This window comes from Gouania willdenowi, chromosome 11, assembly GCF_900634775.1.
Source record: "Gouania willdenowi chromosome 11, fGouWil2.1, whole genome shotgun sequence".
NCBI classification, from domain to species: Eukaryota; Metazoa; Chordata; class Actinopteri; order Blenniiformes; family Gobiesocidae; genus Gouania; species Gouania willdenowi.
This window is the reverse complement of record NC_041054.1, coordinates 24,927,641-25,071,819: the sequence shown is the minus strand read 5'-3', so window position 1 is coordinate 25,071,819 and position 144,179 is coordinate 24,927,641. Positions and strand designations below refer to the sequence as shown.

Genomic DNA, 144,179 nt, shown 5'->3' with positions numbered 1-144,179 from the left:
CACTCTGGGTCAACATACCCCGCGATGGGAAACTCTGGGTATCGGATTCCATTACAGCTCATATGAAGCGGGTCAATCAACCAGCAGTATGTAAACCCTGGGTTACTTATGTGCACGCGCGTGATAAAAAGCCATCATCAATGGATCAAAGGTTACACGAACTACCATGGTAACCACCCGGAAGAGAGTGATTTATTCACCTGATGGGTGAAATAAGCCGGCGTTTGAGGAATATGAGCCTGTTCTAAAGGTGCGTTCACACAGAACGCCACTTCTGTGACTACAGTGACTTAAGTTACCTGTGATTAGTCGCACATTTTGATCACTTCATCACTTTATCGCTTCAGTGACGTGACGAGCAAGAAATAATATGAATAAAATGTGTCTGAGGAGTTGTGGCAGCAGCATATGATGGCTGCATAAAGAGCCCTCCTGTGACACTGGATATTTCCAAGAGCAGTGTCATAATTCACTGCGTCACCATAACTTCAAAGCTATGTGATCTATTGATCAAACTGTATTACACTATAAAACAATCGAGCCTTAAAAGTGGATTAATTTCAATTGTCATCTCCCTCTTTACATTCTCCACAGGTTTGTATCCAGGGAACTTTACTACAGACATCAGTAGATGTTTTAATGCAGATCAACCTCTCAGTGACTTTCACTTTGTGCTCTGTATCCACAATGTGATGAAGAAAACTACCATTTTCAAAAAAAAAAAAAAAAAAACGTAAAGCAACACAACATTAGTAATGATGTGAACACATCTGTGGTGTGTGATGTTACTAATGTGTTTCAGAGAAGAGTGTCAAGGTACATTAAAGTGTTCAGAAACGGTGTTTAGGTGGGTGGAGCCAGGTAGAAACCCAGGATTTCTTCGATATAACCTGCCAGTGACTAGGTTTAGTTCACGGACAATGTTACCATGGTAACACACTCAGAGAATAACATACCTCGCGTTTAGGAATGGGATACTCAGAGTTTCCCTCATTTGTGCCCTAACATACTCAGAGTTTGAACATAACTTGTTTTATGGAATACCCCTTTGGTTATATGAGCCAAATCAAAGTTGAGTGGTTTTGACCAAGGAGAGTAGATATAGTATAATGAAATAGAGGTATTTCAAAAAAGTGAAATGTAATGAAAACGTGTTTATATTTTAGATAACTACCCTCTTTTTTTTTTCTTTAGGTTTGGATACACTTTAAAGCAGTGTTTCTCAAATGGTGGTACGTGTACCCTTAGGGGTACACAATGGCACTACAGGGGGCACTTGAGAGGGAGGAAAATTAACATATGAAAGCATTCACTCTGTGATTTTGTAATGTATATTTTTAATGAAAAAATTATATTACTAAATTTTACCAGCAACTCACAAAACAACAAAAACACACAAAGAAAAAAGATACTGAATGATAAAAAGAACAGACACAACAACAAAATACACAAAATGACACCAAAAACACACACACTAAAAAAAATACTTACCAGCAACACACTAAACAACAACAAAGATGCAGTAAATGAGGGAAAAATACACAAAAATAACAGAGAATCATACAAAACAACACAAAAAACAACCAAACGACACCAAAAATACACACAAATAAATTAAATAATACCAACAACACACAAAAAGGACAACAAAAAACACAAAATAAGAGAAAAATATACTACTGAAAAATAAAAAAGGAACAGATAAAGAACCACAAAATGACACCAAAAACACACAACATGATATAAATGATCTAGATTAGAACATGAACTGAAAATATAAGGGTCAGTGTTGGTCCCACATCAGGAGGGAGACGACCATAAATGAAAAAAATAGAAATAAATGTATTCAAAAGGCACTATACTGTTTCATTCCACTTATTTACAAATGAGATTCTTTAAAATGTGTGTTATCACTCACTCATTCAGTCCATCGTTATGCTCTATAATTAATGTTTCACAGAATTCCGAGTAAAATGTTATAGTCAGACAAAGGGGGTACTTGGATTTAAAAGTTAAACAAAGGGGGTATTTGAGCCAAAAACCACTGCTTTAAAGCACAATTATTCAACCCTTTTTTTCTCAGCTTACATCAAACGATTTGATTAACCTTTTACAAGATTGTTGCACCCATATGTTCACACAAATAAAATATGCATGGTACTTAATTTATTTGCTGTAACACATTTTTGGAAGGTAATCTTATATAGTAATAAAAAAACACAATTTGACTGCCCTTTTTCATTGGCTGCCAACCATTTTCAGAACAGCTACCCCCCTGACTGCCAGCTATTTTAGAGCATTTAGACTGGTCTTTGAAGACCCACATAATATTTTGTATTACGTAAAATCTGACTTTCTACTTTCATCAGATTTTTTTTTTTTTTTGTGTCTAGCTTGTTTCGTTCATCCGTAATCAGCAGAATAAATGTCAGTTTCACACAAAACGCCAGTTTCTGAGCAAAAAGCTGAGAAAAACAGCCTTTTAGTGACACCTCAAACATCTGAACATTGGTTTTCTTCTATAAAAAAATAAAAACAACACTGAGGCGGGCTTTTGATTTTTTTGCTATCTGGGTCAGAGTTGTATAATTCCCTTATGCTGCATTCACACCGAATTCATCACTAACTCTTCGTACGACCAGATTACATATAAAGTAAATGGATAGATGCGGTGTGGTCCAATCCGTGCGTCTAGAGCGCTCCCGATTTTTTGTCAACTGTTTCACACGACGAAAGCCAATCAGTCTTTGTTGACAATGACGTCAGACCATCAACATGGGCACCGACCTGTTCACCTATTCAACCATGAAGTAGAAGCTCAGTAGAAGTTGGAGTTGTATGACACTACCTTTATAACCGGGACCGGACTAGGAAGGATTTGATGTGGAGGAGAATCAGCAAGGAGGTGAGTGTAGCTGGTAAAAGTTCTCTCTGTAGTTTTTATCTTTGAAAGTCGACACTGAGCTAGGATAGCATTAGCCACTAATCACACCAGCTTTTTTCACTGGTGGTTTATGTTTATGCAAAGAGAAAAAGGAGCACAGCTCCTCGCTTCAGCAGGTAGTGAAACTCACCGAGTTGGACGTGTCGCTGGTGGGTGGTGCTTCGCTTCAAACGTGCAAATGAAGCGAATGGGGACACTTTTTGATCCTGCAAAACCTGTGGAATATTTTGTGCGGCAGTCGCATCCGGTGCTGCAGAAGACGCATTCGGAGTAAGAAGCATTACAGTATGTTGGCCTTCTTCAAGTCTACCCCCCCACCCCCAAGTGTCCACACACGCAACTTCCCTGACATGCCGAGTAGCATCGTTTGGCCCCCAGGTTGTTGATCGTCTTCTCTCACGATCGTGACATTCTTAGGTCCACACATCTGCTGGACTGTGCGCAGCTGTGAGATTCACCGTCTTCTCTCATAGCACCATTTTGTCCTCCCTCCCACCTCCGCCCATCACGGCTAATCTCTGCACTTCTGCCACCTACATGGCACCAGTTGGTCACTACATCATAGTACACAGTGTCACAGTGTCTCCTAGCAACCTCCATTGAAAAACACAGTTGACGTACATATACGTTAATGGCAGTGAACGGTTGGATTTGAAATTACATATACTGTATGTACATCAATGAGTTAAATAGTTACACATTTCATAGGAACTAGTGCTGAAAATGTGGGCTGTTTGCCGTTGCCGAACAGCTTTTCTTACCTTCCACAATATACATATTTTTGCAGTTTCACTTGTGCTTTGTTTGCCTCCTTCTCTTTTTAACGACCCTGGTTTAATTCCCATCGTGTTTATTTCCCCAATATGTAAATTAACTTAATGTGAACCCCCTTTGACTGGCAAACTGTTGTGAGTTAATGAACCTTTTGTAATTACATTCACTACAGCAACAGCGGTACCTGGGTCTGGATGATAATACGTGCAGTATGATTTGCAGGCTGCAGACAGAGGCAAGCAAATGCAATTAAAACCCATCTTATAATGCAGATAAAGTACTTCTGCAATGCATCGTCAAAAGAAAAGCCACAAAAACAGACAAAAATAAGCTTTAAAGAGATCCTACACATTGACCTATAATCCATTTTCTTGCCTTTTAAAGATGAGCCTTAATAATATTTGAAAAGCCATCTTTTTTATTTAATGGCACGCAAAGCATCATAGGTTGTTGACATCATCCATCCTTTGGTTTTCTAAGAATATTCCACTGGTAGATGCTGGCAGATTTGTTCTTATTTTGCTCAGCAGTCGTTTTTTAGCATTGTGCTAGCTTTACATGGAAGAGTGCTATATGATATGAGCATTTGTCCAATCAAAGCATGCATAGAAAAAGGTATACACTGACATCACTGGTAGGTAGAGATACAAGCAGGAAGACGTAAGGGTATTCATCAAAATGCACATAAAAGAACCAGGCTTATGGTTTAAACCTGGTTTACCCAAGCCATCTCTGACCACGCTGGCTTTTTCCATTTCATCAAACTCTTCCTAGCTTGAGAAGCAGTGGTTCAGCCAATCAGCTGTCACCAATTAGGCTAAGTGCACATCCACAGATTTCTACTGCAGTCGATCACATTGTGGAGGACAAGACGTCAGTTGTTCCTGAGCAGCGAGCGAGAAAAGGAAAAAGAGAAAATAAATGGACATGTTAAAAAAAAGTTTGGTGTTATTTAGTACAGTATGTTTATCATGGACAACAACTGAAGCACGTATAATCAGGCATTGATCTATGTGAGGTTTTTTTTAGCATGCAGTAAGTAAAAATGAAATAATATGTCATTTATGAGAATTGTGATTGTTTTGATGAATAGTTTCTTGGAACTCAGCACTAAACACTAAATTCAACTGAACAAAGGGAGCTCCTCCAGTGTTGGATGTGATGCAGCAGAGCGCACACACTGCAGCTTCCCTGGAAAAGAGATACCTACTATTAGCGACTGATTGAAAACACATTTAGGAGACTGAGAATGTGATGGAAAAGTATGGTACTCTTTAAAGACGTATACAAGTAATGAGACAATAATTCTAGTCATTTGCATGAATTTAAAATGAAACGTTTACCATGATAGTCTGTTTAATATCCTTTTAAAAAGTACATTAAAGCCATAGATGGGGATGACATGGTTTCATATAAGAGCATCTGCAGCCTAAGCCCTTAGACTGAGCCAGACTCTCCGGTTTAGCCTGGGAAAAACAATGAGCTGGGTTTGATGAAATGGTGCACTTGGAACCCAGAGACACAAAGAGACACATATGAGTCATAGGACAGAATGAAAAAGGTAAAACTGAAGGAGAGCAACAACAAACAAATCCTTATGTAACACCCGTCCAAGGTAACCACGGTTTTAATTCTATTTAAGGTGGTTCTGGTTAGTCTTACTTTGTAATAAATAAAAAAAAAAAAATAGTAAACAAGAGATACAACCCCCCCCAAAAAAATTGTCCTAAAGCTGCTAAATATTTTTTAAAGGTGGTGCCTCCACTCAGCAAAAGAAAAAAACAGGTAACTACACAGTTTTAACTTCTAAGAAAAGTCTACATTAATGTCTAAACATGTAACTATTAATGTAACCTCAAATACAAAAAAACAAACCACACACTCACGGGAAATTAAATTGCAAAAACAATTGAAGTTTAGTACAAAAAATACATTGACAACATGAATAAAACAATGGTTCACGTATGTTTTTCAATTTTACAATCACTTTTTGAATACTCCCCTAGTATTTCTGTGTTTAACTTAACAGATACCAGTTCAGTTCGTTTGTTGCAGGCCTGATGTTGCTTGTGATCGTTGTGGCCTTACAAACATGAAAATGACCTCTTCACTTGCCAAACAAGCTTTTGAAAAAAGTCAAATAAAAGCACGTGCACCTTGTGTATCAAAGTGTACTCACAAAACCTTGGATTAGACGTGATGATATGGTCTGAGATAGGCTGCAGCCGCACGAGGCCCAAACCTGGATGATGGCGGTGTTGAGTTCAGCTAACAGGCTTTCACCTGAGCAACAGGGCAGAACCAGCGATGAACAAACTACTTTATATTTCACAGTAGGGTTCAAAGAGGGCGTCTCTGGTCCACTGCATATATATATATATATATATATATATATATATTAAAAAAAAAAAAATTCTACTTAGTCTTTAACAAACTTAACACGTCCGTACTCTTCATACAGGCCGCACCACCAACTAGCATTAGCAGCTTTAGCAATGAAACACCGTGATCAGTGTCCACATTCTGCACACACGTTCTGTCTGAGCATATAAATACAAATCAGTACTCACTTCACAGGCATCAACAAAATCCATCCCAAGCTAATAGACTCTGCATCCACTGGATTAAATAGTGTTTTTTTACCGGACTGGTTCACTCACATCTGCTTTGCTTCAGTGCTTAAAGCTGAGTGACCGGAGGACTAGTTTTTCTTTCCAGGTATGGCTCTGCCCATCTATTCTCCTATTGTTTGTTATAGGTACACGCTCAATAAAATAAAAATAAAACAAAAGCCTTAACCTAAATTAGGTGCATTGAACATAACACAATTATCTTAAAGTATATATTTAAAAAAAATAGCTTTTATCAACAACCACTATAACATTTATTTAACTGTTTAACTATTTAACTGTCCTTATTCAGGTAGATTTTACAAAATTTCAAACACATTGCATATTTTTTAATACATTTTTATATCCAAATTAATTAATTAACATTTTAGTCAGCTTAGTTACTTAGACGGGGCCACACTTACAAACCCTGACACTTTTCTTTCAAATAACACCCTTTGAGCGTTGGTTATTTTATCCCCAAGTATTTATTTTTTTTTACTTCTGCCTCACTAATACAAAAATATATGTTTTATTTGACACATATTGCAGTTCTCCATCAGCCATCTCTCAAGAAAAATGATGGTGGAAGCAAGAAGGACTGACGGACTGTCAAAGAGTTAAACTGGGTGTCAGCTGGGTTACACTCTTCCTGTGACGGTAATTGCAGGTGACAGGGCTAAGTACGAGACCCCACACAATAACAATGATGACTCCAGAGAAGATTCTTCACTTTCTCCCCTTTGACTGCTGTGACAAGGGTGATTATGCAAACTGGAAGCTTGTCTAGACCAAATGATTAGATCCCAGTCAAACTGAGAAGACAGTTTAGCAAAGTAAACTATCATTTTATACATGCTCATTCCAAACATACTGTTCTTCTGAGTTATTTCATAAAAAAACAAACAAACAAACAAACAAAAAAAGAACCTTTTTTTTTACCTAATTGAAAAATGTACAATACAAGATCGGAAAATATTGAGAAATTTGAATGGTTGAGAACAACTACTTTAAGATTTTTTTTTTTTTAAAGAACAGCAGGGCTAGGGTCAAGGAACAGTAATAATGATTCAGTTATAGATTTTTAGCATTTTAAAACATTAAAGATTAAGTAATATGGACAACATTTCATCTACATATACAGACTGTCACTATTGCTTAAGGAAAAAGGTTTCAAGTTATGAAAGTAGACCTAGTTTTCTGTTTGTTTAATGACTAATTTTACAGATTACTTACCTGCATTGATTTAGTAAAAAAAAGTTTAAAATACACGTTTACCAAATTAAATGTACTGACCTGAAGTTGTGTTTATTTGTACTTACCTTGTTTGATGTAAAATTATGAACTTATTTGCGTTGTGTAAGTAAGAATGAGTGAAATCCTGAGTCTGGTCAAGTCCTTCCTTTTTCAAGTGTGGGAAGCCATGACGTTATAAAGACTTTTGACACATACATTATTATTGCAATATACCACTGCACAAAAATAATTATATGTTAATTACTACTTTGTATGCACTCAGTTCAAAATACAGAGGCAAACTTTATACCTAAAAACTATTCTTGAAAAAAAATAAATACAAATTTTATGCAATATGTAGTTGTTCCTGCGGTTGCTCAGGTGGGATTTATAAGACTGTAGGACAACGTTAAAACAGAGAAACAGTGAGAGGGAAAATGGAGCGCTTAAGGGGAGCAAAAAAAGGGAGGGGGAAATGCAAATAAATGAATGCAGTAGACGCAATAAAATTCATCAAACCTGGGACTGTTTGCGGTGACTGTTTCTGCACCAACTATTGTTTTGTTTAAATTATTTTCTTATATTTGAAAGGTTAACTGGAACATTTTTTTCCATCTCTGCTGTGTTTTGTGTCATCATTCAGTGCAGCAATGATCTCTGTGTGTGTGAGTTAACACCTGCCTGTGGGTCATACTATTTTCGGTCACGGCAAACAGTCCCAGGTTTGATGAATTGCATTGCGAAAAGTAACATCTTTATTCATTAATAAAGCAGTTGTCTTGCTAGAGCTCAATGACGTTCACTCAGGTATGTAGCCTGTGGTTCTAAAAGCTCTCATTTAGCATTTTAAGCACTTTAAACTGACCAACAGAGTGATAAATAAACTATTTAATATTCCCTTAAACAATTTGTCGGTTTGTTTGATGTACCTCACACATGACTCAGTCTACTCAGCATTGCCAGTTAGGGCTGGTAACTTGACACGTGAACTGTCAAAAATTCATCAAAATGTAGCCTAGATGCCTTATTCAGAAACTCTAAAGCCAACCTGGCAACACAGTGTCTGTAGAGGGTTATTCTCCTGTCACAGCTACCTCTGTTTTAGATACTTTTGTCACTTACAATCATGTCTTGTTTGCCACAACTCATCGACATCAACCGATCAATATGACGGTTTCTGTCCAAATCTGCCTATTTTTCATGGACTGATAAGAGCAAAGTTACAGGACCTGATGACACAGACACATTCAATTTAACATTTTGATTTGTTTATTTAGTTTTCTACATTATTAAATGTTTGTGCAGCAGACAGAGAAGTCCATCTGCCTCCAATTTATCTTCTTAAAATGTTATTTTAGCAAAATGTTCATTTAAATAGAGCGGTCTCAGCTACATCTACACTAGGGATACAACGGTACAGTTTTCCCACGGTTCGGTATGCATCACGGTTTTTGGGCCACGGTAACAGTACGGTTATGGCAATCGCAATATTGAGGGAAAAAAAATCACAATTAGATTATAATCGTTCAGCTCTAATATATGTATATATATATTTACATATATATACACACAACATATACATTTGTACATGCATATACAGTACGCAGACGCATATAAACAAACATACACACATATACATAAACATACATATATACATGCACACTACTGATGCGGGCTACCCACGTGGTGGGGTGGTGCGGGTGAAGAAATTATCAATTGATCTCGGTTCGGGTCGGGGTGGGTCATTTTTTTAACTGAAACTATAGCTATCTGCTATTTTACGACTGTTCGTGAATGCATTGCAGCTGTGAGACAGCACTGATTGGCTGTGCAGCGTGCTAAAAACGACTTTAGGAAATAAAAATGCCATTTTGGAAAAGGACATTATGAAATAAAAATGTACTTTGTAAAAAACGTTTTTGTATTTTATAAAATCATGGTAAATAAATAAAAAGTCATGATTTTACAAAGTATGACATTGTTAAAATAATCATTATGAAATATTTAATTACGATAACATAATAATAATTTGATATTAAAGAGTAATAGAACATATTTCATAATAATGTTACCTTATTTTACAATTTAATGGCCATGTTACTGTATATATTTCTCTGTTATTTATCAAGTGGTATTTATTTCAAAATGTTGATTTCATTTATTTAATTATGACTGTCGTGGGCTTACATAGTATAAATGGTTCCCATTTTTTTCTTATTTGGCAGGATAATAAGAAAATTGTATTAACCTTATTATAGAAAGATTTGCATTTGGGACAGCCAGCAGGGAAATGACATCTTTGAATTTCTTCTGTTTTCTCATTTGCTTAGACATACAAAACACCTTGATATCATTCAGTCGTATTTTCTTTATGTATTTTTTTAACACCATTTGCAGAACTACGATGCCTGTTTTAATAGCCCTGAGATAAGCACTTTGATCTCATTCAGCATAGTCAGCTTTGGGATGTCCCACAAAACAATTTCAGAGATTTGCAGCCGTCCAATTACCTAATAATTTAAGTCTTTAAAACCACCTTTGACAATGGGACTTTGTACATTCCACTAGTCAAGGAAGGGTACTAACAATAAATGGCATGTTGAAATACAAAGGACTTCCATGACCCTGAAAAAAATTGAGCAAGCGGGTCAGAAAATGGATGGATGTATAGTCTAGAGCAGTAGTTTCCAAACTTTTCCCAGTCCCGTACCCAGGGCTGGTTCTATGGCACCGTGCCCAGGCCTGCCGGGGGGCCCTCCTCCTCAATCGTCCCAAAAAATAAAATTTGCAATATAAATATTAATTGATTTTTTTTGTCACTCAGTGCAAGAGGCCCTTCATGTTGCTCTTACGTTTTCCCCCCATAACAAGTTATTTTCAAAAATGTGCCAATGTGTCGTCACGCCCCTCCCTCCACCTTTAGTTAGTATTGCCCATGTCGCATGTGCAAGAGAGACTTGAGTCAAAGCTCGACATTCAGACTTGCCAACATGTCAATAAATAGAATAAAATTGTGTTGCCAGAAATGGAGAGAGGTAAAACGAAAAGTGGAAGGATAAAAAAGTAGGAAGAATATGCTAAAAAGGTTTACGGTTCGTGGTTTAACGTTCGGGCAGCCGCAACAGAAGAACAAGAAGACACTGTGGATGTCCCTCTGTGTGAAACTCAACACACACGCTTACCAAAGCCCCTCCTCCACTCACTCACCTCAGCAGCTACAGCGAATTAGTATATGTTTGAAGGTTGAATGTACAAAGAGGTGTACATACTATAGGAGGTACTTTCTCCATCTCTTCCATTAGTTCACTCTCACACACATACACACGCATTAACCTCACACATGCACATACTCCGTCACATGTTGTTGAAATGCTTGTGAGACTTGACAGAGAAAAAACCGGACCCGGAAGTATCACAACGCGATCAAAATTGGGAGCTGTAATCTCAAAACAAAATGAAAATAAATGTTTTGCAACGTAGTCAAATGACTTTTAGCAGTACAAAAACGTTTTTAATATTGACCCTTTTTTGTGGACTGGAGGAAGGACTTCTTTTACTGATTATTAGAGGTTGTAATTGAACAGATTGGTGTGCTAGCGCCCCCTCACACTGAGGTCAAAAGCTGAATAGGCTTCATTTCTGGGTAAACATTAATGTGCTGTCCGGGCTAAATGAAATAAAATAAACATTTTGCAAATAAGTCCAAAATAATGCATGAAAAAGTATGAGAATATAATTATTGTATGTTGTATAATGAGCACATCTGTACATGTTTTTCTTTATTTGAATTTTAAAGTTCTAAAGCAAATTAGTTGGTAAAGGACATTGTGGAGACTTTCAGACAAGAAGTGGCTTTTTCTCCCGTCTATGCATTCTTTTCTCCAACCATACTCTGTGACTAAAAAGAGAATTGAGGCAGGAACTGGACTGTGTCCAATCTGTATTGATTCTCGGCCTACCTTAGACAGCATCCTGATACTGGTGTAAATATGCAGCGCGCAAATGTCTAGAAACAAATGGAGTCCTTCATTGGTTGTGACAGCTGTGCGAGATTTGAGAGACAGAGACTAATTTTCTCATCGTACGCAAATAAAAACAAAAGAAGCAGGGCGTACAAGTGGCTTATTAGAGGCAGGTGTTCAGAGTGCTCTATAGATGCAAATGCCATAGGACCTGTTTCTTTCCTGTTAAGAAGAGATGTTCTTGTATATTTTTCTTCACAGGGTAAAAAGCCTCTTTTTCTGTTATAGCTCACAATACAAATGTTTACCATGTTTCTAAAATATTTTATGAAAGTAAGCCCTGGTTATCGATCTAGACCTAATAGCAAATTTTTAAAGGGTACTTGTAATAAGAATGAATATAACAAAAAAAGTTTAATGTATTACCAATAAGCCATGCAAACGGAAGTCTGAATAATCTAAATCTAAAAAGTCCTTATATTGTGTTTTTTTTTAAAGGTGCACATATTTTGTTTACTGGTAATACATTATACACAATTTGTTATACATTTTCACTACGGTACCCTTTAACTAACATTTGACTATGTTTAATCAACCTTTTCATTTCTTCAAATGAAGGCCCTGTTTGCACAACAACATTTTGCTTCTGTTTCCAAAAAGTTCCGCATTCACATGGCAACGTTGATTTCTGTTTTCATGAGACTGCTGCAAGCTATGTAGTATACAGTGTATGCCAGGTCAATAGATGGTGGTATGATTTTGCAATGAACCATAATAAGAGCTTGAGCAGAGACACTTCCGCTGAACACAAATAACAGTGTTCATGTGCATGCTTTGGAATTTAACAGAACTTCTATTGATTTTCTTCACCATCACTTGGATCAGTGAAGACGTATTTCATGCCTACACCAGATTCTGACAACAATCACAGTGCTGCACTCCTACTGAGGGCTATAAACACTTCCACTATGGAGCCTGTTTTTTGAAAGTTCTGTTTTCAAGCACCAAAACGCTGTTGCTGTGTAAATGGACCGCCAAAACGCAATGAAACTTTCGCGTTTTCACTAGAAAACTTTCTCGTGTAAGCGGGGCATAATTGTTGAGATGAAGTCTGACATCCCACGTGACGTCATGTCATTTGGAGCAGCCATTTTGACGGTCTACAGGTAGTCTCTATCATGCCAGAGCTATGTTGTGCTGTTGGGTGCAATCATATTCATGATCCTACTAAAGGAATATCTTTATACCGTATCCCAAAAGAAACAAAACAGAGAAGCAAGTGGCTGGCAGCATTAAACAGGCAAAACGCTGATGGCGGTGTTTGGCTTCCAACTCAACACACGTGGCTTTGCAGTCCTTAGGGACGTCGGACTGGGGGTGCCAAATTGTAACAGTTCCTACTATAGCGCAAATTATTGGTCATAGAAATTTGCGGTTCTACTGCGGATTACGATACTACTGGTGCCAGTTTCCCATACATAGCGGCTGCTTCTACTCTCCTCCCGGCTTCTCACTGCACAGTCTCAGCTCACTGCACGCTACTTACTTGAAAACATGGCAACATGGCAAATTCTGCAACCGAACTACACAGCTGCTGAATGATTGGCAGTTTGACTGTTACTGGTGACGTCCAGAGATATGATTGGCTGTTTCGGCATGCTGGGTCTGCCCGTCTGTAGCTGATTGGCTGTACTTGTGTTTCTGCCAGCAGATTGAACTCCATGAAGACAGCTCCGCTTTGACAGAAATTTGCTTCAAAACAAACAACAAGCTGCAGTTTTGTCTCACCTGGACGCGTGCTCGGCTTACAGTCACAAATACGAGACAACACATGGTAGAAGCACTGGGCCCAAGCGGCGAGTCTGCCGCTGCGTCGGCGTCGTCAGTGGCATCACTAATTTTGCTCAAAAAACCAAACTCCAAAAGTCCCATTTGGAACTATTTTGTCTTTAAACGAGGCAGAGACGGTAAAGCAATAGAAGATCTACTGTGCAGGCGCTGTCACCAGCTATAGGAGTCAAAGGAGGGAACACTTTTTTTGTTTGTTTTCTTCCGCACGGACTCAGAGCAACTTTTTTATTTATTTACAGATATTTACAATGTGCAAACAATGTTTACAAATTTTATACATACAAAGAAGGGATCATATCCAATCTCATAAAACACCAGTGACGTCACCCAGAACATCCATACAAATTTCCTCAGGGAATCAGTTCCTGTTTGTTGTATTTTTTTCCTTTATGGTTTATTATGTTGGAGAAGGAGCATTATTGTCAAATAGTTTGTTTTTTTTAAAGACAGTGGATTTGTTTTTCTAAGTTCATTGCTTATATGCTTTTGATTATGTACTCTTATCATGCACCAAACAACACGATAAGTAATTAATAAGTATTTCTAACTGGTACAAATACATTGCAGTTCATAAAAAAAATAATAATAATAAAAAGGCTTCAGTATCGCGATATTACCCAGAACCATGATACTTTGTCTGGTATAGTATCGTGACAACTCTACTCAGAAGTCTGCTTTATATATATGTACAAAGATGCATTTTAAACATTTTATTTATACTGAAAAGGGCCCTGTGTGAAAATAAGCTGGTTGTTGACCACAGTTTTGCACTAACCACAGTTATTCATGAATTAAAATGGGGTTTATATCTAGTAATTGGTAAAAACAAAAACAAAAAAACACGTAGGTAAAAACGGAATAAAATTCTATTTATAAAATGTTTTGCATCAGGAACATTCCTTTTGCACGTCAAATCTTAATTGGAAAGAAAGTTATTTTAAAAAAAAAGATTTTGAAGACTAATGTTGCTGCCACCAACTCTGAAGTAGGTGTCGAGTGTCCCCATGATTCTATTCATTCTACCTTTTATTAACCTCGGTACACGTTTGCTTTGTCTGTGTGTTAGTTATACCCCTCTCGCCCCTTAAATTGTAGCACGATATTCAATATATAACTAAAATATAGTAGAACAGATTTATAAAATACAAGCAATGGATATGGAGTCATTAGGGTATTGCAGTTTTTTTCAACCTTGGTGTCAGAACCCCATGTGGGGTCAGCCTGGAGTTAAAGTGGGGTTTATATGTCTAGTAATTGGTACAAAAAAAAATAAAAACGTAGGTAAAAACTGAATAAAATTCTATTTATAAAATGTTTTGAATTATTGTTTTTTAAATACATATCACACACAATAAATATCAAATAACTGTATCCTATACTTTAACTTTCTCATATATACCTGTAAATCTAGTTTAAATAAAATGCAGTATAAAAATATCTGAGATGGCGCACTTGTCACTTTGTCACTAATCCTGGCGACTCTGTATTTGTAACACTTTCAGAAATACGATCAAAAATGAATTCTAGAAAAAAATAAATGTATCTGGGGTCGCTGGACATTTGTGATATCAAAATGGGGTCACGACCCAAAAAAGGTTGGGAACTTCTGGGTTAATGTGAAGGGAAAAAAAAGCTTATATAGGAATACTGGTATAGTTTCCGGCTGAAAAAAAATATTAAAACTTTAAAAAGGGGTCCAACAAGATGGTTCGTACCCAGGGCCCAAAATGTGGTGCTACACCCCTGGCAGTCTTCATTTTGGATTAGGTAAGTGTTCCCCTCGAAGGCTAATGAATGATTTCTCTGTGAGTTCGGGATTTAATGTTATAAATTCACTTTTACCATAGAAATGTTTGTGTGCAGTATCAACCATTCAACATTACGTTAGCTTGTCTTTAGCCAGACACATCAGGTTCCCAATTTTCCGATTTTTTTTCTAGTTTTTTTTTTTTTTTTAATTTAAAGATAAAATTAATTGTTAATAAACATGTAGCTGTCACCCTTTAATAAAAAAGATTGTGCATTTTGTCACGGTTCTAACAGTGTATGGTTGACTACTTTTTTTTACATTTTTTTTGTAGCAGTGAAAAAAACCTACCAACATTAGCTAGAAACAGAATAAAGAGTAGAGTAGAGAGCCGTGGAACAGCTCAGTTAGCTACAGAGTCACTACTGGTAAGTCAGTGTATGTTTTGGTCATTGAAAACAAAATACAAGTGTTTATTTGATTTCCGTTTCTCAAATTAAAGGCATATTTCTTCATCAGGGTCAAAAAGGGATAAACAAACCATTAAAAATCGGTTGATTTTAAATTTTTGATTTTAAAACCAAAGGTCCTTTATCTTCCTCTTGTATTTAGCTTTTTTGGATGATAAACAGTGTGACGACATGACGTTCCACTCAGTCGTTGACAAATGGCTCACACTCGGCTAGGGGTCACGTGACTGGGAGGTCCCTATATAACAATCACAATAATACAAAGTAATGTGATTAAAATAATGTAAATTGGTCCCCTTGTTTTTAACTTCCTCTAATCTCTTTTTTATTTAAATATTAATCATATTGCTATAAACTGAAAACTTGACAGCCATTTGAAATCTGCCTTTACACGCTAACAGCTGCTGTCTTGTTTTGCCTATAATTGCTTCCCCCTGAACCTTGCTTTATATTCAGCAGCTATAATTTGTTTTAAATTATTAGTTACATTTGAATTATGGAGCTAAAATTGATCTTAGGAATGCACAAGTAAATATATATATGTATATATATATATATATATATGTATATATATATATATATATATATATATATATGCACACTTTTTACACAACAAATTTTAAGAGACACATTACAATTCAAAACAATGACCAAGTGTTTTAAAAGAAAAGTGGCTTTTTTTTCATTCTTGTTTTTTTTTTATTTTATTTTGCCCCCTGATTGTATAATAACTGCTCCCAATTCATCTGGCAGGAACTCACTTTAAATTAGAATTACAGTATGATTAAACATGGAAAATTGTGTGTCCTACAGCTCTCACTCTGCTTGTTTGCGTCGATCTAAACTGTCCCTGGAACCCTTGTTGCGTGCAATCATTCTGATGTAACAACTGTCACCTTTGAGCATCTTTTTGAGTTCTATTTAATAATACATCATGTTGCATGTCGCCCTATGAATTCTATCTGAGGTAAGTGAAGTTTTAAATATCTACCCACTCTCCAGGACCGTGATATGTCAGCGCTGACCCCACAGAGTCACCTTGAACATAACAAATGATACAGACAGCTCCCGGTGACAGCAGAGTCTGTCACAGGTCACTTCTTGAAGGATTTTTCATTTTTATTTATTTGTTTGCTGTTAGAGGAGTGCAGAGATCCACAGCTGGAGAGCACTGCAGGAAACCAAATGAAGCAAGAAATACATCTGCAACCAGTGCTAAATCAACTATGAGCAGAGAAATGCCTTTCACATTTTACTCGGTGATAAACAACAGAGATACATCTGTCTGTGGTTGATAACTAAACAGCATAATTCTTAAATTAAAAAATAAAATAACAATATATAAACATATATTTTTCAAATTGTTTCTTTTGGGTTTTTTTTTTTTTAGTTCCAGAATCAGGACAACTTGATGGCAAATTGGCTTCTAGATCCTAGATCAAAGCAATAATAAAAGAGGGGGGGCACATTAAACTGATAGAATGCTACTATACCAGAATAGTTATGGGGATATACACAGAGAAAGTGGGACCTAATGATAGCAGCAAAGGGGAGCCAGGACACTATGTCAGCAGGGGATGTTATCATCCCCCTCATCACATTAAAGTAGAACTAAGGGTGTGCTCACACTGGCAACTCGGGCCGTTCCTAACCAGCTCTGTGCATGTGTGAAACCATGGGGGGCCATTGTCTGGCCTGCGTAGGTGTGAACTGCACCGCAGGGGGGGTAATGGCCCGATGGTCCTGCTGGAGGAGGTGGTCCAAACAGAGGTGGTCCAAGCACGGTGGGCCGCACATGCGCACACACAACTCGACCCGCGCGCAAAATGTGATGACGTCGGTACCGCGCGACGCTTTAAACATCAACATATGCATTCCACAATGATAGCGGTGTCAGAAGTGCTTGTTACCCGATGAAAAGGATAGAGTTGCCGTTACCTGAGGATATACATGAACGGCACCACAGAGAACTCATGGAGGCAGAGGATAACGTGACCGTCAGGACTTCTCTTTGCTCAGCCGACAGCGAGACAGTAACGGAGTGTAGCAGCTCATCATCTGGTCCGGGTTTTTCCGAGGATATAAATATACATATAAACACATATTACTGGTATATTAACCCATATAAACCAAAAAACATGAAAATTGGACATTGTACTGCTGCTAATGTATAAATAATATGTCAGCGCCACCGGAGCTGATAGGTTTCCACTTTAGCCTATGTGTTCATTTCTACGGGGTCCGCTGCGCTGCGTGTCTGCTCCTTCCCAGATGCAACAGTCCGGTGCCCTCCACCAGAAATATACAGGGATTCTATTTCTGGCGGACACTGGAGCACAATGCACCAACCAGCACAGAGCAAATGAAGCTATACATGAAGTTAAGCACGTACTCTGCAATAAAATATCCGGTTACTTTTCAAAATAAAACACTTCAGATTATATTTTAAGTACCTACATCACCAAAACTTCATAATGTGTAAAAACAAAATCACATTTACTATATTGTTTCATCTCAAACTGTAATTGCACTGTAAACTGCAGCAATTTTGATTTAGTTCATGTTTTACTGGTGCAGTTTTATCTCTTCTCTGTTGGCTGTTGATAAAAAATGTGGCTATGACAAATCCAGTACAATCTTCTTGTTCTCCTTTGTTAGGAACACTGACCTGTTTATCTGTTTATTGTTGCATTTAAAACACATACTTTACACTGTGGTCTCACGCGATTATATAAATATCATGACAACTCCACTGGCACACACAAAACGCAACCAGTGGGGACAGCGGAGCAAATCCGGATCGGTGCCGTGGCGCAGCGGGGACGTATCCAGTGGAAACCCCCAGTGATATGGGCAGCGGGGAGGCTTTCTACTGGGACAAAATTAAAGAGGTTACCTTCTTGAATAAGCCTACATTCTGAATGAACTCATCCTTTTGAAACTCAGTAAGTTGACCATTTATACCGTAAAAACGGCGATGTTTATGATCAGCGACAGCCAGTTGTCTCGTTGTCTCCCCTGTCACCCTGCTGCGCAGACAGACACACACACACTTGTTCCCTGGTAAGAACGTCACTGGAGCGATGGAGAGACCAAAAAGCACCACTGTGTCCAAGCGACTCATCACGAGCCATTGAAGTGACTGCAGTCGCGTCGCATTTAGTGTGTATTGGGTTGTCGTAAGCAGCACGTCTTGTCGTGAGAACAAGAACAGAGCTGCGAGACTGGTACAGGGAAAGTTGCAATCGTGGTTTTCTGGCCAGAGACAGCAGGGGAGATGAAAAACCCCCTGATGACCCAATAAACCCTTGTATTACCCTCAGAGGGACTACGAGAAGGATTTATTAAGGTGAGAAAGTTTCTTAGTTCTGCTTTAAATCCCTGTTTACATAAAAAAGTTTTTTTTCAGCTTCAATTTTTGTTTTCAAAAGTGTATGCATTCACATGGTAACGTTTTCAAATTGATCTCTGTTTACATGAGACCACGAGAAGTTTGCCATTCGTTAAAGTGAGCTTTTTAAAGTAAGCTTTGCAATCTTTTACTGATAATGCACCAGCGTAGCTTGACAGACCTCCACTAGCCGGCATGCTTTCGTTGCCAGGATTCGTGCGCAGCCGTCTGTGTTTACTAACAGTAACGGGGTCTATTTAAATGGGATTTATTTGTTTTATCAAATAATATAGATTAGCATGTATCATGTGCATGTTCTGCTACGAAACCTTACTATATCACCCAATAAAAACATCATCTTTGGCATTGCGAGTGTACAAAAAAAGATGTATCCTTCTTTAAATGAGCAAGGCAGGTGCTATGGCAAAACTTATAATTATTTTTGAAGGCTTAATTTCAAGTGTTCAGTGTGTATTTAATGTTCTGCATGAAGCATATTTTTTTCTTTTGTGTGAAATTTTGCTCACTCTATGATTTCTCCTTATCAAAGGCCTTCAACCCTCTATGAGTTTTGGAAAAGAATGGGCACATCTGTGAGCGGTGTGTTTCCTACCTCCATGGTTCCGTTTCACTTCCTTCTTATCAATGGTCCACCGGTTACTCCTCTTGCAAGGTCTGGGAATATGGTTATTTAACGCATTAACGCAGTTTCACAGACAGCTCTATCTCTCTTTTGTTCTGAGAATAACACATACTCTTTGTTCAGTCTTTAAATACTGATGTGTAAAACTTTCTGTTTCATATACTCTGCAGACAGCAATGCTTGCAAAGCTCTCCGTACTGACTGTGTCTTGAGCTCAATAAGCTGCTCTTAATCTACAGAAGATCTGTTTGGACGAATCATACCAAGGCAGTAGACGAAACATTCCACAACACAGGATGTGGCAGTCAATTTAGTCATTTTCAACCCCGGCCTTTGAAGATTGACTTCATCTGTCTATCTGAGAAAAGAAACAATAAACAGACATTCCACTTGTACACTTTCAAACAGTAACACACAAGAAAAATTAAAAAAAAAAAAACAAAAAAAAAAAACTATTTAAACATAGGCTTCTGGGTCTTCATGCACTGATGGATCAATGTAAAATACAATGTAAAAAAAAATAAATCTGTAAAACTGTTCTTTTATAATATGATCCCAACTGAATGAATAAAACAGTGTTTATTGTTGCATTATTTTGCACTGAATTCAACACAACATTTTATAGTAGCGCAAAAAAAGGAGAAGTAGACCACAAATGTCTCACCTTAAAACCAGAAATCTCTATGAGAGCTCTTTAACCCCCAGTCAGAGGACATCTAATTGCTAATCTATAATCCATTTAATACACTTTCCCCTTTTTCCGATTGATCCTTTTCCAACCCGAACAACAGCACCAGGGGCTACATTAATCCTGTTATTGAAAGCCTTGAGTGTGGCTCTAAAAATCCAAATAGCTCTTTTAACCTTGTCACCCATACGCTCCTCCTATCAAGGCCCCTGTTATTGTCTGTAATTGATACCCTGTTGTTTTCAGATCAAACAAAGGGAACGTAAAGAAGCACAAGGGTTTGTTTAGCTGCAGAAGAGAAGAATTGTCCTTGCAGTTTCTAATTTCTTCTCTTCGTGTGCATGTAGCCCTGTCTGTTAATACCTTGAAATACTATCTTTATATGTAAATTCTAAAGTCAATTCCTTCAGGATTTTGCAGCCAATTTTTGTGATTCTTGGAGCCAAAAATGTCCGGTTTTTACAATACAGAATAACCTCAATAAAAACCAAAAGATTTTATCAGTATTTGCTTAATAAATCACATTTGCTGATCAGTATGTAAAAGTATTGCATCATGCTACATTTTCTGAGACACACATAACCAGAACCCATAACCCTAAAAATGCAACACTATTTTGCTAACAAGCATCAATAATTAGGTTCCGTCAGTGAACAAAAAATAATTTCTGAATAGTGCCTATTTACATATAGCCGTGTCTTCCTCGGAATCATCCTCCATCTCCTTTTTTCAAAAACTCCATTACTAAGGCCTTGGTTGTGGTACAAGAAGTCCAAGGCTTTAAGGTCGTTGTTTGTTATTGATCTCACCAGATATTGTTGGTTTGCTCAGCATCTGCTAAGTTTACTATAATATCTTTGTACCTTTTGGCCAAGACACTACAGCATAGGCAGTCTCTCCTGCAGCCTATCCCAGAAAACATCAAGGTTGACCATTCCAGACACTGATGCTCTGATGTACGCTTCAAACTCCTCCTTAGAAATAGCACCGAAGCCTGGGATGTGTTTTTAGCTGGAAACGTTGCCATTCAGAAAGGCCATGTAGTGAGGGTCAAACACCCTGACTCCTCATGTGACATGTACTTGCTAAGCTTCTCTTCTGCATTGCTGTATGCCTGCTCCACTGTGTTAAGGATTTGTGTCTTCATAGCAACGAAGAGATTTAGCGGCAGGGGGAGGTTTTGGGGGTGGGGGGTGAGTAGATTGACACATCACCTCTTAATCCAGACAAGCGCACACTGAGCGTGGAGTTTGCTCGTTCACTGTTCCAGTCTGCTGGTTTTCTTGGTGAATCGACAACAGACTAATGCATGTGTTGAAAGGATCTGGAACAATCAGGCCCACAAGAAAATTGGGCACCGACAGTGTCTACGGAGCACCCGCGTGTCCCCCATGTTGTAAACCGGTGGTTCCCAAACTCTCTACAGTCCCGTACCCCTTCAGACATTGAACCTGAGCCCATGTACCTCCTACTGCGGAACACTTAAAAAACATAATAATGTAATGTCATATAAAATGTACCTCTACAGTGACATTTGTCTCTGAATTATACCTATCCTGTAGAGGAATACAATATAATAAAACAGAATAATCTGTAAGCACACAAGAAAATATCTTATTCAGAAGTATCACTTTTTTAAGTATTTAATTAAATAGTCTACTGGCATTAATATGGGGTGCTGATTGTAAAGTTGCACATGCTAAAATAAATGGGAACATTTATCAACAAACCAAATTTTTTTTAATGTTACTTTTGACCAGATTTACAACAATAGGGTTTTATTACCATTTAGATTAAACAATAAGATTTAGATTTAATATTTAACATTTAACACTAGGATTTAGATTTATTATTTAACATTTAGATTTAACATTTTGATTTAGAATTAACAATTATATTTAGATTTGACATTTAGATTAAGATTTAATATTTAGATTTAACATTAATATTTACATTTAATATTTAATATTTAGAATTAGATTTAATTTTTGACATTTAGGATTAACCTTGGCATATTTTTACGAGAAAAAAAAATCACAAATATTGCTCGAAATTTGGTCAAGAGTAACAAAAAAATCACACATTTTTTAAACCTAGTTTGTTGCTAGATGCAAGTTGCTGTTTATTTGAGCACGCACAACTTTACAATTGTTGTTGTCATGCTGTTTTTAATTTTTAGAACAATTTGCATACCCATGGGATTACCCGTACCGCACTTTGGGAACCTCGGTTGTAAACAAAGCTCTGAGCTGCTACGGGAAGCAGGAGGGTCAAATGTCATTGGCTGTTGGTCCTTTAAATGTTTTTTACTTGATTTCATTTTGTGAACCTTTTAATTTTATATCTCTGTTTTTATCATTTCCTAGTCACTGTGTTTTTGGCACTTCAAATGTTTGTATATTATATACATTATATTAATTTTTTTATTTATTTTTAATGAATTTGAGAAAGCTTAAATGAAAACATTTCATCACTGGGGGGGCAATGCGTCCTCTGCCCCACCGCAAACTTCACGTATGGTTAAAATATGGCAAGTTTGGAGTAGATGCAGAAAAAGGGTAAAAATAAGCAAACATTGCTCAAATTGTTCATACAGCGTTCTATATTTGGGATCTTTCACTTTTATAATAGTACCCAGTTTTTAATACAACCGGCTTTATGTGAAACACAGTGTTAACATTATGTAATGAAATATTTTTACTTACACTATGAATAAATACTGTGTGTATGTCATATACCAGTGGTTGCCAAACTGGGGTACGTGTACTCCTAAGGGTACTTGAACAACTTTCAGGATGTACAGAATGAACATTTGTCAGTTATTTTTTTAATCATTACAGATTTATTTTTGTAAATATTGTACAGTACAGGTAATTAGGTTTTATTGATCCCTGATGTTTCTTGTTGGGGAATCATCTAAAAATTAATTATGGTCATTAACAAAGAAGTAAACAACATTTAATGGCAAATGTATTCACATTTAATTTGAGTAAGGTCCAATCACCACTTCAGTTTATATTAACAGAATGTTAACTTTTCTGCTCTCATTTTCACTACTCAATATATTTTCAATAAAAACTACATATTAGGTTCATCAGACTTTTCTGGTTGTTTTATTTCAATGTAAAAACTACACAATATTGATATTAAAAATGAAGTGTAAACAAGATCTGTTCAGGTTAAATGAGCAGTGGTTAAACCTGATACTTTTTTATTTTACCTTAATGGTGAGCTCAAGGCTTTCTGCAGAGCGAATGCTAACAAGCTAACTCTATGTTTCCTTGTATCGATACAACTGATTGATTACTTTTTAGAACAATTTTATTTCAATTAATGTCATACAGAAAGCCAACTTGCCGAGCACAAATTGATGTAGTTGGATCGTAGGAATATAAATCGATTACTTGATCTAATGGATGAATTGTTACATGTTTAGTCATTATAGTGTTGGTACTTAGTGCTAAGCAACAGATTTCTAAAGCGTATCTCATTCATGTTGCTTCACAGGGCCCCAGAGATTAGTCTTGGCCTACCATTCACAGAGGCCATTGACATGTGGGGGCTGGGCTGTATGCTGGCCGACCTGTACCTGAATCAGAGCCTCTTCCCTGTCAACTGTAAATATCTCATGGCAAGTCATCTTTTTTTATACACCATCCCATCATCCATTTAGTGACCCACATGCTCTTTCTCAGGATGTTTTATACACATGTATATAAAGTTTGAATAAATGCCCCTAATGTGTGTAACTGTGTGTTCTTTCTGCAGATGAAAGCCATGGTGGAGTTTCTTGGCATGCCACCAGACTACCAGCTCTGTTGTGGCGTGCATACCAAGAGATTCTTCTGTCAGGAAGAGGATGAGTTTGGCTTAAGATGGAGGCTCCTGGTAAAACATTATTTTTATTGTTGTTGAACCTTGACTGTTTTCTTAAACTTATCTTAAACCCTTATCATTGTCATTTTGTTTTTTCAGACACCGGAAGAATATTCCGCTAATAATGAAACAAAAGCTGAGTTATCATGACTGCCAGTCAACATTGAGCTGTTCTAACTTATCCTGAGTTACCATGACTACCTGTCAACAATGAGCGGTTCTGCAAACCCTTGAACCAAGCAGCAGTCATGCTGAAAGTCTCAGATCAATCTGAGCCTGATTCACAGAGATATTTGAGGAACACACACACAGACAGACACACGACAGACAGACGTTTCTTGCTTTATAGATATATTTTTTTAATACATTGGGATAACTTAAATAAAAACTTTTGCCCCTCCGCAACCTCCGCATATGATTTAGCTACTTGAAGTATGCGGTGCATGCTTCATACTGTAGTTGATTATTTGTTGCATAATACCTCTGCAGATTCTAATGGTTGGCAAAAATCTTGGTGGTAATTGACGGTCTACTCTGAAAGATGTCAATGAGCTGAACAATACCTGGACACTTGTCAGTCATGATGCCAATCTGGACTTTAAAACTTTGAACCATCTTTACATGATTTTGTAGCATTTCGTAGAGTCTTTCCACAAATCTGTGGACAGAAAACAAGATTGTTTTCATTTATTAAACTTAATTAAAATTCAAAAGCAATTATGCAAATTGTTCCCATAGCAACTTAGTCATAAAGCCCGTGTGAGGACATACAAGTATGTGTGAAGCGAAATGAGGTAACATTTCATGTGTATAAATGCATTAAAACACTTTGTGCATTTGGTTATAAACCAGTAAATACGTATCTTCTCTGTATCCCTCAGTGACACTTGATGAGCGCACGCACACAGACAGAAGAGCAACCATAGACACATGCAGGACCAGACATGCACACAAATCACAGTCCGTCTCTAATTATCTACATTCCCACTAATAGTTTAAGTGAATCATTTAATTGCTGTATTAAATGAGGGAGCAAGTATTCACTTGTGAGCAGTGTTCACTTGCTCACATTCACACCCATGTGCTTTTTAAATTTGCCTATGGCATTATATTAGTTTCATCAATCCGTGAGCATTAAAACAATAAACGCACATGAAAACCTCTGCACATGTGCCGCCACTCTCGCAGTAACTTCCTGCTCGCTCGACATCATTCTGTGCGCCTACCTGGTGTCACACGAAACACTGCTCGGCATTGTATCGACCCTTTTTAAATGTAACACCGACCTACATTTCACCCACCTGGTGAAACAGAGTAGGAGAGATGAAGACAAGCTTTGAGGAAAGACTGGCTGACGAGCTACAAAAGTACCGACACCTTTAAAACACGTCCCAGGAGTACAAGGACTACAGATTGTGGGAAATGTAGGATTTTAAAGGAAACTACTACCTGGCCGTGCGGTAGAGTATGTAAGCTCTGAGGACAGCGGACAGTCAAAGCGGAGTCTGCTGTGCGCAGTCTGCCTGAGCATGTTAGAGCCATAATGGTGCCATCCGCAATTCTCAGATGCCTCTCTCCCCCTCCCTCCCGCTGCTCTCTTGCCCTGCCTCCAAATTTTCCAAAGTCCCTCCTTCAGAGGAGATAACAAGCTAACGTTTGTCTGACAGCAACATCACATTAATATAACATGCTCTGTTAAAAGCATATTACTGCTTCTCTCGATGTGCACACACCAGATTCTAGTAGCAGCAACAACACAGTGTCACTTACAGCACCCAAGCGGAGGCTGCTGCGCACACTCAAACAACACATCCACCACATAGTTCTAGTGTAACAATTACAAATCAAACATAATGTAAATCAAGCAGCAGTAATTACCTTTCAAGCAGAAAAGTCACCAATCCCATCTTTAATGCTGTATTTGTTAAAATTGCCTGACTTTAATCTTGTAAAGGTCATGTATCCTGTTGTCAAGCTCTGTAATTTACACCTGCCAGAAAGTGGTCACTCTGTGGCGCACTAGTAAACATTGTTGCCTCTCAGTGGATCATGAGTTCAAGTCCCGCTGGTGACCCCTGACTTATTTCTGTCAAGCCCTGCAACTGGTGTCCTCTCCAGTGGGGTTTACGCTGCGTTATGCCTTCTGTTTGCTGGGTCGGCTCCAGTACCACCTGTGCCCCTGTCCAGGATGTGCAGGTATAGTCGACAAGACAAGACCTGCCAGAAAAAGCACCAACCCCAGGTTAAAGCACAGTTAAAGTATCAAATAATAATTAATAATACTACTTCCCTCTCTCCCATCAAAATTTATATAGAGATTATTATGTGCATGTGAACATTGCACTGTTTAGTTTTATTTTGGTGGCTCTTTCCTTTGTTCCCGCAGGCCCTCATCAACAAGCGTCAGTGTACATCTGGCATCGTACGGGTGGCTGCAGTATTTAAGACCTAGGACTTCAATTCTAAAACATTTAGTAGAATCTATACTAAAAGTGTATGGAATCACAGGATTGTTGTATGCGGGTCCCACTGTACTACAGTGTTGATGTGACAGAAACATAAAACACACATACTGCTCCATCAACTCTGCTTAGAAAACTCTTCACTCTTCATTATACGTTTTTTTATATACTGTCACAGATTACAGTTACATGTTTTTTGTATACTGATGACGTAACACTGTTACTTCAATCAATCAATCAATCAATCAATCTTTATTTGTATAGCGCCAAATCATAACCAATGGTATCTCAAGACACTTTACAGTAGAGCAGTCTTAAGGACGGACTCTTCATTTTATGGATACACACATATGCATATATACGTATATACACATACATATGTATCCCACACCCAACATGAATTCATCATGGCGGCAAGGAAAACCTTCTGTTAAGCAGCAGGAACCTTGTGTGGATCCCATTCCTATGATGAACAGCCATCCACGTTATGCTGTGTTGGGTGTGTGCAGAGGAAAGGGTGGAGACAGAGTTGTTGAGACTCTGTAACTCCACACTGAGGATCCCACGGACCTGCAAGACAAAAGCCAGAAGGAGTACAGGAGCAAACACACAAGGGAAGAAGCAGACATAGAGGGAGTGTTTGAGAGAGGAATGGGACCCTCTCCGGTCCCTCTCTAACCTAAATGACCTCTCTCTTAACGCCCTCTCCAACCCCTCTCCAACCGAGCATGCCAGACCCCCCCCCGGCAGTCTATGCCTATTGCATCTTAATTATGAGCTATGAGCTGGTTCCTAACTAAAAGCTTTACCAAAGAGGAATGTTTTGAGCCTAACCTTAAAGGTAGAGAGGGTGTCTGCCCCCCGAACCGTGGTTGGTAGATGGTTCCAGAGAAGTGGGGCCTGATAACTGAAAGCTCTTCCTCCTATACTACTTTTAGAGATGAATGGAACAACGAGTAGTCCAGCATTTTGAGAGCGTAGTGTTCTGGGGGGATTGTATGGCACTACAAGCTCCTTGAGATAGACTGGTGCCTGTCCATTTAGGGCTTTATAAGTGAGAAGAAGAATCTTGAATTCTATTCTATATTTTATGGGAAGCCAATGCAGAGAGGCTAATACAGGAGTAATGTGATCTCTTCTCCTAGTTTTAGTCAGTACACGTGCTGCAGCATTTTGAACCAGCTGAAGTGTCTTAAGCGACTTGCTCGGGCAGCCTGCTAAAAGAGAATTACAATAATCCAGTCTAGAGGTAACAAAAGCATGGAGTAGTTTTTCGGTGTCGCCCTGAGACAGGATAGATCTGATTTTAGCAATGTTACGGAGATGAAAATAGAACCCCAAGGTTTCTAACAGTTGTGCTTTGTGCCAGAGTAATGCCATCTAGGGCAATTAGGCTAGCATAGGTTTCTCTAAGGTGTCGTGGGCCCAGTACAATGACCTCAGTCTTGTCTGAGTTGAGAAGAAGAAAATTTTGGTCCATCCAGGCCCTAATGTCCTTTAGACAGGCCTCAAGTTTAGATAGCTGATTTGTCTCACCTGGCTTCATTGATACATACAGTTGGGTATCATCAGCATAGCAGTGAAAGTTAACAGAGTATTTTCTCATAAATTACCAAGGGGGATCATATAGATACAGAAGAGGATTGGACCTAGCACAGAGCCCTGAGGAACCCCGTAGCTTACTTTAGTGTACACAGAAGACTTATTATTCACGTGTACAAACTGGTACCTATCAGATAGGTAGGACTTAAACCAGTTTAGGGCAGTCCCTGTGATTCCAAGTAATTTCTCTAATCTCTCTAGTAGAATATAGTGATCTATAGTGTCAAAAGCTGCACTAAGATCTAATAAAACCAGCACTGAGAGTCGTCCTTCATCTGAAGCCCAGAGTAGATCATTAGTTACTTTAACTAAAGCAGTCTCTGTGCTGTGTTGAGCTCTAAAACCTGACTGGAAGTCCTCGAACAGGCTGTTGTTTTGAAGGAAGTCACAGAGCTGAGCTGCCACAACTTTCTCAAGAATCTTTGAAATAAAAGGAAGATTAGATATAGGCCTGTAGTTTGCTAAAGTGCTGGAATCAAGAGTAGGTTTTTTGAGAAGGGGTTTGATTACAGCTACTTTAAAGGACTGTGGCACGTAGCCTATTGATAGGGATATATTTATTGTCTCCAACAAAGATGGGCAGACTAGGGGAATAACTTCTTTAAACAGCTTAGTTGGGATCGGATCTGAAAGGCAGGTCGATGGTTTGGAGGATGAAATAATAGAGTTAAGTTCCTGAAGTCCTATATGTGTGAAACAGTTTAGGTTAGGCCTATTTACATTTAATGGTACAACAGGCCCAGGTGAAGGCAGGGAGTGGCTAATTTTATCTCTAATCTTATGAATTTTATCGTTAAAAAATGTCATAAAGTCCTCACAGCTGAGGGCTAGAGGAATCATGGGCTCAATAGAGCTCTGACTTTGTGTTAGCCTGGCTACAGTGCTGAAAAATTACCTCGGATTATTTTTATTTTCTTCAATTAGTGAGGAATAGTATGTAGATCGACTATGTCGTAAGGGTGTCATGTATTTACTATGGCTTTCTTGCCAGAGTATTCGTGACTCCTCTGTTTTATTGGAGCGCCACATTCTCTCTAATTTACAGGTTGTTTGTTTGAGTGTGTGAGTTTCAGAGCTAAACCACGGAGCTTTCCTCTGACGTTTAATAGTTTTTTCCCTCAATGGGGCAATTGAGTCCAAGGTGGATTTTAGTAGACTAGCAGAGCTATCGACAAGCAGATCCAGTTGAGAGGGGTTATAATTAATATCATAGTTATTTATTGGATGGTGCACTGAGTTTAAGGCAGCAGGAATGGCCTCTTTAAATTTAGCCACAGCACTGTTGGACAGATTTCTACTCGTAACTATTTTATTGCACAGTGCGAGATCCTCTAGGATAATGTTAAAAGATATTAAAAAGTGATCTGATAGCAGAGGATTTTCAGGGTAGACTTTTAGTTCATTAATATCAAGGCCATATGTTAGAACAAGATCAAGAGTATGATTTAAACGATGAGTAGCTTCATTAATAGTTTGAAAAAAGCCAACTGAGTCTATTAGGGACATAAAGGCTGAGCTCAGGCTATCACTATCTTTGTCCACATGGATATTAAAATCTCCTACTATCAGTATTTTATCAGAACTGAGGACTAAGTTTGATATAAACTCAGATAATTCTGATAGAAATTCAGAATAAGGGCCTGGAGGACGGTACATTATTGCAAATAAGACTGGCTGGCAGGTTTTTGATTCGGTATGAGATAAATTTAGAACCAGGCTTTCAAAGGAAGTGTAACTGGCCTTTGGTTTAGGATAGATTAGGAGAGAGGAATGATAAATAGCTGCTACACCACCTCCACGGCCTATGTCTCGTGGCATATGAGTATTTAAATGACTGGGAGGAGTGGCTTCATTTAAACTAACATATTCATCTTGATACAGCCATGTTTCAGTTAAACAGAATAAATCAAAATTATTTTCTGAGATAAGGTCATTTACTAGTAGAGATTTGGATCTCAGTGATCTAATATTTAATAGAGCACATCTAATGGTTTTATGTTTTGGTGTTTCTAGATTTGAGATTTTAATTTTTTTCAGATTTTTACAATTGATAGCTCTTTTATTTGATTTTATGTTAAAATCATTGTGAAATTTGGGTCGGGGGACTGACACTGTCTCCATAAAATAATATTCATCACCATCACAGCAGTTGCCATGGCGATGAACACAGCTATCATAATAGCAATGGGAGGGAAACTGTCCTAAGGCAAGCGCAGAGGGGCGTGGAGGACTCCCCCTCTGTAACATGGTCTCATTCATGAGATGTCATAAATGTGCCATGTTTTCTGATAGTAGAGATGCTCCCTCCAAAGTAGGATGGATTCCATCTCTTCCTATCAGGTTCGGTTTTCCCCAGAAGGATCTCCAATTATCAATGAAGCCCACCTCGTTTTCTGGGCACCACCTCGATAGCCAGCGGTTAAATGATGACACGCGGCTATACATGTCATCACTGGTCAGATTTGGTAAGGGACCAGAGAAAATTACGGAGTCCGACATTGTTTTAGCATAAGCACAAACTGATTCAATGTTCACTTTGGTTGCTTCCGACTGACGACGTCGGGAGTCATTAGTGCCGACATGGAGGATTATCCTATCAAACATACGGTTACTCTTTGCCAGCAACTTTAGATTTGATTCTATGTCGCCCGCTCTGGCCCCTGGGATGCACCTCACAATGCCCGCTGACTTCGCTAGCTTCACGTTTCTCACTATGGAGTCGCCAATTATCAGAGTTTGTTCCCCGGTGAGTGTGTTGTCCTCACGGAGGGGGAGAACCTGTTTGAGACGTGAACATGGTGGTGTCCCGAGCGGCTTTTTGACCTTCGACTATGCTTACCACGGACAGTAACCCACTCATTGCTGGCCGGGGGGGAAGCTGAGCTAGCGCTAGCACGGTCCGCACCGGCTAGGTCCTGCTTGCTAGCTTCTGTTTTGGTATCAGGGGTGCGGAACCGCTTCTCCAGATTGTTGATCCTCGCCTCCATATCTAACAGTACGCTACACTTTATGCAACTACCATTGTCCCTAAAGGAGGACGAGGAGTAACTAAACATCTGACACACCGGGCAGGAGAGCGGAGGGGAGGAGAGAGAAGCCATAGGTGCTAAATTTAAGCTAAGCTAAGCTATGGACAAAAGGAAGTTTAAAGGAGATTACACTGCCTATAAGAGACGAGATTGCTTTTTACTTAACCTTCGAACGTTTAACTCTACGGTAAAACAAGTGTTTTCAAGGCTAAAATATCAATGACAACAAGTTTGATTAGCGTTAGCAGAACACAGTAGTAGAGCGCTGCAAACAGCGGTAGAGTGTAAACAGGAAATGATCGATACGTCACCACGTCACCAGCGTCACCAGCGTCAGCTAGGTGAAAAGTACTTGTAATCCATTGCTCCCCGAGCCTGCTAATACATAGCGACTGCAAGCAGGTATCGTGTGAACAGGTATCAACTAGTCAGCCTGGACAGCTCTTGCTGTGGGCGGGTCATTACTTTGACATTACTTTTATCGACTGCTTGAGTCATGAAGTAAAAGCAATGTCAAAACGCAAATGGAAAAGACAAAGACAAAAGAGAAAAAGCAAAAACAAAATGGAAATGTAGGGCGACCGTGGCTCAGGTGGTAGAGGGTCGTCTTCTGATCGCGAGGTTGGGGGGTTCGATCCCAGTACCTGACTATGTGTCGATGTGTCCTTGGGCAAGACACTGAACCCTAAGTTGCTCCCAGTGGTCGACTAGCGCCTTGCATGGCAGTCCTGTCCCACTGGTGTGTGAATGTGAGAGTGATTGGGTGAATGAGCTGATATGTAAAGCGCTTTGAGACTGCTTCAGTGTGGTGATAAAGCGCTATATAAAATCAAGTCCATTTCTATTTTTTCATTATTGATTCTATTTTTATTTACAAATTTGTATTATTGATTCGCTTTATATTTTCACATGCATTTGATTTTAATTTTGGCACTCCTGTGATTCCATAAATGTGAGCGTATGTCAAAAATGTGCTACGCCATGAAATTTATAAAAACCATGTTGAGCTCATCTGCGAGAACTTTTCCCAGCTAGATTTTTGTGCATGTGAATTCATTTCATATGCCACCCTCGACACACTCTCTTTCTACCAAAAATGGCCAACGCAAAAGAGCTCATTAATGATTTTTGCCTCTAAACAAGCCAAGCAAAAGAAATTGCAGAACAAGAAAGAGATGCGTGTGAGTGATGGAGGTCAAAAAAAGAGTATTCCTTTAGTGGTGACAGTAATGGCATGAAAAAATGAGCAGTCATCACTCAAACAGAGGATGGTGGGCTTTGTTGGTGGCTTTGATGATGTCAGTGTCCTGCCATGTTGGGATAAGGTGTTTTGATTTTGCATAAAAGACTTGAGATATGTCCCTCTGCTGCTCCAGGACGCAACAGTTGCCTTCCTTGATTCTCACCTTGTGGCATATTCCCGCTTCAGCCCATGCTCTAGGTGTTTCAGCTCCTTTTTACGTTTCAAGCTGTAGAAGAAACTACTGACAAGTTTTTAGCAAGTCCCTACTGCACGGTCAATGGATCTCTCATTACATTCTCTATAGAAAAAGATAAGACTCATGTAAAATTAAAACTAATATAATCTTGCATGTATAAGATAATCCAATAACACACACACTCACACACATACAGTTTATATATATATATATATATATATATATATATATATATATATATATGTCATCTATTGACAAATTTTCACTCTATTATAATAGCATAGTTTAAATACAATTAAATTACGTGTAGATTTTGAAATATTGTCTTTCATTCATCCTACTCACCAATTTCTAGATGGAACCTATGGCCAAACCATGGAAGTCTCGTCCATTTATTTATAGAAGTGACCATGGCAGGCTCCAAGAAGCCATTGCCTCCTGCAGTCTCCTGTGTGGTCTTGTGGGAAAAATGTCCTTGAAAGTCCTCAAGCATCAACTTTTTATTTGAAATACCCCATCTATACAGTGAATTGTCAAGGACATATACTGTATGTCTCCATTGTTCTGCTTGATCATAGATCAATTGCAGTTGCAAATATGTCAACAGTTGTGATTTCTCTCTATACCCGACATCATACATTGTCGGTTATGCCACTTTGAAGAAATAATTGCGCGAGGGGATCCTATATATCTTGTCTAGTGTTTTGACAATTTTTATGAAGCCCTTGTTGCTCACTGTATTTATTGGACACGTCTTTGACCAAATAAAACAATTGCTTTTGTTATTTCAGCGTGTCTTTGGGAGGTAGATTGTTTCCTCGTAATGGTTGCCTGGGTTGCTGCTAGATACGGACAGGGATTTTAGGAAGCTGGTTGAGCTTGAGTAAACTCCTCTTCATTATGAGTCAATGAAGTGTCTCTGGGCGCAGCTTAAATGCGCCCAGAGACACTGTGACTGTGTGTCGGATCATTTACACAACTCCACCTCCCGCCATGGGAGGGGCTGACGTCACAGCGGTCCATCATAAAGTGGCTTTGACAGGTGAAGCCGTGAGACGGTAGGAGAAGCAAAAATGAAGAAAGAGAAATTAAATAATTCTGCTTTCCCTGCCTACCTGCCGATCCAGCATGGATAAAGACAGTTAGGACCCATTTAAAGCAATTTTCAGAGAAGGCAAAGAAACATGAACAAACTAGGAACAAGCTAAATTTATTTAAAATCTTGAATATGTCTATATTTTGTAAACGAGGTCCTAAATTATATTTTGTCAGGTCTTAAATTATGTATATTAATTTACCACTTCCTTTGTCACCCCTGTTTGTATTTAATTAATTAATTATAAAATGAGATTCTTTAAAATGTGTGTTATCACTCAGTCATTCCATCATTATGATCGTAGTTGTTTTTTTTTTGTTTTTTTTTATAGTATTCTGAGCAAAATATTGTAGTTGCACATAAGGGGGTATTTGGATTCAGAAATGAGAGAAAGGGAGGTGCTTGAGCCAAAAAACATTGATAACCACTGGTATAAACAACATTTATTCGTGCTTGTTTATGGGTTCTGTGGAAATAAATGTGGTTAGTTTGAAAGCAGTCCTTTTTGTTCAAAGCTACACAAACCCTGTTTTTGGTGTACATTTTTTTTGGAGTTGTAGCACCCACTGGAGAAAAATGCACCAGCCGCCACTGATGAAAACTTTCCTGAGGATCATAGAAAATGACACATGGATTTAGACCCATCCTATGTGGATCCTACTGGACAAGATGTTGCTTTGCGCTCACATCTGGAGTTCCAGCTTCTGGAATTGTCGACTGCATGTGGGACAAACTTGACCTTGGCATGTTCAGGATCGCTGCTTCAAAGGAGTACCCACTACTATGACTAAGGTAGTCTGTCGATGTTGACGAAGACGTCATTATGGCACTATTTTTATTTTTTTTAATTTTTTAATTTTCAGAGCAACTCTGTATTTTTCTGCCTTTTCGCCATTTTCAGAGCAGCCAACCCCATATTGCCAGGCGTTTTAGATGATTTTCACTGATCTTTCAAGACCCACAGAATATTGTGTGCTATGACTATGTAAACATAGAAACCACCAAAAGAAAATTAGACTCTCTCCTTTCACCAGAAAAAAAATAAAAATATTTCCACCTTTTATCATTCAGTTATCAGCAATATATATATATATATATATATATATATATATATATATATATATATATATATTTATATATATATATATATATATATATATATAGATAGATAATATAAGCCAGGAACACCAACGTTTCTTCCCCTTCCAAGGGAAAGGAACAGCGATTTGACGGGGGTCCTCCATAGTTGATGGTGGAAACAAACAGAGCCTGGTTGTCGCATTTTTGGGGGTCTGGTGGGCGGAGCTTCGCTTCAGATGCGAATGGGGAAACATTTTTTGATCCTGCGAATCCTGCGGAAGGTTTCGCACGGCAGATGTGTCCGGTGCGCGTTTGGTGTGCAGGCAGCATAAGCACTGAGACAGACTCACTCACAGTATTTTACTGTAATGTGCAGTTTTTTGGCTGAAAACAATAACAACAGTGTGTGGACAGCAAAAATAAAATTGCTTTGGTGATCACGGATCACCCTGTAAAAGAGACATGCCCACTCATGAATGTGCGTAAGTAGGCGCCAAAACGGCCCGATTTCAGAACTGCTCAGAAAGTGACTTTTCAGAGGGCTAACACTCCGGAAAACAGGAGAGTTTGGGAAAATAAATCTCAAATACTGTGTTTTTGGGGTTCTTAGAACAAAATGGAGATGGTTGAAAATTGCATAAGACACACTTGCGGTTAATTAACTGTGATACTTGCTTTTGACATGTAGTTTGTTGTAAGGTTGAACAATTAATCAAAATAATTAAATTGTGATTACAATTTTGGCCTCCACAATTAAATTAACCTGATCGTCTGCGATTTTTACATTTAAAATGCAGGCTCTGCTGCAGATCTAATCAGTCACTTTCTCAACCACAGTGGTCAGCCAACCACCAGAGGGCGAACACGTGATTGAGGCTTCATTTACTTACCTTAAGAAACGAGGGACACGGCAGCCTCGGGTCAATCATTAGACTAGTCAGACCCAAGACTAGGCTGATGTATGCTGCATACAGCTTCTTCTTACAGCTACAATAGGGATGTAACGATTAATCGTAAGGCAGTTAAAAATCGATTCATAGGTATCACGGTTGATATCGATTTTTTGAAAATTGAATCGCAGTACCTTTTTTAACCAGCAGGGGCGCTATCCACAAGTGTTGGCGGCGGGCGGAGTCTGCTAATACTTTCTTTCTGGCTGCCTTCTACTCTTAAATATGTTAATAAATGATTCAATACCCCTTTAGCACCGAAAGAATATCTGTAATATTACTTGAATATCTGTAAAAGTCACGCTTTTGTATTAGCTCTGTCTGCTAGCATAGCTTCTCTTCTTCACTGCAAGATATCTGCATGCCAACCGACCACTGTGTTACCAGCGCCCTCTGCTGGTCCAAACAAATATGACGTAAAAGTCCAATTGTTAAGGCACAAAATACGTTTTCAGTTGCACTTTTAAAAGAAAAAGACCTATTATGCAGTTTTGCATTGTTTATTATTGAACCAGAATTTAAATTAATAGGCTTCATTTTCATTTGTATTATTCCTTTATTTATTTCATTCAAGATTTATTTTTAGTTAAATTGCATTGTTTTGAATAGTTTATCAAGGAATTCTTTTGACAATGAAAAATAAAAGGAAACAGTACAGTATTTTCTAGTTTTTTTCCCAAAAAAAAAATTTGTCTACAGTCCCATTATGTAAAATAAATCGTGAGAGAATCGTATCGTGAACCCAGTATCGTGAATCGAATCGTATCGGGAGTTGAGTGAATCGTTACATCCCTAAGCTACAATATATTATTTCGACAATTTTAACATCAAGCTGGCAGGTATAATGGTGTTCTTTTTATGAATTAAGTCTGTGATGCCATACTTGCTTATTGAACCTTTACTTCTCTGTGAATGAGTGTAAAAATGCACTTAGCATCAACAACATAGCTGCTAACAAGCTAAACTAGCAGGTGTTTTAATTACAGTAGATGGGTGCACAGAGCTCTCATTACTTAATGTGATAAACTCTACTACACTTAGTAACCACAGAGAGACATTGTGGAGTTTAGTGAGTTTTATAAGAAGAACTGCAACTGTTATATGTGATAAAACAAGGGCAGTTGGTGCTGCTGACCAAACATGAGGTGGGAGGGTTCCATTACCCAAGTAAAGAAGGGTAAATTGGATCATACCATTTGTAAACCGGAAGCAGGGGTATTTTCGGTTAAATGTTTCTGCTTAGTGGAAGCCTTCAAGTAAATTAATAGTTTTAATGCATTAATGCCTGCAGGGGATGTATACATTTACTTGACGTAAATGTAATTTCAAAAGAAGATTAATATTTAAGTTGTTAGTTATCTTGGTTACTGACTAACATTTGGTTTGTCTTGTAGGAAGAGCTTCCAGTATATAAGGAGTGGCTGAAGCTCCTCTGGGCAGTGCAGTTTGGGGAGTAAGCGGTATGCTATAGAGAATCTTTGCTGGGGCCTGTTAAATGCCTCGTATCGCTGTGCAAGTTTACCTAAGTTTGAGTTAATTTTTGATAGTTTGTCCAGTTTTGGCTTATTTTTGTTTTAAAATAAACCGAGTTAAAGGAGAAGACAGGGTCGATCATGTCGAGAGGAGAAATAGCATAGCAAAGAGTTGGTGCCTCGAAAGGGGGCAACAACCAATAGTCCGGGCTTGCTTTAGAATCGGGGCAAGTGACAATAACTCATTCACTGCCAGCCATTTTCAGAGCAGCCAACCCCTCACTGTCAGGTGTTTTAGATGATTTTCACTGTTTTTTCAAGACCCACAGAATATTTTCTTCTATGACAATCTGACATCTGAAAGATTAGACTCTCTACTTTCATTAGAAAAAATAATTTTGTTTCTAGCTTCTTTCGTTTCTTCCGTAATCAGCAGTTGAATAGAAGCAAGTTTCACTCAAATCGCCAGTTTGTGACAAAAAACTGAGAAAAACAGCTTATTCTGAAAAAACCTATTAGTAACTTTTTTTTTTTTTGCATTAGGGACACCTCAACATTGGTCTCCTTCTATAAAACTACAGAAACTACACCGAGACCAGGCTTTTGATGGCAAAATTATTATTAATATTTTGCTATCTGTGTCAGAATTGTATAGATTTTTACTGTATTTTGGCCTTCATCCAAGTCCTCCTCATCCCGGACATGCCGAGTCTCACTGCTTGCCCCGTTTTTTGATTGTTTCATCTCACCATCGCGATACTCTCAATAGTCCACTTAGTTCCACACATGCTCTGGTCGAGTGAGAGCTGCTGGGAGCTGCTGTGAACTTTAGCATCAACTCTCATAGCGCCATTCTCTGTCTCATAAACTCTTTTCCTCTCCCTCTGAGCTCTGCCCATCACGGGTCATCTCTCACCCAAAGGTGGGCTGCTGCCACCTACATGTCACTAGTTGGTCAGTACATCATGGTACAAGTTAGATATTCATGGCAGACCTTTGTCACACTGTCTCCTAGCAACGCCAGCCAAAAAACACAATTAACGTCTATAAGCGTGAATGGCACTCCACGTTACTAAACCAAATAACATCTATATACGTGAATGGCACTCAATGAATTAAATAAGAACATGTGATATAATCAGGGCTTTAAATTAACACTCGCCAAATGTGGGTAAAAATTAACTTTGACGGGTAACATTGTAGTTACTAGCCATTTTGGCTGGTGAAGAATAAAACCACTGTTGCATCTGTTTGAATCGGCAGGCTGCGGAAAGTCGTTGTTGCCAGATTGGGCTCTTTTCCGCCAGGAAATTTGATAGTTTTTGTTTGTGTTTAGACTTTAAAACGTAATGTGTGTCTGGCATCACTGCTTGTTGTACGAATCCTACATTTCCCATGAACACTATGTCATCACATGTCATTCAACAATTGGCTACGTGCTTACATTAGCGTGATTGCGGTTGTCGGAGAAGACAAACAGAACGGCGCAAAACAAACAATTGGAGCTGAAATTAAGCAGTAAAATTAGCTGGGAAAAACAAACAAACAAACGTGGAGATATTTATCGAGTGTTCAAAAACCTGATCTGCAAACAACAAAGGCTACTGCTGACATGGGGAATGAAGATGATAGAGGATCTGAAAAGAAGAATAAATCGGACGTCAGGTCATAGTGGCTGGTATTCGATCGTTTGTTCACTTTTGTGCACTATACAGTTTGTGGGGAGTTACGGTTGAAGTGAAATTGGAGGCAGGTGGACTTCACTGTCTGCTGCACAAACATTTACTAATGTAAAAAACAATATAAACAAATAAAAATGTTGTTTAATAAACTTTAAAACCTAATGATATTTTTCCCCTCATTTAATGTGGCTGTTCCTGTAACTTTGCTCTTGTCTTATCTGTTGATGTCATTGATCTCAGATATTACAGCAACAGAGAAATCAGCAGCACTTGAAGATAATCTACTGACTATCATCCAGCATATCTGAACTCCTGAGTAGTGCTTGTCACACACATGCCCCATCCTTGTCACCCTTTGCTATGATAACTGCCTGTTCCTCAAGTCTAAAGATGACAATGGGAAAGATTATGACATTGTGCGTTCTTAGAATAACTGCTATTTGTTAAGTGTGTTTTGTTTTAGTATCTGTGTTACCAATATTTTACAATACCTTGCTGCATTTTTTAAATGACAATGCTTGTGATTTCCATCCAGAAAAACTGCAAATCGCATTGAACCGTTTCGATACACAACGTTCGGTTCAGGTACAGGGTTGCGCACGGGTAAGTTTTCAGAACGGAACGGAAGTTGCGTGTGTTTACTTCCGCCTGCAGCTACATGTGCAAGCCCGTACGTCATGGCTAATGCTAGCGAGAAACAAGACCTGGAGGACCCTCCCCTGTCGCTAAAGTCTCCTGCTTGGGAACACTTAGGCTTCCGGGTGAAATACTGCAACGGAGAAAGACCAGTGGATAAAACAAGAGCTGTGTGCTGGCATAGTTCAACAGAGATCAAGTATGTTTCCGGGAACACGACAAACATGTTAACTCACTTGAAATGGCACTACCTGAGTGTGAATATCAGCCAAAGCTATCACAACTGCCATCGGAGTCTTTATAGCAGTAGATAAAAGCTGTTAACAAGCTGTGAGGAGCTTATTTTTGTAATATTTTATGTATTTTTTGTTCGAGAATATTATTATGGAATGAGAACAGTATCATAATGAATGAACTCTTGCAGGGTTTTTCACGAATGCACATGCTTTGTTTCAGTTGTATTTCAGATTCACAAATGCACATGATCCGTTTCGTAAATATTTATTTTATGCAAACTTGTAATATAAATTTTGAAATGCACACGCTTTACTTCACAAATATTATTTTGAGGCACACTTGTAATATAAATCCACAGATGATGTAAATTGCTGAATGTGCATTTACAAAATGTGCATTTGTGAGACAAAAATGTGTGTGGTGATTTTTTTAGACTGCCCTGACGTCGCGGATCAACGAACGTCACCATTGGCTGATAAAAGTGATTGCCAGATTCATCAGCCAATCAGGTGTGTTTGCTTTCAGCTAATCATGTGGCTTCTTACATTTTCTCCACACTTTTAAACAAATTGCAGAGCTACTGATATGTGTGTGCATACGCTGTGTTCAAACAAGAGTGTGGAGAAAATGTAAGAAGCCACATGATTGGCTGAACGCAAACACACCAGATTGGCTGATGACGTCAGGGCAGTCTCAAAAATCTCAAAAATCACTGCACACATTTCTCTCACAAATACACAGAACTGCCTTCTTTCATCTCCGTAACATTGCTAAAATCAGATCTATCCTGTCTCAGGGCGACGCCGAAAAACTAGTCCATGCTTTTGTTACCTCTAGACTGGATTATTGTAATTCTCTTTTAGCAGGCTGCCCGAGCAAGTCGCTTAAGACACTTCAGCTGGTTCAAAATGCTGCAGCACGTGTACTGACTAAAACTAGGAGAAGAGATCACATTACTCCTGTATTAGCCTCTCTGCATTGGCTTCCCATAAAATATAGAATAGAATTCAAGATTCTTCTTCTCACTTATAAAGCCCTAAATGGACAGGCACCAGTCTATCTCAAGGAGCTTGTAGTGCCATACAATCCCCCCAGAACACTACGCTCTCAAAATGCTGGACTACTCGTTGTTCCATTCATCTCTAAAAGTAGTATAGGAGGAAGAGCTTTCAGTTATCAGGCCCCACTTCTCTGGAACCATCTACCAACCACGGTTCGGGGGGCAGACACCCTCTCTACCTTTAAGGTTAGGCTCAAAACATTCCTCTTTGATAAAGCTTTTAGTTAGGAACCAGCTCATAGCTCATAATTAAGATGCAATAGGCATAGACTGCCGGGGGGGGGGGGGGGCTGGCATGCTCGGTTGGAGAGAGGTTGGAGAGGGCGTTAAGAGAGAGGTCATTTAGGTTAGAGAGGGACCGGAGAGGGTCCCATTCCTCTTTCAAACACTCCCTCTATGTCTGCTTACTCCCTTGTGTGTTTGCTCCTGTACTCCTTCTGGCTTTTGTCTTGCAGGTCCGTGGGATCCTCAGTGTGGAGTTACAGAGACTCAGCGGCTCTGTCTCCACCCTTTTCTCTGCACACACCCAACACAGCATAACGTGGATGGCTGTTCATCATAGGAATGGGATCCACACAAGGTTCCTGCTGCTTAACAGAAGGTTTTCCTTGCCGCCATGATGAATTCATGTTGGGTGTGGGATACATATGTATGTGTATATACGTATATATGCATATGTGTGTATCCATAAAATGAAGAGTCCGTCCTTAAGACTGCTCTACTGTAAAGTGCCTTGAGATACCATTGGTTATGATTTGGCGCTATACAAATAAAGATTGATTGATTGATTGATTGATGTTTCACAGCACAGAAGCTGTTTGTAAATGCACCTTCAGCAATTTGCATCATCTGTGGATTTATATTACAAGTGTGCCTCAAAATAATATTTGTGAAGTAGAGCGTGTGCATTTCAAAATTTATATTACAAGTTTGCATAAAAGATATATTTGCGAAACGGATCATGTGCATTTGTGAATCTGAAATATAACTGTGAAACAAAGCATGTGCATTTGTGAAAAACCCTGCAAGAGTTCATTCATTATGATACTGTTCTGATTCCATATATTATTACCAGGCAGCACTTTTTTTACTTTACACTGCACGAGATTATCGACCCTGTGAATGCCTGATAATTCCCGCAAACGCCCAGGATTATTGGCAGTTATCAGCAGTTCACTGGGAAGTTTGTCTGTGCCGATAATTGTCAGAGACATATTGGGGGGGGGGGGGCAGGGGTGGGGGGGCGCAGGGCGCGCACCCCCGCTGTGAATGGCTCTCATTAATTAGCATTCAATGTCTGGCCTGCCTGACTGAAACTAACCAATCATTGGATGAAACCACAGACAGTTCAGAAGTAAAATCACCTGTCATTAGACAGAAAGTCCCTCACTTATTGGTCATGTTGGAACGTATAGTCATATGCCCCTCCCATTTTTATTATAATAATAATTAATGATACTAATTATTATTGCTGATATCATTTACTGAGAACAACACATCACAATAGCAGTTTATTGAGAATAAGAGAGACAGGAGGAACATATTGAAAGTAGAGCTTTATTTAAAAAAATAAAAACAAACTTTACACTGTGTTCCCCTTGTCTGGGTCACACACTAAAACTTTTACTCTCATATCTCTTCAGGGTCATGAAAAGATGGAGCAGGTCTTTTGGAGAGTGGCCCATAATGCAGCCTTTTGTGGTGGGTTGCTTGATATTTGGGGTCATTTTCGAGTCTCTTCTGTATTGTTGAACACAGAGCAGAAAGCTCCAGGCTTCTGAAGGATGGAGACCAAACTATTCACCCAGCTTCCCCATCAGATGTGCCATTCTCCTCATCAGACATCATGTCCAGCATGGCTAAAACAGCTGTCCTAGCTCGATGCAGCTGGAAACACAAGCAGTAGAATTAGTGATGTTCTATAGCAGTGGTTCCCAAACTTTTCACAGTCCCGTACCCCGCAGACATTTAACTTGAAGCTATGTACCCCCTACTCCGGCATACTTCAAAAACAGAAAAATATAATGCAGAATTTTTCAAACTTGGGGTCGTGACCCAATGTGGGGTCGCCTGGATTTCAAATTGGTTCCCCTGTAATGTCTAATTCAGATGAATAAAAACACTGATTAAAATGTTATATTTTAATTATTATTTTTCAAGTTATTACTTATTACACCACACATAATATATACATATATATATATATATAAAGAAATTTAAAAAAAACCTTGATACTCACATGACCAAAGCACACTGTTCGCTGATCTAACATTCTTAAAAATATAAGGTGCAACTAATTTCTTTTCTTCAAAAGAGAAGAAAATATATGTGGCATATATAGTAGCGGAGTGAAAAGGCAGATGGCCAGTATTCTCTTCGAAGGACGTCATCAAGTCCAGCAGTCCATGTGGTGCTGCAGGCTTCACAGGTCAAGTCAGACATATTGAGATCATACTGTCCTTGAAAATGAAAACAAAAAGGACACACTCCAATTTAAAATTACTCTTACTTTTTTCTTTAATGTACTTCTACGTTATTCAATAGTAATTAGCATTTTATAAATCACGGAGTTGTTGAGAAGGGATAATAAATACTTAAAAACGTTACCAAATTTATAATTTGAGAAATAGATTACCACCATATATTGTGATGACAGCTACAGCTTTTCCTGCTTTGAGCCTCAATGACTCTGTCGGACAATCACATTTCTTTTCTTTTTTTTCACCAAGCATCTCCATTGGTACAAGTTATGCTAAACAAATGGAAATGTATCACAAGGCGTGATTTTTTAACACATGTGCATTAAGTCCAACAAAGACATAATTTGTACGCACAAACCAGAACTTGCCACAGGGCAGCACAGTAGAAGGGGTATGCTCGACAATCATGGCAAAGAATAACAGCTAGTATGCAACAACACTGTTGGCAGATGTGGTTTTTCACATTTTCTTTTGTCACTGTTGTGTTGACCATATGTGGTCTCTCTGCCTCCAGCTCTCTGAACTATGGCTTATTGTATGCTCCAGTCTGATGAAGCTTGAAGACAATGTGGTGCTTGAATATTATCTTCTGTTCTGTCACTGCTGAAGTTTTTGTAAATATGCATCAATCCATCAATCTATCTTCTGCCGCTTATCCATATCCCTGACTTCCCTCTCCCCGGCCACTTTGTCTAACTTTTCCGGGGGAATCCCGAGGCATTCCCAGGCCAGCCGAGAGACATAGTGTTTTTAGTGTGTCCTGGGTTTTTCCCAGGTTCTGCTTCCGGAGGGATGCGCCTTGAATGCCTCACCAGGGAGGCATCCGGGGGGCATCCTATTTCGGTGTCCAATCCACCTTATATGGCTCTTCTCAATGTGGAGGAACAACGGCTCAACTCCGAGCACCTCCCGGATGACTGAGCTTCTCGCCCTATCTCTAATGCTGCGTTTACACCAAATGCGTTTTCTGTGGGACCGTTCCGCAGGATTTGCAGGATCAAAATTTTTTTCCCTACTTGCTTCATATTCGCGTCTGAAGTGAAGCTCCGCCCACCAGACTCCCAAAAAGGCTACAACCAGGCTCTGTTTGTTTCCACCATCGACTATGGAGGACCCCCATCAATTCACTGCTCCTTACCTTCGGAAGGGGAAGAAACGTCGGCTTTCCTGGCTTCACCAGGTTTACCAGCGCCACATCCAACTGGGTGAGCTTCACTGCCCTGCTTCAGGAGCTACACCTGGATGATGACTGCTTCCAGCGGTACCTGTGGATGACCAGCGCCCGATTCGACGACCTGCTGGGTCGGATTGGCCCATGGATGTCCCGGCAGGATACCAACTACCGGAGCTCCATCTCTGCAGCCGAACGACTGTCTGTCTGTCTCCGGTAAGTTTCATAAGCAACTGAAGATGCAATGATTCATCAGACACATCTCTTAAATACACAATAAAGATAGATAGATACTATATTAATCCCAAGGGAATTTAAAAACAGAATTATTAAAATGATTGTTTTCTGGAGATACCTATTCTGGGAGATAAGGCCTGCTTTATTATTGTCTTTATCATAAATATATTACAATTAAAAGAAAAGTTAATCATTATAATAAATTAATTACTATTGTTATTCTTTGTCCTCTGGAGACCTATTCTGGAAGATATGGCTTGTTTCATTAATAATATTTATTGTTTTTAACTCATATTATTAATAATTCATAAATCATCAGTTATTTACTACTGTTAGTTATTGTCATTTGGCAACACATTCTGGGAGATAAGGCCTGTTCTCTCTAATCTCTCCACCTTTTATGCACACGTACACACACCCACATTATTTATATCTGATTATCAAATGATCTAAGCTTTTCTATGTTGTTCACTGTGCAGGTATCTGACCACAGGTGGCTCCTTCAGGACCACAGCTAACAGCTATGGACGAGAGGTCTTCACATCGTACTTCTCTGCAGGAGATGTTCCATGGCTAGACATATTGCACCAGCACACCCAAAACGACTATTTTAAGAGCCAACCATATACTTCTATAGAGCAAACTTCCTACTGTATTAACATGTGTATAATAAATATGGAAGAATGGGGAGAGAAACGTCTGTCAGCTTCATTTTTAACCAGAAAAAAACAAAAACAAGAAACCTCACCTCTGAAATTAATTTAAGGCATTAAAAGTTCTCACAGAGAATCAATATGAGGAAACTATATATTCTTGTATGAACAAAATATATAACCTTGATGTGGTGTACACATAGCAGTTAAGATGCATTGATAGAAATTAAAAAGAAAGCAAAAGTACACTTCAAAATGTGTTTTTAATCAACAATTCTGAAAGAACAACATGTACATTAACATTATAATACCTCAAATTTAAACAAACTATTTACTTCAATATTATAATACTTACATAATAAACAAACTAGTATAAACAACTATTCACAATGTGGTTCCTGCCATGCAACGAGTGCCGCCCACCCCAGCCCAATCAAAAACCGAATTAAAATTTTCCAAATTTAGTGTTACCGGATGATAATGAAGAAGTTTACAACTTTGAAATTTAATGTTCTCTAAATTCTGGTGGCACTTTTTACAGGGTAGGAAGCAGGCCTCTCAAAAACATCTCATCCTCAGTCAGAGCTGGTGGTGAGGAGGTGGTCTCCTGAAGGTCTGTAGGATAAGCTGCTCCACCTCTCTTGTAGGGCCTTGGCTGGGCCTCTTCTTTGCTCTTTTTCCTTAAAAAATATATATATATATATATATATATATATATATATATATATATATATATATATATATATATATATATATACTATTAATATATATATATATATATATATATATATATATATATATATATATATATATATATATATATATATTAATAGCTTATCAGGTCACTGTTGCTTAAATAAGATCATAGATATATTTTAATTAAACATTAAATTAGGTAATGATTCACAGTGTCATCACTGATATACCAAGCATTTATAGATACATTTTATTTATAACAGAATGCAAAACAACTTCTGTCATGTTCATATCAGATGGTTTGGCTGAACTTGTTTCTGCAGGAGATGCTGCTGCAGCACCATCATCACCATCAGCATCTTCTCCTGCTCCCTGAGCACTATCTGTTGCCCCTCCCTTTTTTTTTTTTTATTTGTCTGCACATGCTGTCAAAGGTCAACACCACAGGAAGTGCAATCATTATGAGACAGCAATGCATATTTTGTTATTGCAATAAAATACATTGATTTATTTTATTGCTTAATTGTGACCATCACCAGCCCTCCCTAAGGAAGGGTAAGAAATCTTTTATTATAGGGAGGATATAAAAAGGGAGAGCAGTGTTACACCTAAGTGGAGGGGGAGGGGGAAGGGGAGGGGAAAGGGAGCAGGGAGGAGAGACTTAAGGCAGGAAATAGAAAAGGTGGGGAAGAATAGACTTTTTTGCAGTGAGGGTGAGATGTGAAGTTGTAGAATAAATTGTGCTTATTATGTTGTGTAATCCAGCCAGTATGGTGACAAGTGTGAAGCTTAGCTATAATGGTGGTGGCTGTGAACAGGGGGAATGAGTGAATGGTAGTACCTAAAGCAGGTATTTGGGATTAACGTGTCTAAGGTTAAGCCCAGTATGAGTTTTATCCCACATCCCAAGGCGTGCCAGTGCATCGTATACCAGTATATGTGCAAAAAAAAAACGCTACTGCAAACCAGGAACTGCCCTGGGCCCGCAGATGCAGCCAGGCCAGCAGAAAGAGCAGGGGCCAGGGAGCCCCAGGCAACCCCCCCGCGGCCGAGCAACCCCCCAGATGCCCCCAAGATCCCAGGCCGAGAGGCAGCCACCGCCCCCCACACACACGTCCGAGGAAGCCCCAAGCAGCCGAGCACCCAGCGCATCCCCCCACCGACCCCAACCCCCAACCCCAAGGCCCCCCCCGCCAGCATCCAGCCCCCCCCACCCACCCACACCCAAGCACCCAACCCCCCGAGGGAAGGGCCCAGAGAGCCCCCCGCCCGAGACCCCAGCAGAGGAGCCAAGGCCCCCGCCCAGCAGACGGCCAGAGTCACGCGGGACGGGCAGCCGGCGGGCGCCCGCCAATGGGCCCAGAGCCAGCAGGGTCCGGACCCCAGGCCAGAAGGACCCGGAACGGAAGCAGCACCGAGAGCAGCGCCCCCAGGGACGACAACCAAGCCCATAGTCGCCGAGGGCACCAAGGGGATGCTGCAAGCTCCATCACTCATTTGATTGTTTACCTCTGAGTGACAGCAAACACAATACATGAAACACATTACTATACATTTTAAATCATTATACTAGATTTAGATCCCCAACAAGATGAAGCCCTGTGATGCATAAAGGCCTGAATATTAACCTGGTATATATTTCTATATGTCTGCACTGATAAACAGACCTCCAGTCTTTGATGGTTGACCATACTCTGTGGTCCTGTCTCCCTCAACCCTCTGCCCCATGTTACTGCTTGTCCCTCGCGGTGAAACAAATGGGTCGAAGGACATGACCTCAAAGTATTTCCACCGTTTGGATGTTCCTGCAGCTGACCCACTACGCTTTTCCTGACTTTTTTTTCCTCTCATAAACCACAACTGAAAAAAGCTGGCATTAGCGGCTAATGCTATCCTTGCTCAATGCTGACTTTCAAAGATCAAAACTTCAGAGAGAACATTTACCTGCTGCTCCACCTCCTCGCTGATTCTCCTCCACGCCAAATCCTTCCTGGTCCTGGTCCCGGTTAACATAACAGGCCGTGTCATACAGCTCCCAGTGGTCACACACCGCTACAATTAGCTTCTCCTTAATGGTTGAACGGGTGAAAATACTGGTTTCCGTGATGCCTGCCTGACGTCATTGCCAACAAGGACTCTGATTGGCTTTCGCGCCTGCGCGTCACGCGAAACAGCCGCTGGAGTTCAATATTGTCAACTCAAGCGAACGGCGAATATCACGAAAATTGGGAGCGCACTTGCAGCAACCATCGCTTTCCACTCGCGAAACAGTCCGCGCCGCCCCACCAGCGAATAATTCGCCTCCCAGCGCGTCTAAACCTTTGACTTTGCATGTAATCTGTTCGCGTGGGCCGCAGAAACCGCGTTTGGTGTAAACGCAGCATTAGGCAGAGCCCAGCCACCCTCCAGAGGAAACTCATTTCCGTCACTTGTACCTGCAGGTAAATTGAGAGCTTCACCTTTGGGCTCAGCTCCCTCTTCACCACGATGTATCAGTGCAGACTCCGCATCACTGCAAATGCCACAGCAATCCACCTGTCGATCTATTGCTCCATCCCCTCACTCTTGATACCCTGGGGTACTTGAGCTCCTCAACTTGGGGCAGGATCCCATTTCCAACCCGGAGAAGGCACCCCACCTTTTTCCAGGCAAGAATTATGGACTCAGATTTGGAGGTGCTGATTCTCATCCCGGCCGCTTCCCACTCACACTTTCATTCACACTTAATGGTGCCACAGACTGATTGCCATAGTGAAAAATATCACTGTGTGTAATGAATTAATATAATATACAAGTTTCACTTTTTGAATGGAAGTACTGAAATAAATCAACTTTTTCATGATATTCTAATTATATGACGAGCACCTGTATTGTTCTTTGGGGATTTTATTGCATAGACTGGACGTGTCTTAACTGCTCCACGAGCCCCACCCATAATCAACAGATTTTAGAATTTGCAGCCTCAACGCACATCAGCCAAAACCTTGGGGTTTAGTTACTATATAACTCTCATCCCTAAAGCACATTATATGACATAATACAGTTATTGTACAAACCTACATATTACTTCTGTTGAAATGTATATTCATTTCATATTTATTTTTAAAGAATATAGTGTTTTTCATTGCTTCATAAGCCATGTTTTTTTGTTTTTTTTTACACTAACTCATCCTTTTCTCTCTGATTCTGTACCATTGCCTATTGCAATCAAAAATGAACCAAAATATAGTTTGGAATCATTCCATGCCATGGTCCATCAACATTTGTGCAGTAGAAGACTAAAATATTTATTTAAAAATATATTTTCACGACTTTCTAAGAAATCATTTACATATGTAAGGAATGTGGTAATATGAGTGAAATTGGCAGAATTGGTGCTAAAATACCTGTACATATTATTTGACAATGATCTGCCATTGTTTAAAACGGGTCCATGCAAAAATATTGAAATGGCAGCTTAGTGAAGCCTTTCCATTCCAAGTAATGGTTTAATGCCTCTTTTTAAATCGTATTTCTGCTGCTGTTGTTGCTGCTGGCAGACCATCACAGGGTGAGCGCCAGCAAAGGGGACATCATTTATCTTTTCGTAGGCTATGCAGATAATGAACCCAGTTTCAACTTAATAGTATTTCAATTCACATAAGAAAAGATTCCAGTTTTGAGCAGATGTGTTTAATCCCCCCTATTACCCACACTTACGCCTGACCCTTGAGGTTATAATGAAGTGTGGTGAAAGTGAGATGCCCTGCCTCAGACTTGATTAACCCCCTCTGTGTAAAGTTTAATTCATGTCTAAGTGGAGGTTTACAGTTGCTGTGCTAGGGAACAGGCGTAGACTATGTGAAGGAAGAGGAGGGAGAAGGAAAAGGTCGTAAAGACACAGCCTATAGCATATTGCTAAGAGGGGTGTGGGCTTCAGCAGGTAATTAATTCTGAAAGATTAGAATGCAGCCTGTTTCATCAGACATATTCTCAGAGCCCTCGGGCTGTGCTCTTTAGACACAATCAGAGTTAGATTGTTTTTCATGGTGTTATTGAACTTTTAATAAGGCTAGCAAATACCTGCTAAGTATCTGCTAAAGTGTTAAAGCCCACGTTAGTCCTTTGGGAAATATGTGTCACTAAGTTTCAGGTTAACCTTTATTTTTATTTCCAGGTCCAATAGAAGTCAAAGTGAGTTTGAAAAAAAGACAGAAAAGTGTGACACACATCTGGCTCATTTTCTTATATATATCTGTATTGTATAGAGATGTTTGATATTCGCTTTTTGCCCCCACTGAATGTATTTTACCAATAAACAAGGGAGGAAAAGTTATTCAACTCCAACAATGGATAAAGTGCCATATATATTGGTACTCTGCCTCAGTAGTAGTCCAGACTAACTATCTAAGCATTTAAACAGTCACAAGAACTCCACCACAAACCAGGACACCTTGATGGTCTTTATTGTGAAACTGTAACAATGCAGAACTAAATACCCTTTCATTATTGTGCAACAAACATTACTCATGTAACATTTTTATATAGTTTGTACATATAAAATTTTCTGAGAAATGTATGTATGATTCTTTTGAAATGCGAAAAAATACCTAACTAGTCTTTTACTATGGTCTACTGCTGGTGGTCATTCATATACATTAATGTATATAAGTCCCTCCTTCGTCCTATAGACCCTTATACAAATGGAAACGATCGCCGACTGCACACAGCCAATAGGCTTTGACTTCCTGTTTTTGAGACTGTCAATCAAAGTGAATGTGGAACTGTGCACGGAAACAAGGCCGCGCGTCACAACAGCAAACAGGTAAATATGCTTTTTGCTCTTACCTGACCCATAAACCTATATCAATGCGACACGACGTGACCTTGTTATGTTCCGTGATGCACTTGCAGAAGAGTAGAGGCGTGGCTTCTGGTAGATTGCAGAGACAGGGGGAGGAATTGGAGCTGTTAAGGGTGGGACATTGCGACACCCTCTCAAAAACTCCGGATAGCAGCTTTAAGATAGCTAGCAAGTGAGTGTTAGCTACCCCGTGAGCTAGTTAAAGCTGATATCTGGAGTTTCTGAGAAATCTATGTTCACGAATGATTCCTTTGAAATCACTTACTATGGTCTACTACCGGTGGTCATAAAAGTCAGTGTATATAAGTCCCGCCTTCATCCTATAGCCCCTATATAAATATAAAATTTGCCCAGCCAATAGGCTTCAACTTCCTGTAGCGGACACTGTCAATCAAAGTGAATGCACGTGCGCAAACTGTTAGAAACCAAGGCAGCACGTCACAACAGCAAACAGGTATCACTCTGAGCAGCACAGAATCATGAAGGACTGCTCCAAAACTCCAAAACTTCTACTAAAAAACGAAAGAAAAGTCTAAATACAAAGCTTGCGGATAAACGTCTTTGTGACCGGAACAGAATTTATCTTGGAGCTGCTTTTCAAAGGTGGAGGGAGTTGCTGCTTTTAAAAGGATTGGCAACATTTCTCATGAACAGGTAATAAACATGTTTTAATCAAAAGTGTTTTATTAGTGAAAAACAATACTACACGTGTGTTGGTGTGTTAAACATTGTTGTTATGTTCCGCGATGCATGTGCCCAAAAGTAGAGGCGTGGCTTCTGGTAGATTGGCAGAGGCAGGGGGAGGAAGTGGAGCTATTTAGGGAGGGACATCGAGATGCTCACTTTTTAATTTTCTCTCTCTTTTCATATGTACACAAAAGGGAAACAATGATCTCCATTATCTCGTAAAATAAAAGAAACACATCATAAACACTGTTTACCAACTAAAAACACTAACAGACATTGCACACAGAATGGAGGTTAACAAGCCATTTTTAGTAGGTCTCAACATTGCCAGAATACATCACATTACTTCTGGTTTTGATAGGAAATGACAAGTTTTGAAAATTATTAGAGATCGACCGATTTGGGATTTTCAAAGGCCGATGCCAATACCAATTTTTAATAACAAATTCATCCGATGGCCGATATCTGAAGCCAATTTTGGAAGCCACGTTGATTATGAAAGACAATTGAAACACTCATATGATATAAATGCATATATTAGAAATTAAATTAAATACACCAATAGAATTCTTAACATTTATTGAACTTTAAATATACCCGTACATAACCAAGTAAAACAAAAAGTACAAGATGGGTAAGTAGCAGTAACAATATACAATATGCATGTAGTCGGTTTAAACTAAATACCTGTTTTAGGTATACCCACTCACTCCTTCCCTTTGTCTTATATCTAAGCGTCACACTTGTCACCATATGCACAACTACAACATCACATCACCCTTTCTATTTCCTACCTTGAGTCTCTCCTCCCTGTTCCCTTCCCCCTCACCTAGGTGTAAGACTGTCCTCTCTTTTTATATCCTCTTCATAATTAAGTGTTTCTTACCCTTCCTTAGGGAGGACCGCTGATGTTCAAAAATAAATAAATTAAAAAAAATTATGTATATATATATATATATATATATATATATATATATATATATATATATATATATATATATATATATATTTTTTTTTTTTTTTGGCCAGTGGCTGATCTTGAAAAAAGTCTATATATCGGCCTCTAAAAATGATTATTTTCCACTGCTAGTTAGCACTGTAACACCATAATAAACAAAGTGCATTCAGTTATACAAAGCTGATATTGATGTCAACCACTATTGCATTAGAGTAGGCACATAACATTGGCAATCGGTTATTTTATATACCTATCTATCTTATCTGTTTACCTCGACAACTCTCTTTGTATGCGTCGTGCTTATTGGTTCATTATTAGTCTGTTTGTCAGACATCAATGGCAGAGCGAAGAGGGAGGGACCACAAACATATTAGACTTCATATACACATTTCACATTATTTTATTTCCTCTCTGCATCTTCTTCATGTGTGCATCACTGATGTGAAATAATCAACAATTTGATTGTCGTGACTAAGGTAGCAAAGAGAGCAATTTCACTTCTTATTGGGTGTTTGCAGTGGCAAGAAAAAAATCACATGAGCGTGTTTAGGCTGCTATATGAAAAGCTTTTGATAGATAAAATATATTGAACATCTACATCCCCCCTGCAATCAATCAAATTTAGCATGAAGTCCAATATTCTCTGATAAGCAACACACTTGTTTAATTTGAGTAATTCGTATTACATTTTTATATATATATATAATATTGAAAATATCATTGTACTTTTACAAATATATTTCACAATTACTGGCTAGGTTTTTGTGTTTGATTTCTTCATGTTGGCTTTGAATGATTGAGTATCCTCAGCTCTCCATCAGAAGAACATTGCAATACAAGAGTACCTCTCTATGGGTTGAAGACCATATAGGCTTTTAGCTCAGCTGACGTTTACCCATGACTTTAAAGCAGGTAGCTGTTGACTGTTAGAATAGGATTTGCAAAAGCCAATTTTTTTTTTCCCAATACAAAGATTGAAGTAGTGATTAATGAAAAATAATACTCTATGGCAATTAAAAGGAACAAAACTGGAGGGCTTTTTCCTGTTAGTGCACATTGCTGCAGGACTAAGGTAGCAAAAAAAAAAAAAAAACTGAGAAGCAAATTGCATTATGAAGTTGAGAAGAACTGTATTAAAATGCAAATGTACAGCTGTTAATAGTTCTTAAAAAACCAATAATCCCCTACAGTCAGTCATGTGTCAAAATGGTTAATGGAAAAATATCCCAGAGGCACACAAGGTCCTTTTTCCATTCCACCTTTGATTAAAGTAGAAATCCTATTCTGGAAAAATGTGTGAGAGTTTGGGTCAGTGAGGGATTGGCAAGGATGGCTTAATGTGGACAGACTCATTGTTCTGGGACCAGATTTCCCAGATAAGTTGTCTCATCAGAGGAATTCTTATCAAAAACAAAAAAGACACCGGCTGCTCCTTCAAATGAGCTTCAGCCGTGTCGCCAAAAAAATACACACACCACAATTACGGTAGAAGCGTTTGGTTAGGATATCATATGGTATCCCCCCCACACACACACACACACACACACACACACACACTACGAAATTTAATATTGTTCTTTTTTTAATTATTATTTTGTAAATATTTTCTTGCATAAAATTACCATTTCCTTCTGCTGATGTTGATTATTATACCTACTTTAATTTACTGAGAAAGTAAATTTATCAAGATTTCGTAATTACTTTTGTTTCATATTTCATATTAGGATGTTGATTATACAGCAGGAATATTGCATATTAGTTCCTCACTCTCTTGTCTCTTCCTCCTATTCATGGAAAAATCTAGACAAAAGCTGTTTTTCCATAATCGTTTTTTGCAAAATAAAAGCGATATTTCTAAAACATATATATATATATATATATATATATATATATATATATATATATATATATATATATATATATATGTGTGTGTGTTCTTGTAGGCCTATCAAAATTACAGTAGTAGGTATACATATATGGGTTAAATTGCGGAATTCCCTCCTGGCTTGTTTAAACAGAGCACTAAGGGGGTGCTTATTAATTGGGACAGCTATAAACGCACCCTGCAGACCTCCAATGAACATTCAAACCTACTATCCACTTTAATTACTGATAAGTTGTGAGCCAGCTAAAAGCAATGGCTTTCTGTCCCCTAAAGGCCTTAATCTGTTTAACGCCGACTGCTGGGTTGGTGGATTGGATGGCAGGTGCCAATGTGAGGTCCCAAATCGAACACTATCAGCCTCACAACCCAATCCACAGATCTCAGAGGAACTGTAATACCAGTGTGACGTTTTGTGTGTGCAACTTTCTGGCACGGAAAACTATTAGGATCAGCTTGATCACACATGGTGCTGGATCAGAGGATGTTCCAAGAAATAATTAAAGTCAGGGATGGAGCTTTAGTGTTCTGGCTCATTTTTACTGAGTAGTCATTGTGGGAGTTTTCACAGACTGTTTACACAGAGACCGTTTGTACATTGTACACACAAGGAAAATGAAAGCTGTGACAGAATGCAAAATGAGCTTGGTATCATACACTGAAAAAAAACAAACAAAAAAAGAAAAAAAACTGATTTATTACATCCTCGATCTCAACAGAACGTTATTCATGCCGTCTTTAGACTTGTACAGTTTTACGTTTTTACAAGTAAAATGTTTTAAATCTACTCCTGCTAGTGCTTTCTACTCATGCACTCGTGCCTCAAATCCTTAAACCAGTGGTTCACAATCTATTTTGTCCCACTTACCCCCTTTGTATTTTTGTCAAATCATGTGTACCCCCTTCATATCTTCAGTACCCTCTCCATAATTTCATATGCTTTTTCATTTGTGGAACAGCGGGCTCTCCTAAACCTCGAACTGTGTCTCAAACATTGTTTCCCTAAGGCTTAATCTATAAATTCAAAACAAAAAGGGACATTTAAAGTGGAATTTATTAAAAAAAAAACAAAGACAAAAAAAAAAAAACAATGCAACCCTTTAGTGATTACTTCAATAGTGAGTTAATATGGTCTCCTATATAAAATGTAGCTAATTATTGTCTCCTATTGTCAGAAGTGTGACAGGATAATCCTGTTTCAATAAATTACAAGAAAATATAGTAATCAGCAATATTACTGATAGTGTGTGTGAATTTGTAAACAAAAAATAGCATAAAAAGGAACATTCCTTGATTATTTTTTTAATTAAATGTTAAATCTTTCTGAGTACCCCCTGTAATGTGCTCCTGTACCCCTAGGGGAAACAATTTTCTTGTTTACTAGTACTATACTATAGTAAACTAAAGAATCCCCCTCTAGTTCTAGTACCGGCAGATTGTTTTTAGTCTACTATTTGTCCTGGTAAGGCCAAAACATTATTAACATAAAGTAGGACTGATTATAACCAAATCCAGCAACCTGATTGGTTGTGATATTTTAAAAAGTCAATGGCAAGCCTGAACTTGCTTCTCCTTATTAGCATACACTGCTCATTAGCATACACTGCAAGTAAAGTGTTCTTGCACGCTAGTAAATAAAAAATGTAATACATTCACTCCATATTGAGTTGTAGTATAGCTTAACTATGGTTGATATCAAATTTATTCTCAAACCATAGCTGTGTTGTTTACTTCCTGTGGCCTCTTCCATGGCTCCTGAGGAGTATTCCATAAAGGAGGATTCACAAACTCTGAGTCTATCCATAAACTCTGGGTCAACATACCCCGCGATGGGAAACTCTGGGTATCGGATTCCATTACAGCTGGTATGAAGTGGGTCAATCAACCCTGAATATGTAAACCTTGGGTTAGTTTCATGCATGCGCACAATAAAAAGCCATTATCAATGGTTCAGAGATTACTCGAGCTGCCATGGCAACCACCCGGAAGAGAGTGATTTAATCACCCTGATAGGTGAAATAAGCTGGCATTTGAGGAATATGAGCCTGTTCTAAATGTGCGTTCACACATAACACCACTTCTGTGACAATACTGGCTTAAATCACCTGTGATTAGTTGCGCTTTTTGGTCACTTCATCACTTTATTGCTTCAGTGACGTGACGAGCGGGGAATAATATGAATGATATGTGTTTGAGGAGACGTGGCAGCAGCATAGGATGGCTGCATAGAGAGCCCTCCCGTTAGGCTGGATATAAAGACAGTGACTGCCGCTTGATATTGCATCATTTATATTGATTTTTAATGTAATCTCAGTCATCTCAGTGTCCAAAAAACATGTCATAAAAAAAAACTGCTCTTGACACTGAACAGACAGATGCAGCAAACCTTCTTGCAACATCGTGCCTTGATGTGACAGCTGAGACAGCTGAGATTAGCTGAGTGGCACCAGTGAGGGCACTGGCAAACTGCAAAAAGTGACCAAAAATTGCTTTATACAAAAATGGGCTTTATACATTAATATTTATTCATTTGAACTGTTCTAGATTTTGTCAATATGTTGTGTCAATATATACTCTATGTAATTGCATATTTTACATAATTCACAAGAGTTTTAAAGAAGAATAGTCACAATTTGCACCTTTCTTTTTTTTGCCAAAGTTTATTAGTAAATGTGGACTTAAGCCATCGGAACATCTGGAACTATCATTGTAAAAACAACCCAACAAAACCTCTAATATTATATTATCTTTAAATAGTTTTCAATTAAAATTAAACACTACAGGTACCCTTTAAAGCATCTAACAACTCATTTTGCCGTATATTGTTTTGGAAAGTGTTTATGATGTTATTATCTGGGTATAAGCCAGGGGTCTGCAACTTTGCCTCATCTCACCTGGATTAAAGTCCTCCTGGAGCCGAAAAAAATACCTTCTCATTGAAGACAATACAGTGTATTAAATTATATACTGTTAAAATTACAGAGAATAATGTTTGATTTAATTTGATTTTTAATGATCATGTAAATTGACTCTGAAAAACAGTTTAAAATGAACACAATGTTATATAAAGAAGATTTTTTTTTTGGTAAATGTATTTGAAAGGCTACAAAAGGTAACTTGAATTTGATAAAGCATGATCATGTGGTCAACACATGTTAATTGCTCATATCTTGCCACACATAAAGCATGCATATTTAACCGGCACATTGGAGGTTAAATTAATCTGTCCCCACACAATTAAAAGCTAATTTAAGGTTAGCCACAGGTGCAGGAAAATGAATGGTTTGTAGATGTTGCAGGAGGTGATGTAGGAAGGTGCTGAGTCATTGCACAATGAGATTTATTTCTAGGTTAACAAATTGTTATATCTTGATTTTATTTGTCATTAATCATTAATAGCCTGTGCAAAAGAGCCACATGAGGCCCCAGAGCAATGAGAATACTAGATTACCATGACAAGATTACAATTTCCTTAAGCAGACACTTTTATCCAACACGAGTAGTTAGGGTTAAGGGACTTGCTCAACTTCTCACAGTGATGGACCAGGTGGGATTCAAAATGGCGACCCTCTGATTATAAGCCTGCTTCCTTAGCCATTGTACAACCAACAATATGTGTGGTTTGGGCTCACACTAGTGATTTATTGATTATATCATATAACTAGATCATACAAAGTAATCATATTGTCAAAATATTTACAATTATCTAGAAATCTGTGTTGCTCTTATACTGTCTCTTTTGATTACACATTTTAATCCCGACTACTTTAAATGGTCCCATGAAAATGGTTTGAAAGTTTATCTAGGCTCAATCCATCTGGAAGCAGATGAAGGAATGGTTAAATGTATTTCTGTAAACTAATGTAGCTGTCAAACTCATTTGATTTAGTTCACATTAGGCTTTAGGTTTACTAACTTTATAGATAGGAAATGTCATTGTCATTCTCTTTTGCAAAGGATTATTCTGTAAAACCTTCTAGAAGTTTTGAACCACCCCAATGGTTTTCTGCCAAAAAAATGCACATGCCAACTGGAATAACACACACAGACAAAAGAACAGTTGATAAAATGTTTCTTTAATTCATCTTTCCAACGTGTAACCTTTCAACCCTCAATAAAATAATTTTTAATGAATACTTTTGATAGATTAGGTCAGTTTTACAGCTTCTGTACAGGATTGCTGTTTCATGAAAGTCACATCTAGGGCAGGAAAACTTTTTTTTTTATTAGAGGAACCAGGAACGAGCATAATGGGAGTGAACAAGAGGGCTTATCTGGAGGGAGGGTTAAACGCACAGCTCATGGGGGGCATGTACAGAAGCAGCGCATTTGGAAGAAACTATGTACAATATAAACCATTCATACAAAGTAAGCTCTAAGAATTAGAGATTATTACAATACGTTTGATATATTAAGTAACAACGAGCACTTCCTGCCTTCCCCTCAAACACCACACTGATCAATCACAGAGAGGAGATGCGACATTCAGCGAGCCCAACATGAGCCAGTTCAATGGCAGCAACGTGGAAAACTCTGACGAAGCCTTTTCCCACCCTGACTGTTCAGGAGTTTAGTTCCAGTCCACATACGGTTACCTCACACTTCACATTTCTAAACGTATTACACTTAGATTCCACAGTTCTCCTTTGCTGACTCCATTAAAAAAAACATCAGTAGGTAACACAATTGGGGCAATCAGTCCAACATGTTGGGGTTCAACAAAAAACTAAATGTAAAAAAGCAAAAAACAAAAAGATCTAGTTCAACAAATATCACAACAATAAAGGATCAGTTTTACAAGAAATTCTACACATCAAAAATGACCATCTGGCCTTTGCAATCTAAAATATTTTACCAAGTACAGAACATAAATTAGAGACAAAACAAACTGATAATAGTTGTCGTAATCATAGATTCAGAGGTCAATTTTAATCACAATACTGTTCTAATTATTATCACTTGTATCAGTTAAACAAAACCGCAGTCAAAGAAATGTTGGAACATTGAGTAGGAAAACAATACAAGATGGCTGACACATGAGAGTAGACCATACAGCTGACATACACATTTCTCTGTGATGGGTAAGATCTCCTTTCGGTAATCCATTCACCCACAATGACATTTTAAAGTGTGTGTGCAAATGTCAGCCTGAGGGGAAGTAGGGAGTGTCACTGTGATAGTTGTAGTCTGGGCACACTTTCTGGACCAGTTTGTAGTCGGTGCTGTAGAAGGAAATGAAGATGCAGATGACTTTGAAAGGTTTGGAGCAGAGCCAGGACACGTGACTCTGAGTCTGTTCCTGGTAGCACGTCTTGGATGGGTCGAAGTTGCAGAGTGTGTTTTTTGCGCCCTTCTCCACCTTCTCATATTCTATACGGCAGTTGAAGGACTTGGAGTCCTTGGCATCAATTACTGACTGCTGTGCTGCCACATCAAACTCAACAACCTTGGTTGGAGGCACCAGGCTGACAGACACGTTACCCTGTCCGGTGGAGTTGTGGCGGAAGTAAACACTGAAGGTGCCATTGCCATGATCCACAATCTTACCAGTGATCAACAGGTTGAGTTTGACTGTTTTGATGTTAGAGTGAAAGTCCCCCCAGCCAAACATCTTTTTGAATTTTCCTGTCTTGACCATTGGTCGTCGTTTGGCCCGAGGCCTGGAATCTTGGAGGTCAGTGGAGTTCCTCAGCCAGTCCCACAGGTCCTGTTCTGAATAGGGCTCTGGGGTGTCATAGCGTAGATCCAAAGCTGTACTGTTGTCTTTGCCATGAAGAGTCTGTGTCAGTAGCCTACTGATCGACAATTCCTTGTTGTTTTCTGTCCATATATGCTTTAACGTGGATTTGGGGCTTCCTGTCTTGATAAAGTCTGACTTTGAAGCACTGGCACTTGTGACCTGAGAAGAAAAGAAAAATAAGGCATTTAATGTAGGCCTGGATGGAGATATCATTATCGTTTTTTGTTTTGGTTGCCCAAGCTTTGGACAACTAAACAGAGGTTTAGTGGTATTTAAATGTGTGCAAACACCACTCAATGCGCTAATAAGGAGTACAAATTCCAACAAATCAGGTGTGCACCACTGCTATGCTTCAAAATGCACCCTCATTCCATTTAGCACGTTGCCCTCTGATGAATATGCATAGTAGGCGGATCTCCCAGGGGGAGCAAAAATATGGGAGGAGGAAACGCAAATAAATTAATGTAGGGGACACAATGCAATTCATGAAATCTGGAACTGTTTGCGGTGATAGTTTTAGTACCAGACAAAAAATACCACGACTGAGAAGGAGGTGCAAACACACACACAGACATCATCGCTGCCATAAATGTGGACAGAAAACACAGCGTAGATGGAAAAAAAGGCTCCAGTTGTGTGTGTGTGTGTGAGAGAGAGAGAGAGAGCGAGAGAGGATCGCTGTGCGCAGAGATGGATATGACCATGGATCGATATTGCTTAGGCCTCACTGCTCCACTGTTGTCCTTTCAGTCCATGTTTTAACAGTCAAAGTCTCGTGACGTATTGATGTCAGGCCAAAATCAGCAGATCAAATGTGCAATTTACACATAATCACTGATGGTGAAATATGAGTGTGTGTGACAGCGCTGCTGAGACCTGCATTGGATGATCGTCAGTAGTTCATCTTCAAAGAATGCAAACTGACTGACAGACTGTGTAGCTGCAGTAACTCAGATCAATGGTAGATCAATAGGACGGTTTCTGTCCTAATCTGCCCATTTTGGACGCACTGATCAAAACGAAGTTACAGGACCGGACAGAGCACCCACATTAAATGAGGTCGAAAAATATCATTAGGTTTTAAAGTTGTTGTTTGAAAAAAATATTTGTTATTTAGTTTTCTACATTATTGAATGTTTGTGCAGAAAGGACAGAAAAGTCTCTCTGCCTCAAATTTAACTCCTCAAACGTCAGTGTGCGCACTAACATCTCCACATTAAACGAGCAAAACGTTCATTTAAACAGGGGCGGTCTGCACCAGTTCTGCACGTGCACTAATCATTGCTGCAATCTTAGTGAATTCCGCGCAGCAGGTGAGAAAACTGCGTCACTAAATGATTTAGGGAAGCAACTGAATTACCAGATCTTTGTGAATATGGCCCTCAGAGTGAGGAGAGTCTATTACTTTTGAGTAGGGGTGGAACAACACACTTAGTTCACAATACGAGACAATATTTGATGATACATGATAAAAACCATAAACCATGTGTAATAGATCCTATGGATTTTTATTTCTTATCTGAACCTCATTCGCAATACCACCCTTTGATGATTCATCTTCTGTCAGATGATATATCATCCAACCTCTACTAATGAGTGACTAATGTGCCTCTAAAAAGATCACTTTGGATTTCATTAACATTCAGCAGGACCTGAAGGAGTAGTGCTGAGAAACACAAAGTAAGGAAATCTAAAGTAGGCTTCACAACATTAGTGTTACATCTCCCTGCTTTGCAAAGAATAAACCAAAGTGAATGACCAAGTAAACACATGTGGCAGTTGTGGCCAAATCATGAATGTATTTAGTAAATATTAGCAAGAGACGTGATTGGACGAGTTCTATCTGACCGTTACAACCCTGTACAACAATGCTAATGTAAGTGTAAAGCAGAATATTCCCCTGTGATACCCTTTCAGTCCGTGGGGAAGTGTAAGACTTGATTATTATGTTCATAAAACATGTGGTATTAATTATATTAACTCATTAAATTCAGATTTCTCAGATAAATCCTCCTGAGGGAACATTAAGGAAAAGAGTGACACTCATTGACTTCATTTTTTAAAAATTATCACATATTTAATGAATAACATGAACTTTTACCATTAATCTAATCAATCTTTGTTTCTATTAGTTATTCACTCAGAGTAAAACCTGCACCATGTGTCATCATGTCCCTGCTCATTAAATATGTGATCTACCTCAGTCTCCTAAAGAAAGTTGTGAACGCACACTTGTCATAAACAGGGATAGGTACATTGTCAAAGCCGCTTTTTTCAGAATGAGCTTGCTTTGATGAAACCAGAAGAGGCAGTGAGGTCACAAAGGGTTTGTTTGAGCCAATGATTCCACTTTGGTAAAATACCCTCAGGCTCTGATGTACTGACCCTTTCCAAAAAAATTATAATATCATGGAAAAGTTGTTCAATTTCCATAATTCCATTTAAAAAGTTAAACTTTCATAGATTATAGATTCAGGGCCCACAATTTAAAGTATTTTACATAATTTTGGCTTCCAGCTCATAAAAGCCACAAAAACAGGAAATAAAAAAAAAATACTGTGTAGAAATCACCATTTACTTTTCAGTTTTTGCAGAAAAAAAGGAGAAGAAGGACTGGACTGTTGGCCAGTGGTCCATGGTCCTCTTTTCAGATAAAAGTAAAGTGTCTTTCATTCGGGAATCAAGGTACAAGGGTTTGGAGGAAGACGGGGGAGGAACAGAACAGAACATTGCACCCCAAATCATGACTGGACCTCAAGCAGCTTGGGTTCTGTTCGTCACCAGGTGGAACAATGAAATTGTTGACATTAAATTGTTTTTGCTCGCAGAGAATCATTCATTTTGTCATGATACACACTGCCTTGTCATGGCAATGACACAGAGAAATTTTGTCAGAAAGAGAGAGAGAGAGAGAGAGAGTGCCCACTGGGTACAGGCTGTATCCAGGCTGTTCTGATCTCCGCTCCGTCTACAGTAAAAGTCAGCCAGTTTTTATTAGCATTTCAGCATGAATTTGCCAAATTACCACATTGGATTTGTTCAGAAGCGATCTCGTCCGTATTCTGACTCAGAGTCCGACTCGCTGTGATCGCTCAGCAGTAGTTCATGGTAAGAAGAGTAGACGAAGCGGTGTATCAGTCTGGTTCCAGTAAAAAGTGTCCATAAAAAGCTGTAAATTGACTGATATGTAGATGTGGGGCAGTGAAGGAGCATACCTGTCAAGTATCCCGTTTTGGCCGGGAAACTCCCGTATATTACCCCTCTTTCCCACCATCGTCCCGTATTAGTGTTTTCCTGTTATATCCCGTATTTTAATGTAATAATAATTAAAAGATGCCTTACTAAACTGAACGCCGTCACTAGCCTCGCGAGAACTGCCACCAGAAATGGACTGAGTGTTAGTCCTCGCGAGATTAGTGCCGACAGCAGCAACAAACCCGGAAACAACTCAGAACAGAGATGATGAATGTAGACGTTCTGGTGAAAAAAACAAAGAACTGGTGTAAATACATTGTAAAATGTTACAGAGAGTTTATCTTCCTAAAGAGCAGCAGGATGTGACACAGTTACACGTTCTGTTAGATTAATAACTGAGATTTTAACGTCTACCACAGCGGAAGGAACCACGTAAGTCACCATGAAAAATCAGCCAATCACAAGCTCCACAAATATAAACTGCTTTATTAAGTGTTAAAGAATGTGAAGTCTGTAATAAACGTGTCTAATAAGTCATTAGTGAATACCAGAGAACCACATGAGTGAGCATGAGAAATTAAAATAAAATATGTAATGAAAATAAAATGTTAATCTTTAGCTTAAAGACAAGCAATTTGAAATTAACAGTAAATATGCAACGTGTTGACTTGTATATAAATAAAATAAATTAAATAAACACATGTGCTTCATATACACATTTATGTTTTTATTTAGGCTGTTTTATAATTTAGGAATTAGGGCTGGGCGATATATCGAGATTCAAGATGTATCAAGTTTTTTATTTTTGGCAATATAGAAAACTATAATATTTCATATATCATATGAAACAAAATACTAGTTTTAGGAGTCGCTGCTTTTACTTCTCAGAACAACATGTAAAGCTCAGTTAAATGGATTTCTGAGTGTCACATATTGTGCATCTGTTTGTTAATAAATGTCCCTGTGCAGCATTTAGCATCAGCAAATTTAACCCAGAATTGTCTTTCTGGTCAGACTTGATTTAATAAAATTATCTAGATTTATATCAAATATCATCATTTTGAGAAAATATATTGAGATATGAGTTTTGGTCCATATCGCCCAACCCTAGTAGGAATGTTCACAGCATTTCAATGTTAATAAAGGTCGACCTACCAGACTCTAATCACATAATTGTATTTAGTCAGTGGTTGACAAGTGGGTATTTTAGATTTCTTGTACACCTATGTTAAAATATAAGGGATACTGGAGCTTGGTTGGGCGGGTGGGACGACTCGTAGTGGGCCCCAGAAAATTTCCCTTATTTTCAAACCCAAAACTTGACAGGTATGGTGAGGAGGTGACTTCATGTAGTAAAGGAAACATCAGTTGAAACACAGACACTTCCTTGAAACCTAACTTGAGTACCTACCCGTTCTGATTGGCCAAGTTGTCTGACGGGCACCCTCATCAGCCAATAGAGTGCAGCCTATGTTAGGCTACGGCATTTGTGTGGATTTTTCTTCTAGATGTATGGGTGCAGATGCTGAAAACCAGCCTTCTCCATTAACAATATGTTAATCAGACACATGGAAATGATCCAACTGTGAGAGTAAAGCCTGGCTGTACAGCCCTTTCAGTGGAGACGAAGAGTCTGAGGAGGTCTAGCTTCAGCCTAAAGGGTTAAACCCAGAGTGTGCTTGACTATGTGCGGCAGACACACTCCATAATCATTTTCTATTCAAACAGGTGAGACAGCCTTGGCATACTGAGAACTCTCACAGATGATGATTATGCTGCAACAGATTTCTATTATGGCTCCTTTTGAAGACAATCAGGAGAGGCCTCTTTTCTTCCAGTGCTTTCACTCAAATGTTAAGGAACATAAAAACAGGAAACAAGGCGACACTGGAGCTGCATTGCCTTTATAGAGATTCACCTTTTACAACCTCTTAATCCTCAGAATCCATTCTTTGCTCATGTAGTCGGCTGCAGAAAATATCATTACTGCTGGTACAAGGTAACAATACATCTGAGAGTTACCTCATTTCATCTCACCCTAGCCGGTTAAGGAGCATGATATTAGACTTTTGCAAAAGTGGTAAGACTACCCTTCAGTGCGTTGGTCCGAGCTTTTAAATGAAAGTAAAGTTGAGGTAGGAGAGGATCAACTCACCTCCAAAAGCCTGGTACATTCTGTCTCTGAGTAAGTTCCTATACAGGATGAACTTAATTGAGTTTAGAGCTTTTTACAACTCTGTCTCTGTTGCTATAGGTGACTGCATTTGGTGCAGGTGGGTGCGTTTATCTACTCTGTATTTTGGCTGAGACACCATTCAGCATGTTGTTAGGCCAACAGGTTTTCTGGATCGTGGAGTGGCCAGCTGTTTGATACTCACCTGCGGCAATGATGCATCTGGTAAACACAGAACGTTCTGCAGGCACTGCATGCATGACTTGTAGAGACTTTACAACAAGCCAGAAAACCAGTTGGACAGAGGAAAAAGCTAAAGAGGGCAGAGAGCACCAAGTGTGCACGACTATATCCAAACAACATCTGCGTTTATGCTTAGGGGATTCATTTTCCCCACTTGTATTCTTAATGCTATGGACATGTTTAAATGTCAATGTCTATTCTCAGTCTTCCAAACCCCAGTTGTAGATCTAGTAGCAGATAGAAAAGGAAACCAGATTTGGTCTTTCAATTATGGAACAAGAGATTTTCACAGTAATGTGATTTTCTGAGTTATTGGATTAAAAAAAAAAAAAAAAAAATCGTCAATATTTTAAACTATAAAGAAATAATTCCTTAAATAGATACAATAAATCAAGATAAAAAAAAAAAAAAAAAAACACGTATCATCACATAAACATTTAGATAAAGGGAAATTCAGCACATTGGAAATGGTTCTTAATAGTTTGTTTTGATCTCCACTGTAAACACTTTTTATTGACAATGTCGGAAAAGTTTTGCCCATTGCATTGTGGGAAGTCGAGTCCCATAGAATAGATAGATGCATTAAAGTGTTTTTACTTCATTCTTACTGTAATTTCTTTTGCAATTTTCAAATCTTCATTGAACGCTGACTCACATAAATCACTGTCAAGGTCAATGAAAGGCTTGAATGCACAAATACACTCTGAAAATTAGAGTCCCTATGTCACTATTTGTTATGTTGATGCTAAATACGACAACACAACTTAAACTGTGCATCCCCGATATAGTTTATATTAATATGTCCATCTTAACATTACATTTTGCATTTTAATGTTGCTTTTTTTGCATTGCTGGTAGGGATGCAACAATACGGTCAGCCTACGATTTAATACGTACCTCATTTTTTTGTCCACAGTTTGGTTATGATGGCCCACGCTGTTCAAGTCTTTCCAGTGTTAAGTGTTTTAAGTAGATTTCAAAGAAGAGCAAGGGATTAAGAAAGAGAGCTACTTTTTTCCCCATTTTAAACTTTTATATTTTACATTGAAGCCTAACAAATTCATACACATTCCTGTGTATTGTGTTTTTTTATGATATAAGATAAACAAAGCTTTATAAAATACATATAAAATAAAATACCACTTTCAAAGGACAAGTGCTTAACCCTGGCAGCCCTTACGCACTAGGGACATTGAACCTGTACTTCAGTAAACTTAAACTGGGCATTGTAATGTAATATGTTTGTTGATGATTTTAAATGTTTTTACTGTTGATTTGAAATGTTTTTACTGCTGATTTTTAAGCTGTTGAATGTTTTCTGTGGCACTTTTTGATCACGTAAAGCACATTGAGTTGTCTTCTGTATAAAATGCACTATACAAATAAATGTGCCTTGCCTTGCCTTCTTTCTCTAAACAAGATTGGTGTGTCTGATCAAAGGCACTGGGAGGGACTGTTGCTTTCTGGTTACCTGTTTGGTCACCCTGCTTCAGACAATGACAGCACTGGTGATGGCGTCACAGATGTGAAGTCAAGTTGGAAGTTTTTCCATTTACTGTAAATAGGCAATACATTTTTTTGTTTTTCTGTTCACCGTTTTCTCTTCCTTTCCAATAAACTCGACAATGACGGCGAAATGTTCCCACACCGCTGACTTAAAAGACTGCTGTGCTTCCTCAAGCCATAGCTGCTCCTCTCCGCTCACCAGGCTAAAAGTAAATAACGCTGTTGTCAGTGTCGCTACACTTTAGAGCGTTGTGACTGGCCTGTTAACTCTCTTGGCAGAGTTTCTTTATCCCTGCACGCTGACTCACAGGCGCACTAAGCCCATTTAGAGAGACATACTGCACAATGTGCGGCTGCGGAGCCTGTACGCCAAATTAGGGCGACTGTAGCTGAGGTGGTAGAGAGGTCCTTTTCTGATCCAGAGGTTGGGGGTTCAATACCAATCTTGATCTGTCAAAGTGTCTTTGGGCAAGAAACTGAACCGTAAGTTGCTCCTAATGGTCGTCTAATGCCTTGCATGGCCTCTCTGTCCCATTGGTGTGTGAATGTGGATGTGCTTTGGGACTACCTCTGTGGTTATAAAGTGCTATATAAATCAAGTCCAAACCGTAAAAAACGCAATTTACAGTCAGTATTGACTTGATGTTATTGCATGCCTAGTTTCTGGTCTGCTTTTTGTAGACAAGGCTCCTTCTCCTTTATCTTGAAAGCTCACACTGCACCACCTACGGAGTTAGATAGAATCATCGTTATTATCAATACACAGATTACACTATAACTCTCTATTTACAATTTTCTCAATCCAACCTACTTTCCAGAGATTGTTCACAGGTTCCAGTTTTAGTAGGAGGGGCGGGGCCAACAGCGGTGGTTCGTGGCGTAAGAAGACACCAAAACTTCACAAACCTCCATTCTTAGCCAATAACAAAATTTAATTGCATATTTTTAGAACAAGATTTGCTAAATTGAAATACTTTGAGTAAAATGTCCAGAGTTGGACAAGAATCAATCATCAACACTACTTTTTACCCAAATACATTTGCTTTCAGCAGGTTTTGGGGTTAAGTTACTCTTTAATTAAAGATTACAGAGAAACAGAGCATTGTCTGGCACTTTTATTGCCAGTTATCAGCATGCTTTGACAGTGTTAAAAAAGACAAGATGTATATATATATATATATATATATATATATAAATATATATAAATAAAAGTGAGTTTTGCTCAGTTCATTCCACAGAAATCTATCTTTCCTTAAGTAGGAAAAAGTAATGTGGGTGGAACACATACAGTAGCTTTTGAATCTACCCGATGGTGTTCATTAAAAGAAAACCTAGAAGAGCCTATTCATTTGTCCCTGTAATTAACATGTCGCTTTTTGCTGAACAAACAGGCATTATTGATGTGATGAAGTTATTGCCAACGGCTGAAGAGTCGTGAAATAAATCAAATCAGAACACTTGCCTTGCGATTCTTGCTATATTTAGAAATATTGTATTGCTAATTTGCTTCTGCGCGAGAAAAGGAGGGAAACAGACTGAAAGAAAATGTCATCCCAAGGCATACTGTACGGACTGTGGTGATTAGAAACAATAGGGACCCAAAGAATAGGCATGTTTGAACAGATTCCACTCTGATGAGTTTTGTTGGTCCAACAGATTCACGGCCGCATTTTGTTTCAGCAGATTGTTCAGGATCTGTGCCATCCCATTTTCTTCTTTAGTAAGAAATAAGATGGGATGAGATGAGTCCAGACTCTGTCTCTTGTGCATGTTTCCAATCATCGTGCCACAGAGCTATAGAGCTGGGATATAAGGCTGTGTGGAGAACAAATGAATGAGCACATTGTGGTGGTTGAAAGGGACAACATGGATGGAAAAGGATGAGGATGGGGAAAGGGGGGATGTTTGGGGCTGCCGACAGACTCGAATAGAAACAGGAGGACCACGGATAATTAGATTCTGAGCATACAGGCAATTACATTCCAGTCAGGGCAATGAATACTGGACCTTTACCATGTAAATGTACAGCTATCACGTGGAAAAGGCTTACATATACTGGTCTCACATTCCTATACTTGGACCTTTGTTGTATTTATATTTTTTTCAAGTTCAATAAAAAAAAATGTTTTACTGGAAAAAGCAGAGGGAAATGTTTGATATGGTACATAGACACTATTTGTGAAAATCACCCTCACGTCCTAAACAAAGTCCTGTGAAGCCGTTTGACTAGAGGTGTAATGTTTCTGCCGTAATGTGTCACCAGGTAAAATTATTACCTGTTCAGCTAAAACACCATCAGCTAAACCTGTCCTTATATATACCAGAGCCTAGTTTTCAGGCTTGAGTGCATTCATAATATTCAGATCACATTAAAAACACATTAAAGATGAAGCCGTGCATTTATTTTTTTTAGTCACATGATAACATGATCACTAGTCAAACCTTAACATGTTTCAATGGGATTATGGGCTGAATTGGTCAGTTTGTCACACATTCAATCACACATTTCTCGTTAAGAAATAGTGTATAGGTGCGTAGTAATGGTCAAAAACATGCATGTGAGGCATTTCTGCTGTGTCATGTTTAAATAAAGAGAGAGTGGAAAGTAAATAAAAATGGCTCTTATTGCAATTTACTGACAGAGGAATAAACAAAATGTCCAATACCCTTTATTTTCTGGTAATCACAGCTGATAGAGGATTCTATACTGCAAAAAACAAACACAACAATGACCATCCTATTCAAAAAAGAAAAACTCCTCATAACACAAATCAGATTGTTTTAGATAAGGTTAAATAAGGTTTTTATATATACACTAACTGTCCCTGGATGTCTGTCTGTGTTTATGTACATTGAGCAGAACACTCAGACACGACGGAGTCTGCTCTCAGCCTCAGTCTTCACATCCCATGAATGGCTCCATGGAGACACAAGGCACTGAATCACTGTTAACAGCCATCAACACCACACAAGTTGGTGTAACAGCAGGTGGATCGCTGCTCAGGGCAGCAGGGAGCAATTTGGCCACGTGTTAGAGTTTGAAAAAACCTATAAATTGCAGGTCATTGAAGAAAGGGGATTGTTTTTAAGCACAGCCATCAGTGGGAATTAGACGGATACGATGATGTCAAGAAAACGAGGAAGGTTTAAAGCAGACCAGTACAAAATGTTTTTATCAATAGATTACATTTTATTTAAAGCTACAAGTTGGAGTCTCTCAAGAAAAAAATAGCCAATACAGTACCTTATAATAGAGTGCACAAAGAATCTAACCTATAGATTTGGAAAAATCCAGTGACACTATGAGATTTGCAGTTAAAATTAACATGACAATACAAAAATATACAAAAATGAGAGAAAAATAAACAACAAAATGACAAAACAATATATATATATATATATATGTGTGTGTGTGTGTGAACAACAAAAAACAAACCAGAAGCACAATAATCTATCTATCTATAAAAGCAAAGAAGGACTGCGTGCATGCGTGCGTGTGTGTATGGAGCGAAGTTCTCCCTGACGCGGTGTTTGTTGGACCTGAAACTTTATGAACCTTGGTCCAAATACCAAATAATAGTGTGTGCATCCATTTATTTTTTGGAGTAATTTGGTAATTTCCAAATGTTTATTTGCATTTTATTTCGGCTTGACGGCACATTCATGTTCATCCAGAAGTGAAACCTATTCAGCTTTTGACCTCAGTGCGTGACTCCAGAATCACACTACAAAGGCAACAAAAAACAATAATTATATAAAAAATGCACAAAAACACAACAGAAAGATCCAAAAAAAGAAATGTATTTAAAAAGGAGTAAAAAATACAACAAACACTCCTCCTGCCAGAGGGGAGAGTTTGATATAAGCGTATGAAGATGATGGATTTTTCCACGTTGAGCCAAAATGGTGGTTTCTTTCATATGTGATGGTTTGTTCAGTTTTGTTTTCAGGTCCTGATGATGTAATTAAATTCATTTACCGTATGCATTTAACATGCCAAAGCATCATTAAGATCACATCTGATGTTGAATCTGTGGTTCTTTGTTGTGTAAGTTTTGCAGTGCAGTGTATGAATCCTAGCTAGAGAAACTCCAGCTAATTTGTCCCGAGGTGCCATAAATCACAGCCAGCTTTATTTTGTCAGCATGCAGATGGCCCAAATACACAATTCACCTCAATTAAGACCTGAGGAGCTAAAAGGAAAAATGTTTGTTGGGGAAAAGAGGGCACCTGTTTGCCTGTCATATCCGCAGCTCTTCTGATCAGCACTTCCAAGCTTCCCCCTGAGCTGTTTCATTGCTGAATTAATGATGGCAAACAAAGCCAAAGCCTCCTCGCAGCCCCTTTGTGAATTCATTCTCTTTCCACTTTGGTCCCTCTCAACTAATCTTCAGTGTCACACTTAATGAGATTTTCAGTGTGTAAAGTAAGTGGAGCAATAACTCCCTGAGCACAGGCTTGCCATCGCCATCCCCACCACCTCTTTTAATGCTTTTAAGCATCTGCACTTTCTGTCTGTTCATCCTGTTGATTAAGAAAGCATTGAGCATCACAACACAGGAAAATCACACTGAATTATTCAGTGTACAAACAGGCAGATAGGTACAATACATGTAATATGGGATGTTAATTGCTTTTATTTTTCACCAGGTGGGCTTTCAGCAAAATGTTAGAGAGTTACAAAGAAGTCAACAAATATAAGAGAAATGATGTTGATCATTCAGTTAAAGGCACACCATGGACTTTTTGACCTCAGGAGTTGATCCATATGAGTTATTTTAAATGATTCCTCAGGTCAACATACAGCGCTTGACAGTATCAATGCAGAATCTGAAAAAGCTCAGGTACAAAGACAGGTTTCGCTATAGCTGCACGATACCCACAGTACCCCTCGATGCCAAATCGTAACGGTTCCTACTATACTAGAAATTCTACACAACGGTACTACCGTGGGTTACGATGCTCCCGGTGCCAGTTTCTGCTACACAGCGGTTGCCTCTACTCCCTTCCTGGCTTCTCACTGCACAGTCTAAGCTCACTGTACGCTACTTACTTGAAAACAAACCAACGTGGCAACTGAGCTCCACACTATTATGTTGGAAAAGAAGCATTACTGTCAGATTTATTTATTTTTTGTTTGTTTGTTTTTAAAGACAGTGGATTTGTTATCCTAAGTTGATTATTTATATTAGTTAAACATAAATTAATGTGCAAAGGAAACTGAATGATTATTTTTTTCATTTCAACCATATAAATTCTAACTTCATTTATTAGATTATGTTTATGTACTCTTATCATGCACCAAACAACACTGTAAGTAATTAATAAGTATTTCTAACTTGTACAAATACATTGCAGATCATGAAAATAATAATAAAAAAGGCTTCAGTATCGCGATATTACCCGGAACCGTGATACGTTGTCTGCTATAGCATTGTGGTTACTCATTTTGGTATCGTGACAACTCTAGGTTTAGCTGTTGTTGGTGCATTAGCTGAACTCATTTTACCTGATGACACGTTACGGCATATGACCATATTATGACCAGTGTTTAGACTTTAAAATATAATGTATATCATACCACAATTGGCAACGTGCTTACGTTAGCATGAGTGTTATTGTTCGTTATCGGAGGAGTCAGACAGAATGATGATGTAAAATTAGTTAGGAACAAACAAACAAACAAACGTGGAGATTTTTATCGGGTGTTGAAAAACCTAAACGCCAAAAAGAAAGGCTGCTAACACAGGGGAAAATGAAGATAAAAGAGGATCTACTAGAATATACTTTATAAAAGAATCACTTCTCCAACACACCCAAAGTTCCATATTGCACCTTTTAGGCATTGTTACAACATTGTTTTTAAATAAAATGTATATGTATATTTTTTACCATTTTAATGTATTTATGCAATAAACTAATTTACAATCTATTTTAAAAAATCATGAACGTTTAAATCTATTCTGTGGCACTCATTCAGAGGACAAACTGAGTAAAAACTATTTACTTCAAAACATCCTATTTATTATCTATTATTAGTGTTTTTGTACATTTTCAATAAAAAAAAATAAAATAGTGTTACACACTGCCATCATAAAATAAAGTGCAACAAGTTTCTTTTCACTGAAACTACTGTGTAGAAGTCTCAAAGTAACCATGACAACATAATGATGGCATTGTAACAACTGTAAGTGAAAACATTAAGGATGAAGCACTCTGAGTTACTGATAATGCACAAAAATAGGAAAAAATAATTTCTCCTATTGTATCAGTTTAAGCACTGATCTGAACAGATTCTATGAAAATAAAATGTCTGTGAGTACATAAATATTGCAGGCATTAAACACTGCCATCATAAAATCAAGTGCATCAAGGAACCATTGCAACACATTGAAAGTGTTGTAACCAAATGCACAAAAAAATTGATTATATATCACACATATATATATATATAATTTATATATTTATTAATCAATTTTTTAAAATAAAAAAATCGATTTAAAATAGGCACCCAAAAATCGCGATATGTCGTGAAATCGTTTTTTTTTCACACCCCTAATTAGCACCGTGGACGTGTTTATTAGGGAATGTTGCTTATTAAGTAATACTAATATAAAAGGTCATGTGGAAATATTTTTATTAGATTCTTTTATGTTTGTTTATTGCAAAAATTTAAATTCTCAGGGACTTTTGTGTCACATAAATCTGTTTGTTGTAAAATAACATCAAAAACATTTCTCCTATAATCGATTTAAAATTGATAGATTAATCGATTACTGAAAGAATTGTTTACTATAGTCGCAAAAAAAATCTTAATATGAAAGGTTATTCAATATTCAACAATAACTTATATATTATTAGTTACTTTTTCTCTCCTCAACTCTGAAAAAGTAGCAAACCGGTCAGAAAATGAATGGATAGTTACTTTTTCTACAGCAGCATCCACAACTCACTAGTTATACAAAACTAAATGGTTGATTACAAATGCACACAAGAACTTGCTTTAGTTTTCATCTAATTCCTTAAGGGATAAAACAAGGGGGTGCACTATATAGTATATATAACTTAATATACTTAAAGCTTTTATTTTCCTATTTTGCATTAAGTCATCACACCTGGCTACATTGCAATGACTGGGATGTAAAGCAATGTCTCCAAGGTGTAAGTAAACATTGCACCACACATTGAACAGCTCAATCAGATCTGAAAATAAGTCTGGAGCAGAAAAGAAACTTCTGCTGTAAACACTTCACCGTAAGCCTAAACTGATTGACATTGAATGGAACAGGAAACCCAATAACTCTTGCTGCTGCAGGTGCAGGGTACTTGTGCCGGTGGTAACAGGGTTGTGATTTTTCAGAAGAGAAGAAGGAGAGAGAGAGAGAGAGAGAGAGAGAGAGAGAGAGAGAGAGAGAGAGAGAGATATGAGCCAAGCACTCTTGGGTGAGTGATAATAATCATGTCAACAAGTGAAAAATGGGTCATTATTGCCAATTCCAGCACTTTATACTCTTCACTTGGTGCACATTAAGGACATTTCTGAGCAGGACAACTATGTAAATGTCTATTACATTGGACACAAACAGTGTGTTCACGTGTACCTTAGTGTGATAGGAAATCTGACACAGCAGTAAGATGGTGCATACAACACGTGTTACTGTGAGAGACTTGTAAAAACACAAACAGCCAAGTTGGCTTTTAAGCCCAGTACTGCAGACAAGACAAGAACTCTGTCAAAGTGACTTAATCTCTGGTGTTTTCACTGACAGTTATAGCAAAACAATGACGTATGTTTATTTTGGGACTTACACGGACAAAATCAAGTCATATTGAAATTGAGGGTCTCACATAGGGCTCTATACTACCCTGTGCGTAAGTCAGAAAGGCTGCACAGCGCCGCTGTTTTTGGCTGTGCACTACTGTACTCAAGTCAGTCGCTGCCAGTGTTGGGAACGTTACTTTAAAAAAGTAATTTGTTATAGTTACTCACTACTTGTTTCAAAAAGTAACTGAGTTAGTAACTGAATTACTCTATAATAAAAGTAACTCATTACCAAGTACAGTAACTATTTGTGGTACTGTTAAAAAAAAAAAAGTTGCTATATGTCAACGAATTCAGTTTTTTTAGATGCATGTGTTGTGAGGTGCTTCATTAAATTTGAGTTGCTTACAACGGATGTCGACAAAGTCTTCACTCCTGGATATAATGTACACTTCACATGTACGTTCTTGTTTTTGACCACAATTAATTTAAAGTAGTGTTTGTATCGTCACCTTAAAAATTACAACTTTTCATCAGACTGCTCCACACTCACCATCTCTACTGCTTCATCAAATCTGTAGTGTGTGTGTGTGTGTGTGTGTGTGTGTGTGTGTGTGTGTGTGTGTGTGTGTGTGTGTGTGTGTGTGTGTGTGTGTGTGTGTGTGTGTGTGTGCTGGCACATGTGTAAAAACACTGGCTCTGATTGGCTACCATGAAACATGACGCCGCCTGAGCCAATCATAATCGCTCACCTTGTTTTTAACCCACCTCCTCACTACAGCTGAGTAAGAAGTCGGGGATGCTTTCGGATAAAAGTTTATTCAATCATTACATGTAACGCACCGCATTTAGCGTTCAGTAACAATAACAGCGTTGTAACGGCATAAAAAGTAATTCGTTAGATTACCCCGTTACTGAAAAACAAACGCCGTTACATAACGCCGTTATTTTAAACACCATTATTCCAAACACTGGTCGCTGCACACCTTGAGCTCAGTTACGCACTTTGGGTGGAGCAACCCTAAAATGTGGGCGTTCCCATTCAAATCTGGCCTTACGCGCATTCTCCCGGTGACTTAAGCTGTTTTCCTCTTACGCACTTTTGAACCTAGGATAAGTGCAGGGCATTTCTAATATGTTCACATTTATCAGTTGTAGACGGAACAAAATGTGATACATTTCATTTTATTTTACCCGTGCTGTCTACTCCTCAGCGTCGCGGAGCTAATCAGCTGTGTGCTGACCTGTCAGCTGGAGCAGCTCAGTGAATGAAACTCTAATCATTTCTGAATGCAGGAATTCAAGAAGTGAATAAAATCAGGTTTTCTACACAAACAAACATTATTCTGTCGTTAGTATGAGGGGAAAAAAAGAGAGATTTTAAAAGTAGTTTGGACAGAAGAATGCTGCCAATCCTCACACTACAATAATCTGATTAATAATCTAATCAAATAAACCTGTTGCATTGTTATCAACGAAGGCGTTTCAAAATAAAAATGTGCGTTATCATTTTCACGGATTTCAATTACATTTACAGGCGTTATGAAAACTCCATGTTTCATGATTGACATCATGGCCCAGTCTGCCTCGCTGGCTTCAGGCCGCCTTCATTTACAGACTTCCTTGCTTTTGGTTGATTTATGCGCGATGGGCGTGTCAGTAACCTGAGAAAGGCGTGTAGCTGTAGGTGCTTTAAAAAAGTGCTTAAGTCTAGACCGGAAAATAGGGCTCAGAGTGAGGTGATGTACAGTAATGGGGAATACCAGGGGCAAATTTGTTCTAAAGAACAAAATTAAAAAAAAAAAAAGCCCTGACACACACTTACTCACTCTATTGTATATACCAGAGTTTCTCAAATTAAGGTATGTGTATGGAATCAGAACAGTATCATAATGAATGAACTCTTGCAGGGTTTTTCACAAATGCACATGCTTTGTTTCACAGTTGTATTTCAGATTCACAAATGCACACAATCTGTTTCGCAAATATATATTTTATGCAAACTTGTAATATAAATTCCTAAATGCAGACGCTCTACTTCACAAATATTATTTTGAGGCACACTTATTACTATTACTATTAGATTTAACGGCAGCATTTGACACTGTCAACCATGAAATATTGCTTTCACGCCTCAAAAATCAGTTGGTTTAGATCATACCTTGAATATCGATCTTTTGCCGTCCACCTTGGTCCTTACGTTTCTGGAGTTGCCCCACTCAGCTGTGGCGTGCCGCAGGGCTCCATTTTGAGCCCCTTATTGTTTTCAATGCATATGTTGCCCATTGGGTCAATTTTCAGAAAAAATAAAATTGACTTTCATTGTTTTGCAGACGACCTGCAAATGTATCTGCCTCTGAAGTTTTGTTTGATTGTTTACAGGAAGTAAAGGACTGGATGGCTCAAAATTGCCTAAAGCTTAATGACTCTAAAACTGAAATTGTTGTATTTGGTAACTCGTGTGATGTCACTGCTCTGGGCCCTTTGAGTATCTATTTCCACGACTCTGCTAGGAATCTTGGGGTTGTTTTGGACAGTTTATTTAAGTTTGACAGACAAATAAGTTCAGTCGTCAAAAATAGCTTTTTTCAGCTGCGTTTGCTCAGCAAAATCAAATCCTATTTGCCTCACGCCGACCTGGAGCGTGTCATTCATGCTTTTATTACGTGTCGCTTAGATTATTGTAACTCTCTGTACTGTAGGCTCGATCAAACTTCCATCCGGCGTCTGCAGTTGGTTCAAAACGCAGCGGCGCGTTTGCTCACGGGAACGAGGAAACGTGAGCACATAACTCCTGTGTTGGCCTCTGCACTGGCTTCCAGTCAGTTTTAGGATTCAGTTCAAGATACTGTTGATGGTTTTTAAATGTCTGAATGGGTTGGCTCCATCCTACCTTTCGGAGCTTTTGTTGATCCGTGATCCAGGTCCAACACTGAGATCCTCCAATCAAATGACTCTGGTGGTGCCAATAGCTAAGCGCAAAACCAGAGGAGACCGGGCTTTTGCCGTAGCAGCTCCGAGTCTCTGGAACAGCCTTCCGCTGAATGTCAAATTGGCCCAGTCCATTCATGTTTTTAAGTCATCTTTTTGCTTTGGCTTTCAACACAAGTTGAGCAGATCCCATGTATTTTATTATTATTGTTTTATGCTGTATTTTTTGTGACTGTTTTTACATTGTATTTTATAATGTTTGCTGTACAGCACTTTGGGCAGTTGTAGCTGTTTTTAAATGTGCTATATTAATAAACCTGACATTGACATTGACACTTGTAATATAAATCCACAGATGATGCAAATTGCTGACTGTGCATTTACAAACTGCTTCTGTGAAAGAAATGTGTGCGGTGATTTTTGAGACTGCCCTGACGTCGCGGGTCAATGAACGTCACCATTGGCTGATAAAAGTGATTGACAGATTCATCAGCCAATCAGGTGTGTTTGCTTTCAGCCAATCATATGGCTTCTTACATTTTCTCCACACTTTTAAACCAATTGCAGAGCTACTGATATGTGTGCACATACGCGGTGTTCAAACAAGAAAATGTAAGAATATGTAATTTCAATAACACCACACACACAAAAACAAAATACACAAAATGAAACCAGAAACACACAAATTGACAAAGAACACACACAAAACGATGATAGAAATGATATTGATTAGAACACTAACTGTAAAAACAACGATCATTCTCTTGGTCCCACAACAAGAGGGAGATGATCATAAATGATACAAACTATAGAAATAAATCTATTCAGTAGGCACTAAATGCTGTTTCTTTCCACTTATTTACAAAATGAAATTCTTTAAAATGTGTTATCACTCATTAATTCCATCATTTTCATCTATAGTTGTTTTTCCAGAGTATTCTGAGCAAAATGTAGCAATTGGACATAAAGAGGTACCTGGATTCAGAAATGAGAGAAACTTACTTGAGCCAAAAAAGTTTGAGAACCACTGGTATTATACTACATTTGTTGTTGCTTGTTTATGGGTTCTGTGGCAATAAATGTGGTTAGTTTTAAAGCAGTTCTGTGAATGAAATGTTACTTACTTTTTTGTTCAAAGCTACACAACCCCTGTTTTTGTTGTACAGTATGTCTATTTTGGAGTTGTAGCCCCCCTGCAGAAAAATGCACCACTGGTCCCACAGGAAGGTGGCATTTGCCATGGCGTTACACAGAGTGATGGCTGCAATAATTTCCAAGCAGAATACAAAGAAGAAATGATAAAAACTGATGGTTAATGCTGTAGTCAACCTTTTCGCTATCAACAGTTATTGGAACGAAAGAATAGGCTTAGCAGGAGGATAGATTATCCATATCCGTGTCCAGAGATGGACACGACTGTCCTGCTTGAGCCGGGCTGCTCAGGTGTTGTATCTAGTCTTTAACATTATATTTGGTACTGGCGCTGAGAAGCTGCTTGATGTGCTTGATCTGAAGGGACAGACACAAAATACATGTACATGTAGAGAAAATAGCATCCATTCAAGTCACAGCACTTAATATAGTCACTAAAACAGAGGTTTGTTTGTGCTGTTAACAGCTCAGAGCAGAGAAAAATACACCTGCTGCTTTATTGCACTTCTCGGCTTTAAATTTAATTTTTTTGCTTTTTCCCACTCAGGTCTCCTGCATTCTCTATGTTGAATGCACAAAGCGCTCACACGTGCACCAATTTATTTTGCAATCTTAGTATGTACGGTGCAGTGGGTAAGGTAATAGCCCCAACAAAAAAATTCTAATACGCAGGAGATATAGTGCCCTTTATTTGAGATCTTAGTAAATCGGCCCCTAAACACTGAAAGAGGCAAACACGTGTTATGGTGCGTACGTGACCGACACAAATCTAATAGTGTGGCGTTATTAGATGCCCCACAACGTTTATCAGCACGCGTTATGATGTTTGCTCGCCTCTACAGACCTTTAGTAAATCTGGCCCATAGTGTCTTTGCCAATAAATGAATATGGGCTAGTAGCTCAAAAAAGTGTTTTAATTTACATTTACATTACATGGATAATTTTTTTTATTCCATGCTCACGTAAAGGTTCCACGCGAGCGTGTAAAATTTGTTCTAAGGGAGCACGTAATAGTTTTAAGCGCGCACTTAAAATGTTTTACGTGCGCTTATAAACGTCAGTCATCAGGCTGCTCTGCTCGTAAGGAGTTAATCATGTTCAAGGATCTAGTAAAACTCTATATATTTTATTATGCTGCACCAAACGCATCTTCTACGCACCAGACGCATCTGCCGTACGAAATGTACCGCATGTGTCACAGGATCAAAAATTGTCCCCATTTGCTTTATATGCGTGTTTCAAGCGAAGCCCCGCCCACCAGCAATACATTCAACTTGATGAGTTCCACTGCCTAATGAAGCGAGGAGCTGCGCTCCTTTTTCTCTCACAAACATAAACCACCAGTGAAAAAAGCCGGTGTGATTAGCAGCTAATGCTATCCGAGCTCAGTGCCGACTTTCAAAGATAAAAACTACAGAGAGAACTTTTACCTGCTACTACCACCTCCTCGCTGATTTTCCTCCACGCCAAATCCTTCCTAGTCTGGTCCCGGTTATAAAGGCCGTGTCATACAGCTCCAGGTGGTCACACACAGCTTCTACTCCATGGTTGAATGGGTGAACAGACCGGTGTCCGTGTTGACGGCCTGATGTCATCGTCAACAAAGACTCTGATTGGCTTTTGTCATGCGAAACAGTCGCAGGTGTTCAATATTTTCAACTCTTGCGAATATGCGTAAAAATGGGAGCGAGCTTGCACGGCCAACGCTCTTGACGTGCGGATCGGAACGCACCGCCGCACAGGAAAGATTTTGCAACTGGGACGCATCTATTCATTGACTTTGTATGTAATCTGGACGTACTTACATTTCGAGAAGCATCCAGTGTGAACGCAGCATAAGGGTTAGGGTTAGGGTTAACAATTACCTTTATGTGCTCGCTTACACAATACTAGTATGCAGTGCTCGCGTGTACTTTTTAATAAAATAAATTACATGTTTCCCTTTAGGGGTTCTGTACTAATAAAACAGGTATTGAATTTTTTTTTTTTTTTTCTCAAACTAAATGCTGTGTATCTAAATAGATTGAAAAAAAAAATAAATACATCACTGACTGACAACTCCATTCAAAACACATAAAGATTAAAATTACAAGAGTGCGTCAAGTTTTCTGAAGTGCTTGTGTGACGACTTTCATCCTCATCCTCGATAATGAAGCACGGACCAGCCCTCAGACTATGACACATGCACAACAGACATCTAGCAATGAGATGAATATCTGACTGCTGCTTTATTTGATTTGGTCTTACAGACATAATGAAGTTTATTCTTCTCTGAGCAGTTGAAATGTGGAGAGTGTGCGGGGCTGACCCGGAGCTCCCTCTGAGAGCAGGTAGAACAGCAGCCACGCACACACACAGCCACATCTCATTACAATGCAGACGATATTCTGCAAATCAAATTAAACGTATACGCCAATAAAGCATCGTTTTTACATTCATTGACCCCACTGGGACCTGTGAAAAGCTAATCAATATTTAAAGGGGTAAATAAGTCGAGTTTAAAGCATGTGGTTTCAGGGTTGCTTCAGCTCATCATATCGGCTGCCTGTAATTATAGTTTCAGTGATGCTTTTCAGTTTGTTACAGTCCATTATTGATTTCCAGGTCAGGGGGTGACAGGTGGGAGGATTCAGTCTCTACACACTGATGTAAAAGCACAAAATCAGCAACTCTTAGTCAGTTTTCATCAAAATTCACTAAAGCACTAGACAGATACTTCAGGAAGATTAAAAAAAAATGCACAGCTGAATGAGGCACAATTGTTTTTTCTATGATTACCAGTGACACATTACTGCATAACTGCAAAAAGTAATTACAACACCTGATCCAAGACAGAGTTGAAGTAAGTCTGAGAATATCTGCATGATGCTCTAGTTAGCAGTTGTTGAAATGGAAGTTATGAATCACAATCAGGATGGAAGGATATGAAAATGTTTCTTAAAGGGGACATATCATGCTAAATCCACTTTTTTAGCCCTTAAATGCATTTTGATGTATATTTAGATTGTTTAGAAGCACAGAAAAGTTCAAATTAATCTCTTCAGGTGCTCCGTTGATATCTTTATATTCTGTTTTGGTCATATTTTTCAATCTGTTTCGATTTTTCGATTCTCTATTACGTTTTTTGAACAATAACGTCAGCGGAACTGCCAAAAAAAAAAAAAAAAAAAAAAAGTTAATGATGAAATTATGAAGAAGATGAGAATGTTTGACAAGGGAAGAAATGAGGTTTGATGTAAAATTATCTGTGTTCAAATCAGGGGACGGATCTGGATAAGCATAATGTTTTTTTCCGTCGCCCTTTCCGACATGCAAAAGGACAAGAAAACAAAAAAAAAAAAAAAAAAAAAAAAAAAAAATGATGTGATTTTGCTCTGAATGTCAAAATGAATTTCTGTGATTGCAACCATGTCGGAAATGAACTGAATAAATAAATAAAAAATAAATAAATAAATTAGGACATCGACTCCAGGCCCAACACTTCGAGCAATCCGCCATTTTTATTTCTCGCTTTTATTTTGTAGTCCAAGCTCCAGGATGCAGAAGTTACGAGAGGAGAAATCAAAGTGTTTGGTTGTTGGATGTAGTAACCCACACGCTTCATTACACTGTCTCCCAGCATCAGAACCTTTTCAAAGTGCCTGGTTGAGTTTTATTTTTCACGGAAATGTACCCACATCTGTGGGTAAGGTCATTTTTGTGCGCGCGCAGCACTTCAAGGATGACTGCTTCTGCAACCTCCACCAGTATAAAGAAGGATTTGCCAAAAGACTTTGTCTGATTGAGGGTTCAATTCCTTCTATGTTTGGAGACGACGAACAGAGCACTTCGGTAAGCTGTAAATAACACTAAGAAGTGTGAGATAAGACGTCCCTGTCATTGTTTTGTTAGCATTAGCAGTTGCACCGTCTTCATATGTTAGCGCTGTGTGCTCGTTTTAGATCCTTGATAATATGGCCTACGTGGTTTAATTTAAGTCTAAAGTTTTCATTAGTCATTTCATTTTGCCGTTTTTGTCTCCGAAAAGACTGTATTAAAATGCATTTCGTGACGTTAGCTTGGCGCTAGCGTTAGCTCGATGCTTGTGTTAGCTCACTTGTTAGGGTTCTGCAGGTTCATCATCTTCATTTTCATCTCGCTCCGCCGGGTCAGACTCTGGCTGGAACATGTAGGGCTGGATGGACAAGTCTTCTGTTGTTGACATTGTGTCAATAACGTGTGAATAAACTTTTTCTGCGCCGCTACATAGCCATATTTCTTCTATCAAACTACAAAAATGGCCGAGCAGGGTGGAGTTGAACCTGGAGAGGAGGCGGGGTATGAAGTGTCTCATTTGCATTTAAAGAGACCACACCAAAACGAGTTGCTCTTAGAAGCACATCAGAAAAGGGGTAGAAAAGGGGTCTGGGGAGCTATAATAATGAGGAATTCAGACCCAAGCAGTTCCGCTTTATATAGACCACAACTGTATGATTTATATCTAAAAAGGAAGGATTTAAAACCATGATATGTCCCCTTTAAACTGGGGATTATAGGAGGTGCAGACAATGATTTAAGTTGGCGGTCAAAGGATATTAAAACTGATATTCGGAGTTTCTAGGAAAAAATACCTAACTAGACTTTTACTTTTGTCTACTGCTGGTGGTCATTGATATACATTAATGTATATACGTCCCTCCTTTGTCCTATAGACCCTATACAAATGGAAACGATCGCCGACTGCGCCTAACCAATAGGCTGCAACTTCCTGTTTTTGAGACTGTCAATCAAAGTGAATGTGGAACTGAAAATGAAAACAAGGCCGCGCGTCACAATAGCAAAGAGGTAAATATGATTTTGGCTCTTACCTGATCTATAGACCTATATCAATGCGACCCGATGCAACGTTGTTATGTTATGCGATGCACGTGCAGTAAAGTAGAGGCGTGGCTTCTGGTAGATTGGGAGAGGCAGTAGGAGGAAGTGAAGCTGTTTAGAGCGGGACATTGAGAAACTCAGAAACTCCGGATATCAGCTTTAAAGTTTCTCAAAAACACTCAAGCGTTAACCAGACGTGGGGAATTGTGACACTGTCACAAAAAGGTGCGTTTCTATATTTATGCGTGCCAACGCGATTTTCAAATTATTTTTGTGCTGCGTCTTTAAGTTACACTGAGAGGCTGGAGCTCAGTGTTAGCATGTGTTTTAATCTAAGTTCATCATTTTCAATGTAAAGCAAGCATGGAGTTATCTAGATGTTCCAAATACGTTATGTGTCTGTGAAATTTATTTCACTATGTGATTTATTATTTCAACTTAATCTATTCCCACAAATGCTAATTTAAAACAATGTTCTAATCAAGCAGTAATGGATATTACTGTAATTAAATATATAAACGGAGATCTTTTCAAGAAGATTGAAACTTTTCAATGACGTCTATTTATAACAGAGGAGTTTACAATGTAGATTTTAGAGACATTGGCCACGGTTACGTCATGTTTTTTTTTTTTTTTTTTTTTTTAATTTAGAGTTAGTTGTTCAGAATGAAATTATTCAGATTAAAGTGTTCTGCTTCGTGTTTACATGGAAGGAGTAATTCCGAATTGATGTTTACATTGAAAACAGGTTTATTCGGCTGTATTTAATTCAACTTTAGGTCTGGGGTTGAGAAGGGTTCTGATTGGACAAGGGGCAAACGTGACGTATTCACGTCAATCGGGAAAAACTCACGACAAACTTTCTTTTTGGCTACAACACAGAAGACCATATAATACAAACTATTTTCACTTTTATTTTGATTGTAGTTTTGAAGCAAAAGCTCGACAATTACATACGGTTTCACTTTCGGCTGCTGAGCAGGGGATGGAAGATAAAAGACCGTATTTCGCCCAATCAAAGCCAGCGGTTAATGCAACAGCTGCTCTACCACCACTCAATAGGACGTTGAGTGAAAGGAAAACTTTATGATGTGAAGCTCTGTGTCCTGGTGCAAGGCTACATGTCCACCAATGAAGCCTGTTTCATTTGCTGATGTTCGTGTGTGTGTAATAGGTCAGTGTGAATGTCTGCATGTTCATGTCTCCTTCCATCCACTATTTTCATTATATCCATATCTTTTAAGGCTCTTATTAAATAAATAGTCTCGAATCCAGGCAACCATCCTGGATTATGTCATCACCAGCGCGTCATCGCGACAGGACGAGCATGCGCAGAACGACCGCAATTAACTTAAAACAGAATTAAGCATTTACAAGATCGATTCCATAAAAAATTATGATATTTAATGAATCTAATTTTTCCCCTCTGTAAAGCAAATCATACTTTCCAGTTAAGAGTTTGAGAATATGCAATTATATAGTTACACAATTGACAAAATAAACCAGAGAAATCAAAACACAATTTTTGCCATTCCTTCCCCAAAACAATTTGGGGCTTTATGCGTTTTTTGTAATTATTGCTTCATTATGTTTTTATTACTGTTCTAAAAAAAGCGATTGCATATTCTGTTATTCTGTATGTGTTTTGATTTCAATTTTTACCTTTTTCAATAAAGGATACATTTTTTTGTTGACATTTTTGGGGTAGGCTGAAATGTTTTCATTTATTAAAGGGAATTGCAACAGGAAAAACTTGAAAACCACTGGCTTAATCCAACAGTCCTCTATCTACATCTCCTTAAATCTGTGGATATAAGTTGAATAATAATCAAATGTACATAAGTGAGAGTATTTTATTGTCCTTCTGTGACCAGAATCAAAGTCGTAGCACATACTGTAGATTGGTTTTAGGCACCACTGCCTCTTCTTTTCTAATAAACTCAGCAATCTGTCTCACTCAAGGCATGTTTCTGGACTTTTTTTTTTTCTTGAATCCTTCTTGAATCCTTCCTCAGTGCGACACCAAACAAGTGCTTACCTGCATGTTGAGGATGTAGCAGCCTCTGCAAGATGAGAGGACAGCCACATTGGAGAAAACTAGAAATGTGCTCTTATCAAACTGTCTGTGGATCCCATTGTGAGTAGAGAGGAGGGAGGGGCTGAGTTTAGACTAATAGGATTTCTACTGCTCATTTTTTGGAGATCTGAAGCCCAGTGGGTTTAGGCAGTGGTTCCCCTGTTCAGGCTGCTAATGGGAAAATCAAAGACTCGTAAAGCGTCTGAAGCCAGAGGGTGGATGCTGCTAAGTGAACTGTGTGATGTGGATTTCATACCACGTCTTGCATTCCTTTAACTGGCTCATCAAAGCAGAGCTGCAGAGACGAGACCTGTTCCGCATTACCTGACGACTAATTGGCCCTTTAACACAGATCAGTCGTCAACTCGCTTAAACTGCTTTAAACCAACACAGTGGCAAGACAATGTCTTTGTATCAAAAATCCCCAAGTTTGTTAGTGGCTAGTTTATGTCAAAAAAATGTATTGGCCAATGAAAACTGCCAATTTGATCTCAAAGAGAAACAATATGGCCGACAAAGCCCAGCTGCATCTGGAAAACCAACATATAATAGTTTCATTTCCCTGTACATGTGTATTCTCGTTCTTCCTGTTGTAGATTTTCATTGCTTCTGATGTGATAGCAGAGGCAGCAGTAAGCCATCTTATTTGTATTGTATTTTTAGTATATGTTTCTTTTCGGTTATAAGATTTCCATTTGGCTGTTCCCTTCCAGGGAGCCTTTTTACGTTGGATGCCCTTCCTGATACAGCTCTATCGAGGCTTGGGACTGGCACAAAGAGGACATTGGCTTGCCCCCCTAGAAGCTGTAGCACCGAGGAGCAGATAGGATTCGATCCCAAGGCAGGGATCGAACCAGCAACCCTCTAATTTCAAGTCTGCTTAGGCCACTACTGTCCCTATTTTCCCAAACTTTTCCCAGTCCTGTACCTAAAGATATGTACCCCCTACTCCTGCACACTTAAAAAACACAATAATTATTTCATATATAGCCCTACAGTGACATTCATCCGTGAATTTGACCTATCCCATTGAGCAATAATATATGATAATAAAAATTAAAACAATTATAATAATCTGTAAGCACACAAGAAAACATCATTCAGAATTAACACTTGTTCTCTTAATTTAATAGAGGCTTTTCACAGCACGTCATCACTGCGTCATCAGACTGGAAGCTGCCATATTGTAAGTACTCAGCAGGTAAACAAAGCGCACACACAAGCAGATCGAGGCAAAAATATGGACAAGATCCAAATTTGTTCAGCCCATTTCTTGTCAGGTAATGGAATTGTTGATTTCCTGCGGACCAAGTCCTTCCTTGTATGCCTTTGCATCTATAATGTAGTTTGAGGAGCTTTTCTGTGGTTTCGGACATTTATCCATCGCAGCGTTTACCTTCAGAGTGCCTCCAATATGGCCACGCATCCAGGTTACTGCCCAGAACGTGATGTATTAATGTTCTCTATTAATTAGCCTCCTGGCATTTTCAGTGAGAAACAAATCTGTTTTTGGAAAAATAAACCTACCAAACATTTATTGATCACCCTGAAACTGTGAAATACAACTCACTACAACTTTAATGAGAAGGGTGAGGTTGAGAGTAGCAGTCTATGTGGAGGGACATTTTAACTGCTTTATCTATATTTAACCACTTATTGAACCATGGACTTTCTTGTTTTGAGGTGAATATGCTAACCACTCCACCACTATCTTTATGTATACTTTTTTTGTTCGGCTCTTTGAAAAACTGATGGATTATATTACGGCTCTTAGAGGTTAGGTGGCTACAGTTGAAGACAAAAACACTCAGAGAGCGCAAACGTCGGCCAAGCACCATATATTATCTTTGACAGATAATGGCAGTTATCTGGACCAGCGATCCTGATCATAGCACCACGGTCAGTCACACATAAAAGGCTTGTAAGACATTTCCATCCCCATTATTAACCATACAGTAGGTTCACCATTTTTTTTGAAGAAATCTACTTCTCAATGCAGATCCAATCTGGATGAAACTTGATGGGATAATTGACAAACCAACCCAACATAACTGAGTCACGTTTCATAAAGATTGTCAAACTGAGATATGAATAGGCCTGGACAGTATACTGAGATTCAATATATATTGCCTATATATATATATATATATATATATATATATATTCTGTAGCTTATTTTGTAATAAAATTGGTTTTAGGAGTCAATGCTTTCACAGCCATTCAGAACAGCATGAAAAACACAGTTAGATGAATTTACTGAGTGCGTCCTAACCCAGACCTTTTCATAAAAAGCCACACTAGAACTCACTCACATATTATGTCTATTAAAGCTGAACTACTTGATTCTTGAACCATGACAGAGTGGCATGGCAGAATTTGAACCGTAAATTTCGTCCCCCACTCTGATAATCCCTCCCAGGCTCCTCCTCTCACGATAGTGCACAAAATCGCGCACGAGAGCTGAACGTGCACTACCGGTAAAACACGTCACCACGCAAAAGGATGCACACAAAATATAGGAAAATTGAACATTAGATTACCTGTCTAAAAGGAAAAAAGCCACTTGTGCGTCCAAAGTTAGGCCAAGACTGTAAACCAGTTTGCACCATGCACGCGCTTCACTATATATCGTGGCAGCCAATGAGGAGGCTCCTTCGTGAGCTCTGCTCACCCCTCTTTTCTCTAAATCCTGTGATTGGACCTGGAGGGGGTGACCGCCAACACTTTGTCTCCCGGGATTTATCAACTAAAATAATTAATTATAAGGCACAGACAACATGCAGACGTACGATTTTTTCAGAAATTATTACTTTTACGATATACTATATGATGCTAATAAGAATCTTTTTTTTTAATTAAAGAAAATAAATCGAGTACCCCAGCTTTAATGGAGAAAATAGTCAAAAGTGGCACATATTCTACTTGTTTTTAATGACAGTTTACTACCTTTGTTAGGAATATTACTCCCACCTACCAAGCAGGCATTAGGACGAGAGATGAAGCAGTTACAGTTACAGTAATAGTGGCACACATTGTGCAGCAGTTTGTTGTGCCTTTGTGGCATTTTGCATTGGCAGATTTGACCCAGAGGTGTCTATTTGGTAAGACTTTATTGCATTAAAAATAATGAGATTCAATTAAATATATGAAATAGGAATATTACCTCCTTGACAGAAGTAATGTTCATTATGTAATAAATTAACAAGCACTTTATTTTTAGATTTCACCAGTTAAATGTACCATTTAAACAAGCATTCAAGCATTATTTCTGTAACCTGTTAATATGTTTTGTTGGTTGATCTGTGTTTAGTTCATACGCTGAGTTATACTTCAAATCACATCTGAAACTCTTTCAGGTTCCTATCAACAGACTCAGGGACCAACAGAATGAAAGGTTTGAAAAGTAAATGGTTGCTTCTTTTTAAAAATGCATCAGAGGCTTATCTTTTCCCAACATGTGCTTTTCAACATAAAGTACATTCCTCCTTCGTGTTCCAGGTCACAGCTCTTCTCCCTCTGCCAGTAATGAGGATACAGCTCGGTTCAAGCAATTTCCATTTACACAGTCCTCCTTCTTAAGGCAAGCGCTGATATTTGAACAAAAGGTCCACAGGTTGACTTTGAATTTATCAAGAACTTGCCTATTGTTGAGTAGCATGATGGAGCTTTTGTTGGAATAAAGTCCACTTAAAAAGCTCATTGTTCTCCAAGCATGCCTTTCAGCCTGAGGCTGTGTACCATTAATCACAGCAGACAGCGGTCGGCTGACATCACCTGATGGATGGAAAAGTCGTGGTATAAGTGTCCAGGGCACAGAGGAAGACAGGGATTTGGTTGGTTTGAGTGTGGGAGCGTTAGAGGGCATGTGCCACTGCATGTACATGTTAAACTGACGTCAATACACTTCATGTTTTATCTACACATCTCAGTAATTGTTGAAGTGTATAAGCATAAGCTGTACAACAGAAGTCAACCACCAAAGTACTACAGCAGCAAGTTGTAACATGAAAGCTACAACTATTTATACAGGAACTAATGCTTTCAATGGAACAAAACTATGATACTGATATTGCAGCTTTCCATATTGGCCGATACCGATATTGATCTTATGCGATATCAGCATGAATCATACACACTTTTAATACTTAAAAGATAGATAAATAGAAAAAGATTGATCAATAATGAATAGTTTTGGTCATGGAACGACCATCCTGACCAATGGCATTTTATGCTCAATCATGGCAGGAAAGACAAGGAAAAGGAATTTTAGAACAATGGAGAGGTGTTACTGAGTGGCCATAAAAAGTAAAGCATTTATTTGGTCGTCATAGTAGTGGCATCACTAATAAATAAAACGCACGTCACTTACAGCTGTCATCACTGCTGTAATCAGTCTGAGTGTCGTGTGGCATGAGGAAAAAGCATCTGCACCATTTTATGAGCCTTTATTTAGTCAGGAGAACCACATTGATATTAATAATCTATTTTACTTTTGTTCTGGCAGCAGCACATAAAACCAGTTACGTAGCCTCAGGTGCCGTTTTGTGAGTGCGCAACAATTATAAATGAGACCCTGGTACAATACAAAACCTTAAATAGGAAAATAGATACAAATCTAAAACACATACAGTAGTTGTACTGGGATGCTGGTGGCAGCTGTCAGTGTTTTCAAATGTTTTGTAGTATTTATTACAAATCGCGGAATCTCCATCCTTCAGCGTGAAATGAAGTCAGGAAGTGAAGAAGGAAGGAAAAAGTTATGTTAATTTCACTATACACTATGGCTGAAGGCTTATTTGCATTTGCAATAATATCGCGATATGATGAAATGAGATTTCCTACGCGCCAAGGCAGCCATTTTGAAAAAAATAAATAAATAACAGTTCTGGCCACGTAACCTGCGAGCGGAGCAGCGCAAAGCAAAGCAGGCGAGTGGAGATGTAAACACTGCTTTAACCTGTTGCACAGCCTCAGGCTCGACAGATGCCGACACTGCACAAAGTTTAGAACCAAAGAGGAGCAGCACGTTAGTTGTGTGGAATTATTATATCAAAGATGCTGTGCTCCTCTGTCAAGCGACGCATCCTGGTCATCGCCATGTTCGATGTCGCCCCGGGTACCCTGCATTTTTACTAGTGTTCAAAAAGTTTTGATTCGTTCTTAAGGTTTAAGAAGAACATACACTTGTTTATTTTGTCTTTGTTGGGGCTTGATTTACCTAAAAAATGTGCTATTTGTTTAAGCACTTTTAATTTCCCTGCACTTCGGTTTTTAATTCTTTTTGGCAGAATTTTTTAACTTCTTTGATATATTAATTCATCCTTCATTTTCCTTTATTTTAACATAAGCCTAACCTTTAAAAAAAAGAACAATTCATGTATAGTACATTTGATATTATTCGTTAGAACACGTTACAATGATTTATTGATAATGTTTGTTGACAAAAACATTAGAAGAGGACCTTGAAAAAATTCTACTTTAAAAAATAATTGCCAATTAATTTGCAATTGCAATATTGAAGAAAAAAAAATCGTTCAACCCTACTATACACTTCAAACCGCTGTCAGAGAGGAAAAAGTTTGATGAGTTTAACACCTGTGTTTGGGATGCTCTGGCGGACGTCTTGAAAATATGGTGGACCCATTGGAATTCATGTTGGTAAGCACTTTTTTCCTAAAAAAGAGACTCGAACCTTTCATGCTTGTATCACTAAATGAACAATTCTGGTCAAAAATCACATTAAGCCGCTCCACTTTATGAGTAGCAAAAATTAAAACATTCTTTTGGTTTTGAGTAGAAACAAGTGGTAAAGTGTCACTGAGCAGACACTGAACTAAAAGTTGCTTCTAATGGTAGATTAGTCTCATGCATGGCAGGTTACACGCAATTGGTGAGCACGAATGTTTATAAAAGACTATCAATGTAACACAGTTGAAGACCACACATGTAACATGAAAATGTGAATTATTAGCCACTTTTTTAAAGTGATGCTTTCCCTTTCATTCTACATCTAGCAGTATCATCACAAACTTTATGCAAAACTTTATGTAAATAGAGGATTTACACAATTCAGCCGAGCCCTGAATCGCCCTCAGACAGCCAGCTCTGCTCTGCCTCAGACATTAAAAGCAGATAATGCTTAAAGCCTGAGATAAACAAGTCATGAGAGACAGGAATTCAGATTAGCAGAAAAAACCTCACACTCGGAGAAGTGGAGAGAGGCAGAACACTGAAATTAGAAAGTGGATTTAGAGAGCTAGGTTTATCCCTAAATGACATTTTCTACACTCAGTTATGACATCACAGCACACACATTGCTCTTTGAGGCTTCGATGGAAACTGCACATTTATATAACAATGAGCAACATTCTTTTCTTATCAGTTATATATTTATTCTGGCCCATCTTTGAAAGACAACAAAAATGCATTATTAATATTATAGTTCAATATAAGGAAGGCATTTTTTTAAAATACAGATTTACTAAGTATAACTAAGAGATTTGTTTAAAAAGAGAGAAGGATCCCCTTTAATAGCTAATCGCTAATAACTATTAGAAACAGTTTCTATAATTACAATTTTTTTGAGTGAAATTTCTTAGTTTTAGTTGAATATGATATATATTTGTTGAAATACAATTTTTATTCACATGTGTCTGTCTGTCTGTATTAGGCTAATGATAGCACCAACTAAGGAACTTTTTCATTTCCAATATAATACCGAAACTGCAGCCTTGCGTATCGGCCGATACCGATATTGATCTGATGCGATATCAGCATAAATCATACATACTTTTATCATTTATTTCTTTATTTTTCTTTATTTTTTTATCAAAAAAAATAATTATTACTTATTTTGTTACTCAAACAGTAACCAATAGGTTACATACATTTTAATCTTCAACATAATATCTACAGTATTCTAGAATTGAATAAAAATAAAAAAATGAATTGCAAAAATAAATAAATAAATAAATCGGAAATTTAAATCCGATATCCGATATTCGTTTTCAGGCTGATATCGTCCGACCAATATTCGTGTCGGATCGGGACACCCCTAGTACCAACATTTACTAAAATAGTCAAATATACACACATTCTAAAACTGTTAGATCAACACAAAGCTGCATTCTCAGTCAATAAGGCCCTGATTTCAAATAATGTGCTTTACTAATTAACTGAGGAACAGCTGTTTTTATTTGTCAACATCTGTTATATCTCCAGGCTAACACACACACACACACACACACACACACACACACGCACACACACACACACACACACACACACACACACACACACACACACACAGTGATATCTTTTAAGGTTGAGGAGTTAAAAAACGCTTTTCACAGAGTTTTGGTACTTTATTTACAAAGATTACCAAAGTTTATTTACTAAGGCTTTCTACTCCCAGTTCAGGAGGAACTTTTCCTCAGCTTCCAGATAGACTCAATAAGTTTGCATACAACACAGTGCACACACACGCTCTTACTATGAAAACAGCAACTTTTTTTTTTTTCAGTCTTCTGCTCATCCATCCATCAATTTTATGACACGCATGTTCCTGTTTTCAGGGTAGCAGTGGTCTGCTGATGCCTATCTCCATTTCTCAATGGGCGTTAGGCGGGGGTACACCCTGAACAGGGTGCCAGTCCATTGCAGGAAACACAGATTATCAACCACTCACACTCCTATTCACATGTATGGGCAAATTTGAGACTCCAATCAACAGTCATGTTTTTGGATTGTGCGAGGACCCGGAAGAAACCCACACAGCACGGGGAGAACATGCAAACTCCACACAGAGAGGACCTAAGTGTCTACCCCAGGGCCTGTACCCAGTACCTTCTTGCTGTGAGGCAGACGTGCTAACCACTAATCCACCGTGCGCCCGATAAAAAAATCAAACAAAGTACGCCAAAAATGCATTGCGAAATAGGAATTGCCAAAAAAAATTATTGCATGAAAATTGACATAAAAGTAGACCATGACAAGACAAGTAAAAAAATATTATTCAGACCACGCCAAAAAACACACAGGAAGTCCAGAGCCTTGAATTGAAAATTGTGAAATTGCTATTTTTGCTCACGTTGTATTTTACCGCATTTCTCCCATAGGGCGTTTCAACGACAGAGCACAAAGTTGCTGGAGATCATCTAGAGAACTGGGTCATCAAAAGTTAGCCATGGATTTTTGATAACTTTTACGGTGTTTGCAGGGCGGAGCCGTGAATTTTGGCCAAATTATTTGTCTTTCTTTTTTTTTAAATGTTCCCATTTGCACATACAAAGTCGGATTTGCGTCAAATCTGAATCAGTTGTTAAACTCCCAGCCCTAAACCAGCTCAATGTGTAAAAACAGACATTGGCATGTCAGCCCCCCCTACAGAGTGAAGATAATTTAATATGGGGCAAATGTCCTTTTTTAACGCACTTCTTCTAAGGCGTTAACTCTTGGCCCTAAACCAGCTACAGAGTGAAGACTTTAATTTAATATTCGGGAAAAAAAATGTTTGGAATTTTTCACGAACTTCTGTTTTGACCTTTAAATCAAAAAAGTCAGTGAGACGCATGTTTTATTTTTCATTGTGTTATTTTGTTTTGAGATACTATTTTGCATTAATGGGAAATTGGCCAAATGTTGAAAATCGTCAGCTCAAACTTTAACGCACTCCTCCTGGAGCTACTACGACTACAACTACTACTACTATTACTACAACTACAACTACAACTCCAGCATTGTTCTTGGATGTGTTAGTGCAACAACAAAAATCATAAATATGTCTAAGTTTACATCTTAATAGTACATTTCTGTCTAAACAAATCAATAATAATGCATTGATAGTATAAAATTCACTGTTATATTGTCTTTGTATGAACTTGAGGCAGCGCATCAAAGGCTGCACAGCGAAGGTGGCACGGCAAAGGCGAGGGCCGTTTATCGCCGCTTGCAGCTAAATTTTTTCATTCCTTCTCGACCCTGAAAAGACAAATGCCTTGAATTTAAATCTTAACTTTTGAATTTTAAAATGAAATGTTCATAATAAAATGTTTTTGAATATCTTTTTCCAAACAGAAAATCCAATGACCAGAACATACACTAACCCTGATTTGAGGCAGGTGTTCTTGATTAGACCCTGTTGCCTGAGAAATTACAATAAACCTCAGAACTTTCATTTCAATCAGGTAAGTATACAATATATACATCCCAAGGCTGCTGGAGGCAAAAAAGAAAAAGTTAAGAAAAGCTGAGTAGAAGCGAATCGAAAAAAGCCACTCAAATTTGCACTCAAACCAAACTCAACTGTACATAATAGCCTGATTCTTACTGCTGTTCACAACTACAGTACATCCAGTAAATCAGAAAATGCTCAGTGCCATGCAGAACAGTCTTTACAGTACCATGTGATTGAAGTATTGTGGAGGAGAACAAAGTAGAGCTGTCAACGGGCCTAAAGAATTCAGCCCCAAGAATATGGCCAAACCAGAATAAAGTAGATGTTTTAAGCCCAAACCCATTATAGCTTGACACTATTTAAATCTGTGCATGAACAAAGCTCATGAACGAGTCAGGAATCAGTTACATCATTGATTCATTTTCCAGAGCCAGCCTTGATTCACCTCCTCAGCATTCATTATGCATCTTTCTCAGGCTAATCGAATCACATCACCTGACTTTCTCATTTACTGCGCAACGGCCGAACCTGACCCGAGCCTGTGAAAAAAAATAAAGAAATTAGAACTGAAGGCAAACATTTGCAGCTCTAGGACAAACACCTGGGACTAGTAATTGACAATAAACTGGACTGGGAAAGAACACAGAGACGGCTGAGGTCCTTCAATATCTGCAGGACAATAGTCAGGATGTTGTATGAGTCTGTAGTTGCTAGTGCTATTATAACATTTTCATTTCATTTTGAAAATAAGTGAAATGAAACAGTATTTAGTGACTCCTGAATAGATTTATTTCTATAGTTTGTATCATCCCTCCTGGTGTGGGACCAAGGCTGACTCTTGTATTTTCAGTTCATGTCCTAATCAGGATCATTGCTATCATCATTTTGTGGGTTTTTGGTGTCAAATTGTATATTTTGTTGTTGTTTGTCTGTTGTTTTTATTATTCAGTATATTATTATTCTTTTTTTGTGTGTTTTTGTTATTGTTTTTGTGTTTTGTTGGTATTATTGTCTCTCAGTGTGTGTGTTTTTGGTGTTGTTTGGTTGTTTCGTGTGTGGTTTTGTAAGTCTGTATGTTTTATGTATTTTGTAGTGATCTTGTGTATTTCGCTCTCATTTAGTGTGTGTTTGTTGTCGTTTTGTGAGTTGCTAGTAATAGTAATTATTTTTCTTAGTGTGTGTTTTTGGTGTCATTTTGTGTATTTTGTTGTTGTTTATCTGCTCTTTTTATTATTCAGTATATTTTTCTCTTGTTTTGTTGTTTTTGTTGTCATAGTTGTGAGTTACTGGTAATATTTAGTATGATTATCATTTTTAACATAACGGGCCTATGTTACGAAGCAAGCTTACCTCTTATCAAGCTAACTTCCAGTATTTGATCAGTGTGTGCTAGACTACAAAGCTCGCTAACGTCTTACGAAGCTAAATCACCGTGGTAACTTAGGCTGAACGACTAACCTGGTCAGGAACAGGTTTTGTTACGGCTAGGATCTGAGCATATATATATATATATATATATATATACAGTATATATATATATATACATATATATATCAAGGATGTCCCGATCCGATCACGTGATTTCAGACTCGATCAGAATCAGACGTTATCTCCCGATCATTATGGGGTGGGCGGTATACCGGTTCATACCAAATACCGGTAAATATTTTAATTATGATATACATTTTTAATACACCGCCGTACCAGTATATTGATTACACAACGCTACGCTGCGTCACACCAGAGCCTTTTCAATGTTGCACTGTGAAGGTAAACAATAGCGTTCTGGTTACCATGGTTATGGCGTAAATGGATAAGAAAGCTCTGAAGCTGCAGAACTAGTAGAACATGATGACGCGGAAGAACTTGTGTCAAAAAGAGGAACCCTGTCTGTTGTTTGATCGGCAGAACAAGTTGGATGCAGAGCGGAGGTGGAGAGTTCTCAGACGTTTGTGAATAAAGGAGTTCAACAGCAGGTAAATCACTACAACATTTGTTCTGTTTGAAAGAGACCAAACGTATCGTTAGCCTGTCTGGTAACTAGCCTGATGCTAGTGTGTATGCGCACTGCGCACAGATGTTTGAGGCTGTGTTTGTGTGTGCGCGTGTATGTTTAGACCATCTAGTCAATCTACTGCAGTATTTCCTATATCAAGCACCTACAGCAGGACGTGCAGGTGTGTTCTAAATCAGCGATTCTCAATTGGTGGGTTGGGACCCAAAAGTGGGTCACAGACCTGTACTGGGTGGGTCGTAGACAGCTGGTCAAAAATAACAAATACTTAATGTCTCATGTTGGACTTGTTTTTTTATTTTAAAATAACCTTTTCTTTTGACAAGCATGCTGTAAAATGCAAGTTGCAAGGAAAAATATATAGATTTATATTATATATATGTGTATGTTTTCAACAGCTATTTTTGAAAAACTAAATTTCGTTGGTTGAATTCTAAAAAAAAAAAAAAAGGGTCATATTTTAATGACCGTGGAAAAATATGGGTCCCAGGGTGAGACCAGATGAGAACCCCTGTTCTAAATCAAACTCTATCTGCAGACCTCACACACTTTATTTAGTAAGCAGCTAATACTTTACATGCTCTGCACCTGCAATGCCAACAAAATTAAGTTGTCATACTTTTCATCAGAAAAACATACATTTCAGTCTGTGAAACTAAATGAGGAGAGTAAGCATTAAGACTGCAGTTCCTAAAAGGACATTACTAGCCTTACTTTACAGCACTGTGGCACTTTTATTTTCTTATGATATGTTATGTTTGTTATTGTTAACATGCCTGTTGGGTATTTTAAGATAAGGCACTATTCCTTTTTATATGAGACATTTTTATTTTTAATGGATCGGGAGGTCTGGGCATCTCTGCTGAGACTGCTGCCTCCACGACCCGGCCCCGGATAAAGCTGAAGAAAATGGATGGATGGATGGATGGATGGATGGACATTTTTACTTTTTATTTAATGTTCCACTAAAGTCTAAAGTGATTTTTTTATTTATTGCTTGATTGATCAAGCTATGTCATAGAAGTGCTTTGTTTAGGGTTGAATGTTAAAATAAGGAGAATAAAATAAATAAAGGACATCCTGGATCTGTTTTTTTGCTCTTAATCTTTTTAATGTATTATAAAAGTATCGGTCGGAACTTGGTTTTGGCCAATTCTCAAAATTAAAGGACTCGACCTCGGAGGCAAAAAACCTGATCGGGACATCTCTAATATATATATATATATATATATATATATATATATATATATATATATACATATATATATATATATATATATATTCCTGGGCTAAACCTTGTATATATCTTTGTTAGTAGTGATATCTTTGTTGGGCCAAAAGGGCATTTTCGGTTTTCGGCCAAAACATCTTTTTCACCAAAACAACGCAGCCGAAACAGGATGTTGTAATGATGCAACACCACCATGGTCAGCGGGCGGTGTCTGGTTATGGACACAGAGTAGAGCGGCCGTATTTCATTTAGAGCCCTAAAGTGTTTTCTAAGCAATGGTTGAGGTGGAGCGAAAACAACGAAAAGTTCCCTCTGTGTGATTTATGTTTTTACACGTAGGATAAAAAAAGATCAGAGTAGACAGTGAGAGACCACAGTAACAGACCACTGTGATAAAGCTTTTCATCAACAACTTAAAGCTGCAGTATGTAGAATGCACCCTTTGCTCCATTTTGAAACTGAAACTTAGCCTCCCTTACAGGTGTCTTTGTGAATGCTCTTAGCGACTTTTTTTCTCAATAGAGACTAGTGACAAAGGTAGGGACTTATATTCTGTTATTGGAGAGTTTTCTGGTGTTTAAGCAACTCTAATGTACGACTGTACGTATTACTGTCCTGAGCAGTGGCTGCTGCCGTCAGCTCCTGCCTGCCAGAGTGCTCACAGAGATCTCAGCTGCCTTGCTGCTCTGATCGGACTGAGAACCACCACTCCACATCCAGAATGTCAAATTACTTTGATCTGTTCTCTCCACTTTAAAAAAAGCTTCTCTTAGGTTTACACGCAATTAGGGCTGGGCGGTGTACCGAATACCGGTATATATTTTGGTTATGATATGAATTTTTAATATACCACCGTACCGGTGTATTTAATTACACAACTTTTGGAACGCTACGCTGCGCCACGTTTCAGATCGGACCCTTTTCAACGTTGCACTTCTAAATAGGAAGGTAAACAGTAGCGCTCTGGTGTTAGTTGCGGTGTAAATCATACGTGTAAATGGATAAGAAAGACACAATTGAAAGCTCTGAAGCAGCATGTGAGCATGTGCTCTGCTACAGGACACGGAGGAACGGTTAGCTTAGCATGTCGGCAGTTCGGCAGTAATACACAAAAAAAGAGAGCAAAGGATCGCAAATTGTAACTCCTATAATGTGGAAATAAGTCCTGGTGGAGCTGCAAACAAAACACTACCTTATTCACCATAAGAAACCACCACACCATTGAGTATGCAGCATTTAAAGCTAGAAATAAAGCTAATGCTAAAACTAAGCTAGCGCGGCCAAGAGCCATTGGATTGCTGTTGCAAACTGGTATTACAACTAGTTTGGAATTATTCTACAATATTTACTCATCATGACAGTAAAATAGACCATCCAAAGTCAATCTACTGCAGTAATTAATCTCTCAACCAGTAGAAAATGCTGTGAACACCTGATTATGCATGAAAAAAAAATACCGTCATATACCGTGAAACCGTTAGAATTTAGAAAAAAAAAAAGGTGATGTAGATTTTTGGTCATATCGGCCCAGGCCACACGCAATGTATCCTGTCTGTTCTCAAGGTCAAAACACTGACACTGCAGTTTTCACTCTTAGCAACAATACTTTATACCAACGGTGCAACCAAATATGGCTCTGCTCTGCTTGGCTCCCACAGCGATGTGGGATTTTGTGCAAAATGTGAGGGTGATTCACCGCTTGGCGGTCATTAAAGTTTACACAATCAATGTTTTTGGACCACATCACTTCCACACATTCCCATTAAACAGGTGGCTGAGGGTTAGCAGTGTGGCTAACGTCGCTCTTGCAGCGTAATCATGCATGTTTTCAGAATAACCATCCAGTTTTTGTAGATTATCAAAGTCAACAACAGTAGTTGACTTTATTAACCCTAACCATTAGGATGTTTGGTATGATTTTGGGATATTCAATAAGGAGTAAAATCATCTAAACCAGAAGAAACAGAAAAGTGTCACAGATGTGACACAGGAAAACCCTCAAACAGAATTTGGGAAATTTAAAATCAGAAAATCAGAGGCCGTACCTTGGCTGTGTGTCATCTTCTGTACACCTGATAAAAGGTGGCACTTTTTTAAAAAAATTATAAATAAAATCAACTATTCTTCATCAAATATAAAAATGACAATTAATATTATCATCATTTTATACAATTATAAATTTAGAACTACTATAGTAATTAAGCTCTTTATTAATAAAGAAATAAAAAAGTGGAGTTGGGGAGTTGCCCCTCCCCTGTGGTCACTGAGCCACAGGGGAGGGGTAAGGGGCTCTGGAGCCAAAAGTTGCTGACCCCTGACCTATATTTATGAGAGTGACTGTATTGATGAAATAAGCATGAATGAACAAAAGAACACACACATAATGCTTATTTTAATATTCATTGTGAATAGCATGAGATCACAACTGTTGGTGTTTACCTGTGTGAGGAACATCTCTCTCTCAATATTTTATTTTATTTAATTATGTATTAATATATAATCTATATTTATTTATATTTATTTACTTATGACTTGCTCAACTTCGCGAGTTGTAATCGAGATATTATAATATTCTTTCTGATGGAGAATGATTGGTGAGGTGAAGCCCGCTAATGGAGATAAATCCAGGATATAATTATCTAGCTTCGGAGTTTAGACCCTTACTGTCTTGGCTGATTTGTTGCTGTTTGTAGTTTTTTTCAGTCTGACTCTGGGACATGCACAATAATTACACTGTAACTGTTCCTTTTAACTTGTATGTATGGCAATAAACTCCATTCTATTCTATTCAATTCTATTCTAAAAATAATCAAGTGCTATGAGATGACTATTGTTGTAAATTAGGGATGTAACGATTCACTCAACTCCCGATACGATTCGATTGACGATACTGGGTTCACGATACGATTCTCTCGCGATTTATTTTACAAAATGGGACTGTAGACAATTTTTTTTTGGGAAAAAAACAAGAAAATACTGTACTATTTTCCTTTTACTTTTCATTGTCAAAAGAATTCCTTGATAAACTATTCAAAACAATGCAATTTAACTAAAAATAAATCTTGAATGAAATAAATAAAGGAATAATACAAAATGAAGCCAATCAATTTAAATTCTGGTTCTATAATAAACAATGCAAAACTGCATAATATTTCTTTTTCTTTTTAAAAGTGCAACTGAAAATGTATTTTGTGCCTAAACAATTGGACTTTAAAAAAAAAAAACGTGATTGCACTGATTTACGTCATATTTGTTTAGACCAGCAGAAGGCGCTGGTAACACAGTGGTCGGTTATCATGCAGATATCTTGCAGTGAAGAAGAGAAGCTATGCTAGCAGACAGAGCTAATAGAAAAACGTGACTTTTACAGATATTCAAGTAATATTACAGATATTCTTTCGGTGCTTAAGGGGTAATGAATCATTTATTAACATATTTAAGAGTACAAGACGGCCAGAAAGAAAGTATTAGCAGACTCCGCCCGCCGCCTACACTTGTGGGTAGCGCCCTCTGCTGGTTAAAAAAAGTACTGTGATTCAATTTTCAGAAAATCGATATCAACCATGATACCTATGAATCGATTTTTAACTGCCTTACGATTAATCGTTACATCCCTATTGTAAATAAATGGCGCTATACTATATAACATTGAATTGAATTGAATAATAGTCATTTTAAAGCAAGAAAAAGCCAGCACAGTAGTTTTAAATGATGCTATCAAAGTTTCAAGTACATTTTAATTTTGTAACTTTTAATGTAAAAATGATTATAATTGTGTTATGCTGTTTTTTGGGGGTTTTTTTCACCAATTACAATGAACTTTTCTTTTTAATGATTTTGATTATGCTCCTATTAACTTTAAGTTTATTTTGTAAATCTTACGCTGTACATACCAGCGTCAAATACAAAATATGAATCATCACATCAACCTATGTAATTTCAAACAAAAACAAGTTCTGATGAACTACGACCGGGCCCATAGAATATCTCCACGTTGAATAGCATGTACCACCTTTCCGAGAATTCAGTGAAATGACTCGGTTCCACTGAGTAAAACAAATGAAACTGTGCAACGTAAAATCGTAATCTACGTTGAATTGCCTTTGAAACAATATATCACATGACTATGTTTCAATAAATTTAGAAATGACCAGACCCCATCCCTCCCCCCTTTCAAATTACAGCCCGATTTAACGAGCATTAACAGAGGAGTAGTCATTTAATGAATGGCACCCACATGGTACATATAGAGTAATGAGCCGCATTCATATATTGGTATGTACCAATGATTTGGTACCGCCAACCGTCGTAATATTTGACTCGCAAATAAATGAGAAATTTACTTTGTTTTTTTCTTTGGGCCCCAGTTTGAAAAACGGGCTCCAAGCATCAGCAACAGCAACAACAACAACAACAACAACAACAACAACAACAACAACAACAACAACAACAACAACAACAACAACAACTGGTAGCCTGGCCTAAAAATTTAAAATATAGAGAAAAAAGTTTGTGGCTGAATTGAAATGGAGGATGTGATGCTTTTATTTCAGATTCCCTCCAGTCCTCTGGGAGTCTGCTCCATCTGCTCAGAGATTATAAACTCAATGCAGGCTAACTCAGTGTTCCTGCTGCTTTTAAGTTTAAATGTACCTCAGGGACCGACCTGCCTATCCTGCTTCATGCATATTCCCACTGAAACTAGTGCTAAACCTTCTCTAAGTTGCCTTATCAGAGGATTTATAACATGGGCGTCCACACTGTTTCCACCCCGAGATGCTGAGGAATTCCAGTTCAATGCGTTGCTGCTTCTCTCCATCTCCAGCGCAGTTAATGTATTAAGTAATGGCTTTTGTGGCCTGACAGATCGGCCGGGCTCTCCCCAAGCTCTGAGCACACTGCTCAGAGAGGCCGGCAAATCTATCACAGCGACAGGATGAATTAGTGCCAGGACACCTCACTACCTGTTAGAGAAGGAACTCCCATCAGCAGTAATTGATTTGATAAATGCTTGAGCATACAAAGAATTAGAGTGTGTGGCAGAGCAGGGTGGGCCAGGACGACAGGGAGAAAGTTTAAAATGAGCTAAATGAAAAAAAATCACAATGGTTAGATATTGTCCGTGGTTTGAATTAGTAATGCACTGAAAATCCAGCCACTGAAAATGTTTTTTTCTCAGACACAACAGGAAACAGGATGTTGCGTGGTCAGGGTACTTAGCGGAGCGGCTGCTTTTCAACACATCTGAGCCCTAAAGTCTTCTAAGCAGAGGTTGATGGAGCAAAAACAATTAAAAGTTCACTCTCAGTGTGATTTTTTATGTTTCACATCGATGTTGTAGCTTCATGTAGCACAGCTGCTTTGACTCCTGACACGTGCCTCCAAAGAATCCAAACTACTAGTCAGGGGAATAAATTTGACTTCAGAATCAGTCAGTGCACGTTTCACCAAGATCTATTCAGATCCTCTGGAAATTTGAAATATGCCTTGATTATGGGTTGGAACATTATTAAGCTGAAACATTAAGACACATCCGTTGTCCAGTCTAAGATCTCCAAAGAACAATCTATGCTATGCTAACTCACCACGGATTGCAGAGTCAACAGGTGCTAGTTTTAGTAGGAGGGGCGGAGCTAACAGTGTCGGCTCGTCACATAAGAAGTCAGCAAAACATCTCAGCCAATTATAGCAACAATTGATTATAATAGCCCAGCTTTAACCCATAGAGGAAAGTCACTCTTACCTTTTTACAACAAAATATGCAAAATTGAAACACATAAATGTTAAGAGTTGGACCTGAATCAATCAGTCAACGCTACATCATACCAAATGCATTTGTTTTCAGCAGCTAAATCTGCATTTGGTGTTACTATTTAAGGCACGATAATGAACTTTAGCAACTGCAAGTTATTTACTGGAGGTTAGAAAAGAAAGCAGAAAGGTAACCCACCAAACACATCTCTCCAAATAACTGGGTCTCTGTAAACTAGTGATGTTGTCATGTGATCATACTAGCATGTCAGATATCAGGGAAGCCTTTTTTTACAGCACTGCTCAGTGCCTAGAAGGCTAGGATGGCAGAAAGAGAGAGACGTTTATCAAAGTACTTGCAATATCCAGCTTGAACGAAGCTCTTCATTGTCTATTGCCGCTAACTCCTGGTAGGAAGCAGAATACACCAAATAAATCTCCATTAGACACGGAAAACCAGCGGCACACAATCACTCTCTCCTACAGGTAAAGACAAGTCAATGAAGCTAACTTAAAACAAAGAGGAAATTAAGAATCACTGCCCATTAAGTATCTGTTGGCCTTTTGTTTGGTGAGATACACTTTGGAAACCCACCCAACGCTTTTCTTGCATATTTATGGATATGAAATGATGGTAACACTGGAGATGAACGGTATTAGTGTGAGTTAAAAGCAAGGCTGAATAGTAGCGTGCGACGCAATGACGCAATCAAACAACGTGAATTGCAAAGTGTGTGCGCATTGCTGCAGGAGCAGCAGCAGTAGCAGCTGTAAACATCCCCATCGTTTCTACCTTACACTACACCGAGTTTCGCTGCATAGACTGGTGTAGCATTAGCATGGGGTGCTAACAGCTGATGTGGGTAAACAATGGGTCCGTGGCTCCAAGCAGTGACTTTCAACACCATCGGCTGCAGAAAAAGTAGCGCAGTTTGGGAGTCCAGTAGTGCAGTTTTCATTTACATAAATGACAATAAAGTATAATATATATTTTATATTAAACTGCAGTGTTTTAGCTGTAAAATAGTTGGAGAGGGAGGAGCTCACATTCTAGGAGGCGTGTTAGGTGACGTCACCTGCCAACGTGGGCAAAATCCAACTCGCCCGTTTAAAGCTGACTTTTTACAAAATGTGAAATAACAAGAGAGGGAGGAAACAGAACTTTTTCAACTTTGTCCCTCTGAATGAGGCTAAAGGGATGTATATCACTGACACTGACATGGGTTTTCTATGGTCCAATTGCTTCCCACCATTCAAAAACATTTACTGTTAGGTTGATTGGAGTCACTGATTGCCCGTAGGAGTGAATGGGAGTGTAAGTCTGTGTGTATGTTTGTCCTGTGATGGACTGGCGCCCTGCCCAGGGTGTACCCTATCCAAACACCCAATGACACCAGCAGACCCCCTGCCCGTGTCCCTGAAAAAAACAAAACAAGTAGGTTGTAGGTTGGATGAATGGATGGATGACCATTCAGCGTGCAGCACATGAACAGCAGTCATGATGGAATTTCACCTGAGTGCTGACACAACACTGATAAATAAATTAAACAGGCTTTATGTTAGCAGGCAAACAGACAATGACAGAAGCAGCAGCTGCAAATCTGAATATCACATCCAGAATCACTGTGGAATGACAGCATTTCATGGCTGTCAGTGGTTCATACTGAGCCAAACGGCCTCAATTAGAGTAAGCCCACTGCTCCCATTCTGCCCATTATGGAATACAGTCATTGAGTGTGTCTGGTGAAGCGTGGAAACTGCTGCTGCTGCATTTTTATTTTAAAAAAACCAAAATATGTGTAGCCTACATATTATGTATCCAGAATGGCTATTGTTGTGTACATTCTGTTCCATTTCTCCAATAGTGCCGTCTGATTGGCTGAATCTCATGTAATAAATGTGCACTGCACATTGTACTGTGGCATTCTACAAACCAGCCCAAACAGCACAAAAACTCCCGTAGTTCTCGGTATGATTGACTGAATCTGAAGTTGATAAAGTATGTTGCTGTAACTTACATTAGGGTAAATATGACATCTTGCCCACTGACTAATTTTGTGCTGCCCCCAAAGTAAACACACAAAACGTCTCGAAAAATAAAAGATGGAAAAACAAATCCAGCAACATACACAAAAGGACAAAAAAAAATACATAAAAAATACAAAATAACCAAAAATACAGAAAAATAACAGAGAAAAATTTAATGACTACACAAAAAGATAACAATAATACACAAAATGACTAATTGCACAAAATACAACCAATTGTCTACAAAAGCAAAGAAAACCGAAAAACAGAAAATGACAACAAACACAAAATACCTCAAATCACACAAAACAAAAAAAGCACAAAATGACAAAAAAAAAAAAAAAAAAAAAAAAAAATGGCAACAAAAAAAAATTCTCAGCAAATGTTAAAATGGATTTTGAATATGAGCTTATTTACCAATGAAACAGAGCTTCCATGCAAACTGCTCGTCGACTATTTAAAGCTACTTAGCGTTTAGTGTCTTAACCATGGACACACAGACAGATATAACCTTGGGATCAAACCCACAACCTCTCCATCAGATGACAACACATTTTTTAGGCAAAAAAAGACAATGCTCTATGTCTCTGAATTAATTAGTAACAAACAACTCTACGGTAATAATGTTTCTCTTCTCGCTCATTATAGGAATTCTACAGCAATGATGATTAGTTAATAAATCAATAAGTCAAACACATCATTAATCCACAGCTATTTAATGATGAACATCCTTGATGTCACTGAGCTAATTAGCAGATGCAAATGTCACCTGTCGCTTCACTAACTGACTGACCTGGTCACCTGTATGTAAGACAGCAGCTGTTAGTGTTTAAAGGCAGATTTCAAACAATTGTCAAAAATTCCATTATTGAGACAAAGACACAAATTGCTAGACAGCATGGAGATGTTTGTCATTTGTTTTTAACAATGATTTATTGGTTCTTGGAAAAAACAAATTCTCAAAATATCTTCAAAAAATAACAAAATTACAAAATAAAGTATACAAAATGACTCATAACACACAAAAAACTGGACAAAATGCACTAAATGACACACAAACACACACACGCAAACAGTAAAAACACACAGAATGACTCCAAAAACACAAAACGACAACAAAAACACACAAAAGAACAGAAAAATTCACACGACAAAAAAAAAAAAAAAGGCATAAAACCGTTTGTTCTTTCCTGTATTAATGCTCAGGTTGGTCATTACTCTAAATGCTGACATGAACGTTGATAATGTGACCTTCAGATCAGACAGTCACATGTTTCATGAAAAAAAGCCACTGAAACAGTCAAACACCGATCAGATATTTCTCATTTTGCACCAGACTTTGGTTTAGAGATGTTAGATATTAGCTTTTTGCCCATATCAAATATTATTCAGCACTGAAATTAGGACATTAGTGAACACTGTCAGATACAAAGATCACAGTAAATAGATATCTCCATTGAATTAACACGTTAAGCATATTTTCAATGTCATTCCCTATAGAATGTATTACACCTAAAAAACTGTCTGTGCAAAATAAGAAAACTGATTGAACTTCAGTTATGGAAAAAAGTGCCATATTGGTTTTCAACATGTTGTCTCTTGAAACGTCTTATGCCATTGATGCTATGGTGTCGCCCTGCTTAATTTGATGCAGGTTGTGAAGTAAAATTGACATAAAAAAAAATAAATTAATAAAATAATTAATTAACATGTGGTTAATTAATTAACCACATGTTTGTTTAAACCAGGCGTGACTTATAGCAACAGACCTTTCCGACATTCCATCTATAATATAACCAACGGCGATTTCTCTGGCGTCTGTTATTTTTCAATGCTGTATTTTGGTTGTGGTATATATATAAATATATATATATATATATATATGTTGCTATAAGTCACGCCTGGTTTAAACAAACATGTGGTTCTGAAAGCACAGGTGAAAAGTAACAAAGTTGCTGTACTTAAGTAGTTTTTTCTGGTAGTTTTTTACTTTTACTTTTTTAAACAAATATCTGTACTTTCTACTCCTTATATTTTAGAAATGAGCTTGTTACTTTTAAGACCTTTGAAGATGATGTCACAACATAAAAAGATACAACATTTTGGTAGTTTGAGGTGTTTTATGTGAGGCAGGTGCCTTTAATTTTATGGTTTACATTTTAAAGTTTGGTTTTTATTGCGCATTTGCATTTTTTTTCCTTGAAACATTTTATTTATAGCAACTTAAAGTATTTATACTTTTACTTGAGTACTGCACACTAGTACTTTTGCCAGCTCTGCCTGAAAGCAATTTCTTAAAAAGTTTGGTATATTCCTACAGCTTTTCTCCAAACTATGTAGTAAAGTTAGAATTCAGTGAACTCCAACACAGAAGGCTGGCAATAAATATTCAGGTATCTACACATTGTAGATGAACATAAGCTTGCAAGGAGATTTTTTTGGTTTTTGAAGGCTTTATTTTACGATAGGGAGAAAAAAATATAGGTTACGGCAAACAATGGGAATGTCCATGTGACTACCAGGAAAGGAGAAGAGTGTTTGAAGTGGAGGGTCAGCTTGATAAGAAGAGTTATTCATGTGAGTCTGAGGAGAGAGTGTGGAGAATGGAAAGTCAGAGATAACCAGACAAGGAGACAGAGAGCTAGAGTAAATGAGAAACAGAGATAAGAAAGAGTCGAAGGCCTTTTCCAAAGAATGATGCTCTGCTGCTGACGTGTGACTGACAGCTGTCAGCCACAGGGAAGCGCTGCTCCTGTCTGTCCACTGTGACTGTAAACAATCAACTGGCAAAACATATTGAATTGTAATTCTGGAAATCAATGCGCCTTCAATCTCTAGGCATTCTGAAAATAATGATGCGTTTTCATCCCTCACAATAGGGAGCTGATAAGGACTCAGATTGGTCGTTTCCATCTTCTCATTTTCAGTTTTTGTTACAAAGCGAGTCTGGGTTGTAATGTATTGATTGGCTAAGTTTAGACTTGTTATCGGGAAAGTGGGATGTGAAAGTAATTGTAATTTCATTTTTCTCCTTGCCTTCCTCTAGGGTGTTTATGAAAAATACAACAGCTGTGAGGTGTAGGTGATTGACACGTGGCCATTTATTTCAAATCAATACAGCATTTATCCACTCTATCTTGGTGCAAAGTGCAATTATATTAGTCATCGAGAACGGCCAATTTTGACAAACCAGCTACATGTTTTCTGTATGTTACAGCTGCTGTGATATATAGAATCAGATAAAGACCTATAGTAGGCCTTAAAGATCAATAAATCAAAGATTATTTATTGGGAAAAAAGAAAGCAGCAAGTTTAAAATGCAGCTTGAAAATGTATTTTCATCTCCACTGTAAAACCAATTTACACCATTTGATCTTTAAACTTCTCACTGAGTGCTATGTAATGACAAAAAGATCACTTTTGTACTGTCAAAGCTCTTAAAGGTTGTATGCAAATGTTGGCCCGGTTCATTTCAATAGAAAAAAACTCTATTTCAAAACTGAAACTCACTCCCGACTGTTAAACCTCTGGTAAATTACATGCCTCGGACATCAATTTTGAAATCCCTTCTAAAACTCCTCATATCAGAAGATGAAGAGGAGAACGACGTCTTCATCACTCTGGCCCGGGTTGCACCGCCTGTGGCCTGCGTTGCCTCTTTGGATGAAGATGAAGGGCCCATCTCACCGGCTCAGACATGCTTGATGTGTGCAAACGCGTTGCTGCCCTGCTGGCCATCCCCTGGCCCGCTGTTGTAGCTGAAACTACCGGATCCCGTTAAGAGCAGAAAATATGTGTGTGACGAGGCAACTTCTCACCGTCTTTCCGGGGCTATTTGGAGAGGTGACGCGTTCATGGAAGAACCGCCCCTTCGGTAGCAGGAGCAGGAGTGCCTGGTGCCTCACCCCTCGACTGTGAAGCGATGGAAAGCCTGGGTCTGCTCTGCTTGCCTCAGGTGGAGCCACTCTTTGCAGTGCACCTGCTTCTGTGGCTCCCGGAAACCAAGCCTGCCATCCAAGACTGATCGTCTCTAGTCAGCCCTGACTGAGAAGTCTTACAAGGTGGTGGCGCTTACGGCTAGGGAGCTCAATGTCCTCTCCCTGCTCAAAGCCTACCTGGCTGAGCGGTGCAAGGATTTTGGACCGACTCAGGATCCGGCCAGGTGGGAGGAGATATCGGTTGTCACCGACCTATTTCTCCGACCCATGTCTCCGTGCCCAACGCTCCATGGTCCAGAGCGATGGTGCGGCAGGAACGAGCGCGGTGGCTCGACCTTGCAAACATGTCAGACGTGGAAAAGGGCGATGTCCTGGACATGCCCTTTGTCCCGGAGGGGATTTTTGGTTCCGCGTTGGCCTTGATGGAACGGCAGTGTGAAGCCAAAAAAAAGAATCATGAGACTCTCTGCACAGCACAAGACGTTTGCACAGCCTACTTCTCAGGGCTCGCAGTTTAATGCCAAAACTGTCTGTGCCCTGTCCCGCAGGTCAGGCAGGTCCACGATGCCTTCGGCCTTGGCTGAAGCTTCGCCGGCACAGTCCGCTCAGCATGCCCAGGCCTTTTTCATGTCCACAAGCACACACGCGCACACAGTTTTTATTTCAAAATAATAAAGTGTGTCGCACTGTCGCTCCCAGGCCAAGGGTCGAGGATGCAGTAAATGAAAGCAAAATCTGTCAAAATAAGCAATGCGGTGACGGCTCCTGCTGTTCCCCCATTATCGCGCTGTTCCAAACAATGATCGCACAGGGGGATGTCACTGTTCTACCAAGAGACCCGCCACCGCACCGCTGATGGAGCCTCTCGCGGTAGACGGGCCGCGTCTGCGGCGTGTGTCTACTCTCTCCCTCAAATGCGAAAGGTGGGCAGTTTGGCGCTGTTCCTCCTCGTTTTACCTGTGTAATGCACTCACGGGCTCAGGGAGAGTGAGCTCACGCTCTCCTACACAGTGTTTTAATCCAGATGTTCTCTGGTCCCCACACGCCCTATCCTGGATCTATGTGCTCTGAACATATCTGTCAAAGAGGTGCACAGTTTTACACCCACGCTTGGAGCTCTTGGCGCTGTGGGCTTGGCCCCTGAGTGGCTCAATCTGTTGGCGGTGGGACTCTCACAGCGTGTGATTTCCACTATACAGAGTGCTTGAGCCTCGTCCACTAGGTCTCTATATGACTGTAAGTGGAGAGTGTTTGAGAGATGGTGTCACCAGATGGGACACACCCCATTTCAGTGTCCGGTAGGAGTGATTTTGTCATTTCTGCAGGACCTAATTGACAAACAAAAAGCCTTCTCCACAGTGAAAGTTTATTTGGTAGTGGTCGCTTCCTGTCACGTAGGCTTTGAGAAGAAAACAGAAAGCCAGCCAACTGGTTTGCCATTTTATGAAAAGAGCACGCTGGCTCCTCCCAGTGTCCAGACAGCTGATGCCACCGTGGGATCTGGCTGTTGTTCCGGAGGGACTTAAATGTCCACCTTTTGAACCGCTGGGTCTCTGAAAACAGTGTTGTTACTGGCTCTGACGTCAGCTAAGCGGGTTAGTGACATCCATGCGTTTTCGGTGCATCCGTCATGTGCTCAGCTATTCCCAATGTAAGGATGATTTTGAAGCCCAACTCGGCTTTTGTGTCGAAAGTGGTGGGCTCATGTTCTTCGTATGGCTTCCTCTGCCTCACGAGGTGAGCGGTCCGGTCACAAGGACATGACAGGGAGCTTCAGGAGGAGCGATCAGGCGTTCATCTCCTGGGCTAATCCTCATAAGGGGAAACCTGTCACTAAACAATGCTTTCCCACTGGGTGGTGGTGGCAAATGCTTTGAATTATACGAGTCAGTGTCTGCAGCCCCCTGTGGGTCTGCGAGCACACTCGACTTGGGGTTTGGCACATCCTGGGCTTTATTCAGGGGAGTGTCTGTTCGGGACATTTGTGCTGGAGTGAGTTGGTCCTCGCCTCTCACCTTTATGCGTTTTTATATGCTCGACATCGCCGCTCTGTGCGTGATGCGTGGTTTTGCTGACCTAATCAGAACAGAATTTTGCCGGGGTGTGCATCCCATAGTGAGACATCTCACTCATATTAATCAGAGAACCGGGGTTATGTAAATCACCTAAAGTTTTGCTGAAACTATAGTGTGATGCTATGTGCATATTGTGTTATAGGGTGTAATCTACTGAACCAGTCGGGTGACAAAAATGAGGAGAGATTAGAGCACACAAGGCCCGTGGGCCAAGTCAAATCAGCCCGCAGAAGAAAGAAAAAAATGTTTTACTCAAGAATCAGTTGAAGATGTCTCAGTCCCACCAAACTCCAGAATACAGTATTTGCGGAAGCTCACTATTTTCCTGTGCTTATGTAACACGACTGTGGTCACAAATTGTCAAAAGAACTCTCATTTATTCTAAATCTTGCAATTTCTCACAAATAGTCCCACAAAATTACCGTAAATTAAAGAAAACGTGTCATAAAATCTGAAATGTTGAAGTGGAGATCCTGCAGGGAGTGATATCTGTCATTTATTGCTTTACACACTCTTTAGATCAGTTATTGCACAATAATGTTATTCAATGCTGTTATTTCCCCAAACTAAAATCTGCGGCCCTCTTAAGATCGAATTGCTCTGTATTTGGCCCCTGAGCAAAAATTAGTTTGACACTTCTAGGTTAGAGAGTGAAGCAACAACCGGCTTAAAGAGTAATTAAAGGAGACTAGGATCAATCAACAGATACTTAATACCCAAATACATATGTATTCAGCAGAAAAAAGTGAGTTTGGGGTTTAGTTACTCCTTAAGTATAATGATGGTGGCCAGGAACAGAGGTCGAGGGTATGTGCTTACATCGAGAACTGATATTTGGGATCTACGTGTACAAAGTTCAGCTCCAATACAAGCTTATCCCAAAGCCTAAGACATGCCAGTGTCTTCACAACCGATGTGCGTGCAAGTGCCGTTATTGTGAATCCAGGCGCCGCCCCAGCCCAGCAAGACCAGCCAGGCTGGCAGCACCAAATGTCATTTGAAGTATGTTTTTAATGTGTTGTAATCAACAAACTGTTCATATTATTATGACCCATTCAAATCGGAAAAGGTCCTGGTGCAAAGACAGGTTAAGTTGAACTGGTAATCATGCTACCTGATCACACATCATAGTAGAAGCATTAGATCACTTGGCTACGTGGAATTTTGTGCAAAACGTGAGTGTGATTTGCCAGTTGGCAATAATTAAAGATTTAAATTGCTTGATTGATTGAAGGTAACCCTTCAGTTTCTGTAAAGTTCCAGAAGGATATAAATGTAATAACAGTAATTGACTCTATTAACCCTGATTAGTATGTTAGGTACAGTGGCGGCTGCTGGTCTTTCATGCAGGGGAAGCTCATTTTCTGCCTACTTCAGAAAATTTATCTGTTTATTTAAATGTGAATTCTAGCAGAATTCACATTTTGTTGTCAACAACTATTTGTAGATTATCACACACGCACACGCGCGCGCACACGCGTAGCTGCTGCGCGCTGGAGTGTGAGTGTTTGGTGAAAAGTCTCACAACACAAGCAGTAACAGTCTCCACAAACACCAAAAACAGACACTAGGTTTGTCAGAAGTTGATTCGCTATGAGAGGATCAGCAAAGTCTCCGTGTCAACACAGAGCAACGGACTGAAATATTTGAAAAACCCGCCTGTGTGCTTACAACGTCATACTCTCTGATTGGCTCATTTCGCTGTCAATCAAAATTGAATTAGCCTGAGACAGATCATCCAATCATCATCCATTATTCCAGCGTCCGGAACAGACAGATCCAGCCCACTGCTCCATAGACCTCCTGTGAAGCTCGGCGTCCGATGGGCGGGACTAAGTGCGTCTTAACCGAGCATTTATCCAATGAGCGTCTAGTTTGACTGCAGTGGATCAACCCCTAAATCCTCTGCCATTGACTTCAATTGAAGCTGAACTTCGCCACTGTTTATTAACACTGTGACGCTGCGGTAATGAATGAAGAACGTCACGCTGTCACTGTCAGTTTCCTGTTATAAGAAGCTGATTCTGAACTAAACATACGTGTTCTGTCATATATTTAGTCAATGAAATGTACACACAACACTACATATTTGACCACTGATTTTAGGGGAAGCTGAGGTTCCCTTGTAGTCTTAAAGCATCCGCCACTGGTTAGGTATGATTTTGAGAAGTTTCATATCCAATAAAGTTATCTAAATAAGTATTGATGATGAAACAGATGCAAGGCAGAAATCGGTAAACCCTGAAATAGAAAATGGGAGGCTGTAACAGTGTAGTCGACAGTTTATCACATATTTCACTCTGCTGAGTAATCCTGACACTGCAATAGTCCTTACCGACAGATATAGTCCAGAGGTGTCAGCGTACTCACAGGTGTGAAGCTATCACATTTATTTTATACATATCATCAATGTCTGTCTGAGGCTTTATAACGGCCTGTGTGCTGGCAGTCAGTGCGACCCAACAGGATGGAAAGATCTACAGCAGTCGATAACAGACATGGACTTTTAATTCCCATCAGTGTAAAGCGTGACCACTGAACTGTGTAGCAGACGTGAGCTCCGAAGGCAGATCCATCAGTGCCGAGACAGCTGAGGGAAGCATACACATACGGTACAAACGCTGCCATCTATTCCTCCTTTCCTCTACAGCTGGCCTAACTCCACTGTTCACTGGTCAGTCAAGCCCATCATTAGGTTAGAACGTAAGGCCATCCATCACATTACAGCTCCCAATTCAAAGCCTGCATAGCCGCTGCATCACCACGGTACAGTAGCTTTACAATACAAGTAATGACTAAATTTAGCCTGCACTGCTTCATGCAAAGGAATGCCGTTAGTCTTCGTTTGAAACTGTAACGTTTGTTTCATTCATGAAACCACTGATTGAAAAACATAGTTTTTTTGTTTTTCAAAATCTAAATAAACATTAAAAATCTCAGTTAAGCAAATACATGCTACAGTCTGACCAGGACTAGAAGGTGCAAAGGAGAGAGGATAAAAAAGTTGACCTAAAATAAGAAAAACTTGATCGTGATTATATTATTGTATTATTTTAAAACTGCATTGTTTTCATTGAGTGCAGGAAAGGCTCCACACTCCTTGATGTGGAACAGAACGATGTTACAGGAATGACGGAGTGGTTTGTCACTTCCCATGGTAACTTCAGCATTAGAACATATAAAACAGCATGTATATCACGGTATTTTTCAAAATTCTGACGGTTTCACATGATGGCATTTTTTTTTCATGCATAATTTTCTCCTGGTTGAGAGAGGAATTACTGCAGTAGATTGACTTAGGATGGTCTATTTTACTGTCATGATGAGTAAAAATTGTAGAATAATTCCAAATAATAATTGTAATACAAGTTTGCCGCGCTTGCTTAGCTTTAGCATTAACATGATTTCTAGCTTTAAATGCTGCATACCCAGTGGTGTGGTGGTTTCTTATGGTGAATAAGGTTATGTTTTGTTTGTATCCTTTGCTCTTTTTTTATGTATTACTGCCGACATGCTAAGCTAACCGTTCCTCCGTGTCCATGACTGTTGTTCTCCTGTAGCAGAGGCAGGCGCACACAGGCACATGCTCACATGCAGCTTCAGAGCTTTCAATTGCATCTTTCTTATCCATTTACACGTATGATTTACACCGCAACTAACACCAGAGCGCTACTGTTTACCTTCCTATTTAGAAGTGCAACGCTTAAAAGGGTCCGATCTGAAACGTGGCGCAGCGTAGCGTTCCGAAAGTTGTGTAATCAAATACAGTGGTATATTAAAAATTCATATCACAACGAAAATATATACCGGTATTTGTTATGAACTGGTACATCGCCCAGCCCTAGAACAGAGATGGGCTACTTTTATCACAAGAGCTACAGGGGCTTTTTTTCATCAAATAATCTACTGTATATGTGATTATATGTGATTGCCTGTTCTGAGGGTCACATTGTCAACATTCATGTCAGCATTTAGAATAATAATAATCTAAGCATTAATACAGGGAAGAACAAAGGATATTGGGGTTTTTTTTTGTGTGTTTTGGGGGTCATTTTCTATATTTTTCTCCCTTTTTATGCATATTTGTTGTTGTTTTGTACCTTTTTTAATAATTTTATAATTGATTTTTATTGATGATTCAAACTGTTTTTAGTGTACTTTTATTGTTGATTTTAAACTCTGTCATGTGAAGCACATTGAATTTTGCCTCGTGTATGAAATGCGCTATACAACTAATTTGCCTTGGTCGTTTTTCAGTCATTTTGAGGGTGGTTTTTTGTGTGCTTTTGGAATAATTTTTGTTGTCGTTTTGCATCTTTTTCAATTATTTTTGTTTACATTTGTTTTTGTTTCAAGCATTTTTACCTGCACAAAATTAGACCGTGGGCTGCTATCTATCAAACATACAGTAAGTTCACAGCTTGAAAAGTTATTGGTTCAAATCCAGACATTATTGATAGCAAAATACAATCAGAGAGATTTACATTTGATGGACTGGTCTACAGTCATCTGATGAAGCCTGTTTTGGGTACTCTCCGTATCTGCGTAAGGATGAACTAATTCATTCTTTTATTCTTTTATTCATACATATGCTATAGTGACACTGTCAGCATCAGCAGGAACATACTACAGTGAAACAATGAACTCTCATCACACCGTGTGTGTGTGTGATAAATCGAGGAGGACTACGTGATAGAAACACGTCTGTCCTATAATAAAGTGAAACTGTGCAAGCATCATATGAAAATAATGTTGTACACTGTGGATGATACGAGCACGATGCAGAGACATAAACAGCACCACCACAGCTTGGTACTCAAATCAACTACACCTGTGAAGAAAACACGAACAAACCAGACAACGCTGGAAAATGCATTCGGACCCCAACTTCCACAATCAAGCGCCAGAGCCACAACAATAACAAGAGACATAGATGTTTTCATTGCAGCAGATTTGAGGCCATTTTCTGAGGTAGAAAATCAAGGAATTTGGTGACTCCTCCACACACTGGAACCAAACTGCACCATCCCATCACACGCATTTTTCCCGCACAGGGATAACAAACCTCTATGGAGAGTCCAAGAGCAAGGTTATACAGATCCAGAATGACGCAAAAAGCATCGCAATAACAACAGATGATTGGACATTGAGAGGTACGCAAAGCTACATCACAATTACAGCCCACACAACCAACAATGACTGGAAAATGGAAAGTGTTGTGCTACAGACTCGCCCACTTTTCGTGTCCCACACAGGGGCAAACATAACTGAGGTTTTACAGACAGCTGTTACTGACTGGGAGCTTAAAAAAACCCCACCACGGCATCGCCATTGTTACTAACAATGCACATAATATGGACGTGGCTGTGCGTGAGGCAGGATTGAAGCCACACATTAAGTGTTTTGTGCACACTATAAATCTTGCAACCTAAGCTGTCCTCGGTCTTCCCCGCGTCGCTCATTTGCTCGGGCGGGTGACACATGTGGTTGCTTTTTTTCATCCTAGTTCAACGGCTATCGAGGTGTCCAAGCAGAAACAACTACAATTGCATCACACAAGTTAATCATGGACGTTACAACGCAATGGAACAGCACGTTGGATATGCTGGTTCGTTACCTCGAGCAGCAAGTTGCCATAGCAGCCCAGAGATAAAACAAAATGACCAAAGCATTGATACACTTGACAGCTGCGATGTCAGAGACGCTGAAGATCTTGTGAAGCTGCTGCATCCTTTGAAGACCACAGTGTTGTGTGAGGAGAAGAGTCCCACGGTGTCATTGTGCCACTGAAGAGCATGATTGAAAAAGAACATGACACCAAATGATGGAGATTCCACCTCCGTGGCCTCTGTCCCTCTCAGTGGCTTCCCTCTGAAGTGGTGGCAATTTGTTGTCTCATGTTGCCAAAGCGTGCCTTTCTGTCCCTGCTACCTCAGTTCCAAGTGAGCGCATCTTTTCAACAGCAGAAGACATAGTCAATGCGCAAAGATCCCAATCGCTGCCAGAGATTGTGGACATACTAATATTCTTAAAAAAGAACATGGCTGTGTAGTTGCAGCATGTTGTCAGTGACATACTTGGTCAGGCTCTGTTTGCACTATTTGCACTCTGTATTGACAGAGTAGAACTTTGATTTGGTTTTGCACATAATATTGTTTGCACTTGAAACAAAGATAAGTATTAAATAATTATTTAATTTAATTTAAACTTTTATACATGTTAGATTTAGTTTCAATGTACGAAAGAAGAAGTTTATTAAAAACTCATGCTTACATTATGCATGTAAAAATTTAAAATAAAACATTTCAAAATGCATGTGCAACTCAGTTCTTAACTGAGTTGCACAGAGACTGTTTGGATAGGTCAGGGGTCTGCCACCTTTATTTTTTATTTTTTATTTATTCAGTTCATTTCCGACATGGTTGCAATCACAGAAATTCATTTTGACATTCAGAGCAAAAAAAATTATTATTTTTTTTTTTTTGTTTTTTGTCCTTTTGCATGCCGGAAAGGGCGACGGAAAAAAAGCATTATGCTTATCCAGATCCGTCCCCTGATTTGAACACAGATAATTTTACATCAAACCTCGTTTCTTCCCTTGTCAAACATTCTCATCTTCTTCATAATTTCATCTTTTCATTAACGTTTTAATGAAGCAATGTAGCAATTGCCTCGTCGTGAAGATTTTGTCAATGGCGCTCAATGACCAGTTGATGAGTTCCATGTCGTCGCTGTAGAGTTCGATGAAGAGTTGACTTGAGAACTGTATGCGTGTAGAAATGTCCTCCGTGTTTTCTCCTTAAATCCTTTCAGATTTACGGATTGTTGTGTCTCTGCGTCAAGGCTGTTCCAGAGGTTCATGGCTCTATACACAGTACTATGTTTACCAACGTTAGATTTGACCCTGTCTGGTCTGAACACATTATTATGTCTGAAGTCGTAGGAATTTTGATTGTATGTGAAACGTTTTTGTATTTGATGTGGTAGTTTTTTAGATGACGCCCTAAATGCGTGTATTTGTGTGTTGTAGTGTATTATTTCTTGCAGTTTTATGTATTTTGCCTTCTCAAATAATTTGTTTGTGTGTGCGTTGTGTGTTACTTTATGTAAAATTCTTATAGCTTTTTTTTGTAGTTTAAATAGTGGTTCAAGATACGTTTTGTAGTTATTACCCCATATTTCGGAGCAGTAATTTAAATGTGATGCTATGAGTGAAGAATAGATTGTTTTAAGTGATTTGGTATGTAGGATTTGTTGAAGCTTCCATAGGATGTAACTGCTTTTGGCAACTTTGTTTTTAACTATTTGTATATGTTTTTTCCAGGTCAGCTTGTCGTCCATCCAAACTCCTAGTGCCCTATATTCTTTTACTTGTTCTATTATTTCCATGTTTAGTTTCAGTCTTATGTCTCCTGTTATTTTTCTCTTACCAAAATTGATGAATTTTGTTTTACTGACGTTTAGGGCTAGTTTATTTACATCTAACCATGTTTGAATTTTTGATAGTTCTTCATTTGTTGACTCTATTAGAGTTTTAATGTCTTTGCCTGAGCATAGGATGGTTGTGTCATCTGCAAACAATGTTAGTTTGAGGCAATTTGTTACTTTGAAAATGTCGTTTATGTATAAAATGAACAGTTTTGGCCCTAAAATTTTACTCTCAGAGAAAACTTTTAACCTCATCTCACCTGAATTAAAGTCTTCCTGGAGCCATAAAAATACCTTCTCAATGAAGACAATACAGTGTATTAAATTCTATACAGTTTAAATTATATAGAATAATGTTTGATTCAATTTGATTTATATTGATCATGTAAATGGCAACTTAAAAACTGTTTAAAATAAAAACAAATTGACATCAATAAATATAACAGTATCTTGCATTTTCAAATTCTTACACATCTTAGTTTACATGAACACAATGTAATGTAAAGAAGTATTTTTTTTAGTTAATGTATTTGAAAGGCTATAAAGTAACTTGAATTTGATAACGCATGATGATGTGATCAACACATGCTAATTGCTAATTTCTTGCCACACATAAAGCATGAATATTTAACCAGCATATTGGTGGTTAAATGAATCTGTCCCCACACAATTACAATCTCTATTTTCTTCCAGAAAAGTGTTTTTGTTGGTTTTGTTATTTTACCATGGTTTTAAAACATAAGGTTAGCGACATGTGCAGGAAAGTTGATGGTCTGCAGATGTTGCAGGAGGTGAAGTAGGAAGGTGCTGAGTCATTGCACAATGTGATTTATTAAAGGTTAACAAATTGTTTTATATATATACAGTAAATATTTTCACCCTTACCTTTTTTTTTTTTTTTTTTTTTTTACCCTTACCAAAATATGAGTTTTAATAACCGTCAGTGGAGTATTTTGTACATTAGACCAGTGTTTTTCAAATGGGGGCATGTGTACCCGTAGGTGAATGTGATCACCTTACAGGGGGTACTTCACAAATTAAAGCAATAAAAATATGGGGGTTTATAATGTTTATTTAGTAGTGATGCACCAAATATTTGGTGGCCGAATATATTGCAAAAAATATATTGCAAAAAAAAGCCACATTCGGCCTTTGGTTTAAAAGTAAGGCCTTACTTGTGTACTTAAGACCTTACCACCGGGTCTTGCTGCATCGGCTGGTGTAGCATTAGCACGGAGTACTAACAGCTGATGTGTGTATACAATGGATCCGTGGCTCTAAGCAATGACTCCCAACATTATCGGCAGCAGAAAAAGTAGTGCAGTTTGCATTTACATATATTCAACCGCAGTGTTGTTTTAGCTGTTAGATAGTTGGAGAGGGAGGAGCTTACATTCTAGGAGGCGTGTTAGGTGACATCACCTCCCAACGTGGGCAAAATCCAACTTGCCTGTTTAAAGTTGACTTTTTACAAAATGTGAAATAACAAGAAAGGGAGGAAACAACTTTTTCCCTCTGAATGAGGCTAAAGGGATGTAAATCACTGCAGCAGAACCATTATAAAGTGATTTTTTTTTTTTTTTTTTTATCATGCCTCCCTTTTAATGACCTTTAGTTTGTTTGTTTTTTTTTTTTTTTTTTTTTTTTTTTTTTTAAATGCATGTTTTATTTCATTTGAAGGGCTAATATAAATGAAAAACTTTGTTATGCTTTTTTTGAAAAGCAAAGGCTACTGGAATATTTAAAAAAATCTCAAAATATACAGTAAACATTTACTTTCTTTAAAAAACATGTCTAAAAATGTATTCTAGGCTATTTATGCACTACCAAAAAAAAATCGTGAAAAAAACTTAACCGCATTCGATATTCGGCCAAGCGTCCTTTTCATTTCGGTGCATCACTATTATTTAGTTATCATCATAATAATGATGATGAAAATGGAGGAACTGAAAATAGGGTCAGTTAAAAGAATATATTCTTTAAAATGTGTGTTATCAATGATTCATTCACACTCGGCTTTCCACACAAACTCTGTAGATTTTTTTTATTTTTATTTTTTAATGTGCGAATCGCTGTCTTCTTTGATCCTTGCACAGGAACATTTTAGGGAAAAAACCATGTTGTGAGATATAGTGCTACATTTGTCAGTTACAACAGTTACAAAAACCCTATTGGTTATATTTGTACATGAGAAGTTGCATCAAACGTTACAATCATCACAGTGATGGTGAAGTACTGTGTCTGTGTGTGCGTGTGTGTGTGAGATCAAATGATGGGAAAAGGTGCCAATCTTTCTGAGGACGGTGTGTGTGAGGAATGGTGGAGCAGGATTTATGGAGCGTTACTGGCTGTGAATGAGGGATGGTGGAGGGAAGAGACGAGCCGTGATCAGCCCAAATGTTTTAAATGGACCCAGTCACTGGTGAAGTTATTACACACACTCCTGCACATGTTGGCTATTAATGCTTATCACTTGGACTGTTAAGTTCAATGTTAACACAACAGGAAAAGCTTAAGGAGCTGCTTTAGAGAAACTATTTCTACATTTAAAGTGAGGTAGTAACAAGAAAAATGGGGTACATTGAGGTGTATTATAGACGGTTGTATTACTGTTAACTTGGGCTGAAGAAAACAATATTTATTTTACTGATTAATCAATATAATCATGGAAGAGAAATCACACATTTTGCAGTCTGTAAGCTTCTTGATCTAATTTATATCATTTGAAGCTCTTTTTATTGCACGAAACAAATAGTCATGTAAAAACCTAACATGACCCTTTATTACTTGTTTAGTGTTTTATTTTTAGTAGTACAGTGCCCGTCGGAAGTATGTATTCATATAGTGGGAGCTTAAGTAGAGTAACAACATACTCTGTAGCATTATAAAGGGGTAAAGTAAAATAGCATGTGCAGTTCCCCTGGTTTAATTCTCTTCTATCTCATTTTTATATTTTTTTCGTTTGGTGTATATTTCTGTAATGTATGTTTTTTGAAGTCATTATGTGTATTTTTGTGTCTTTCTGTTGTCTTTTTGTGCATTTTTTGTATAATTATTGTTTTTTGTTGCCATTGTAGTGTGATTCTGGAGTCATTTTGTGTTTTTTTTTTTTGTATAAATATTTAATTTAGTCTATTTTGAGTCATTTTCATATTTTTGTTTAAGTGTTTGTTTTGTGTGTATGTAGCACTGTCTACGTAACATGTAAACACTTAGATCTGACTCAGAGCGTAACACTACAGTCACTACCACGCTATGAACAGATGTTGTGACACAGACTGTAACTGGACTAAATGGTGGTCCGTTATACACTCAACACTCACATACCATGCATGTCACGTAGACGTGATCGATAGTGAAGCGCACCTGATCAATGTGTGTGTGTGAGACTCTAATCTCCTCCGTTGGTTCTCACACACACGCGCTGCGTAAAAATGTGCAGCTTTCAACACAGCAGCCATTGCCGTCAATTTCTTCCGGGTGAGGTCTGTCCGGTCTAAATAGTGAACGGTCAAACTGACATGAAAATAAACATTAAATGTCATCACCAAATAAAGAACAGTAAAAAGTATGTTTCCTCAAAAGAGAAAAGAGAAGTCCACGGGAGCTCATGCACGCACCGGAAGTGAGCTGTGCAGTGAAATAGATATAGATGGTGAGCTAGCGCCCCCTCACACTCTGAGGTCAAAAGATGAATAGGTTTCACTTCTGGGCCATTCAGAAGTTTGAATAAATAAATTTAAATAAACATTTTGAAATGACCAAATTACTCCAAAATAACGGATGCACAAACTTGGGGTATTTGGAAGGCATTGACTAAGTGTTAGGTGGAACAGGCACCGCCTTGGCGGAGATATTCGCTCCACACACACACACACACACACACACACACAGACCTTTTTTGCTTTTATAGATAGATAATAAAGTTTCCACAAATAAACCAGAAAGGATGCACCGAATGTTCGGCCAAATATTGCAAAAAAAGCGACATTCGGCCTTCGGTGGAGTGAGTTAAAAGCAAGGCCAAATGGTATCATGTGACGCAATCAAACAACGTGTAGTGACGCAGTGTCCGACGCACATTTCTTGGTGACAGTTTAACTTTGCTGTGCCTGTAAAAGCTCCGTCTGTTTTTCGTATGCTCCGTGAGAACGTGATCAGCTTTAATCATCTTCACCTGCTCAGTGTTCGAACTGTTGTGCCTGGTTAATTAAGAATAACTCAGTCCATGTTGTCCTTTAGTTATTTTTATTCCAGCCTTCTGTTCATGCCTTGTAGCCGTAGGTACACATTCACAGTCAGCAAGCTACCTCAAGTACAACCGTTTCAGTGGGAACTTCCGGTTTACAAAATAAAAGTCAGTTGGAGCAACGTTATTAGAATGTTGCAATCAAGAGTCTTAAATATTGTAGGTTAATGATAACTTCTGATACTGTCAAATATTCTGACCCCTAGTGGTGAAATAACTGATGCTTCCTCGTGTCCATTTAGTTTTGTTTAATCATTACGGTCTGGAATGATGTCATCAGGATCATTTAAATTAGGTTAATTTAAACTAAGTATCAAAACTTAATGAAAAAACCTGATCACATTCAGTAAATCATTGATCTCTGAGAGGAAATCAGGTGACATTAATGCTGTTCTCATCTCACCACAACTTATATCTACTTACTTTCATTTTGACATACATTTTTGTTTAACGATATATATATATATATATATATATATATATATATATATATATATATATATATATATATATATATATATGTCTTAAAAAACGGAATTTGGAAAAAAAATGAAACAGATTATTTTTATAGGGCCCTATGTTTACATTATTAGCCCACTGTGGCTAAACACACTTGTGCCAAAAGGCCAATAATAATTTGTTGTGGGTTTATCCTTAATGTACTTTTTTTCGAATGCATGTTTGTTTTGTTTGACGTCCTAATATAAATAAAAAACTTTTGTTGTGCTTTTTTTTAAAAAGCAAAGGCTACTGGAATATTTAAAAAATGTCAGAATATTCAATAAACATTTACTTTCTTTAAAAAACATGTCTAAAAATTTAGTGTAGGCTATTTATGCACTATTAAAACAATAGTAAAAAACTTAACCACCGCATTCGATATTCGATATTTGGCCAAGCGTTTATATTTTATTTGGCTTCGGCCAAAAAAAAATCATTTTGGTGCATCCCTACACACCAGTAAACCAGATGAAATCACTTCAAGCATCATCAGTTGTTATGATGAGTAGTTGAAGTCATACACCAGAGGTGGGCAGCTTTTATCACAGCAGGGCCACAAAAAAAGTGATTTACTGATCCGAGGGCTAATTGAAATCACGATTATTTAAATGAATATTTGTCAACCAAAAACGTATTTATTTTTTGAACAAAAAACATAAAATATAATATTTAAACATAAATAAAATCCTTCAAACACTAAAGTCAAGTGTGTTCACTTTTGCACAAAACAAAACACTTATTGCACGTGATGTGTCTTTGCTCTAGGTTTTCATCATCAAACCCAAAGTGTTCCCATATAAGAGAATATGACTTGCCACTTGTTTACCAAGCGTTTCTCCTGCCATGTTTCAAGACCACTCGCAACAACTTTCCTCATGTTGGCTAGAGGCTAGCTATGGCTTTGAGAGGGGCGGGGCGGAGGGGAGGAGCTTGCATGTGCTTGGATTAAACAACTTAAAGTTAGTAATAATAATGTGTGTGTTTTATTTAGCGAATAAAATATATAGAAAAAACAATAATCTATATATATATATATATTTTTTTTTTTTTTTTTCATAATCGTTTTTTCTCGATTATGTTATTTTTGTAATCGTTGGGTGTAATAATCTAAATCGTAATTAAATTTTGATTCATTGAGCACCCTATTTTAAGGTGTGAACAGGTGTGTTCTTTAAAGGTAAGGCAGCGTAACTTTGCACTCAGGGTTGTTCCAACCTCATTCAGCTGGTCTATTGGAGATGAACGTAAAGGGAGCCGATGGTGTTGCTCAGTAATCCCAGAAGAAGAACCATTAGGCACAGCTGAGTTGTACACCAGCTTGGTGCGGTCTGATCCTCTCTCTCTGCAAGGTTTTCTCATTGGAAACAAGGAAGACACTCTTTGACAGGCAGATGTGTTGTAACTGTGAGTTTTACACACATGTTCTCACGTTGGAAACAAGGAAAGGAGCAGGAAGTGCTGCACAGGGTGGCATGTTCTCTGTCTGGTATACTGAGAGCAGAGAGGTGCAGAACTTGTCCCTGTGGCCTTTTGATTGTGGGGTGTCGCTGCTCTGGTGAAGGAGTGTGGGGTCTGTCTGCAGGTGACTTTCTGACAGCCGTGCCAGGAGGGTCATGGACCATTCCCGCCTCATTCATGCAGCCCATGTGCGTAAAGCTGATAGTTACTGCACACCACGTAGTGTCTTCTATGGCAGGGGTTTTCAATCACTGTGCAGTGGCACACTTTGTGTACCAAGAGAGAAAGTATTCAATTTCACCCAACTGGTTTAAAACTTGTAATAAACAGTAAAAAAAAATACACAATAAAAAACAGCATGTGATATTTGCTCGCTATAAGCACCGCATGTGTTCTGCTGCGCTTTAGGACTGATCTCATTCTGAGGAGCAACACACGAGGAGCTTGTGCACACAGTTCTCATCATTCATGTTAATAAAATAGACTTGGTTCATTGTTGAACATTAAATCCCTGATGTATTATGGCACATTCTTAGTTTAAATGACTTCAAGTTAAATGTATGCTTACAATGAAGTTTATATGATAATGACAAATATTACAGTATAACAAAACTATCTAAAAAATCCATCGACTAAATTTGAACTAAAAGTTTAAAGTAGGACTTTAATGAAATCCAGTATTTGGTGATCTAAAACTAAAATGAAAACAAAATATAATATTTTTTACTCAGTTTTAGTGAAAAGCTTATTTTCAGAAGGCCTTTCCTCTTAGATCTACTATGTATTTTGTTAATTTCACAAACAAAGGCTACGATACGGAATAACATTAATATAAAGTTCACATAATTGAATATTATATTTACTAAGATAATTGAGGCAGTTCATTTGAGCTCAGTATTTCCTCAGCAGAGCTTCATTTACTGCACTCCGTCAAATTCAAGGCAGCAAGTTGCAAAACATCTCATTTAAAGTAGCAACTGAAGGAGCACCAAATGCAATTAAACTTGAGATAAATGATAGAAATACAATTGTTTGAGTAAAAAGGAAATAACTGATTACAAAAGACTAAAATGAGACTAAAACTAAAACAGATTTCTGCAGACTAATTTTTAACTAAAACAAAAAATGAAATACCAAAATGTGACTTTGCTGAGTAACTAAAATGAACTTTTCTTTTGCCGTCCTCATGAGACCCCTGAAATGCTTACCTAAGTGATTATTCAGTGGAAATGTTGTGATGAATATATATTTTGACATTGATCACAGTAATTGAACTTAGGGTTTTTAGGGCCGATGTCGATACCGATTGTTTTTCCATCAGCTTTAGCCGATGATGGATACGGACTGCTTATTTTCTCTAGTCGATATTTGGAGCCAATATTACTTTTGCTCCCTCAATTTACATCATAAAATTTACACAATGATGATAAGAAATGGTACGAGTCTCAATATTAAAAAAGAACATTTATTGAAATTAACAAAGGTGAGGAAGAACGACAACAAGTAAACAATATTTAACAAATATTAAAAACAGGTGATGTAGAACAAGAACAAGTAAAAACATTTCTGCTCTCTATAAAGAATGTGGATCAGCGAACGCAGAAGCCTGCATCGGCCGATGCCGATACACGTAAAAAAACGCAAAAACCGGCTGATATATCGATCTATCACTACTTGAGCTTATTTATCATTCAATGACTGCAGAAAAAAACTGCTGTTTGTTTAGGACTTCCTCTTTGAGAATCTGAGTTTCGTGCCATCATCTCAACTGAAATGATTCAACTACGCAGACTAAGAGTCATGGGAATACCTGTGGGTTTGTTATCTCGCCACTACACACACACACACACACACACACACACACACACACACACACACACACACACACACACACACGCACACACACACACACACGCACAAAGGATTGCTCAGCGAGGGAAGGAAAAGCCAGCAGAGCAGAGCATCTCCCCCAGGATCAAACCTGGGTCACCAATGATGCTGAATTTTCAGGGAACAATGCCCTTCAACCATCAGCTCCAACTCATGACCTTTGAACTGGGAACGCAATTGAAAATCTGGAGCAGCGTGTAGAGGGAGGGCAGAGAGGCTTGTAGTCATTAATCACAGACTCCTACTGTCTCCAACACACACGCACACACACACACACACACTAATCCCACCCACCATCAGGACTCCTTTGGTGGCAAAGTCAGACAAGCTGCTGACTGGAGCGAATATTTGAGGTCGATTCCTCTCCAATTTAACACCATCAAAGATTTAAATCCGTGGCAGATCTGCCTTATTCTTCCTCCCCTCTGGCTTTTAATAGTCATCTCTGCAACGATGCACGCAGAGGAAAAATAACCAGAGGCCTATGGAGCCGATTGCAAACACCACAGTAGGTACTATTATCACTGACTTTATGGCGTAGCATCAAGGTCAAGTGTTGTTTTGGCTGTTTGTGGGAGCGTGCGTCTGCCTGGGGAGGCTGAGCGAGGCTCAGACAGCAGCCCAGGATTCTCAGGCAGGATCAGAGGGGTTACAGTTCAGCAGCATGAAGCTCTACTACAAAACCCAGTCACCTTGACGTGTCACTTCAAAGTTCCACACCATCAATCTGCCTGCTGAGATGCACAGCAGCTCTCTGATTAGAAGTGAAGGGTCAGCCACGCCCACGCAACCCCAGGTCCAACTGGAGCCAAACATGTGTGATTTGCCATTCCCAGGCTTTTCATTGACATCGTTATAAAGAGCTTTATCGTTCTCTCCAGGAAATGCACAGTGAAATGCACATTCTGCTTTCTCATAACAACAAAAACCTTATATGATCTCCTATCTCCATTTTTGCTATATTTCAAATTGTTTCATATAAACTAGACGTGTGTGTGATCAAAAAGTGTATATCACAGATCATAAAACTTTTTAACTTTTGTTATCGTCCAAACATCATCATCACATGTCTTGTATTTTAAAGGTTTTCAACTGAATGTTCAACAAAGAGATGCCGCTGAAGACAAACACCACCTCGCTAGTGCCCTCTAGTGTACACTTTATGTAATGCAACACCTTGGAACTGTCAGGCTCTTCAACATTTACACAAACAAAAATACCTGAAATAATCTATGTTTATTTTAGCAGGTTTAACACTTATTAATGATTGATACATATATATATATATATATATATATATATATATATATATATATATATATATATATATATATATATATATATATATATATATGTATGTTTAAAATTGTCTTTTTATATTTTTTTAATGTTACAAAAATCACTCTAAATGCACCTAAATATATGTTTCCACTGGTATTTGCAGTAAAATATGATTTGTTTTTACTTAGTTTAGAAAATGTTAAAATTAAGAAAAGCTTATGTTTTTCTTTACATACGTACACACACACATACACACACACGCACACACACACCAAGACGCAGCCTCTTTATTTTCTCACATTTCAAAATAGCCATGAAAAGAGGGAATAATACGAAACTGCCAGAAACTTTTACATATTTCTTCTGCTTTGACGAAGCAGATCAATAACACAAAAGATGTCATGTATATTATAAACCATTTTTTACCCTCTGTTGATCATGTTTTTGACCAGCACTGCATCACCAGTGACGAGGAGCTTTGCTTGAAAAAGACAAATGTTTTCAGTAAATACAAAATAAATATCCCTGTGACTAAATAATGAAACAATCAGAATTTTAAATGAATGCTTTATAGTATTATTATTATTATTATTATTATTATTATTATTATTATTATTATTATTATTATTATTATTATTATTATAAAAAGGACGTGTTCCCAATAGTACTGTAGTGTAGCCCCAAACGTACATTTGCCAAATGTAAAGAAACACTGCAATGCTCACAGCCTGTTCATGCTCCACAATGTGGTGAAATGGAGGATTTCATCACACAGCCTTGCTAAACTATTAATTAATTTATTTTTATTTTTTTGCATTATTATTATTAAATAGTTTTTTTTTCTTTTCTTTTCTTAGAAGACAATGATGTAAAACTCTTGCCTTTCTGCACTTCAGTGTTTACCTTTTACACACCACAGGAGGGCGAGGAACAGATATGACTGTTTGATGACACAATAGACCAATGTTTTTCAACCTTGGGGCCGGAATCCCATGTGGGGTCGCCTGGAATTAAAATGGGGTCGTCTGAAATGTCTAGTAATTGGTAAAAAAAATAAATTAAAAAAAGCTGCTTAAAGTTATATGATCCCCCAAAAAAAGACCAAAAAACAATTGCAGTTGTAAAAATAAGCACAGTGGACATACGTACTTAAACTAAACACAAACCAAAACATTACAATGTGTCTTGTTGCACGATATACCGACCAACCTTCACGTTTGACAAAAGAAACAAGGAGGTGAATACTGTGTGAAGGAGAAGGTAAATAGTAAAATATGTCACTGAGAACAATGAGTAAAACGTTACATTGTCTTTCCTTTGATAACGTGGTTCATGAAACTACCTGAAAGTGATAAACTTGAACTTTGAGGGACGCTGCTGTCTGCTACAGTCACTCCTCCCTGTCAGTCTCACTCCTACATTAGCCGTTTAATGCCATGTCTGTGTACGTGGAGTCACTGAGTGAAAGCTGAGGCCACAGACACAGTGACTCTCAACCCTTTATGTACGTGTCTCTCTCTCTCTCCCACAGCCGAGCCTTGAGAAGCTCTAAAGTGACGCCTCCATGCTGCTTTAAAAGGTGGAACAAGGAACGGAGAGAAATGTTCACTTATCCAACGTCTAAGCCTGAAAAAGAAAAAAAAAAACACAACACTCCAACACACTCAGCAGCTTCCCATTTAACAGCCGAGGCATTTGTCTGGCCTCTGTAGTCGTAATTGAATTAATGCGGGCCTGCTCTTGATTCCAGCATCAAACACCAGAGTGAAAACATATTTTTCATCTTAGTTGTGAGCTAATCTGTGGAGCAGAGACAGTGTGGTGCTTGTGGGGGTTGGTGGGGTTTGGTGGGGGTGGGTGTTCACACTGTGTAAGCTGTGCTGAAGCCATCGCAGTGGGACTTTCTCTCCTTCCCCACCGCGCAGGATGCTTTGGCTCTGCAGGCCCCATTTGAGCGGTTTGATAATAACACTTTAATGTGACTGCTATGACTGTTGCCAGAGGGACCACTTGCCTGCGTTAGTCCCAGGAGTGAGAGAGGAAGGAGAAAAGGGGGGAGGAGAGGGGATGGATCGGGGATGCTGGTGGTGGTGGTGGCGAGAGCCAGCGAGCGGACAGCTTTGACTGCCTGACTTTAAATCACAAAGCGCTGTGCCAAAAACCCCAGTCTGATGATTTTATTCTAACTCTGCTGTCTGTGGATTGGATCCTTTCATCTCCTTTCTAGACGGAATTTAATCAAACCTTAATACTGGCCTTAGCACAAAACAACACAGCCTCAGTGAGAAAAATAAGCATCGAAAGCCTGGGAAAGACGAGTGTGCAACACACACAACTTACAATATAACAATACTTTATTTATTGTATGTAATAAAAAAGGGTTTAGTAGTCATAAATAGGTATTCCTTTTTGTTGGAAAATCACTTCAAAAAAGAGAAGAATTACAAAAACAAGTGTAGTGAAATGAAAACGTAGAATAATTTGCCAATATATCAAATATACTGACTATACAAATGTGTCCGACAGCCGCTATGCAACAGCAAATATGAGGAATTAGGATATGCTCAGGGACAACCAAGTGGATATTGTTCTAAATTATTCACTTTATTCTTCACAGCAACTTCCAAAAATAACAGCAAAGCATTTATTATATGAAGGAGACTGCAGAACATAATCAATATATTTAAGGTAACGCATGTATTATATATATATATATATATCCATCCATCCATCCATCTTCAAACCCGCTAACTCCTGTTTATCAGGGTTGCGGGGATATATATATATATATATATGTATATATATATATATATATATATATAATCTGGATAAAACATTGAGGCGTTTAAAGGATCCCTCTGCAGTACAGGGTCACAGGAGCAGAGCAAAAACGTAGTGATTTAGAGGGAAATCAAACGTTGAAAATTCAAATAATTAAAAAAAATACAAAAATGCATTTGTAAAATGAAAACATTTGAGAAAATATATTTTTGTTAAAACAGTTAGAGCTTGTTTTAACCATCAGTCACGATAACAAACACACACAATATATATATATATATATATATATATATATATATATATATATATATATATATATATATATATATATATAAAATTAAAATATAACATAAAAATTAAAAACTACCAAAAACATTTCAACTTATATCACCTCTGTTAACACAGTGTAATGATGATGTAAGTCCACACAGTATGCAGAGGGATTGAACCCATATCTGTTCATTTCCTCATGATTTCTCTCTGAATAATGAATGATAAAATGACCTGCGGATAACGACGCGTACCTGTGTGTCTTATCAGGGTCAGAGCGGAGCGTGTAGACAAGAGGCTTAAACGCAGACAAGAGCCTCTAACACCCAATAAAACCATCAAAGTTCAACACTAATCCTAGCGCCGGCCCAGGATAAGGCGGACTACACAATAATAGGATCCCTTTAGTGTGTGTGTGTGTGTGTGTGTGTGTGTGTGTGTGTGTGTGTGTGTGTGTGTGTGTGTGTGTGTGTGTGTGTGTGTGTGTGTGTGTGTGGTGTGTGTGTGTGTGTGAGCAGTGATGATGGGTTCATTTTGAGTCAATTGTTATTATTTTCTGTGCTGAAAACTACATTAATGCTGGGGTTTGAGGAGGAAAGAGTTTATGTAAAAACCTATTCAGATTTTCAACCAAAAACATGAGGAAAATAATAATAATAATAATAATAATAATAATAATAATAATAATAATAATCCATGCAGGAAGCAGTGGGATTATAGTGTGATTTAAAGAAGACAGGCCACGGTGTGGGAGAGCTGATTCAGAACCTTGGAGAGCGACACAAAGCTCTCTCTCTCTCTCTCTCTCTCTCTCTCACACACACACACACACACACACACACACACACACACACACACACACACACACACACACACATTGATAAAACTGTGTTACGCACAAACCTTATATTATCAAGGAACTACATGTGTGGTTGTGGACTCAAGAAAATGAGCTCTACTTAAAAACTATGGTTTAACTCTTCAAAGAAAAAGAAAATAAAAAAAGAAATTGTTACAAGTAAAAGAAAAAAAAAATTGTAATAAAACATTTCTGAGGATTTGGTCTTTTTTTTATGTTTTTACTGCTTTGACAATCAGTTATTTTTGTATTTAACATGACAATAGATCAGTGAAATAAATTAGTCAGATTTGTTGTGTTTATAGATTTGAGTAGTGTCCTCAGCGTGTGGATCTTTTTTTTTTAATAATAACTTATTTAGCATCAGTTGAGTTCACCACGTTGTCTTTAACTTGTTCCAAGTGAAAAACGCACGCGGCCACTGGTTTCCAGTCAAACCGCAGCTCCTTCAGAAGTGAGTTGCGGTTTCTGGGATCACTTCAGTGCCCGTGCGTGTCACACCACTGCCTCTCTGGAGGATTCCCACAGGTATGCGCTCATACTCTCATTTTGCACTCATTTAAAATTGTTGTCTGTTTGCGCACGCAGCGTGGAAGCGCCATCTCTACCCACCGGGACGGATTTTTACGCACAACTTTAGACTTTTGAGTTTTACGTTAAAAAAAAAAAAATCAAATAATAATAATAATAATAAAAATTGAAATTCTGGAGTGGTGTCAGTATTAGGCTACTTTTATGTTTGGTTATCCATCCGCGGAACGTGTGTGTAAAAGTTATGCAGTGTGGAATGGACTCACCAGGCTGAGTGCTGCCGTCAGAAGGAACACGGCGCACAGGAGCGTCACCTGCATCCTCCCGGAGATCAAACTTCCACTAATGTCCCTCGGCTGCTAGTGGCGGCTGTGACGAGCATAAATCCACTGGTGTTTGGGTCACAGCGCGGTGGAGTCTCTCAGACGGAGCGCGCACCCCATGGCTGCATCACAAAGGCAGGTCGGAGAGTGACAGGTGGGACGGAGAAGCTGCTGCTGCTGCTGCTGCTGAAATGTGGAGGGAGGGGTCACTTTACATGTAATCCATGTGGAAGAGTCATAGCTGAGCTCGGGGTTAGATTCCTGTCTGTCCGACGGCTGCGTGCGCAAAGCGGCCAAAGCGCACCAATGTGACAGGAATGGCGTGGCTTTCCGCTTTATAACGTACGCCTACAGCACCACCAGAGCCACTCTGACAGGGTGGGGGTGGGGGGGTTCATACCCTCTGTGCTACAACACGGCCGTGAAAGTTTAAGTTTCCTGTGATGATGGAATGACTGTCAATATAGTTGGGCTGAAGTTGGTGAGAATAATATTAAAATCAGATTAATCTGGTATTTTATTATTATTATTATTATTATTATTATTATGAAAATACACTCTCACACTTAGGTGGCTATTCAAGTCATTGAGGAACAAAAATGAAACATTAATTTTAAATCGTTTAATGCTAAAGAATGATGAAGTGTTCAAAACCAATAACAATGAGCCCCACACACATTTGTCCCTATTGCATTAAACAGATTGAGATGCATTTTGTTCTGCTGTCCTGGGGCTGAATTTCCTGCGTAGTACTGCTGACGTAACATCAAATGACACTGATGCACATTATCGACGGCTTGGAGAGGCGTCCACTCTGCCTGAAAAGAAGAAGAAGAAAAAGAAGAAGAAGAAGAAGAAGAAGACAGCTTGGAGACTGACAGAAGACAAGCACGGTGGAACAAACTACTGTTTGTTCCATGGGGATCTTGCAGTAAACAGTCATGTGAACAGAGAGTAAATGATGAACAGTTTCACAGTTGGAGTGCAGATCGGGCCGCATTTTTTCATCTGAGTCCGACCCGAACCCAATAGTTAAAGCTGATATCCGGAGTTTCTGAGAAAAGTCTTGATGTCCCGCCCTCAACAGCTGCACTTCCTCCCCCTGCCTCTGTAATCTACCAGAAGCCACACCTCTACTTTTCTGCATGCGCATCGCGGAACATAACAAGGTCTCATCAGGTCACATTGATATAGGTCTATGGGTCAGGTCAGAGCCAAAATCATATTTACCTGTTTGCTGTTGTGACGCGTGGCCTTGTTTCCGTGCACAGTTCCACATTCACTTTGATTGACAGTCTCAAAAACAGGAAGTCAAAGCCTATTGGCTGGGTGCACTCTGCGATCGTTTCCATTCGTATAGGGGTCTACAGGATGAAGGAGGGACTTATATACATCAATGTATTTGTTTTAGTGGTAAGCTCACTTTTATTAACAAACAACATCAGATCAGCGCAGGGAGCAACAAGTGAACGTCAAATACAAGGGTAAGAGTTAGGGAGGACAGTAAAAAGATGGACGAGAGCGTGCTGTTGGTTAATGTGATGTTATTATCTTATGGAGGAGGGACATCTGCTGTGTCATTGTAGTGACATAATAAACATGCCACTGCTCAGACAGAATGAAGATGAGAGTGAACAGAGGGATATATGTGTGCTTACAATTGTGACACAGCTACAGTATGTGTTGGAAGGAAACACTTCAAAGTCATATCTTAATGAGATGCAACCCAAAGACACAGACATGCCTGTGCATCCACAAGAAGTTATTATTTAAACTAAGCAGCAATATTTAGGGTAATGTTTCCCCATCAGATTGTGTTGGGGTAAGAACCCATATTGCAGAGGTGTGCAACTGGTGGCCCAGGTGCCACATGTGGCCCCCGATTTAATTTTGTGCATCCCTCAAATGCAAAAAAAATGACAATAAAAACAATTAAAAAAAAGCAAAAATACACAAAATTGTTAAAAAAAAAAAAAAAAAACATTCAAAAATACAAAAGATTGCACAAAAGGGCAACAAAAATACTCAAATTTACTCCAAAACTCAGAAGATAGCTCCAAAAAAACGAGGCAAGAAATTAACAAATTGAGAAGAAAAAGGATTCCAAAAATGCACAAAATGACTGTAGATATTAAAATCAGATTATTTACAGTTTTAACCACCCAACAAAGTAGATCACGAAAAGCATGTCCTTTGAAGAAGTAGCTCACGAGCTGCAGGAGATTTTTCATGCTGAATTAGGACCGAAGAAAAAATGTAAGCCTATCACAAGAAACCAAACCTTTGTCCTTTATCTATTTAATACTAAGAACTGAGAAATATAAAAAAAATTATCACATATAAGCAATATTTACACATTTTGTGTATAATTGGCCAACAAAAATGTGTACTTTAGTTTCAAATACAGTATTTGCTAAGCAGCGAGACAAAAAAAGGCATTTTCTTCATGGGAGGGACATTCGTCCACATTTTGTAATGAGTCGTTTTTAAAGATGTGTTATCAAAGCTGTTGTTTCTTTTAGCTTTACAAGAACTTGAGCTTTAATCACTGTATGGCCACAAAAATGTAATTGTCTGATCCGGGGGTCACATTATCAACATTCAGGTCAGCATTTAGACTAATGACCAATCTGAGCATTAACACACAAAAGAACATAGGGTTGTGTTATTTATGGTTGTTTTGTATTTTTGGAGTCCTTTGTTTTTACTTTGGGAGCCGCACAAAATCAGAATGAGGGCCACATGTGACCCCCGGGTTGCTAGTTGCCCACGTCTGTTTTGTGTGATGACAGCAATGTACCCATTTTCAGAGAAACAGCAGTGCGTCACAAACAACCCTTAAACTTAAACCTAAAAATCATTTTATTTGTCCCCACGGGGAAATTTAACAACAGCTTAAAGACAGACCATGCCATACCATTTCACAATACATAAAAAAGAAAGAAAAAAAAAACACATAACATCTATTTAAAAACACAAAACAGTCAACTTTAAACTTTAAAGGTCCAGTATTTTGCTATATTTTCACTCATCTCCATTTGTTCTAAGAACCACAACAACATAGTATTTGAGGTTTTTTTTCCCCCAAACTCACCTGTTTTCTGGAGTTTTCGCCTCTGAAAAGTCACTTTCAATGAAACAGGCGGTTTGTTGAAATCAGGGCCACAGCGATTACGTAACCATGTGCTAAATCATGGACTAACTCGTGCTACGTTCACACCGAATGCGTCACGAAATGTTGGTGTGACCAGATTACATACAAAGTCAAAGGACAGATGTGTCCCAGAGGCGGTGCAGCCCGATTATTGCGTCAAGAGCGTTGGCCGTGCGAGCGCGCTCCCAATTTTTGTCATATTTGCACATTTGCAAAAGTTGAAAATATTGAACTCCTGCGACTGTTTCACATGACGAAAGCCAATCAGAGTCTTGGTTGACGATTAGTAGACGGCCAACACAGACACTGGTCTGTTCACCCATTCAACCATGGAGTAGAAGTTGTGTGTGACCACCTGGAGCTCTGTGACACGGCCTTTATAACAGGGACTGGACTAGGAAGGATTTGATGTGGAGGAGAATCAGGTAAAAGTTCTCTCTGTAGTTTTCATCTTTGAAAGTCGGCACTGAGCTAGTATAGCATTAGCCGCTAATCACACCGGCTTTTTTTACTGGTGAGCGGTGCCTTGCTTGAAACGCGCATATGAAGCGAATGGGGAAAATTTTTTGATCATGCGTTTGTGCTGCAGATGCGTCCAGTGCGGCAGAAGAAGCATTCGGTTTGAACGCAGCATTAGAGAGGCTGCTTTAGGGCTGCAGCCAAACATGCATGTGAGAATTTTCCAGCAAAACAACAGTTACTGTAAGACATGCAATCCACAATTACTGTATTGAGTCAGATTTCACAAATAAAGTCATATATGTTTTTACATCAGCTGAAAATTTTTAAAATATGTTATTTATAGTATTTTGTGTTTATATTACTGTACTCTATAATTAGGATGCATAGGAATTCTGAGATTATTATTTTTTGTTTACAGTAATCTTTATAATTTTTGTGCAAAAGTTTTGTAATAAAAGACTGATTTACCTGACAAAAAACATTCAAACTTAAAAGATAAGATGTATTTATGTATTGCTCTTTGTGTTAGTATTGTGTAGTTCAGTGTGCTCACAGTGACCATGTGTGTTTCTAAAGTGAGTTTATTTGTTAGTGTTGTGGTTGAATGAGCTTCTTTTGAGACGTGTATGTCAAGTGTTTTGTTGGTAAGTAACTGCTTTGAACATGTGACTTCAATTTCGACCAAAGCTTGTTAGCAATAAAAAAAAAAAACTGTAAACACAGTGTTTGTTTTAGCTGTGAGGAAGTTTGAGAGGGTGGAGCTTACATTCTTATAGGGTAGGAGGAGCATCATTGTCAGGAGGAGGAATTTCTACGTGTGACGTCACAACTCGCCCGTTTGGAGCTGACTTTTGACTAAATGTGGAATAACAAGGAGGGTGGAAACATAACTTTTTTTGGCCCTCTGAATGAGGCTAAAAAGGATGTATATCACTGTATCAAAACCATTACATACTTAATTTTTAATAATACTGCCCCTTTAAAGGGCCATATGTAGAATTTGGAAGCAATTTCTGCCACCACCAGGAGGGCAATATGCCTTTAAGGCGTTAAGTCAGCTGGAAATTAAAAAGAAGAAGAAAAATCCTCCACTATCAAGCTCTCAAGGCATCAACGAGGCAATTACAAGTGTATGGTTATTTCAGAAGATGACATCTTTAAGTATTTCACCTCCAAGTGAACCAGTAAGTAACCCTGCTCCCAAAGTGTTTTTTCATTGATTCATTCAATCGTTAGTTAGAGGGTGATTTGCTCCTTTCTTACTGCAGGGTGAACCAAACACCTCACTCCAATTTGATGACATGTTCCCACTTTAATGACGAATGACTGAATGCACACCCCGCCCCCACGTCTCGTGTTTATAAAGCAGCATGAGCTCGGTTACGAAGTGGGTGGGAGGAGGGCGGGCTGTCCTCTGGCCCTGCGTCCCCCTGCAGGGAGGAGGAATTCAGTGTCCCGTCTAAAGACACGCCCCCTCATGAATATGTATAAGTAGGCCCAAATCAGCCTGTTTGTGGAGAGTTGCTCAGAAAGTGACTTTTTCAGAGGCAAAAACTCTGGAAAACGGGCAAGTTTGGGGAAATAATCCTCAAATACTATGTTTTGGAGTTCTTAGAACAAATGGAGATGAGTGAAAATAGCATAATATGGGACCTTTAACAATTTGATTTTAGGTATTTCAGAGATAATTAAAAGTTGAAAATTCACAATAATTCAATGGCCCCTTTAACAACACATCTTTAACTTTAAAACGTCATCCATCCAAATTGGACAAACAAGCACTGAATCAATAAATAACACATTATTTTGTCCATTTGTGTGTGCGTGTGTGTGTGAGTGTGTGAGTGTGTGTGTGTTTGCGTGTGTGTGTGCGCGCTTGCAGTACATGCCAACAGAGGTACATCAAGGTAAGTGACGCCTTCTGAGATGCTGAGTGTGTGTTTCTGTGCTTGTGGCCTGATAGATAGGAATTCTTTCTGTCAGAGAACAGAAGGGCCAGCAAAGTAAAGACAAGAGGGAGTGCACTTTCATAAATCCATGGCACTCTCATTGCTACAACATTGCTATGGTCTGGCAGTGCCATCATAAGTCAGCCAGGAGGCCTGATGGGATCCTGCTCTGAATGGCCCAGATAGCCTTCACAGGTCCGGCACGGCGCGTAGCTGAGAGCAAGTGGAGATAAATCACTGAGGGACCATTTCACTTCCATTGTCTCCATAATGAAGTGCGTTCTGGTCACTGAGGTAAAGGGCCCATAATTCAGAATTAACTCAACTTCCCCTGAAGGTTTATTCCACCTGTGCGTGATTCTTGAGAAGGTACAAACACAGGGCTGAAGCACAGAGATTTCTGAATCCATTAAAACATGAACTGGGACCTTCAATAACAGCAGCCAAAACAACAAAGATCACCTGATAAACTCTTTTTTTAAATAAATTGCTGATACTTATGTTTATATTCATACACACATTAAGAGATAATGAAGAGAATGTATTGTTATTACAGCTTTAGTCCATGTCCCAGAGTTTTTCCAATTTTTTTTAAATAGAGATGTTCAATATTTGCTTTTTGCTGGTATCCAATATTGCACAACAGTAAATTTCTAAATTCCCATATCAGCTGATACCAAAGAGGTTAAAGAGTACTGATATATCGTAATTGAGTAGAAGTACTGTTACTTAAATGAAATTGTACTCAAGTAGAAGTAAGTCATACATAAAATACTCAAGTAAAGTAAAAAGTAGCTCAATTAATAGTACTCAAAGTGTAATGTATAAACTTGAAAAGGAAGAGACCAAATCTTGCAGAATTGGAACAATTGGTGACCGTGCTCAGGTGGTAGTGGGTCGTCTTCTGATCGAGAGGTTGGGGTTCGATCCCAGTACCTGACTATGTGTCAAAGTGTCCTTGGGCAAGACACTGAACCCTAAGTTGCTCCCAGTGGTCGACTAGCGGCTTGCATGGCAGTCCTGTCCCACTGGTGTGTGAATGTGAGAGTGATTGGGTGAATGAGCTGATATGTAAAGCGCTTTGAGACTGCTTCAGTGTGGTGATAAAGCGCTATATAAAATCAAGTCCATTTACTTGAAATAAAAGGTTTCTCAAAATGTAAAAGATTTAAATCCAATAAATTCAATTCAAAATGAAAAAAAAAAAGTTCACAGTTACATTCCAAATGTGCCACGTGGTAACATCATAATGGGTAGAAACGCAACCTGAACTGATGAAAGTGGCGTTGATCAGAAATGGCACAAGTAAAAACATATGGATTATGTTCAATGTAGAGCATGAAACGGAATAAGAAAATAATCACAAAGAAACACTAATTTACTCAGTAATGTTTGGGTGTAGAAGTATAACAAATTACTTTACTTCTTTTAAAACATACTTAAGTACAAGTAAAAATGACTGATTTAGAAAATGTACTCAAAAAGTACATTATCCATAAAACTCAGTTACAGAGTGCGTGAGTACTTGTAATAAATTACTTTCACCTCTGTGTATGTATATATATAAATATATATACATATATATCCTCCAGAGATCCAGATTTTATATATATATATATATATATATATATATATATATATATATATATATATTGCGACTGGCTAGCTCAACTGGAAGATGAGGTGATGGAGGTTCCGTCATGGGAGGACAAGCCCCTACACGGGACCACCGAAACATAAACTGAAGTGGCGGATATCAAGAAATCCTACCAATGGCTAGACAGAGCCGGACTAAAGGACAGCACAGAGGCACTCATCATGGCTGCACAGGAGCAGGCCTTGAGCACCAGAGCAATAGAGGCCCAGATCTACCACACCAGACAAGACCCCAGGTGTAGACTGTGCAAAGAGGCAATGAGGACAATCCAGCACATAACTGCAGGGTGTAAAGATGCTGGCAGGGAAAGCTTACATGGAGCGCCATAACCAAGTGACTGGTATAGTGTACAGGAACATCTGTGCAGAGTATGGCCTGGAAACCCCAAGGTCAAAGTGGGAAACACCTCCAAAAGTGGTAGAACATGACCGAGCTAAGATCCTGTGGGACTTCCAGATACAGACGGACAGAATGGTAATGGTGAACCAACCAGACATTGTGGTGGTGGACAAAGAGCAGAGGAAAGCTGTTGTGCTTGACATAACAATACCGTGTGACTGCAACATCAGGAAAAATACCAGGGGCTCAGAGAAGAGATGGAGAAGGCCTTGAGGGTGAAGGCATCAGTGGTGCCCGTGGTCGTCGGGGTACTCGGGGCAGTGACCCCTAAACTGGAAGAGTGGCTACACCAGATCCCAGGAAATATATCAGATCTCTGTGCAGAAAAGTACAGTTCTAGGAACAGCAAAGATACTGTGAAAAAGAGACCACCCACGGTGGGTGAGGAAGAGTATATATATATATATATATATATATATATATATATATAAACACACTGAAAGTCTTGAGGTTAAGGAAAACACAAAACATTTTTGTAATTATCATTTGTCCTTTGTGGTGGACGTCGGGTCTTTAAAATGTAATGACAATGTATTATCTTTTGTGGATTCTTGTCTAAATGTTTTAACATTTCATGAACATTACAACAGTTAGATGAAGGAAACACATCTAAACACTAACATTGAGGTTGATTGGAGTTTCTAGATCTCCCATAGGAGTGAATGTGAGTGTGAGTGGTTTTCTGTCTGTCTATGCATTGCCCTGATATGGACTGGTGCCCAGTCCAGGGTGTCCCACCAAGTGCCCAAAAAAAGCTGGAGATAGGCACCAGGAGACTACCATGACCCTTAAAAAGGAGCAAGTGGGTCGAAAATGGATGGATGGACATCATCTCACATTACTTTGTGTATTTGATAAACCTGGTCATCTATACTGATTGAAATAATCAGAGGACTCCCAGTATTGATGGTGGTGTAAACCTATGCTGGGCAAAACATCTTCATCCACAACAGGGTTGAAACTTGACTGATAAAAATAAAATGTATAGCTTAAAGCTGATATCCCGAGTTTCTGAGAAATCTATGATTCTTTTGAAATGTGGAAAAAATACCTAACTAGTCTTTTACTATGTCTACTGCCAGTGGTCATTCACATATATTAATGTACATAAGTCCCTCCTTTGTCCTATAGACCCCTATACAAATGGAAACGAATACCAAGTGTGCCGAGCCAATAGGCTTCGACTTCCTGTTTTTAAGACTGTCAATCAAAGTGAATGCGGAGCAAGGCCTTGCGTCACAACAGCAAACAAGTAAATATGATTTTGGTTCTTACCTGACCCATAAACATATATCAATGTGACCTGTTTAACCTTGTTTTGTTTTGCGATGTGCATGCAAAAAAGTAGAGGCGTGGCTTCTGGTAGATTGGGAGAGGCAGGGGGAGGAAATGGAGCTGTTTAGGGCGGGACATTGAGATGTTTCTCAGAAACTCTGGATATCAGCTTTAATGAACTTTTAGCATTCAGCATAGCGATACAAATCTAAATGCTAGCTAGTTTGCTTTAAACTGTATGTCTCTGTGCATGTACAATATGTGAGAGAGAGAAAGCATGTGCCATCCAACCATTTTCACACACGTTTCCTGTTTTTTTCAGGGTCGCAGGGGTCTGCCGGTGCCTATCTCCAGCTCACACTGGGCGTTAGGTGGGGGTACACCCTGGACAGGGCAACACAGACAACCACTCACACTCACATTCACTCCTACGGGCAATGTAGAGGCTCCAACTAACCTAATGACTAATCAGTCATGTTTTTGGAATGTGGGAGGAAGACGGAGTACCCGGAGGAATCATGCTAACTCTGCACATAAAGGGACCCAAGTGTCCACCCCAGGGCTTGAAACCAGGACCTTCTTGCGGTGAGGTGGACTTGCTAACAACTAAGCCTTCGTGCGCCGCATGTCATCACAAGACAAATGATTTCCTCTTCCCTTTCTACATTATAGTAGAATTAACCCGACAGCTCTAAATCTGAATCTCCCTCTACAATTCATAGTAAAATCCTTTCTGCCTCACTCAGGTCTCTGCTTCCTCAAGTAGAGAAAAAGGTGAAAAGCGAGGGTTAGCCAGTCCTGCTGTCTATTACAAAGGGTATTAAAGTTAAGAGTCTTTCATTGGTGAAACAATGTAATTATTAACATGATTAGCATTATGTCATTAAAAAACGATCATTTATCCCCCATGGTGTCTAAAAAAAGGAAACTGAGATACTATCCATTTTTGAAAGACAATCCATGTGTTAATTTAGCAACACCGCCACATGTGCGACCTCATTGGAAAAGCCAGAATGTCCTCTTAACAGTACACTGGGATTGAAGGTATTAAAATAAATAGTGCCTGACTTAGAGATTGCAGAATGATGGACAGAAATGGGTCTCAGGAGAAGAGACAGATACAGTAGAGAAACCCCTTCCCCAACTGAATTTTAGGTCACATAGTATATATTTTTTTTCCATAACAACAACATTGATGTAGTCAGCAAATAGAATATAATCTGTGCAAAATAAGAAGTACAGGACTATAGTATGTGTCAGTCCCATTAGGAACAGCTGGTTAACCTACATTATCTGTGCTAAAACAATGTCTGGAAGTGTT

General features: G+C 38.6%; 1 protein-coding gene across 1 annotated transcript; it reads right to left on the bottom strand.

The window, feature by feature from the left end:
* Positions 1-58,700: 58,700 nt before the first annotated feature.
* On the bottom strand, positions 58,701-134,297 carry nxph1 (neurexophilin 1). Its single transcript, XM_028462010.1, has 2 exons — positions 133,906-134,297; positions 58,701-60,442 (listed from the first exon to the last, which is right to left on the bottom strand). Exons 1-2 carry the CDS (start codon positions 133,957-133,959, stop codon positions 59,687-59,689), a joined length of 810 nt encoding a protein of 269 aa, XP_028317811.1. The 5' UTR covers positions 133,960-134,297; the 3' UTR covers positions 58,701-59,686.
* Positions 134,298-144,179: the final 9,882 nt, after the last annotated feature.

Coding starts and splice junctions, on each gene's coding strand:
- nxph1 (XM_028462010.1), bottom strand. CDS start 133,959: ATGCAGGTGACGCTCCTGTGCGCCGTGTTCCTTCTGACGGCAGCACTC. Junction 60,443..133,905: donor TGACGGCAGCACTCAGCCTG/GTGAGTCCATTC, acceptor TTTTCTTCTCAG/GTCACAAGTGCCAGTGCTTC.